This window comes from Euleptes europaea, chromosome 13 (genome assembly GCF_029931775.1).
Source record: "Euleptes europaea isolate rEulEur1 chromosome 13, rEulEur1.hap1, whole genome shotgun sequence".
NCBI lineage: Eukaryota > Metazoa > Chordata > Lepidosauria > Squamata > Sphaerodactylidae > Euleptes > Euleptes europaea.
Genome location: NC_079324.1, coordinates 59,077,242 through 59,203,680, shown reverse-complemented (window position 1 = coordinate 59,203,680; position 126,439 = coordinate 59,077,242). Strand labels below are relative to the sequence as shown.

The window sequence follows — 126,439 nt, the reverse complement described above, 5'->3', positions numbered from 1 at the left end:
TATGACTCAAAGGTGGTTTAAATTCCAAAAATAAAATACAGTAAAACTGCATTTGTCCCCTGACGGTTGCCAACCTCCAGGTACTAGCTGGAGATCTCTTGCTGTTGCAACTAATCTCCAGCCGGCAGAGATCAGTTCCCCTGGAGAAAAGGGCCGCCATGGCAGTTGGACTCTATGGCATTGAAGTCCCTCCCCTCCCCAAACCCCGCCCTCTTGAGGCTCTGCCCCCAAAACCTCCCACCGGTGGCGAAGAGGGACACGGCAACCCTAACACACACACCCAAACACCTGTAGCTTAAACCCCACTAAAAACTCTTGCAAATAAAGAGTTACAGGGCCTCCTAAAAACCTCTAAGCAGTGACCCCCCCATCTTCTCAGGGGGGCTGGTCCCATGAGAAATGGGCTCTAATAGATGCCAAGTGGATGACCTTAAGCAGGGGAACAACCAGAATGTGGCAACCCAAAGACCTTTGCTGGGAACGTGTGGGCCACACAGGGACGGACCATCCTTCCACATTTCAAATATAAAAGAGGGTGTGGAGAGAAACAGCTGGAAACACCGTGTGACATTTACCAACTGTATATAAAAATATGTAAATAATAGCACTCCAAAGAAAGGGCAATACTTAAGAATTAGTGAAGTTATCCAAAAAAAGGATATTGCAGAGCTTGAGAAGGTGCAGAAAAGAGCAACCAAAATGATCAGGGGGCTAGAGCAACGGCCCTATGAGGAGCGGTCAAAACGCTTGGGGTTGTTTAGCTTGGAAAGAAGGCGGTTAAGGGGAGACACGATAAGAGGTCTATAAAATGATGCCTGGTATGGAGAGAGCGGACAGGGGGAAGTTTGTCTCCCTCTCCCATAATACTATAGGCGGGATCATCTGCTGAAGATGGAGGGTGAGAGATTCAAAACAGATAAAAGGAAGTCTTTCTTCACATGACGCATCGTTACATTGTGGAACTCCCTGCACCAGGATGCGGTGATGGCTGCCAACTTGGAAGGCTTTAAAGAGGGGAGTGGACATGCTCATGGAGGAGAGGGCTATTCATGGCTACTAGTCAAAATCATGGCTATTCATGGCTACTAGTCATGATGCATCCCTATTCTCTCCAGGACCAGAGGAGCATGCCTGTTAACTAGATGCTGTGGAACACAGGCAGGACAATGCTGCTGCCGCCGTCTTGTTTGGGGGCTTCCTAGAGGCACCTGGTTGGCCATTGTGTGAACAGACTGCTGGACTTGATGGACCTCGGTCTGATCCAGAGTGGCCTTTCTTATGAAGTTATGAGATATAAGTGGGGCAATTTCCTCTCCCCCACTTCTAGAAGAGTTCCAAAGCTAAAAAAGTAATTAGGCCCCTGTTGCCAACCAGTGGCTGTTTCACCGTTACTGTAACCAAAGAAATGGCTCTCTGTTGGAATTTACAATAAACCGACCTCGCCTATCTATTAACGCCCCTCCAAGAAGCTCAGAGTGGCACATACGAATGCCAGGCTCCAGGTGGGGACCTGGAGGTCCCCCAGAATTACAGCACATCTCCAGACTACAGAGATCAGTTCCCCTGGAGAAAATGGATGTCTTGGAGGGTACACTCTCCTGGTATACCCCCCGAAGGACATTAAGATCATCTGATGAGAACGTGCTGGCGGTCCGCAGGGACTGTAAGACAGAGCTTTTCTACCAGGCCTACAATTGAGCGCAGTTGTGAATATCATCTATACTGACCTCCACACCCCTCAGTGGTAGAGCCTCTGCTTGGCATGCAGAAGGTCCCAGGTTCAATCCCCGGCATCTCCAGTTAAAGGGACCAGGCAGGTAGGGGATGTGAAAGACCTCTGCCTGAGACCCTGGAGAGCAGCTGCCGGTCTGAGCAGACAATACTGACTTTGATGAACCAAGGGTCTGATTCAGTATAAGGCGGCTTCACGTGTTCATGTGTGTTCCCCCTTTAGGTATCTGAAACAGTCTTATCGAGGGGCAGCCGCCTGTGCGGGCTCTCACAGAGGTGCAGGATTCTTCCGCCATCTATGATTAGTGTTTTAATGTTTGGTTTTAATGCTTGATTTTAATGGTAAGTTTTATTATTGTTTTATGGTTGAAGTTATAAAACGATGCTATCCGCCTTGAGCCGGCTTGCTGGGGAGGGCGGACCACAAATATGATCAACCAATAAATAAGACTCTATGGCGTTGCACCCCACTGAGGTCCCTGCCCTCCCAAGGCTCCATCCCCCAAATCTCCAGGAGTTTCCCAGCCTGGATTTGGACACCCTACCCCAGACCTCCCCGCCATTTCCCCTCCCTCCTCCCTAGCACCGAAATACATTTTGCCAGCTTAAAAAAAAAACAGAAGTTGTTATAGCGCTATAGAGTTAACACACTATAGTGATACAGCTACTATCTACTGGGAGGAGAGATTCTGCCCCTGTAAATCAGGGGACTTATAAATGACTGAGCATGCCCTCCTGAATTGTAATTTTTACACATAGTTTATTGAGCCCCTCTTATTGAGAATGGGACCTGACAGGGCAGGAGAAAAGATTGAGAGGCTCCTACAAGGGGATAATTCTTCAATCGCTTCACGGGTTGTGAAATTTTACACGGCAGCAATGAAAATTCATCGCCATAGAACAGTCTCTTAGCCCAATTGGCAGATGTATCTCAGCTGTTATTTCTCTTTTCAAGTGTTATAAGACTAGGACTGTAATTCTTTGTTTGTAAGAATATATTAGTCCGTGTTTCTTCGTTTATTTACGGCCCTTAGCCAGATAAAACATCCATCCATCTATCCATCTATCTATCTTAAAGCAAGCCAGCAAAAAGGCCACAGGTGATTGTGGGGAGGAAGAAGAATGGCGGGCATGATAGGGAGGGGAAACCAGAGAATCCCCCCCCCACGTGGACGCACCATCGTCACTGGATTTGCATCTCCAGCGACAGCACAAGTCCCAATTTTTGCAGCCCCTGCCCAAGAAGAAACCACAAGCTTCAGATGTGGAGCCGTTGCTTGCCATATTCAGAACGGGCAACCCAGGACTAAAGGAAAAAATGGCTTCAAGGAAAGTAAGCCGGGCTCAGGAAGTGCTAACTTGGGGCGTAGGTGAAATTGAGGCAAATTGACTAACTACGTTTAATTAGAGCAGCGGATTAGGATCATCATACCTTTAAATACAGTAATTTCCGAGGAACACCATGAGCTATTCCCATGTTGCCAATGCTAACTTATGCAACCATGCTATCCATACGCCTTTCAGTAACAACGCAACGTGTTTTCGTTTTGGTTCTTGTTACCCCACGGTCTCAGCCTTGGCCTGTCCTATGCCTGATAAATATAATCAAGCATGTTTTGTTTATGTCCTTCATTTTACTCTTCCTTTCATAGAATCATAGAGTTGGAAGGGACCACCAGGGTCATCTAGTCCAACCCCCTGCACAGTGCAGGAAATTCCCAACTACCTCCACCCACATCCCCAGTGACCCCTACTCCATGACCCCTTTCTCTCTAACCAGGACCCAAAGTGGCATACGTTGGTCTCCTCTCCTTGTACAAGGCTGAGAGTGTGGCTGGCCAACGGTCACTCAGTGAGCTCCCGTGGCAGAACCAGGATTCGAACGTGGGTCTCCCAGATCCTAATCTGACACACTAACCCCTACACCGCACTGGCTCTCCAAATACTTCTAGGGGAAAGGGTGGGAGTAGAATACATGGTGTAAACGACGAAGAGGTACAATATATAAAATAGGTGTGTCACACTAACAGGGACTTGGTAGAAATTAAATCAAAAGAGTTTCCGTCTAGACATTAGGAAGAATTTTCTAACCGTTAGAGGGGTTCCTCAGTGGAACCGGCTTCCTCGGGAGGTGGTAAGCTCTCCTTCCCTGGAGGTTTTTAAGCAGAGGCTAGATGGCTATCTGTCAGCAATGCTGATTCTATGACCTTAGGCAGATCATGAGAGGGAGAGCATCTTGGCCATCTTCTGGGCATGGAGTAGAGGTCACTGGGTGTGTGTGTTGGGGGGGGGGTAGGTAGTTGTGAATTTCCTACATTGTGCAAGGGGTTGGACTAGATGACCCTGGTGGCCCCTTCCAACACTATGATTCTATAGCCCAGACAGCTTATTCTTGAGCAGTTTAGAAGTAGCAAGGGACGGGATTATAACCTCCCAAGTGGGCATATACTCCAGTGTAATGAATTGGAAATATTTCTGTCCTATTTTGCAGTCACTGTATGCCCTCCCCAGAATCTTACAAAAAGAGAAAAACGTCAGATCCAAAGCAGCATCAAGAGGAAAGCAGGCACAGCCAAACGCCAAAGGTGTGGCACCACGTTGGAGATCCCTGGCTCTAGTTTCTATCAAGAAAAAAAGCTCGTCTTCACATCTTGTCTGCTTATGCCAGCATAAGCAAACAGGATCCTTGTGGTGCCTTAAAACACCACCACCTTTGCGTTCCTTTGCGCATTGGAGCTCCCATCATTCAGACAACTGATGGTGAAATCTACCTTGTCAGGAAAGCACAGAGACTTAATTTGTCTCTGACAACTGAAGTCACTTGTTCAAGAGACAAATTAAGTTCCTTGCCAAATACCATCAACAAATTATAGTATGCTATGGACCACTTTCAAAGTGCTTTACAACAGAGCCAGCGTGATGTAGTGGTTAAGAGTGGTGGTTTGGAGCGGTGGAATCAAACCCCTCCACATGAGCGGTGGAGGCTAATTTGGTGAACTGGATTTGTTTCCCCACTCCTACACACGAAGCCAGCTGGGTGACCTTGGGCAAGTTACAACTCTGTTAGAGCTCTCTCAGTCCCACCTACCTCACCGGGTGTCTGTTGTGGGGAGGGGGAAGGAAAGGTGATTGTAAGCCGGTTTGCGTCTCCCTGAAGTGGTAGAGAAAGTCAGCATATAAAAACCAACTCTTCTTCTTCTACAGGACCAGAGCTGTCCTTACGTGAGACCAGTATGATGCCCATACCACAGACAGGCAGGCAGAGACCTTGGCCTTGTTATCTCAGCTGTACATGAAAAGTTGGATCACAGATTTATGATTTAAATGTTCTTTTTTTCTTCTTTCAGGACTGGCTGGGATAAACAACAGCACACAAGAACTGCACATTGCTAGATAGATAATTTATTTAGGGCGCTTAGCCAGATAAAACAAGATAAAACAGAAAACATGGGCTAATAAATTCTTACAAAGAATTACAGTCCAAGTCTTATAACACTTAAAAAGAAAATTACAGCTGGGACACATCTGTCAATTGCGCTAAGAGGCTGTTCTATGGCATTGAATTTTCATTGCTGCCATACAAAATTTCGCAACCTGAAGAGTGATTGAAGGATTATCCCCTTGTAGGAGCATCTCAATCCTTTCTCCTGCCCTGTCAGGTCCCATTCTCGATAAGAGGGGCTCAATAAACCTCGAACGGGGTAATGTATAAAAATTGCAGTTCAGGAGGGCATGCTCAACAGTATCTAAGTCCCCTTATTTGCATCTTACTGCCCCCATAAACACCTATAGAGGAGTTAGGTAGGGTTGTCTTCTCACCCCCCCAGCTTTTTGCCTACTATATAAACAATCTAGTTAGTTCGTTGAAAGCACTGGATTTTCATCCTCCTAAACTGACGGACAGGCATATACATATACTGCTCTAGGCCGATGACGCGGTAATTCTTTCAAGAACCCCAGTTGGTCTAAGGAGAGCGCTTATGAGAGTGGCAACGTTTTGCGAGAAGGAACGCACATTGCTAGACTCCAACAGAAAAAATAATTCCAAAGAAGATATCGAAATGGTGCCTTAATTAGCCGGCAGACCGTTAATTCACTGGAAAAGACAATAATGCTAGGAAAAGGTGGAGGCAAAGGGAGAAGAGGTGATGAATTGATTCAGTGAAGGAAGCCACGGTCCTCAGTTTACAAGACCTGAGCAAGGCTATTAAAGATAAGACAGGATGTTTGGGAAGTTATTAATTCACAGGCTCACCATAAGTCAGACGGGACTTGATGGCACTTAACACATAAGAACATAAGAAAAGCCCTGCTGGATCAGACCAAGGCCCATCAAGTCCAGCAGTCTCCTCACACAGTGGCCAACCAAGTGCCTTGAGGAAGCTCCCAAGCAAGATGACCGCAGCAGCATTGTCCTGCCTGCACTCCATAGCACCTACCATAATAGGCATGCATCATGACTAGTATCCTTTCTTTGCAACATCTTTCTCCCATCTCGCCACCATTTTGTTGTTAATATACACACACTGGCCTCCCGCAACTTATACTTTGTGCATTTGATGCAGCACACCACCACTCACAGCAGCTGATGCTTGCTAGCCTATCAGGTGCCTCCAGGCTCCTGCTTTATTGGCTGCTACAGACAAATTCAGCTGCCCATCTGGACTTGAAGAAGAAGAGTTGGTTTTTATATACTGACTTTCTCTACCACTTAAGGAAGAATCAAACCAGCTTGCAATCACCTTCCCTTCCCCACAACAGACACCCTGTGCAGTAGGTGGGGCTGAGAGAGTGTGACTAGCCCAAGGTCACCCAGCTGGCTTCATGTGCAGGAGTGGGGAAACAAACTCAGTTCACCAGATTAGCCTCTGCCGCCCATGTGGAGGAGTAGGGAAACAAATCCAGTTCACCAGATTAGCCTCTGCCGCCCATGTGGAGGAGTGGGGAATCAAACCCGGTTCTCCAGATCAGAGTCCACTGCTCCAAACCACTGCTCTTAACCACTACACCACGCTGGCTCTCTCTAATGCTTGCAAAGCCTGTATTCAAATCTCCGCTCAGCTGTGGAGCTCACAAGAGGAGCTCAGGAGCAGGGGGGAAAGGGGGGAAAGAGGGGAAAGGAGGGAGAATAATTCAGTCCATCCTGAGCCCCTCCGAGGAAGGACTGAAACGTGACGGGCCCAGGGAGGCATCTATTTCATTTGACTGTTCCATTCCAGAGGCACTCGGACAAAGGCAGCAGTGTTAAGTGCTGTCAAGGTCGCAGCAGCGTTGTGGTGACCCCGTCGGGTTTTCAAGGCAAGAGCAAACAGACGTGGTTCCCTGTTGCTTGCCTTCGCATGCCCAATCTTGGACTTGTAGCCTCCCATCCAAATACTAACCCGGGCTGACCCTGTTTAGCTTCCCAGATCTGACGAGTTCAGGCGAGCCTGGGCCATCCAGGTCAGGGCAAACAAATGCATATTCTCCAAAGAGAAGGAATTTGACCTCGAGCAAACAAGCCACACATCTCTGAAAGTTTTCACCCACACTTAAAAAGGCTTTTTCTGCATCGCCATCTTCAAAAGGACAATGTTTCACAACAGAGGAGCCACATTATGCGCTTCAGTTCCAGCATCTGGATCCCAACCCAGCAGCCGCCAACCTCCCCATAATCTTCAAATTAAACCGTATCATAAGAACATAAGAAAGGCCACGCTGGATCAGACCGAGGTCCATCAAGTCCAGCAGCCTGTTCACACAGTGGCCAACCAGGTGCCTCTAGGAAGCCCACAAACAAGACGGCTGCAGCAGCATTATCCTGCCGGTGCTCCAAAGCACATAATGTAATAGGCATGCTCCCCTGCTCCTGGAGAGAATAGGTATGCATCATGACCAACATCCATTTCTACTAGTAGCCATGAATAGCCCTCTCCTCCATGAACATGTCCACTCCCTTCTTAAAGCCTTCCAAGTTGGCAGCCTTCACCACATCCTGGGGCAGGGAGTTCCACAATTTAATTGTGTGTTGTATGAATAAATACTTCCTTTCATCTGTTTTGAATCTCTCACGTTCCAGCTTCAACAGATGACGCTGCATTCTGGTATTATGAGAGAGGGAGAAAACTTCTCCCTGTCCACTCTCACCAAACTATGCATAATTTTATAGACCTCTTTCATGTCTCCCCTTAACCGCCTTCTTTCCAAGCTAAACAGCCCTAAGTGTTTTAACCGCTCCTCATAGGAGCGGGTCCATTTGAATTAAACACAGCTGAACAGGGTCCTGGCGTGCCTGGCTGGAGGTTTGCTCCCTCCACAGCTGGGCACTGCAGATGTTGACATACAGACGTGCTGGTCAAAGTATTTTAAAAATCGGGGCCACCATAGTGCCCCCAGGGAACGTTGTCCCTATGGTGAGAGCCAGTCAATCCAATCCAATCCAAGATCCAGTGTAGCCATTATTTCAGGGAGATCTGAGTTCAACTCCTGCCTCTGCCACAAAGCTCACCAAAGGACCTCGGTCAAGTCACTTTAGAGTATTAGGCATCTGACGAAATGAGCTCGGATTCTCAAAAATTTACACCCTGAAATTCATGTTCACCTTCAAGGAGCCAGTGGATTCGGATTTAGCAATACCAGTTTGTAACGTACCCTTTCTACCAGAGCAGCATACCTAACAAACTTTCCTGCAGCAGAGAGCTCTTAAAAAACAGGAAAAAAGAGCAGCAACCTTTCCGAAATTTCCATTTGCACATCCCAAAGGTTGAGGGTTTGTTTTTTGGTTTGCTTGTTTCGCGCATCCCAGTGGGTTGCCCAAATGGAAATTTTGGAAAGGCGGAGTCTTTTTTGGTTCTTGTGGGTTATCCGGGCTGGGTAACCGTGGCCTTGGTATTTTCTTTCCTGACGTTTCACCAGCAGCTGCGGCCGGCATCTCCAGAGGAGTAACCCTGAAGGACAGTGTCTCTCGGTGTCAAGTGTGTAGGAGTCTTTTTTGTTATTGCAACATTGCAAGGACAGGAAAGCGTGGCCGTTCTGGCGGCGCGGCAGCGGCCAGAGCAGGGAGGGCGTAAGAACGTCCGGACGGCCACGCCGGATCAGACCCAGGCCCATCAAGCCCAGCAGGCCATTCCCACCGCGGCCAACCAGGGGCCTCCAGAAAGCCCCCAAACAAGGCGGCGGCGGCGGCACCGTCCTGCCCGTGCTCCACAGCACCTAAGATAACAGGCATGAACATGTCCCCATCCCTCTGAAAGCCTTCCAAGCTGGCAGCCATCCCCATGTCCTGGGGCAGGGAGTTCCACAGTTTCCCTCCTTCCCCTGGGGGACTTGGGGAAAGCGTCCTTGCAGCGGTCCCTTCAAGAGCAGCCGGTGCTGAAAGCAACTAGGCGAGGCAGCGGTGCTCCGGGCCACGCAGCATCTGGATCTTCCCAGGCGCGCAGCCCGCGCCTCCCTCCGCGTCCCAAGGGCGCCAGGCAGACTCATGCCCGGGAGGCTTTGCCTTGGATTCGCCCCTCTGCAGAGGTGCATTTTCCCCATCCCCAAACCTCTGCACAGGGGGCTGATTTGGGGCCATTGACGCCCGGGAGGTTTTGCCACTCAACAGACGCACGTGTTCCCCATCCGCATCCTCCAAACTCAGCCATAAGCCCCCGTGCAGAGTTTCGAGAATCCGCATGAGAAAAAAAAGGTGCATCTGGAGAGCGGCAAGTCCAAGGGGTGGAGATGCAGTTTGCTTGGATGAACGATCAGAAGACGATTTTCTTTTTTTAAAGACGCTTTAGCTAGGCCATCGATGCCTCGGAGGTTTCGCCTCGGACTCGCCCGTCTCTCGACGCGCATTTTCCCTTGTGCAAATTCCCAAAAAACTCCAAAGTCAACCCCCATGCAGAGTTTCGAGAATGCGGGGGGGGGAAACGAGCACCTAGAGAGAGGGGGGGGGGCAAATCCGAAGCCAAACCTCCCGTGCGCGCATGGCACACTTCAGGAGGATCTGGCGTGGAGACGCAGCTGGCTCGGATTCCCGATCACGCCTCCTCTCCGAGGGTCTTTCCCAACGCCGCTTGAGCCAGGCCACTGGGGGCCGGGAGGCTGGACCTCGGCCTTGCCGCCCCCGAGATGCACGCTCCCCCCCGTCAAAAACCCCCTCCCCAAACTCAACAAGCAGCCCCGGTGCCAAGGCGCGAGGCGCCGGGCGCCGGAAAGGCAAAACCCGCCTTGCGCAACTGGCCCTCCTCCTCCTCCTCTTCCTCCTCCTCCTCCCCGCGGCCCTGTCCAGCGGCGCCGCCCACCTTGACCACCTGCTCCTCCACGATGGCGGGCAGGGCGAGCAGCAGCGCCAGCCCCAGGGCCAGCAGGGCCAAGCCCCCCAGCCCGCAGGCCGCCGCCGCCCGGCTCCGCGCGCCCGCCGTCATGGCCAGCCTCTCCGGACGCGCTGCAGCGCCCCGCCGGCCACCCCGGCCCTATATGCGGCCGCCCGCCGCCCCCTCGGACCGCCCCCTCGGAGGAGGGGAGGGGGGCGGCCGGGCCGGGCCGGGGGGAGGCGCTTGGAGGGGAGGGGCGCCCATGGCGACGCCGAGGCGCGGGCGGCGGAGGGCGAGGCGAAGGCGCTCCCGGGAGGCGCGGCGCTGCCCTTGCCACCTCCCGGCTGGGAAAGGCCTGGAGGTTGGGGGGGGGGGCTCCCATGCCCTCGAGTCCAGTGGCCAAAGACTCTATTCTCTCTTTTAAAAAAAAAAAATTTTGTTTTTTTTTTATATCACCATAATTTGCATCATTCAATAACATCGTTATATAATACATATATAATATATAATACATATATAATATATAATTTGCATCATTCAATAACATCGTTATATAATACATATATGATATCTAATACATCGTTATATAATACAAACGTTATTTTTCTTAACCAAATAACTATTTGTGTGTGTGTGTTGTGTGTGAAGTGCCGTCAAGTTGCTTCCGACTCATGGCGACCCTATGAATGAAAGTCCTCCAAAATGTCTTATCTCTGACAGCCTTGCTCAGATCTTGCAAACTGAAGGCTGTGGCTTCCTTTATTGAGTCAATCCAACTATTTAATGCTAGTATTTCATTGACTTCCCCTCCTCTGTCTGTTTGATAACTTAATTGTCCCCTTTGCATTTAAGTTCTAATTCATTATATATTTTTTCTTATATCAATCTAATTACCATTCTTTTAATCTTAATCAATATCCTTAATAATATTTCTACTGCTCTCGTTGGAATTAGATCAAAGTATAATTTTGTCTTCCTTCTTAGTCTTGATTCCAACACATTGCTTCATTTTGGATTGAAAAAAATGGGTTTCAACATTTCGAGAGACAGAATCACTTCTAAGTAGGGTTGCCAACTGTCTGGAGGAGAAAGATGCCCTGCACCTTTAACAGAGGCTTAATGGGATGTTAGAGAGCCAGCGCGGTGTAGTGGTTAAGAGCAGTGGTTTGGAGCGTTGGACTCTAATCTGGAGAACCAGGTTTGATTCCCCACTCCTCCTCCACATGAGCAGCGGAGGCTAATTTGGTGAACTGGATTTGTTTCCCCACTCCTCCAGATGAAGCCAGCTGGGTGACCTTGAGCTAGTCACAGCGCTTAGAGCCCTCAGCCCCACTTTCTTCACAAGGTGTCTGTTGTGGGGAGGGGAAGGGAAGGTGATTGTAAGCCGATTTGATTCTTCCTTAAGTGGTAAGAGAAAGTCAGTATAAAAAAAACCCTTCTTCCTCTTATTTACTTCCGCACCATAAAAAGCATCAGCTGCCTTTCCCCACAAATTAAGCTTCTGCTAAAGGGACATTTCTCCCCCTCCCAGCCTGTTGGTGACCTTATCCGCCACTGCAAAGGCCTGTCCCCTAAAAGCAAAGATTCTTAACAATAACTCTGTAAAAAGAACACGCTTGTGATGAACGCGGCTGGGGCCAAGGCTCACGGCTCCGAGTTTTATAGGTCCCAGACCATGATGGAAGTTAAGAACCACATGCTTGAATTGATTCCTGGAAACATTAGCCGCAAGTACATCTGATAAAGCACGGGCTGGGTTCTGTTCATTGCTCCCTGTTACAAAGGGGCAGGCAAACACTTTTGTGTTTGCTTTGGTCGAAGCTTCTGGGTTGCCTTTGGCTCCGCTCACACTGCCAAGACTAGTGTGATCAACAGTCTCTCTTATCACAACCCAGCAAACTTTGTTGCATGATAAAGCTAATTGGGTCACTTATACCTTAGAAGGCTGCTAAGAGTTTTCAGACTTATTCTGATAAGCTTTGTAAACATCTGTCCCAATAAACACTTATTAACCTAGGAGTTATTGCAACCTATTAAGGTAAAAAGGAAATATCTCAAGACTGCATCTTTGGTCTACGGATACCTTTGGCAGCTATAAAAAGCTCTGTGACCTGAAATATTGCATTGATACTGCTGGAAAGGCAGATCTTTGGGCTGTGTTTTCTGGGTTTCCCCCAAATTTTGTTGCTGAAAAACACAGTGCATTTCTTCAGTTGCTAAGGCCATTTCAGTTGCTAAGGCCATTGTACGTGTGAATAAGCCTCTATCAAATAGGCAAGCCAGCTGAACAGGATAATGCAAGGGGCACTTAGGTTGAAACAGGGCCAGAGAACACATTGAACCAGAGATAGCTAAATATCAAATTACAAGTGGGAACACCCAAGGACTTGTGGGAGGCATCTCATGTCCTCTTCCCCCACTATTTTCTCTTTCCCTTTCATTAAAGTCCCCCCCCCCGTAGCCTCCCCCCTTCTCCTGTTTCTTTATCCTCTTCTCAGCCAATATCCAACCTACATTTATCTACCCCTTTGTTTTAGGCTTCCCTCCCCAAGCATACTACCTTGGAAAACTATGGCGCAATTGTGTGGTGCTGGCCACACGGCCACACCCACTGGCATGCGTGGTGTAGTGGTTAAGAGCAGTGGTTTGGAGCGGCGGACTCTGATCTGGAGAACCGGGTTTGATTCTCCACTCCTCCACATGGGCAGCGGAGGCTAATCTGGGGAACTGGATGTTTTCCCCCACTCCTCCGCATGAAGCCAGCTGGGTGACCTTGGGCTAGTCATACTCTTTCAGCCCCACCTACCTCACAGGGTGTCTGTTGGGGGGGAGGGTGATTGTAAGTGGTTTGAGTCTCCCTTAAGTGGTATCAATCAATCATCATTCCTTTATTGGCATAAAAACACAATGGAATGGAAATATTCAAAGGTGCCCCTTATAGAGTAGTTAAAAGACAGTTACATCGAATAGCGCTGTTTGTTGATACTGCCATCTAATTAAATGATTGGTGGGCTTTTAAAACAAACTTGTGCCACCATCTCCAATATTTGGGGCGAATTGTTAAATAAATAAGAAACCTTAAGTGGTAGAGAAAGTCGAGATATAAAAGCAACTCTTTTTCTTCATGGTACGGAACCCTCAAGGCCTTGTGGGGTGGTACCCCCTTTCCCCCTGTATCCCCCTCCCCACACTATTTCCTCTTCCCCTCCTACTGTCAACCCCCATATCCTCCCCTCTTTCCCGACCTCATTCTCCCTTTCTCAGCCGTTCACCAACCTTCACTGTGATCTTCACATCGTGACTGAAGGTAAGGCCACGGCAGCCCTTTTCTGGCTGGCTTTGCGTCCTGCCGCAGCCATTTTGTGGCAGCGCCCACCATGCTGTGTCACAATTCCAAGGGTGCCCACAGGCTCAAAAAGGTTGGGGACCCCTGATCGAGGCACACTAAGGAAAATAAACAAAAAGACAGGCTCTAACCTAATATATGTTGCATAAGGAAGAAGAAGAGTTGGTTTTCATATGCTGACTTTCTGTACCACTTAAGGCAGAGTCCAACCAGCTTACAATCACCTTCCCTTCTTCTCCCAACAGACACCCTGAGGGGCAGGTGAGGCTGAGAGAGCTCTTAATAGAAGTGTGACTAGCCCAAGGTCACCCAGCTGGCCTTATGTGTGTGTAGGAGCAGGGAAACCAACCTGGTTCGCCAGAGCTACTCATGTGGAAGAGTGGGGAATCAAACCCGGTTCTCCAGATCCGAGTCCACTGCTCCAAAGTTGCTCTTAACCACTACACCACTCTGGCTGGTAGTTAGATTGCATGCACGTTTGAGAACTAATGTATATTTGCTAAGTTAAAGATTTACTTTTAAGATTTAACGATTAATAGCAGATAGTACAGAATGATTCATTTCCACTCCTTTCAGTAGTTGGCGAGGATCTTGCTACAGATATGGAGTTTTGATTGTGTATGAGGAGTATATGTTTTATGTTTGTATGCATGTGTTATAAAAATAAAAATTTAATTAAAAAAAGACAGGTTCTAACCAAAGTACTGGCAACCTACGGTATGTTGCATCTGATCTGGGTAGATGAAGGATGAGCACCTTGGTGCATCTCCTTCCTGTCATCCATGATCCATGGAATTCCCAACCAGTAGGAGCCAAGGAAGGAAGGAACTAGCAACCCCCCCCAAAAAAGGTCCCCTTTTCAGATCCTATTCCCATTTGTGCCCTGGGGTCTTCAAGCCAATCTGGTTGCTAAACCTCGGATCTTCAGCCCACCAAACCTGCACCCGCCAAACAAGGAGTGTTAACACACCAGAAGGCTGGCTTCTCTCTCCCAGCTGGAAAGGCTGGCCTGTTCCGGCAAAGAGCATCTTTCCCCCTTCATCCTAGCCATGAAGACGCCTGGCTCTTTTCCCACCAGTGTTACTCTCTTTTCCCATCAGTGTTCCCCACCCATCTCACTACAGAAGCATGAACAAACCTACCTCAGTTTGGATATAGTGGATTTTGATATAATCTAAATCGTCAAGTTGGAAAATGTTCTAATAAATTTTGCCAGAAAATCCACATCCCTGACTGTACAGTACACACACAGCCATCATCTTTGCAGGTAAATACAGGGGACAGCTGCACATACCTGCTTATTTCCTGGCTGAGCATCAAGGACTTGCCTGAAACTGCAGCATTTGGCTGTGATGCCAATGTGCGTGGGCAGGTTGCTGGTTATCCCAAGCTTGCTGGTGCAGAAACACCCTTGACTGCAACACCTTGGTTTGCCTGCAGCAAAGCCAGCCGACAAAACGCATGGAAGGGTTTACTGAACATTGGCACCGAGCTGTATTAGAACCAACATTCACACTATCAGTTCATAGCCAATTGCTAAATATTTTATTTAGCAGTGTTGTTTGGGAGGCGCTGTCACTCAGCGGCAGAACATTGGCTTTACGCGCCCACAGCCAGGTTCACTCCTCAGCATCTCCATTTACAACTTAGGTAACCAGGCAATGGGAAAGACCTCTCTGCTCATGAGAACACAGGCCCGCTGCCAGTCAGGGAACACAAGACTGACCTGGAGACAAAAAGCTTAATGCTGTATAAAGCAGCTTCATGTGGCCATCTATTTTCAGGCAGACAATGAGTTGGCAGCAACCTATACCACAGTGCCAGGGAATGATTAACCACTGGCTCCCTCCTGCTCAGTGCTGTAGTGCGTCATGTTTTAGCCTGCTTTTTTCTAAAGCAGAATAGTTCAGTAGCAGGACTCCCAGGATGCTTATAAAAAGTATGACCTCTACTGGTTGGGCAAGGGACCTGATACACAGAACTCACTTTGGAGAAGTGTTTTCCCAATACTGGTGCACCACCACCAATCCTTTCTGGTGTTCCACATAAGCCACTAAGAAAGTGGCTTTAACTTCACACATGGCAAAATGTTCCTTGACATTACTGAATCCCATGAAGCACTCATTGACCCTGAGGTTGAAGAGCCAAGTATGACCAAACACATTGGGCACACCTTGCAGAAGATTCACAATTCAGCTAACTCATTTCCACCCATTCCTTTACAAAACCACCTTGCCCTACAGTGATGCAGTCTGGTAAAACCCTTGCGCAACCTCCGCCACCCTCCTCCTTGGTGGGAACCCAGACTTCCAAGCGAGGCCAGCTAAATATTCCCCAGCTTTATATATAGAACTGGCTCTGCTCACTTTCCAGTTTTCTAGAAGCAGGCTACAGGCTGTTTTTTTTTTTTTTTTGCACAAGTGTTTTAACAAATATTTGACTACAAGTGTTAAGATGCAGCAGCTCTTTGGGAACTACAGACTTGGCCCTATTGCATATTTTTATCCTACCCTTCCCTCCATAACATTCTCATTGCCATTTTCTCCAGCCTCGTGTGTGTTTGGGTGCAAGACTAGCACAGTATGACTTCAATGAAATACATGGACATTGGAGCCAGGTCTTCCAGGCACTATCGACATTATGATTTATGGGATAATCTTGCTAGAAGGCCTGAACATAAAGTTCATGAAAACCACCATACATTTCAGCTTGGATAACTGAAACCAAAAAATCACTTCTATGGATGGTTAAGGAAGATGATTCCATTGATAGCTTTTGAGTCCAACTGATTTCTGCCTATACTAGACTCAGGATGCTGAGGACTACAGCAAGCACTTGGGTCAAATAAGCCCCAGAACACTGAATCTCAAGATTGATTTACTTTAGATTATTAGAAGAATGAGAAAACATTGCAGTATTGCTTAGAATTCCCATGTTTTGATGGGCTAAATGTCTTTAAAAACCACTTGGGTATTCAGGATATTCATCACAAGCCTCCTGCATGAGGCATAGTATTTTAGACACAGCTTGGCTTTACAGTAAGGCTAAATTGGCTAAGCAAGCAACTGGGTTTTTTGTTTTCTGAAGGTATAACTTCCTCAAGCCACATCAATTCACTCCCCCCCCCCACTTGCTATGTTTCCATTACTTTGGTTAAATTAGAAACTGGTGGCTGTGGTCTTCAACATATATTACTTTTATTAGACGCAACAATAATAGTATACCACAAAATTTTACCCAGCTAAGTTAAAAGAGACACATATTTGGGAACGCAACAGCTTTATTGAAACAAAGTGCAGTGATATTTCACTTGAGAGGATGGAAGCAAACAGCAACTTAATTAACCACCCCTGAGACGCAGGACAAGATGCAGGGTGGACTCCTTCTGGATGTTGTAGTCGGAGAGGGTGCGGCCATCTTCTAGCTGCTTGCCGGCAAAGATGAGCCTCTGCTGGTCAGGGGGGATGCCCTCTTTGTCTTGGATTTTGGCCTTCACATTCTCAATGGTGTCACTTGGCTCCACCTCCAGAGTAATGGTCTTGCCAGTCAGGGTCTTAACGAAGATTTGCATGCCTCCCCTCAGACGCAGCACAAGATGCAGGGTGGACTCCTTTTGGATGTTGTAGTCAGAGAGGGTGCGGCCATCTTCTAGCTGCTTGCCAGCGAAGATGAGCCTCTGCTGGTCAGGGGGGATGCCCTCTTTGTCCTGGATCTTGGCCTTCACATTCTCAATGGTGTCACTGGGCTCCACCTCCAGGGTTATGGTCTTGCCAGTCAGGGTCTTAACGAAGATTTGCATGCCTCCCCTGAGACGCAGCACAAGATGCAGGGTGGACTCCTTCTGGATGTTATAATCAGAGAGGGTGCGGCCATCTTCTAGCTGCTTGCCGGCAAAGATGAGCCTCTGCTGGTCAGGAGGAATGCCCTCTTTGTCCTGGATCTTGGCCTTCACGTTCTCAATGGTGTCACTGGGCTCCACCTCCAGGGTTATGGTCTTGCCAGTCAGGGTCTTAACAAAGATTTGCATGCCTCCCCTCAGGCGCAGCACAAGATGCAGGGTGGACTCCTTTTGGATGTTGTAGTCAGAGAGGGTGCGGCCATCTTCTAGCTGCTTGCCAGCGAAGATCAGCCTCTGCTGGTCAGGGGGGATGCCCTCTTTGTCCTGGATCTTGGCCTTCACGTTCTCAATGGTGTCACTGGGCTCCACCTCCAGGGTTATGGTCTTGCCAGTCAGGGTCTTAACGAAGATTTGCATGCCTCCCCTCAGGCGAAGCACAAGATGCAGGGTGGACTCTTTTTGGATGTTGTAGTCAGAGAGGGTGCGGCCATCTTCTAGCTGCTTGCCAGCGAAGATCAGCCTCTGCTGGTCAGGGGGGATGCCCTCTTTGTCCTGGATCTTGGCCTTCACATTCTCAATGGTGTCACTGGGCTCCACTTCCAGGGTTATGGTCTTGCCAGTCAGGGTCTTCACAAAAATCTGCATGCCTCCCCTGAGACGCAGGACAAGATGCAGGGTGGACTCCTTCTGGATATTGTAGTCGGAGAGGGTGCGGCCATCTTCTAGCTGCTTGCCGGCAAAGATGAGCCTCTGCTGGTCAGGGGGAATGCCCTCTTTGTCCTGGATCTTGGCCTTCACATTCTCAATGGTGTCACTGGGCTCCACCTCCAGGGTAATGGTCTTGCCAGTCAAGGTCTTCACAAAGATCTGCATCTTCTGTTTAAAAGGGGGAAAGGGGAGAGAGACACACAGGGAATTGCAGGTTAGACGACTCTGTTCCAAGGTCAGCCCGACCAGTTACAACAATCCAGAATTTGGCAAAAGCCTCATCGGGGCATACGGGCAGCGTTGCTTCCGCGCTCCCCTCCCCCCTCAAGCTCCTCCCCCTACGGGGAGTGAAGCGGCCGGAGCCGCGCATGCGCCCTCGCCTCTCACGAAGCCGAACGACGCCACAAAGGCCGAATGCGTCACAGCGCATGCGCACGGACAACCTCCCCGCCCCTCTGCCTGCCTCCGCCATTTTATCTCGCGGGGCGGAAACGACCGGCCGCCACTCCCGAAGAGGGAAGGAAGGCGGCTTCACCGAGCGACCCTACCTTCTCCCCTCACAATCTCCTTTTTCGCCTCGAGAAAACCCCGGCTTAGTTTTACTCGCTCGCCTCCCCCCGTTTCCCCTCACCCGTAAAACCGCCCGCTTTTCTCTCCGTCCGGGCCAACATTAGCTCTTTCCTCACCCCCGCCGCCCAACGTCTTTTAACACTCAATAACTGGCAAAACACGTCCCTTCAAAAAAAAAACACAACCAAATACGTTATAACCGCTACCGCACAAGCACTCACCGCACGGCCCGAGCTGATCCTAGCAGACAACAACGTACCACCGACAACAGACAGCCTGTTCTAACTGCGCCAACCGGACCGGCACTCTCTTATATAGTTCTCGCCGGCCGAGATCACTCCGCCAAGTCGGTTGCCCTAACGCTGAGAGAAACTATAGTCCTCCGCGCGCGCCCGTGCTTTACCAACCGTATGGTAAAGAGCAGAAAGCCACGCCCCTTTTTAAACTGAGGGGACGGCGGAAGGACAACGTTTCTCGGCTACGCTGTCAAAACAATTGACCGTTGAGAACGGGATGGGGGAAGGAGAGGCAGGCGACGAGCTCGCAGGAACACCTGGGCCGGATCCCCATTAATCTGGAACGGGTTCTGGAACTGCTGATAAAAATGGGAGTGTCTTGATTTCGGTTGCCAACTTCCAGGGAGGGACTGGAGCTCTCCCAGCATTACAGCTCATCTCCAGACTACAGAGACCAGTTAAGCACATAAGGAAAGCCTTTTTATATTTACAACGCTTATCCCTTTCCCTTTTTTTCCCCCTGTACCCCTTCAATTATATATATATAAAAAATAAAAATAATAATAAAAAAAGCACATAAGGAAAGCCCTGCTGGATCAGACCCAGGCCCATCAAGTCCAGCAGTCTGTTCACACAGCGGCCAACCAGGCGCCTCTGGGAGCTGGCAACCCTATCCAGATCTCTTGCAAAGGCACATTTTGCTGACAATGTACACAACCAAGGCAGGCTCTCACCAGGCATAGTTAAACGGTGGAACTCCCTGCCCCAGGATGTGGTGATGGCTGCCAGCTTGGAAGGCTTGGAGAGGGGAGTGGACATGTTCATGCAGGAGAGGGCTATCCATGGCTACTAGTCAAAACGAATACTAGTCATGATGCCTACCTATTCTCTCCAGGATCAGAGGAGCATGCCGAATATATTAGGTGCTGTGGAACACAGGCAGGATGGTGCTGCTGCCGTCGCCTTGCTTGTGGGCTTCCTAGAGGCACCTGGTTGGCCACTGTGTGAACAGACTGCTGGACTTGGTGGGCCTTGGTCTGATTCAGCAGGGCTTTTCTGATGTTCTTAATTGATACAATTGATACTATTAAACTCTGGAAATCCCTGCCCCAGGATGTGGGGAAGGCTTAAAGCTTGGAAGGCTTTAAGAGGGGACATGTTCATGGAGGAGGAGTGGGCTAACCATGGCTACTAGTCAAAATGAATACTAGTCATGATGCAGACCTATTCTCTCCAGGATCAGGGGAGCATGCCTATTATATTAGGTGCTGTGGAAGACAGGCAGGACAATGATGCTGCAGTCGTCGTGTTTGGGGGCTTCCTAGAAGCACCTGGTTGGCCACTGTGTGAACAGACTGCTGGACTTGGTGGGCCTCCGTCTGATCCAGCGTGGCCTTTCTTATCTTCTTATGACACAGGGACTGCCAACAGCAGAGCGACTTTCATTTCGGTACACAATCTCAACATGGGCAGGATCCTAGGTGGGTCAGGTCAGATGAAATGCACATCCAACCCCTCATGCAGGAAAACCCTCTCTGACCCTTCTCTGAGAAAGGGCTGCTCCATTCTGGGTGGATCCCCCGGTCCAGAAGAGTCTGGGCCACCATGCCTACGCAAGGCCCTTGGAAGGGATGAATTGCCAACTAGGGCGATGGAGGCAAGTCCGGGTGCCAACCTCCAGCTGGAGCCTGGAGATCTCCCAGAGATCAGTTCCCTTGGAGGAAATGGCTGCTTTGGAGGGTGGGCTCTCCGGAATGGCATCCCAGCAGAGGTCCCCTCCCTAAACCCTGCCCCCTCCCCAAATCTCCAGGCATTTCCCAACCTGAAGTTGGCAACCCTAGATTGGAAGGAGCTTCGATTCTCCAGGATTGGAGGGTTTGTGGAACAGAAAGAGGGGACAGAGCTGCACAATAATGCATGTCAACTCAACCTCCCAAAATCCTGGCCCCTACCAAAACCAGGTATTTACTGCAAAAGCACCATTATTAGCATTCGTTCCCCATTTGGCCACCGTCTCCCTGACTGCTGAGGGATTCCAGACTAGTTTTCTGCAGCTGGTTTTTTTTTTAAAATATTTTTATAAGTGTAAAACAGTTTTCTGCAGCTGCTAACAAGTCGCGCATACATAGGGAAGTGAAACCGCATCGTCTGCGCAAAAGCAAAATGGCAAACGAAACGTTTCCGGAAGAGCAAGGACTTGAAAACTTCCTTTGACGTTTGCAAGTTGCTCCCCCGGGTGGGAGCAACACCTAAGCTTTTCTGTAGCAGACAAAAAAAAAAATGAACATGCACGAGCATTTCTGGGAAACCGAAACCAATAAAATAAAGCCGTTAAAAGAAAAGTGGAGATGCCGGGGATTGAACCCGGGGCCTCATACATGCAAAGCATGCGCTCTACCACTGAGCTACATCCCCCTGTTGAAAAAGTGATTTTTTTGCACGCTTCTATACAAAGGCAATTATACTCCATCGGCGTTGCACTGACTGAAAGCAAAGGCGACCTATGGGGATCAGAAAGGAAGAGATAATAGATATGCATTCAGGGAGACAATAGATATGCATTCAGAATACTAAGCAGTCGAACTTGTGTTTTCAGCCTCCTGCGATTTAGGCCATTTATGCATGGGTTTTTTTTCGCCCTGGATTTGCCACTCTTTAGATCACTGGTTCCCAACCGGGGGTCTGTGGACCCCCAGGGGTCCACGAGAACTAAATTAAGGTCTGCGAAACAAAGTTATAAACCCATAATAAATTAATATTTTCAATTAAAAGTTCTCTATTATAAAATATATATATATATATTCAAATATTATTCTAAGTTTAGTGTTTAACTGACAGTTATGATTAAAGTTTATTTTCAAATTCCCGGAATTTTAATTTTGAACCTTGGGGTCCCTGCACCGAACAAAAAAGTCCTAGTGGTCCCTGGTCAAAAAAAGGTTGGGAACCACTGGTCTAGAGAGTGGAAAATGCAAGGCAAACCCCCCCCCCCCCAAAGCAAGCGAAATACAAAGGGCACAAAGTTGTGCAAAAGGAGCAAGCGCTGGAAAAAGTACGGGGACGCTTCCTCATGGTTTGCAGTTAGCAACGAGTGCAGGGAAAGGTGGAATAGTCCACCCAACACGGTGAAGGAATGCACAGGTAGAGAAACAGGCCTGTCGCTGTATCATAGCAGGAGTGGATTCATAAAATTGAATTCTCCCCGTGGGGGAATCGAACCCCGGTCTCCCGCGTGACAGGCGGGGATACTTACCACTATACTAACGAGGAAGAAGTGGAGAAAATGTGCTGGAAATACGTCACTTGAGACTATGATAGGATCCAGCCCGCCTGTATATACAAGCATATATATGCAAATATATATACATATATATTTGCTTTCAAATTGTATCGGCACAGAATCGTAGAACCTATGTGCAATCAGAGCATCAAGAGCTGTAGTTTCCCAATGGAGGGAAATGAGAAGTGTCGAGGAGAGGGGGGGTGGTATCTGGCCATTCTGCGGATTGCTTTCCTTTGCATTATAGGCTGTAACCTCCTTGGGAGCCCAATACCTGGGTGTGTTTGGTCTTTGCCACCGTCCTTCAGGCTGCTAGGAATACAGGCGTGATTATTCCTTTTTATTCCTCTTATTTTTCTTGACTTTGTTTGTCGCCCGCCTTTCTCACTGGAGAACCCCAGGCGGATCCCTCAGTGTAAAACTATGCATCCGGATAGCATGGGACAACCAGGAAGCCATGCGACAAGGAGTAGGATAACAAAAGCAGAAAGAAAGAAAGAAAGAAAGAAAGAAAGAAAGAAAGAAAGAAAGAAAGAAAGAAAGAAAGAAAGAAAGAAAGAAAGAAAGAAAGAAAGAAATGAAAGGGGGAGCTGTTTGCATTGCAGGGACAGGCCAAGAGGAGCAAATCGGTTGTTCCTGGTCGTTTGCAAGGGTTGCAACGAATTGCATGTCTCATTACCAGTGTTGATTTCTCAAGGCCTACTACCCCACAGCCCTCAATTTGCAAGACTTGAGCAAGGCTGTCAAAGAGAGGACATTTTGGAGGACATTGATTCATAGGGTCGCCATGAGTCGGAAGCGACTTGACGGCGCTTAACACAGGCACGCACCGCCCCTCTGCATATCACACCTAATCCAGCCACGCCTGCTAATGTCATTGACTTGCTTTTGACCTTTACATTGCCATTGTGCGTCTAATTCACTTGTCTCTACTTAGGGATAGATGGACAGATCCCATTCTAGCTGTATCTGAAGAAGCGAGCTGTGGCTCACGAGGGCTCGCACCCTGCCAGAAATGTTGTTAAGGTGCTACTGGGCTCCTGCTCTTTTCTACAACGTGTTGTATGTGTGCGTAATGAGGGCTAGGGTTTTCTACAAGCTAGTGCTCACCCGGCTATGCGGGAGCATGCATAAAAAGAAATAAAGTATACTTTTGAGCAAAGGAATTCCACCATTTGTGTCAGGAAAAGCATCTGCCGAAACCCGGGATCGAACCAGGGACCTTTAGATCTTCAGTCTAACGCTCTCCCAACTGAGCTATTTCGGCGACCGGTGATTTTTTCGTGTTCGACTAGCTGTACTTATCGACTAGATACTTTCCCCCTCCCCAATAAATCAACCAATTTGTTTCTTGCAACCCTAGTTTTAAAGTCCTGGCGCCGGATTACAAGCAATAAACGCGCTGTGACGATGCACCGAGCCTGTCCCTTCGTCGTGGCGGCCTTGGGGCAACTTGGCAAGCGGAGCAGAGCTCCTTCTGGCAGCAAGAGCAATGCTAACCAGCAGCGATGGAAAGAGTGCCTCAGAGCATATGCAGAGTTGCTGATGGGGGCAGACTTGGGCCTTGGGAAAGCTGCTGGGGCCGGGGCCGGGGGCGGGAAGCACAGGGGGAATTGACTGTCTGCCCACCCTGCAGCCTGTCGACTCGGAAGCAAGCCTGCGCTGGCGCCTCTGGCACTCTGCGTGTGCTCAGAGGCACTCCTGCCTAGCTCGCGTTGCTTGTTTCTGCCCCAAAGAGCATCCAGTTCTGAGGGGCACGGGGAGGGGTCGTACACGCGTCTCCCTTTCTATTCTCACAACATCTATGCCAGTAAAGGTTTGAATGAATGAATGAATGAATGAGTATTCTCACAACAACCGTGTGAGGCAGGCTAGGCTGGGGGTGGGAGTGACTGGCCAAAACCCATGCCACGAGCTTGCTCTGCAGCAGGAAAAGAGACTATAGTCCCTAGGGAGGTTGACCCCAGGGTTTTGGGTGCAAATTCAGCTTGTCAGTGGAAGCCCCTCCTGTGGGTTACCTCCCTCCCCCCCTTCTTGATTTTTTTTAAATGTTGCAATTCACTCATTGCTTTTGATGTGGGAAAACCCCCACAAAGACAAATGGTGAGAATTCACGGGAGCAGAATCACCTACATACGAGGCAGAGGAAATGCACTGCAAAGCTTTACCTGGCAAGAGAACCAAAAAAGGACGTTGCAGCCTCCCCGTCGGGGAATCGAACCCCGGTCTCCCGCGTGACAGGCGGGGATACTTACCACTATACTAACGAGGACGGGCTTGGACGCGTCCTCGAAATCACATCTGATAAAGTAAGCACACGTTTGGCGCTCTGCGATTGTTTTGTAAGAATGCAACATTTGCAAGAATGGAATAAGCTAATTAGATCTAAGCAGCAAAAGTTCACAACTGCAAATTGACGCGATTTTTTTTTTAAATTGGGTAAGGGAGGGGGAAAACAGTGCACAGTTTGTAGGGAAACAACATATGGGATTTGAAAGGGGGGGTGCTTTGGAGGAGAACGACTGGGGCAAAGAGTCCTTTGTCCCAAAAGCCAGGAAAAAGCGGCATATGCGAGAGGGGGCTAAGAAGACAGCAAGTGTGAACAGCCCCTGGGGCTCTGCAAAGATTATATGTAATTAGTACCAGATCACAATGTATGGGACCCTATTAGAAAGAGCTGTTCCTCACTTTACAGAAGGCAGCTCATATCGCAGGAGGGGATGTATTTGCCTGGTGGGTTGTTTTTCCCCTGTCCAGTTCTTCAACAACAGTGAACAACTGTTTTTCATTTGGGGTGGAAAAAAAGAGACAAAAAAAATAAAGGGCATGGCAGCAGATCTTTAAGTCGTTTTGGAGATTTTTTCAAATGTAAAGGGGATGTAGCTCAGTGGTAGAGCGCATGCTTTGCATGTATGAGGCCCCGGGTTCAATCCCCGGCATCTCCACTTTTTCCCCCCCTCCCTGAACAACAATTTAGCATTTTAAAAAGTTGAAATCCAGGCAGGACTTTCTGCAACGTGCCAGACGTGTAGGTGTTTCAGCCACCGCGACACCATCTCAGTGCTGCAGAACAGAACCTGAGCAGCAATTTACAGGCCTACTTCAGACTACTGAATTATTATTCTTTGAAACTTTGCAGACACACTGGTGTATCTGTTTTCCAAACCAGCTTTAAAGCTTCAGAGGAAAATGCTTTTCCTCCAAATGCAACATCCTAAACAGCCCATACTTTCTCAAGTACAAAACTGTGCCTGTTGACCTCTTGCGAACTTGATGCGCAGGTAGATGTGCGCTCTCTTGTCTTACGGAAACAGGCAGAGCATGCTACCTGCAATTATTTGCCACGCCTGGAAGATCCAACTTGTGCAAGCAAAATAATATTCCAATCCTGAACAGAAGAAAAGAGTAGGAGTCCGGTAGCACCTTAAAGACTGACAAAATTTCTGGCAGGGGATGAACTTTCGCGAGTCACCGCTCACTTCTTCAGATTCGCAAAAGCTCATCCCCTGCCAGAAATTTTGTCAGTCTTTAAGGTGCTACTGGACTCCTACTCTTTTCTACTGCTAGGGACAGACTAACATGACTACCCATCGTAATCCTAAACAGAGTTACACCATTCTAAGCCTCCCCTCCATGGGATTTGGAAGGTTGCAACTGTGTTTATGATGGCTTTGCAAAACACTTACTTCATGCTCAGATTGAAACTTACTCCTGAGCCCCTGAAATAATTATGTACCAATGCCCTGACCCAGATGGCCCAGGCTAGCCCAATCTTGTCGGATCTTGGAAGCAAAGCAGGGTTGGCCCTGGTTACGACTTGGATGGGAGATAACCAAGGAATACCAGAGTTGCTATGCAGTGCCAGGCAATGGTGAACCACCTTTGAACATCTCCGGCCTTGAAAACCCCACTGGGTTGCCACAAATCGGCTGTTGTCATAGTCTCTGACATGTTACAGCACATAAATTTGTTGTACATGTGCAGAATTGTTCATTATAACATTATAAAACTAACATTACGTATACAGACAGTTATATAACTGAAGGTTTAGTTATTTTCAAACTAAAGGAAGAACAAAAGCCTCTGGCTTCATTTAGCTGGTTTCTAAAATACTCCTGCCATCTGTCAAGAGGACTTTTTCTTTACACTTTTAAGGTCTTTCAGTGTGGAACTTTCTACCCCTTTCAAGGCCTTACAGTAGAGGGATTTTACCCTTTTCAAGGATGCCCTTCAAGATAATCTCTTAGGTGGAGACCACCACTTTAATAGCGGTCTTCATATCTTATCAGTTATAGATTTTCTCCCCCCACAAGGCTATAAGGGATGTTCTTCTCTCACAAGGCTATAGGGGATATTTTCACCCTACAAGGTTAGAAGACATGATTTTTACACTCCAAACTACAAGGCTAGCCAAGGCTAACTTATGCAATGTAAGCATATAATTGTGTTTTATGATTTAAATGTGTTAACATTATACTATTGATTTACAAATGAATGTATTAAATGCATCTTGTGCTAGTAAGGAAAATGGTGTTAAATTTGAGTAATATAGAGTTATTACAAAGCTCAAAAATGATAGTTTATAGTTAAGTAAAATGACAAAGAGCATATGGATGTCCATATATGGTCATATAACTAGAGCAACTTCGCACACTAAGTGATGCAATTTAGAATATGCCTGCTACAGGGTTATAGCACCCTTCTAGATAATAAATGTGCAGTTCTTTTCTACCTCCTTTTCAAGGAGTTTGAAACAGTAAGACACAGTAATACGCACAGATTTTCAGAGCTCAGTCAGAGTCTCTCAGAAGATACTGGTATGTATGGTTTTGACTTATTATTCTAGATATTGTGAATTAGATACTTTAAGCTGAATCAGATTTATTTGACTATTATATTTTAAAGTTGGATTTTAAAGCTGAATAGTATGTAATACTTGCTTGCTTTGATTGCATACATTGTAACTGAATACATTGTCACTGCATACATTGTAACAGAGTGATAAGACTTTGTAATTTGCATTTACACATTTTTACTAGAAGTATATCAATAAAAAGACTTGCTTTTCATAAAGTAGGTAAAGTCGTTGAGTCCTGTTTTGGTGGCTGGCTGAATAAGATAACATCACTTCTTAGGAAGTGGTCCTTTCTAAGAGCCCAGTCACTTCAACAGCATGACCCGCTTCACTGTGACTTGACAGCCCTTTACATTCACGTACACTGGCTGCGGCCTAAAAGCATGGAGTACATTGCTGAAGCCCTCTGCTGCAAAACTGCAGGAAAGCTGCCTGCATTCATTGGTATGAGGAGCCCTTTTGCTGCTGAGAAATGCATAAAGACCCACCCATTAGCATCTTCAGACCCTGGATTTTGGACACTAATAAGGACTGTCCTATGGGGCACAATCAACTAACATGCAAGAGCATAGGAGTTAATTTCATTGGAAGCCACCCAAGTGGATTCTACATCTGTTTCAGGGTGTAGCCAAATTCTGCATCTGTTTCAGGGTGCAGTAGAGGAGCTTGATTCGAGCCAATAGCACCCTTAGAGACCAGCAAGTATCCTGGTCGAGTCAAAGCTCCCTTCGTTAGATATGCCCGTATTAGCCCAAACCAATTCTCCACCTGATTGCAAAATCAATACCACAAAATAGCACTGATTCAACATGAACCTTTCATGTGTTCCAGAGCTCATCATCTGGGGAAGGTTGATATTTTGTAATACTCTGATTGTTTTGGGAATTTTCCCATGGACCAACATGGCTTCTCAACAATCCCTCTCCAACGTAACATTTCCCACATGTTTTGCATGTGTGAAGCAGACCTAAGCGGTTATTTTCCCTGTGTGTATCACACCCCTATATTTCGGTTTCCAAAAAGCATGCACAACTTTCCGGGTTTCAGGCCGTTTTGCAAACTTGTGTAACGAAAACGGGAACGCACAAAGGCGAGTAGGAAAAGAAAAAGACACTTTTATTTCATAAAATTGCAGTGTTATAATACGAAACAAGACGAAGAACAAGTTAGACACAGTGAATTCACATGGTAAAAGTAGCCATTAAAGCTCTTATCAAAAGGATGTGGCACCATATTTTCCAATCACCATGAAGTTGGGTCCCACAAAAGACAACATCAGCTTGGAAAAACACCCTTTTCTATAAAGGATATTTCATTTGCTTGAAGCAGCCCACCCAGTTAACACTGGGCTCTGCCAACCCCTCTCCAGCCCGGAGGCCATCTGGTAGGAAAGAGGCTACACTATCGGCTCTGGTGTGCGGGGCCTTCATTCCAACAGCCCCGAAGCAGCGTACGACAGCCCTTTAGGGAAGGAAGTGCACGAAGAAGGCCTCATATCACTTCATAAGTGTCTTCAAAAGATTTAGGTTTCTCGTTCATAATCACATCTCTGAGAAATGCATTCTTTGTAATGTTTGTTTCCCTCAGTACAGGCCCGAATTGCAAAAATATATATATTTAAATATATCCATGTCTAAAGGAAACACACAAATACACACACACTCCAGGAAATACAAAACATGGCAGAGATTGAACAAACAAAAAATAAACGCAACAGGCTTCCAAGCTGGGGGAAAGAACATGTTTGTTTGTTATCGTAAGTTACGAGGATCCCACATCCTTCTGTTTCTTGACATGGGTATTCAAGGCATCCCCTGACCTCAACGGAGGTCATGATGAACTCAAGGATTTTCCATCCTTCTTGCACACCAAGAAACTAATACAGCCTAAAAGCTTTTTCTTTTCAAAGGGAGAAACAACAAGAACAGCTGGAAATGATCCAGCAAGCAGCCATCAGAATGCCAGGGATGATCTTCTATAGAAATCAAGTTTTGAAGTAGAATGTCTTTATTTCAGTGTTCAACTTGGAATTGAGGCTTGAAGATGGCCCTGAAATTGCTCATTTGGACTAGGATGTATCATGTTGTGGACCGATCCATCTCATTAAAGCTTTTCCCAGAAAAGTTAGCTGCTCTCTCGTTCTGTCGGATGCCACGAAACCAGGGCCAAGACGCCTGGCTCAGACCCCTCATTTTTTCCAAACTAGCTAAGCACTAAAGCACCCCTGCACATGACAGATAAGTTCACCATGCCCTGGTGACGTTGCGCATGTTTTTAAACAAGTGTGGATTAGACCTCCAACAAATGCCCATAACGATATCCTCATTCGTACTGGGGAGGAAGAGCATCTTTGCGCATGTTCTTTTGCGACCGTGGACCTGCTCCTTCTAGAAAAATGCATTGCCAGGAACCCATGGAAGCGCATGAAGACGGCCCGCACCTCTGCGAACAAGCCGGTCTCTTCCTTGCAAATACGGACATCTCTTTTCCAGTTGGATCCTTGCAGCCCAGTTATTTCTAAGGAGTACTTTGTCAAAGGAGACAGTGGAGGACAATTCATGGGGTTACAGGTGGCCAGATTTTAGATACGTTATCATGCGCCGCTTCTGGGATCCACTGGCAATATTCCATCAACAGATCTGAAACAGAACAATAATTTGTGAGCGAGGGTCCTTAACGGAAAGCAGTTTTTATGAAAGGCTAGACAACAGGATCGGATGAAACTATCAAAAGTGTTTCAAAGTCACTCTGTGATCATGATGGCGGACAGAGCAGGTTACAGTCTAACCTTACATCAAGGGATTCACAGCTGACGGGACACAGACAACAGAAACAGGGTGCCCTTTCCACAGGTGAGGCGGGAAAAGCCGGTTTGTAAACTATTTCATCATTCCTTTAAAAATGTTCATCTAGCTGGAATGCCAGGACTCTCAAACTGTTAGGGTTCCATGACAATTACGTCAATTCAACTCTAAACATGGCAAGGCTCCCGTGAGCCCCATGAACCACCTGTAAAAAGCTCCCGCTGAAACTCTGCATGAGTCACTGCTCTGGCAAGCAACTGCTTCCAAATAGCTTCTTCTAGGATGAGTAATTCCACTGCAACTCTCTGCTTTGGGTGTGATCGGATCACCCGACCAATGCAAAGGCGCAGCACAATCACCCGCCTTTCGAGGAGGTTGCCCGTTGAGCCTCTGTATGAAAGACTAGTCAGGATCCACCTACTTCAGATCACACCACAGGGCCATCTCCATACGTGTGTGTGTGTGGGGAGGTCTGTTCAGACCGTTTCACTATTCTTTTTTTTATCAGTGGGTTGTTAGAATGTGATCTACTCCTCATCTACAACCCCTCCAGGAAGGTAATCTTGTGCTTGTCTGTCTTCCAGACAGACAGAAGACCGCTGCAACTTCGCCGGCATGCCCAAGTTCCAAGATGTGTGACTGTCTCCTTCTCAACCATTCGTCACTCAAGTCTCAGCAACCCTAGCATGTGTAATTACACCGATGCTGAGGTCTTCGCAAAGGCTGGGATACGTCATTGTTTTAAAGACGGGAACCCTCCAGGCATCGCTGCTGGGCAGTCAGATGGCTGAAAGAAGGCAGCTGTATTTCCCTGAGCGATGTTCAACTCGGTTCAAAAGCAGAAACACCACAAAATCCATGAGAATGGCGAGCACGTTATCAATGCTTACATTTTGGGTTCCTGTTCCAGGCCGCAAGTAACGCATCCCGGTTATCAGCATTTTCGGACACCAGAGCTTTCAGGAGGGATTCCGTCCTCGGTTGGAGTCTGCAAGGGATTCCGAATAGATAAGCATTATCATGGCGAGCACAGGAAATCAAACAGACGCTCCAAGCTTTGCAGGAAAACGAGCAACCCCCCCTCCCCAACGCACACATAATTGTCAACAACTCACTTGGACCACGTTTTCAGCATTGTGACAGGATTAGACAGCAGGCAGCGGGCAAAGGAACCCAGCTTTTTAAAGACCTAGAAGGAGACACATACATGTGTTTTTAAAAGAAGTAATATACAGGGAATGGCTTTAGAAATGGTTACGAGGCAGAACTTAGCAGGGAGGGGACTGTCTGCCTCGCCAACCTTCCTCCCACACCCTGGGGGCACAGAGAGGCAAGGTGGCGGCGACTAGAGACACGGCTTTTTCAGGGGTGGCACAGTGCTGCTGTAATGCCCTCCTCTCCTGAGGTTTCCTCGACATTCACCTTACTGTCCTTCAGGTGCCCGGACAAAGCTTTAGCCACGCTTTTAAAGTGAGGATTTTTTTTAAAAAATCTTTTTTTAGCTGTTTTATTGTCTGCTTCTAGCCAGAGGGCTGTGCTGCAGATATTCTTAAGGCTGCTCGATGTTTTGTGCTGTTTTCATGCCCTGGTTTATTGTTACTATTGACAATTTATGTTGTTTTGTTGGTCTTCCCCCCCTCCCTTGCAAGCCGCCCTAAGCAGGTCTCTGGGGAGGATTGCAAATCCCCTGAACAGACCAAATAAACAGGTGGAGAAATGCGCACGCACCTTCCCTTCCAGTAAGAACTTGGCAAAGTATTTGTAGCGATCGATGCCTTCAGGGTAATCCACCTCCACGGCTGGCAGCTGCCATCCTATTCGATCTGCAGAGAGAAGGTGGGGTGTCGTGTGTTTGTGTTAGAGAATCTCCTGCTAGCTGGCCAGGCATTCAGCCCTCAAAACCCTCTGGATTCCATCTCCTCCAAAGAGTGAGGGACCATCAAGTGGGGCACCAGCCTGTCCTACTTGAGAGCTTCAAGCACCTTCTACAGATGGAAGCATGAAAACCACAGCTCAAAATGTTCATCCGGGAGCCACAATAGAAGAAGAAGAGTTGGTTTTTATATGCTGACTTTCTTTACCACATAAGGGAGACTCAAACGGGCTTACAATCCCCTTCCCCTCCCCACATCAGACACCCTGTGAGGTAGGTGGGGCTGAGAGATCTGTGACTAGCCCAAGGTCACCCAACTGGCTTCATGTGTTGGAGTGGGGAATCAAACCCGGTTCTCCAGATCTGAGTACACTCCAAACCACCGCTCTTAACCACACCATGCATTTGCAGCACAGATGGTTAGTGATGCTCAGGGATACCCAACATGGTGCCTATGGGCGCCAGGGCACCCAGCAACACCTTTTCTGGTGCCCACCAAGTGTTTCTAGAAAGTGGGCGTGACAACATGGGGCTTTCTCCCAGCAGAGCTTCTGATTGGCTGTGTAGATTTTTCTTTTTTTTAAATTATAATTTTTATTTCATTTTAAACTTCACTTGACGTACACAATAAGACAAAACATACACCCTAACACATATCCTAACAACATAACACAAGGCACAACGTAACAAATGTGCCTTACTTTCTCCAAAATTGACCAACTGTTCAGACAATTTTTATTGCTTCCTTCCTTTCAATCTTATAGCATTATCAATATTATTTCTTATACCCCATTATGCAAGTGTTTAAGACTAACCACTAAGTTTGTATTAAAATCTACCCTGAGTAGCGGAAAAACAAATCTTCTTACTATGCCCTACTTAGCTTTCTTAAAACATCTATAATAAGCTGTTGGAGCTATCAATATTGCTTCTCCACGGTATTACACCCGTATTTTATCCTCTAGTACTTATTGTTTAATACGGCTGTGTAGATTTTTCAAAGTATTGCTTTGGCAGCAGCTGCCATCCCAGCACAAGGATCTTCACTGTCTGCCTGAAGGTCAGCCACGGCAGCCATTTTGTGGCTGGCTCCGCCTCCTGCAGCAGCCATTTTGCGCCTCTCCCCACCATGCTGTGTCATAATTCCAAACGTGCCCATGGGCTGGAAAAGGGTGGGAACACCCCCGATGTAGCTTTTATACCATGGAGCTTTTTCTGCAGTATTCTGGAACAATCAATGGGAATACATTTGCTCCCCCCACCCCAAGAAAGAAGCACGACGTCACGAAACTCACAGAAGACGCTGGGCCTGTGGCATTTGACGCTGCCCGTTTTAGGACAGTAAGAGGGGGGAGGGTTTTCTAGCGGCTTTTCGAAGTGGCAGTACGGAGGCAAGAGGAGGGGAATCCATTCCGGCTCGACTGCTGAAACACCTGCAGAACAGAAACAAGGGGCGAAAGACGAGGGGTTAAAAAAAAAACGGGAGCTTTTCGTCAGCCTGGCCTTTCCAAGCTCAGAAATCGGCACGTTTTGTGCCACAAAACATTGCAAAAGTAGGGTCATTTGCCCTTGATGAAGACCCTCCCCCAATCTATTCCCTGCTATATGGCTTTTTAATTCATGTTTGAGAAATAACATCCAACATAATATCAATTATTTCCAACCTCTTTACCCTCCAAGTGAATCTTTGCCACATCGACTTCGCTGAAGTACCCCTATACGTTGTAAAGGATTCTGGATGTATTCTGAGATGCCTGAGTGGAGGGAGAGACTTGGGCCATGCTTGCTCGGGGAAGGGCCGTGGCTCAGTGGTGGAGCATCTGTTTGGCATGCAGAAGGTCCCAGGTTTAATCCCCGGCATCTCCAGTTAGAGGGACTAGTCAAGTAGGTGGTGTGAAAGACCTCTGCCCGAGACACTGGAGAGCCGCTGCCAGTCTGAGTAGACGATACTGACTTTAATGGACCGATGGCCAGATTCAGTATGAGGCAGCTTCATGTGGTCCACATTAACCAAGGACCTCCTAACAACTGCCCGACTGCAACTACACATTCCAGAGAACGATAGGCTACAGTGTGCCTCTTGATTTTCTTATCCTGGAAAGGATGCTTGTTCAGTGCCGAACCCCCAATGAACTTCTGGAGAACCCAAGTGTCCTTTTCTCTCGTGTTACAGATCACAGGCTGAGAGAGCCTACCATACACACTGAACGGAAGAACACCAACATTATTGCAACCTGCCGTACCAGACTCTATCAGCTCTCGCTAAAACTTGAGAAAGGCCCCCCTCCCCGAAAGGAGCAGCCGGTTACCTTTCATGTACATTTTTGTGGTTTCAACAATTTCCTGATACACCACGAACTCAGGCAGCTGTTTGAAGAGGATGGAGTTTGGGTGGATGAAGACCGGATCGTCCAGAAGGGGAGTCTACGGAAAGCAACAGAGGTGAAAAGACTGAGGCGGGTAAGACGACAAGGCAGAACACCACTAACCCTCACCTGTGTTCAGTTTTTAAATGTTTTAGCCCAGGCTGTGTTTGTGTGACCCACAGCTTCCTCTCTTCCACATTTCTGTGCTAACACATCCGAATTTGGAAAGAAGTCATGAAATGTAAAATGGATGGCCCAGTCCAAGATCCCCCAAGTTTGCAGCTCTTTATCGCCCATGTGCACATGGGTTCTCTGCTCAGAGAAGAGCAGAAACCTCTCAAATAGCAATACCAGGACATTCCAGCTGCTAGTGTGCCATAACATTAATGCAAACAAGACTCTTGTCAGCCTCCAGCCCCACCCAGAGGAGGCTTCTGTTGCATCTCTGCATGATTTACAGCTCTAGCAATCCATCTCTTCCAGGATGACTAAGGGGGTTACCGCACTTTGTATTCCCAGCGATGTATTAAGAGTTTGAAAACGTTATAAAAAACATCGCTTTAAAAGGGTTTTTGGATGCCACGGCTTATAAATGGTTGGAAGACATCTTCACAGCTAAAGGGGCCAAACAAAGTGAGAACAGTATTTTTTATAATGTTTTCAAACTCTTAATACATCGGTGGGAATACATAGAAAGTGCGAGCAGTGGTTTTTATAATGTTTTCAAACTCTTAATACATCGCTGGGAATACAAGTGCGGTAACCCCTTAACTCTCCTGCATCGGGGGAAACTGGATCATTTGATGCAGATGTGCAAACAAAGAAACATTGGGGGTTACCGCACATGTATTCCCAGCGATGTATTAAGAGTTTGAAAACGTTATGAAAAATACTGTTCTCACTTTGTTTGGCCCCTTTGGCTGTGAAGACGTCTTCCAACCATTTATAAGCTGTGGTATCCAAAACCCTTTTAAAGGGATGTTTTTTACAACATTTTCAAACTCTTAATATATCACTGGGAATACAAAGTGCGGTAACCCCCAATATCTGGCTTTAGAGGTCTCATAATCTATGTTGTCTCTCTGTACGAGTTGCTGCTCTGGATCCACCTCCTTCGAACCAAGAAACATACCCAGATCGGCAACTCATACAGAAATGCAGTTCTTCTGTGGGCTGTTTTTTCTGAACTCTTTCATATTTTCAAAGAAAGCCTTTTGGTAGTTCAGCTGTCTTAAACTCAGATAATGCTGCCATAGCACGAGGCTGCAGATTATTAAAAGGAAAGAGGCAAGGGACTAACTGAACTTATGGGACGCCACCACGTTCTACCTTATAACCATTTTTCCACTTCTCATCGAGGAGCTCCTCCGCTTGGATCCTTCGGGCGACGTGGTCTCCAAGACCGGCCAGGACTATCTGCCGCAAGTAGGTCACCTGGGTTTCTGTCGGGGGCTTCATTTTAGGGTCAACAAAGAGGCCGGCATCGGAGCAGACGGCATTCACTTGAAGCACAAGAAAAGAGCACACAAAAAAACACCAGGGAGAGTCTTAGACGGATGGTGGAAGGCGGAACAGATTAAGAAGATCCAGGCGATTGCTATAAAATATCAGCCTCACTACAATCTAGAGAAACAAAAACATCCCAAATGTTCCTCAAGCAAAAGGCATCCCAAGACATCCCAAAAGTTCCTCAAGCAAAAGGCAGGGCCTGCCTTTCTAAAGGCCGCTTTTGTACGGACTAGGCAAACACGGTTATTACAGTAATCAGGCGCTTGACCCGATTCTCAGAATCCCTTTCTTCTCTCTCGCTCTTTCTCTAGCCAACATACATTCTAACTTTTCTTCCCTTTGGTAGGTGGCAGAATGTAACACTTAGGATTCCTGTTCACAAAAATGGGGCTTTTAACATAGATGATGGGCAGTTAATGAAGAGAAGATAATTTGTTAATTTGTGGAACTCCTTGCCCCAGGATGTGGTGATGGCTGCCAACTTGGAAGGCTTTAAGAGGGGAGTGAACATGTTCATGGAGGAGAGGGGTATTCACGGCTACTAGTTAAAATGGCTACTAGTCATGATGCATACCTATTCTCTCCAGGACCAGAGGAGCATGCCTATTATATTAGGTGCTGAGGAACACGGGCAGGATGGTGCTGCTGCAGTCGTCTTGTTTGTGGACTTCCTAGAGGCACCTGGTTGGCCACTGTGTGAACAGACTGCTGGACTTGATGGACCTTGGTCTGATCCAGCATGGCCTTTGTTATGTTCTAAGACTGTTTTGAGGGGCTGTGGCTCAGCGGTAGAGCATCTTCTTGGCATGCAGAAGGTCCCAGGTTCAATCCCTGGCATCTCCAGATAAAGGGACTAGGCAAATAGGTGATGTGAAAGACCTCTCCCCGAGACCCTGGGGAGCTGCTGTCAGTCTGAGTAGACAATACTGACTTTGATGGACTAAAGGTCTGATTCAGTATAAGACAGCTTCATGTGTACCCATGCTGATTATACTGTACATATGAAGCTGCTTATACTGAACCAGACCCTTCTCAGTCCACAAAGGTATGTATTGTCTACTCAAGACTGGCAGTGGCTCTTCAGGTAGAGGTCTTTTACATCACCTGTCATCTGACCTGGGGACTGAACATCTTCTGCATGCCAAGGAGATGTTCTACCACCGAGCTACCACCCCTCCCCAAAGTATACTGCCAAGGCCGAGAATGGTTCCACGGGGGCTTTACCTGCCGTTGTCAGCTGCCCCCGCAAGCGCCTGATTTCCACCATGGCTTTGTAGCGCAGGCCGTTCGCATCGCAGAAGACGGGCGTGCATCCAGCGTACTCACAGGCACCCACGGCTCCTGCCACAGAAGGTCACAACATCAGAGGCCAGGAACGCAACAAAGAAAAGGCAAATCCCAGCAAAGGCGCTACGACGCAGACAAACAACGAGAGCAGAAAGGAGTCCTCATTAGGGAGAAGGTCATTTCTGCACCGGACACTTTTGGCCGAAAAGTGTGTTGATTTCATCTCACAAAGAACCTTTGCAGCTCACAAAACAATATACTGATAGTTACTGTCACCACTCAAGGAATAGGATTTTTTTTAATTAGAGGAGGAGGAGAAGACGATCTGGTTTTTATACGCAGATTTTCTCCACCACTTAAGTATCAAACCGGCTTACAATCGCCTTCCCTTCCCCTCCCCACAACAGACACCCTGTGAGGTAGGTGGGGCTGAGAGTTTGACTAGCCCAAGGTCACCCAGCTGGCTTCATGTGGAGGAGTGGAGAGGGGCTTTCATTTCAACAGCATACCTAGCATTACCATGAGGTCTCCCAGTTTTTGAGAGGGTCCCTGTCCGGCCCAGATCCGCTGCATCTGTACCACCCGTGCCTTTTTCCCCTTGAGCTTCTCTTGCTCTGCTTCACTCATGGCAGGCCTGTAGCAAAGATCACACAAGAGACAGAATCATTTGGGATCTGCAGCTCAGCTACTTTTGCCCGCTCAGGTGGCCACAAACTGCTCTGATAAGCTCACAATCTCAGCTCCAACACAATCCCCCCATTTTAGTTTCCCCCCTACAGACCTGAAGCATTGCTTCCAAACATACCCATTACTAGAAAGCATTAAAAATGCAACAAAATGAAACCACAAACACTTCCCTGCCTGTTCGCCTGCAGCGTATCACTGCTCACCATAGGCGATCAGGCCAGCGGCCATGTCTAAGCTGGGATTTTATGGGCCCCCCGCACCGAGTGCTTTTGGGTGAAAGCTCACCTGTCAAACTCTTCAAAAATTTCACGGACTGTTAAGGCAGACACTAAGGAGATGATGTAAGGCAGGCAATTGTGCTGTTTGCTCAGGGCGAGCATCTTGGCGTAGCGGGGAGCCACGGGAAACGACGCCATCGTGGCCCCCAGGGGGCTGATGGGACAGCTCAGCTTCGCTTCCCGGAGTTTCTTCAGCCTAGAAGAAGAAGAAGATTTCCTGGACATGCCTACGCCATTAGAGCTGCAACTTTAAGCTAGTTCACTCCAACAGAGCCATCCATCAAAAGTATCAGCTGATTACTCAGTGGTGGTAGGTGATTAATTATTCCAGGGGTCCCCAACCTCTTTGAGCCTGGAGGCTGGGTTAGAGGTGAGTTTCTGTGCAGGACCTGCATTTGGTCTCAGTATGTCTTGCCAGAGTGGCGTAGTGGTTAAGAGCAGTGGTTTGGAGCGGTGGACTCTAATCTGGAGTTTGATTCCCCACTTCTCCACATGAGCGGTGGACCCTAATCTGGTGAATGAGGTTGGTTTCCCCACTCTTACACATGAAGCCAGCTGGGTGACCTTGGGCTAGTCACAGCTCCCTTAGAGCTCTCTCTCAGCCCCACCTACCACACAGGATGACTGTTGCGGGAAGAGGAAGGGAAGGTGATTGTAAGTCAGTTTGATTCTTCCTTGAGTGGTACAGAAAGTCGGCATATAAAAACCAACTCTTCTTCTTCAGTTACAGCCTCCCCCCCCACCCACACACACACCTTGTTTCTGCTGGCATACCAACGCAGATTTTTATGGACCTGGGTCAAAGAGACTTGCCTATCCCTGAAACAGGAGACGCATCCACTGCTGTGGAAATATCAAGAACCATGTGTGAACATATACCTTCCAGATTTGGGGGGTTCCTGTAAAGCCCCCAGAGCGATGAGCAACTCCTCAGCAGCTACAAGCGCATCCGTTGGCGGGGGTGTCGGGAAAGGGAAGTTGACCACCTACAAACGCAAGGGGACCGCCACTGTTAACGGGGTTGGGGGGACACGTAACTTCCAAAACAACAGAATGAGGAGCGTTCCAGTTCAGCTCCAGGCATGCAATAGTGAGCAACCCATACTTAAGCGAACCCCAGTGCCGAGACCACAACGAAAAATCCTCCAGTTGGAAGATGCCCTTCATTAGCAACTTTTACACATAGAACTCAGCGACCATTCAGGAGGGCAGTTGGTCTGCAGTAGAAGTACAAGATTCGAGTGTAGTAGCATCTTAAAGACCAACAAGATTTCTGGGGTATGAGCTTTTGAGAGTCAAAGCAGACGAAGGGAGCTTTAAATCTCAAAAGCTCGTACCCTGGAAATCTTGTTAGTCTTTAAGGTGCCACTGGACACGAATCTTGCTCTTCGGCCATTCAGAGTGGCTTTCCTGCAGCAGAAAAAAATTGCCGGGCCGTGTTAGGGATTGGATAAGTCTGTACAGACTTATACAAGGTTGAGCTACTATCCCTCTTCTCAGGGAACCCCGGGAACTGTAGTTCTGGGGAAAGTGGTAGAGGTCTCAACAGAGAACATTCAGCACTTTACTAAGCACAATTTTTAGGCATTTTTGCAGGAAGCCACAACAGCAAGAGCGGCATGAAGCAGAGACAAACATTTTCTGGGTAGGCAGAGTTGGCAGTGGCTACTGGCTAGGAGCAGATCTCACCCTCTCTGAATTGTGGATTCCTTAGTGAACGAGCTGGAAATACAACGTACCGCTGCTATTCTCTTTCTTACATAAACAACACATCCCAACAAATGACAGCCAGGAAGTGTAGTGGTTACAGGGCTAAGACTTGGAAGATCCTGTGTCAAATCTCCACTCGGCCATGAAGCTCACTTAGATGGCCAGTGACCACCTCTCCAGGAGAAAATGAAGGAGCGGAGAATCACATATGTAGAACAAGACTTTAGGTGTTCACCAATGCATGCATTGGCCTTTGAAGCGTCTGTTCTTTTTTGCCGTGATGAGCCAGAACAAAATCAGCCACAGAAGAGCCCAAGCGAAGAAGCTGGGAGGGAGATCTGCCTTGCGCTTGGGAGATCCGTGGCATCTCAACTGGCTGGGGAAGGCAGCTCCCCAAAGCAAGAAAGACGGACCACAAGAATGCCTCAGTCCCCACCTTTTCAATGTTCAGTGCTTTCATCTGCAGAATTAAATCTTCGACGGGTCGCCTGGTAATTTCCGGAGGGGTGAACTTCTCAAAGTCACTGAAGACGGCCGAAGAGTAGAGCCTACCACAAAGGGGGGGGGGGGGAGAAGCAGCTGCCGATAACGTTCCAGTGGAAAGGGGGGAATCGATAGCTCTTCTCAGCTGGAGTCTGACAGACCCCTGCCCTTTAGATAGCACAGCACAGACATCTTCGGCCTTTCTCCAGTCTGAGCATGGCACCACCCCCACCATGGGTTCCTCATGGAATCAGAGTTGGAAGGTACCACCAGGGGTCATCTAGTCCAACCCCCTGCACAATGCAGGAAATTCTGAACTACCCCCCCCACACCCCCAGTGACTCATACTTCACGCCCAGACCAGAGCAGCAATGTCACATAACTGGTCGCACACACACCCATTATTAGGGTTGCCAGGTCCCTCTTTGCCACTGGCGGGAGATTTTTGGGGCGGAGCCTGAGGAGGGCAGGGTTTGGGGAGGGGCTTCAATGCCATAGAGTCCAATGGCCAAAGAAGCCGTTATCTTCAGGTGAACCGATCTCTATCGGCTGGAGCTTTCCCCAGAATTATTTTACTCCAGAGTATCCACCCACAAAACAGCGGCTCACCTGTAACAGTGGCCTGGTTCCGTGCGGCCGGCTCGGCCGGCCCGCTGGTTGGCGGAAGCCTGAGACGTCCAGGTGACTTTGAAAGACGAAACCCCGGTTATTTTGTCATAGAAACGTTTCTTGACCTTGCCGCAGTCCACCACGTACTTGACGCCGGGGATGGTCAGAGACGTTTCAGCGACATTGGTGGCTGCAACGCACAACCGTGTCCCAGGAGGAGGGGGTCTGAAAACCTGGGAGAAAACACGGAGGGTTAGAGTCAGCAAAAAACGGCCATGGAGAATACAGCTGAAGCACCCATCCGGCACCTGTCCCACAGTCATATTTCACTGCAGTGACACATTTTCTACTGATATTGAAAGGAGAAAAAGGAGGTTTTTACCTTCGCTTGTTTTTCTGGTGCCAACAAGGAGTAGAGTGGAAGAACGTACAGCGGAAGGGAAGAGTCTGGTTTCTCATCTGTGTCCACATTAAACAAAGACACACACAATTGTAAATTCAAGCAGTCTTCTGATCGATTGACCGTTTATTTGTCCTTCCCATCAGAATACAAGAGAAATTCCTGCCCCAAAGAGCTTGCAAATCGAAGTTCAACAATGGGGAGAAAACAGAAGGAGGGGAAGGAGCCAAATAATAAGGGAAGCACATTTACGGAGCAATATTAACAACAGTAAAACATAAGCAACAGTGATCTTCAGGGAAGAGGTTCGGGACTTGGGGAGGGTCTGTGACTCAGCAGTAGAGCATCTGCTCAGTATGCAGAAGGTGCCAGGTTCAATCCCCGGCATCTCCAGTTAAAAAGGACCAGGCAGTAGGTGATGCGAAAGACCTTTGCCTGAGACCCTGGAGAGCCGCTGTCAGTCTGAGTAGATAGTTACTAGCCTTGATGGACCAAGGGTCTCACTCAGCATAAAACAGCTTCATGTAAGGTAGGGGCTGTGGCTCAATGGTAGATGCAGAATGACCTGCTAATTGTCACAGTACAGGCAATGCAGTAATTCCCAGCACGGGTCCTATGGACACCACAGCATCTGTTGATGTATTTCCCAGTGCCCCCTTATACTTCTTCCCAAAGCAAAGAGCCAACCCTGGCTTTGTTCCACTTCACTAGAACAGGAACTGTTTTAGAGGACCCTTGGAAGCATCAGCTTTGGGTCTGCAGAGAGGACCTGTTCAGAAACATCTACCTCCATTGTAGGAAGGAGCATGGCTTGTAACTTCCCAACATTTTGTGGACTCCTCCAATGTTTTGTGTCTGAACTGAGAGCCCCCATGGTGGCTATTTTGCTGTGGCACTCACTACCTGTTCTCAAAATGTCAAAAGTGGCCACAGGTTCAATAAAGTTGGAGCATCGCTAGCTTCGAGTGTCCAAACAGGGCTGAGAAGCCCCAGGTTCAAATCTACAGTCAGCCATGAAGTTCATTGTGAACATCAAATGGAAAAGAAGAGAACAATGTATCAAGCTCTTTACGGAAAAGGTAAGAAAAATATATAAAGTTTGGTCTCAGCCATTGAGTATCTTATATTTCCAAGAGGCAACAAACCACCTTCCAAGCCATCGTCTCCCAAGTCAAGGTCAAGATCTGAGCCCATGACGTCAGCATCTTCATCCTCCTCAGCTCCAGCATCTCTGTCCTCATCTCCTTCATCAACTGGCATAACAGAGTAGTTATCCATATCAATTTTAGGTAGTGTCTAGAAAAAGCAGAGGGGAAATGAAGGCTGCAGAGGGTCTGGGTAAAATTTAAGTTCCAGAGGAAGATTAGCCCATCACCAACACAACAATCTTTTCTAGAACACGTCTGAAAACGGTCATACTCCTGGTCGCCTATGGAGAGCAAAGAGCCATCTCCAGGCGACCAGACACTGAAGCTTCGCTCCAATTAGTCCTTTTCTTCTTTTAGAAAAGGATCATGCATGGCAGACTTAGGATAGAATTTGTGATATTAAAAGGCCATCTGGGGCTGTTTAATAAAAGGGAAATGGCACAGACTACCTAGAGCTTAACAAGGCAATTGCTTGTGAAACTTAACACATTAAAAGTAGCAGAAACGAAAAAAGTTGTTGAAAAGAAGGTCACATTCTTTGCGTTTTCACTATGTGCATGGCAAATGGTTTCTAAGGTAGTTCTTTAAGCAGGGAGGCTCATTTGCACGTGGAACAACACCCGCCTTCCACTGGAAATTTCGGCTGTTGTACGTACCACTTTTTTGCTGCGTTTGGCTTTCTTAAATTTTCTGGTTTCTTCAACTGAGTCCTCCTTGTCTTCACCACCTGAAAAGAAGCACCTTGCTTAGCATGGTGGATACACCCTTGGCAAACAAAAAACGCATGGCGGATTCTGCCAAAGATACAGGACTCTGCTGCAGCCAAAGCTTTGTGCCAAGATGTTCAAGGACATGAAGAACTTTGAACCGAGAGCAACGGCTGGGCGCGGCACATTTGGGGCCCGCCACAAGATGCCGGGGGCGCAACCTGGACTATCCAGATCTGTGCTCAGCTGAAGCGAGCTCCCCAAAGCCTGAAACTAGGACGTTATCATATTGTCAACCAGCTAGCACCCCACTAATTTCCCCTGACCTGGAAAGGTTATAAACCCTTCTGGGTTAAGTTTGGGCAATTGAGGCTGCTATAGCTGGTTTTTGCTCATGTGACGGCAAGCCATTGGGGCAAAACTACTTGACAGGGAAGAGCAGTGACTAGAAGATGGAAACATTTGTCCCCCTCCCCCCCCAAAAAAGAACTGAACCAAGCTCCCTGTAAAGATGTGGGGGCTTCTTCTTTCTAGGAAGATTTACAAAACTGCATTTAGTGCACCCAGCGCTTTACAACTTCTACCATGCCTGTCTTTCACACAAAAGTTCCGATCTCGCTTTCAAGAACACGAGGGTGAGGGTTTTTTGTTTACCTTGGGCCACATTTTTGCGGAAAGGAAAAGTCTTCCTCAGCCTCCTACAGAGAGAATGCACTTCGGCCTGGCCAGTGAGGAACACCAAGATGCCTCCTGCAAGAAGAGAAAGAGCCTTCGATCGCAGCACACACAGCCAGTGCAAAGAAGCGCTGCCGGAAGCACCAGCATTATTTCTCAAAAAAATAAATTGTAGGCACAGTTCCCCTTGAGCAAAAACTCATTTCTCACCACTCTGGTCCTATGTGAATTCTCACCTAGGACATCCTACCCTCAAGGAAGGGGCTGTGGCTCAGTGGCAGAGCATCTGCATGGCATGCAGAAGGCCCCAGGTTCAATCCCCCACGTCACCAGCTTAAACAACAGATGATGGGAAAGAACTCTAGGACCCTGGAGGTTTTTAAGCAGAGGCTAGATGGCCATCTGTCAGCAATGCTGACTCTATGACCTTAGGCAGATGATGAGAGGGAGGGCATCTTGGCCATCATCTGGGTGTGGAGTACGGGTCACTGGGTGTGTGTGTGTGTGGGGGGGAGGTAGTTGTGAATTTCCTGCATTGTGCAGGGGGTTGGACTAGATGACCCTGGTGGTCCCTTCCAACTCTGGTTCTATGGCCCTGGATAGCCACTGCGAGTCTGAGTAGACAATACCGACTGCGATGGATTAATGTTCTGATTCAGTATAAGACAGCTTCATGCATGTAGCAAGTAAGTCAGCTATGACTTGACTGCACTTTACCACTCACAATCCTCGTTTCATTCCCTTCTTTCGAGGGAGCCATAATGATTAGTGCAAACTGGAATCAAGATGGCTGTATTGCCAACCTCCCCCCACTCCAGATACCATTCTCTTTGCATTCCAGATAATGCTTTGCAGAAAAGCATTCCAATGGACAGACTCAGCCAGCATCCCAGTCCATCCTTTGCCCTTGCAGGCAGCATCCAAAGGGCACCGAGCCAGTTGCAAAGTGCAGCCCATAACCCTACCACCCAATGGCTATTGCTCACATGAAGCTGCCTTATACCGAATCGGACCCTTGGTCCATCAAAGTCAGGATTGTCTACTCAGACCAGCAGCGGCTCTCCAGGGTCTCAGGCAGGGGTCGCTCACATCACCTGCTGCATTTAGATGCAAAGCTCAGCCACAGTTAAGTCAAAACATGCGTGAACTTGGCTCAGTTCTGTCACTTCTCTCAGGCACAACACAGCAAAGGAATCCCAGTTAGATAATCCCTCTGGCTACAAGCAACATATGAATGCAGGCATGCAGGGGAGCCAGAGTTGTTTCTCTCCTGCCACCCCTGATTTAGCTCCTAAGAATTGACACAATACTGGAATGGACAGATTTCTAAATAGTCCCCACTTCCTACAAGTCCTAACTCAGATTGTTCCCTCAGCTTATAGTATAAGAAGAAAAGTTGGGTTTTATATGCCGACTTTCTCTACCACTTAAGGAAGAATCAAACCGGCTTACAATTGCCTTCTCCCCGTCCACAACAGACACCCTGTGAGGTAGGTGGGGCTGAGAGAGTGTGACTAGCCCACGGTCACCCAGCTGGCTTCACGTGCAGGAGAGGGGAGCCCAACCCAGTTCACCAGATTAGCCTCCGCTGCTCATGTGGAGGAGTGGGGAATCAAATCCGGTTCTGCAGATCAGACTCCACCGCTCCAAACCACCGCTCTTAACCACTACACCATGCTGGCTCCCAGATAATCCAGTTGGTCCCTTTTGGCATAATTCTGCTATTATACATCACAGATCACATACTACTGAATAAGAACAAACTCTTGTACGAGCATCCTGGGCTGCAGTTTGCAAAGGTAAATACATTAACTTTTATTACGGGACGGGCCACCGTGTGACCAGCTGACCTGGAGGTAACATTCGGTGAATTTTGCAGACCTTCCGGAAACATTCCCCAGCGTAGTCGTCCAGCGGGGTTCTCTTGTTAAAGTGAACCGCCACGGGAAACTGCCGTGCGTCCACCTACAGGGAAGAGACCAGTTTCAGAGTGTGTCCGTGTTGGTCCGCAGTAGAAGAGCTAGAGTCGAGTCCAGCGGCACCGTAGAGACCAACAGGATTTTTGGGGTGTGAGCTTTCAGGAGTCCAAGCGCCTCTCATTAGATATGCCCCTGTCCTAGCCCAAATGTGGACTCTCCATCTCGGATTGCAAAATCTTTGCAACTGCCTCTGAACATTACAAGTACACCCTTTGTCAGATACCAGGGGAAAATACCAGTGGCTGAGATGGAGAGATTTGCCCAAGGCCTCCCACAAGGTCCAAATGGGCATACTGTTATTATTATTTTATTACTATTAATTCAATTTCTAACTCACCCTTTCCCAACACAGTCAGGCTTGGGGCGGCTAATAGTCATAACAATCATATAATTCAGTGTGATGTAGTGGTTAGGAGTGCTGGATTCTGATCTGGAGAACCGGGTTTGAATCAAACCGTCTTTCAATCACCTTCCCTTCCCCTCCCCACAACAGACACCCTGTGAGGTAGGTGGGCCTGAGAGCGCTCCAAGAGAGCTGTGGCTAGCCCAAGGACACCCAGCTGGCTTCATGTGTAGGAATGAGGAAACAAACCTGGTTCACCAGATTAGTGTCTGCTGCACATGTGGAGGAGTGGGGAATCAAACCTGGTTCTCCAGATCAGAGTCCACCGCTCCAAACCACCACTCTTAACCACTACACCACGCTGGTAGAATGCCTACACGGGCTGAAGCCAGCACTTATTTCAGAAGTGAGCTAAAGTTGATTAGAGTCTTCATCTCACACAACCTACAAGGAGTTCAGGAAGTCGTGCCTGGGGATCCCCTTTATTTTACCCTCACGTAAACCCTATGAGGTAGGTCAGGCTGAGCACATGCGACTGGGCCCAAGGCCAACCAGCGAGTTTTGTGGTAGAGGATGTAACTGAACCTGGGGCTCAACACCCGGCCTGCTGCACCACCTGGGTCCTTAACGTTACCTGTATAACAGGAGGAGGCGCAGGGAACAGCTTCGTGTTGCTGGTGAAGTCTTCCACGCGCAGGGTGGCGGACATGACGATCAGCTTCAGCGGATGCCCCTTCTGTAAAGGCACAAGTGTGAGCTCTTCTTACAGGAGAGGGGAACCGCCGAAAGGCTCTGGCTAGATCATACCAAGGGTCCGGCACCCTGCCCCCCACATGGCCAACCAGTCGAATGGCCTGCAACCAGGGCACAGTAGCAGCAGCCTTCCTCTGCTGTCTTCCTCTTAACAATTGCTAATCAGAGGTAGACTGCACCTGAATAGGGATATTCCATTCTGCCTGGCAGTGGCCAGCCTCAGGGTGCTGTCTTAACAGCTCCTGTATTACTTCAGAAGCACAACTATCTTGCTATAAGAGATTGGGGGGGGGGGAGGAGAGCGTACACAAACAGAATTGTCATGTTTGAAGTGGTTTGGACCCAGCAGTGTTTTCTGCTGAAAGGCGGCAATTTCTGTTAGGCAGGATTTTTTTTTTTTGCCTTTCCCATCACAATGCAGTAAAAAACTTTCCCCAAAAAGCTGCTCTGGGGGCGGGACAGGGAACACGAAGGAAAAACAAGAGTCAGGGTGCCATGACAGAGAAGGCTCCAACTTTGTAGCCACCCACTTATTCTTTCCCCCTTTCACATGGTGTTTGGTGCCCACCATAGGGGGTCTGTGATTCCTTCCACCCTAGAAAGCAGAAGAATATTTTCCATCTCCTCACATGATGTCTTCCTTTGCAGAAAAATAATTTGCATAAACACTGAAATGAGAGGTAAGGCAGGCCTTGCTGTGCGACCCTCAGGAGCGCACAATGCCGCTTCTGTATGTTCACACCAGTGCAAGGTAGTCTGCCACTGAACACGGAGGTTCCACACTGCCTATAAGGTCCCGGGCAAAAGGCACTTGTCCAACCTGCGAGCAAACTTTTTCGATTCTCCTTACTTTGGTCCGAAGGGGCACGATGCGAGACAAGAGACCAATCAGGATATCCGTGTACACGCTTCTTTCGTGAGCTTCATCAAGAATTACGACTCGGTACTTGGACAGCAAGAAATCCTGAGGAGAAGGAAAGGCGGAAATGAGAAATTCCACTCCCACCTCTCAAAGCTGGACCAGGTCCATTGACCAATCCAACCTTCAGGGGTGAAAATTAGTATCTGGACTACCACAAAAAGCCTGAGCGTGCTTCATTTCAGTTGCTCCCTGAGTAGGAACAGCAGAGGAGAGGACTCGCAAGAATGGTTTTAAATTGCGGGTGGAAAGGTACCATCTGGATATTAGGAAAAAATCTTTTACAGAAAGAGTTGTTCGACTGTGGAACCAGCTGCCTAGGGAGGTGGCGAGCTCCCCCTCACTGGCAGTCTTCAAGCAGAGGCTGGACAAGCACTTGTCAGGGATGCTCTAGGCCAGGGGTGTTGAACTCATTTGTTACAAGGGCCGGACAGGACATGTCACTTGGTTGGGCAGGGCTATGCCTCGCCAGCCCAGATCGGGACGGGGGCAGGGGGTTGCTGCCTTGGCTGGCTTGCAGGCCGGATAGGGCTCTCAAGGGGCCAGATCCGGCCCCCGGGGTGTATGTTTGACACCCATGCTCTAGGCTGCATTAAGCAGGGGGTTGGACTAGATGGCCTGTATGGCCATGGCGCCTACAGACACCTTTCCTAGCACCTGCTATATGGTTTTAGAAAGGGGGCGAGGCCAAATGAGGCTTCTGCGCAGCCTTGGAGATTTGATTGGCTGTACAATGTTGCTTTGGCAACAGCTGCCACAATGGCACAGGGATCTTTACTGTGTGATTGAAGGTAAGCCTGTAGCAGCCATTTTGCGGCTGCTCCATTTCCTGCGGCAGCCATTTTTGTGACGGTGCCTATCACATGGTGTCAGAATTGCAAATGGGCTTGTACGATCAAAAAGGCTGGGAACCCCTAAGCTAAGCAATAAAGAAAGGTGAGCTTTGCAAGAGGTAAATTGCTTCCTAAGTTTTCAGTATGCCCTTCTGCAGTGGACCTAGCCATTGGTAATCCAGCCGACCCGTCTGCATCACTTCATCCTGAATTCTGTTTGAGTCACACTACAGTGTGACAGAATGTGGATTCCCCCCCCCCAAGATAATTTCAGTCTTGATGGGAAAACCCTTACCTTCTGGATTTCTTTTAACAGCACCCCATCCGTCATGAACTTGATTCTGGTGTCGGCAGTCACGTTCCCTTCGTAACGGATTTGGTATGAAACCACCCTGGGCATGGGAGATCAAGGAAATTCAGCACCATTCTGGTAGCAAACCAAACACCACCCTGGGCCCAAAGACATTCCTTGGAAGTGTTTCAGGCTGTGTTGCCAATGTGGGACAGAAAAATTATTTCAAATTTGACACTAAGGCCACATTTGTTTTTTTTAAAGGGGCTTTGAAGGACCCCCACACACATACACACACAACCACTCCCCCAAGCCTCCAAGCCCAAGACAGATGTGATATCCATGCAGAGCCTCCACATGAGCACACATGAAGCTGCCTTCTACTGAATCAGACCCTTGGCCCATCAAAGTCAGGATTGTCTACTCGGATCGGCAGTGGCTCTCCAGGGTCTCAGGCAGAGGTCTTTCACATCACATACTTGCCTAGTCCCTTTAACTGGAGAGGCCGGGGATTGAACCTGGGATCTTCTGCATGACAAGCAGATGCTCTACCACTGAGCCACGGCCCCTCTGCAAGGCTCTCGAGGGTCTCAGGCTGAGGTCTTTCACATCACCTACTTGCCTGGTCTCTTTAACTGGAGATGCCGGGGATTGAACCTGGGACCTTCTGCATGCCAAGCAGATGCTTTACCACTGAGCCACGGCCCCTCCCGGTTTGATATAGTGGTAGAGAAAGTTGGCATATAAAAACCAACTCTTCTTCTGTTGCTAGGTCCCTCCCTCTCTGCAATAAGAAAAGCAAGCTTGCGGGGTGTTTTACCGATGCGACAAATTCATCTCCTTCGCGACACGCTGGGACATGGACACAGCCGCGACACGCCGAGGTTCTGTGATGCCAATTATGCCGCTGGAGCTGTAAGCAAAATTAAGAAAAGTTTGAAGTTGTGAAAGGTGGAAAAAAGAGAGAGAGAGGGTATCCGTAATGTAATATACTTCCCTCTGGTTTTGCAGGGAAGAGATCAGAATTCATGTGGCTTTAGGGAGCAGAAGGCCATTGCATTACTAGAAACCCAGCCCTGAAGAACCGTCTGGCTAGTCCAAACCAAGATGTGAAATTCAGGTCCATCATTACTGCCACCCCACCATTATTATTTATGGTTGGCAGGTAAACATGCTGCCATGACAGTAAAAGGTGTGTGCAAAGTGCCGTCAAATCGCAGCCGACTTACGGCAACCCTGCAGGGTTTTTAAGACAACAGACGTTCAACACAACCAAACATTCCACGCCATCACACCCAACGCAGCCAATCGGCATCCGAGGAGTCACTTATGACAAGCCCAAAAACAGTCCAGGTTTGAAATTACTGCTTTTGGGGAGGAAATGCTCTAGAAGCTAAGACTGGAATGAAGGAAGCGTCACTGGAATGAAGGAAGCTGCTGCTGTAGGAAACAAAACGGGGTGAGCAGCGATATTGTATTTCCGAAGTGTGTGTGTGTGTGTTGGGGAGGAACGACAAACCTATAATGCATACCTGGCATATCCTGCTTCATAAAGAAATTGGGGTACTTGAGTCGTTTTGCCGCTGCCGGTTTCTCCGCATATGATGACCATGGGATTCTCGTTAACGGCTTCCATGATGACTTGCTCTTCGGCAAGAATTGGAAGCTTCAGCCTGGCTTCCTTTTGGAACAAAGAAACACTTTCCGGTCACGTTTTACAGAAAGCCAGAGAAGAAGAAGAATTACTGGGCTGTTGTGAAGGCCGAGGGAAGAGAACCATGTAACATGGCCTTGAGCTTTTTCAGAGAAAAGGCAGGACAAGAATGTTATCATTAAACTGGGAGCGAGGGAATATGCCATTCCGAGCTTCTCAGAGGAAGAATATTTAATATTTTTAAAATATTAAAAAGTCAACATGGGTTGGATTCTACAGGCATGTCACAATACCAGTGGTCCCTTCCCCAGCACAGAGGACTGACCGCGAACATCGTTAAAGGAATAACGATTTAACCCATTATAGCCACAACCGCCCCTAGGTGCTTTATCTGTTAAAATCCCTCCTGCTCAGCTTTTCCATCGCAAAAGACCACCCCAATGCTATATTTAAAAACTATACCAGATCATTAGAACAGCCATATCTAACTCTCCAGCCACTCACACATGCTCAAAAAGACAGCAAAATTCAGCAGCGATTGGGCACGACACCCCAACTAGCTAGCAACAGAATCCCCCCCCCCAAAAAAAACACCAGGGACACAATAGCACAGGTTGGCAACACTGCAAGGTACATCAAATCCCATTGCAACAGCTCAAGTGGGGCATAGCGGCACTGGGAAGAGAAGGGGGAAAGGGGGATTCCAATGAGAAAGCAGCAGGTATCCCCCTACCCCACTTCAAATGGAACCCTTCCCTTACCCCCCAAAATCCCTAAGCAGAAAACAACCATTTCAGTGGGGTGCAGAAAAGTATTTTAAAGTATGCTGCTAAAGTGTCAAAATGTTTCACTAGCAGCCGCGCTGGGTAGAGTTACCAGATAAAAACAGCACCTTTGTCTTTTGTCAAGGATTAGGAATAGAAGAAGAGTTGGTTTTTATATGACGACTTTCTCTACCACTTAAGGAAGAATCAAACCGGCTTACAACCACCTTCCCTTCCCCTCCCCACAACAGATACCCTTTGAGGTAGGTGGGGCTGAGAGAGTGACTAGCCCAAGGTCACCCAGCTGGCTTTGTGTGTAGGAGTGGGGAAACAAACCCAGTTCACCAGATTAGTCTCCGCCGCCTATGTGGAGGAGTGGGGAATCAAACCTGGTTCTCCAGATCAGCGTCCACCGCTCCAAACCACCGCTCTTAACCACTACACCACGCAGGCTCTTGCGTTCCAAACTGACCTGAATCTCGGGAGATCTATCCACAGGAATGAAAACCGCAGGCTCTGAAGAGGGCTTGGAAGCCGGGCCACATTGCTTGGGCATGCTGGGCGAATCCGTGATGGCATATGTCGGCTCCTGGAGCTGCACCGGAGCAACATCTGGGATCACCGGGGTGGTTTTTTCCATCTGGTCTTCCGGCTCTCTTTCCTGCTCACTTGAACTTTCCTCCTCCTCCTCAGACTCGACATCTGGTTCAAGCCTGCTTCTTTTCCTGTTAGTACCACCGACGCTCCTAATCTTTTCTGGACCGGAGGCGCCTGCTTCTTGGATTGTCCTGAAAGAGCAAGGATACGTTTACATACGAGGCAACCTTGTGAAATGCACTCAAGATTCTCACCGAATCAGACAGCCTCAACACACCTCCAGGTTTTGCAGTATGCTTGTGACTGAAAATTTTTGTGGGGAAGTAGGCAAGACTGTCCAGTGCCATGACCCCGTTTGGGGCATCAATCATGGTACCGGTTTCAAAGCAAGTTGTGTAGAGATGAATACGGGGCCTGGTTTTTATGATGCAACAAAAAGGCACTCTGCGCACACTCACAGACCCTCTCAGTATTTCACTGCTCTTACTCCCTATGATGAGCCCCATGGCACAGAGTGGGAAGCTGCAGTGCTGCAGTACAAGCTCTGCTCACGACCTGAGTTAGATCCCAACAGAAGTCGGTTTCAAGTAGTCAGCTCAAGGTTGACTCAGCCTTCCATCCTTCCGAGGTCGGTCAAATGAGTACCCAGCTTGCTGGGGGTAAAGAGAAGCTGACTAGGGAAGGCACTGGCAAACCACCCCGTAAACAAAGTCTGCCTAGTAAACATCAGGATGTGATGCCACCCCATGGGTCAGGAATGCCCTGGTGCTTGCACAGGGGACCTTTACGTTTTTACTCCATACCTGAACCTGAGAAAAGCACTGAGAGTCCACGTAATTGTCTCTGGGATCCTTCAGCTCAGTTCAGCCACCACACAAAACCAGAGTTTAATTAAACTAATTACCGGGATCTGTTCTTTACCTTCACCGATCATTCCAGATCAGTGTTGAAGGTAAATTGGTGGAGCACAAAAAGGCAGTGAAGGGAAGGGAAGACAGTGGCTATAACGCAGCCATGACCAAACACAGGTGAGCATCATGCGCCATATCTCACCTCTTCTGCTGGAACATGCGCTTCCCCATTCCCAGCTTCGATGTGGTGTACAATAGCTTCATTTCAGATTCAGGAGCTTGGACTTCACTCAGCTTTCTCAGTAACTCGGCTCGCTAAGATTAAAACACACAGACAAGAATGGTGGGACCAGTGATACTCTAGTGAGGGCTTCTTAAACATTTTCACTTGCGACCCCTTTTCACCCAAGAAATTTTTACACGACCCTGGGTATATAGGTATATAAACCAGGTATACAAATCAAACATTTACTAATAATAAATCATAAAGAAATTTACTGTTACCAAATTTTTCACGACACCCACATTCAGTAACGTGACCCACAGTTAAAGAAGCTTTGCTCTAGCATTCTGCCGGCCCCAGAGAACAAGCACTGCCTTCAAGATGATCAGCTCCCTCCACACAGTGAGTACTTTGCGAAGGCGGCTCTCAAGGCTGGGAGCAATGAGTGCCCAATGGAGGAACGAAACTCTGCTTCCTAAAAATCTTGGCTCTTGTTAAAAACAAAAAAGCAAGTTCCTAGACCTCATGATCACAACAGTTAAAATGTTGGAGGCAACACCGACTGAAGAGACAAAGGTGGATGAATGGAAGTTTCTAGCAGATGGGCTTGCCCTATTTCTAGAAATGTAAAATTTCAAAGCCAAGGGGGGACAGGGACTTTTTCCACGTGTTTTTTTTTTTGGGGGGGGGGGGAATCATGAATAGCATTCACCCTTCATCGATCATTGCTTCACCCTGCTGGATGCCCATGTCGCATACATGCACTGAAAAAGGCCCAGGTATGATTGGAAGACACACGATACAGATAGTACCCTAGCTGATGTTAAGGTGATCTTGGCAGGGGCTGAATGTGCTATTATCTCAACTAATAATTTTCTGTTTAAAACATTTATACAATGCTTCTACAGAGAGGTGCACAAGGCAGGTAACACAAACACACAATTAAAAATCCAAATTACCATAACAGCTCAATTAAAACTAACCTCCTACCAGTAAATAAATTATCCTGAATAGCGACTCAGCAGCTTAAAATAACAGAAGAGCAGGTGAATTAAACAGGTGGGATAAAAGGCCATAAGATCAGAGAGAAATGTTAAAACAGCCAGCGAGAAAGCAAAACAAAACTTCAGTTAAAAGCTTGGGCAAACAGAAATGGCTTAGCTTTGTGCTTAAATGGCAGCTAGGTAGGCACCAGGTGAGCCTTGAGGGAAGATCATTTTCAAGAGAGGGTGCCCGCACCAAAAAAGCCCTGCCTGTAGTCAACACCTTATTTTACTGGGGGAGAAAGCCAAGAGCAAGGTCAGAGATGATCTTACACGGCAAGCTGGATCATAAAGGAGGAGGCAGGAATCTGCCCCAAGCGTTTCACGTTATTTCCTGCACAGAGGTGCTTTCTGCATAGGAAGGACGTTTCTCGCACCAAGCGATTCTGAGCTATTCACACGTAAGTAGAGTTTGGTCTTGTTTGCTTAGATGAAAACCACACAATCCTCCTCCATGGTTTCTAAACGCACACATACCTTTTCCTTCTTTTCCTTCTGCTCCAAAACTTTCTGCAGCAGCTTCTTCCTCTTCTTACTCAGGGGCGTCTTTTCCGGGTGCTTCTCAGGTGCTCTTTTCGGCCCTTTGGTTTTCCGCGACGGAAGGACCAGGGCGTTGCTTCCATCCACCCCTTTCAAGGTGGCTTCATCTGGACACGGGAGAGACTCGGTTAGGTCACTGAACAGACTCGTTCGCAGGGCTCAGCAGGACGCTGCCAGCGATTCCTCGCTCTGACCGGCCAGGCTGAATTCGGGGTGCACTGAGCCAAATGCAGCCCATCAACAATATACGGAGGTCCAGCAGAGCCTCAATACACCTCCAGGTTTTGCAATATGCTTGTGACTTTAAAATATGGGGGGAAGCAGGCACATGAACACACACGAAGCTGCCTTCTACTGAATCAGACCCTTGGCCCATCAAAGTCAGGATTGTCTACTCAGATTGGCAGTGGCTCTCCAGGGTCTCAGGCAGGTCTTTCACATCACCTATTTGCCTAGTCCCTTTAACTGGAGATGCTGGGGATTGAACCTGGGGCCTTCTGCATGCCAAGCAGATGCTCTACAAACTGAGCCACAGCACCTCCCACAGCAAGACTGTCCCATGCCATGATCCCGTTTGGGGCATCATTCATGGTGCCAGTTTCAAAGCAAGTTGCGTGGAGATGAGTACAGGGGCTGGTTTTTATGTCACAATGAAAAGGCACTCTGCACATGCTCACAGACCCTCACAATATTTCACTGGTCTTACTCCCTGGCACAAATTAAGCCCTATACTTGCACCTGAACAAAGCACTGTGAGTCCACACAACCGTCCCTGGGATCCTTCAGCTCTATTCAGCCACCACATAAAACCATGGTTTAATTAAACTAATTGTGGTTGCTGCAACCATCTAATTAATCTAACTAAGGTTGCCACTACACTATCTGCTTCACTACACTAGCAACGCAAGCCTTACACTAGTCCTGCAAGGTAGACCAGTGCTATCATCCCCATATTGCAGAAGGTGAACTGAGTTTGAGGGAGGATGTCATGGTCTAGGGCCACCAAGCAAGATCGTGTCAGACAGAAGATTTGAACCAGGGACAACCCAGCTCACTCTGCTGGCTACTGCATGACATCAGTTCCCAAATGAATGGATCGGCAAGATCAGAGCATGTAAGCGGGTGGGGGGGACATATAATTTTAACTTATCACTTCTGCATCACACCCTCTAAGAAGCATAGAACAATATGCACAGGGCATACCTTATATCATCCCTACAACAACCCTGTGAGGTAGGTTAACTTGAGAGAAACAGTGGATCCGTCCTCAAGCCACCCAGCTTGGCTTCAAGGCTGAGCAGGGATTCAAACCCAGATCAAGATTCCATGTATGGCATTCTATGTGATACATTTTCAAACAGACGCTCACAAGCCAAGCAGCTGATGCCTTCCTCTGATAACTGCCCCCAGCATCTGGTATCTCAAAACCTCCACATGTCAATGGGGTGGCACAACCCTCTCATTACTACCCCCCAAACTCCAGGGCACCCAATGAAAGCAAAAGGACCTCACAGCCCCAAGGTCAAGGGATGCCCATTCAACCATTTTGAAACAGGGCTGCCTGCCATCTTTTGAACCAACATCAGTCTGACCTGTACCAATTGATCTTGAGTCATACCTGTGCTAGGGTAAACCCCACCTGTCGATTTCTGCACATCACTCTTTGGTTATGGGGGAGAGGGGCGGGGAAAGGAGCAGAGCAGATCAGTCAGGATTTGGATGCCCCTTTACTAACTGGCAGCCTTCTTTGTTTTAAGCGTCAGGGGAGTCAAACGGGGGGAGGTCTGGATCTAGCAACTGCTGCTCGCTGCAGAAGCTGGACAGAACCTCCATGGTAAGAGGCAGTGTATCGCCAAATACCAAGTGTAAGGTTACGGTGTAGGGTTTCTGCCTTCTTGCTTTGCTGGAAAACTGCAATAAAAAATAAGACAACTCAGGCTGAGAGAAATAACAAGCTAAATTCTAATTTGTTAATCACAGCAACTGAACCTATACAATGACTTATAGAAACTACCCATATGCATAGTTACTATATTTTTGTCACATGTGATTTTGATAATTACATGTATGTAAATTATATTGATGGAATGTGAATGAATATAAGTCATTGCATAGGTTCAGTTGCTGTGGTTAACAAATTAGAATTTAGCTTCTTATTTATATCAGCCTGAGTTGCCTTATTTTTGATTGTACTATACATTGGGCAACTAGAACGTAGTTCTATGAACTTAGGCAGTTGATGAGAGGGAGGGCATCTTGCCCATCTTCTGGGCATGGAGCTGGGGGGGTCACTGGGGGTGTGGGGCAGGGAGGTAGTTGTGAATATCCTGCATTGTGCAGAGGGTTGGACTAGATGACCCTGGTGGTCCCTTCCAACTCTAGGATTCTAGAGTTCCACTCCTGTTTTTCGAGCTGGTGGAAAACTGGCCCAGACCTTAAGCCTACTGCCGCAGGGCTCCTTCCCCGCTAACGTTTGCACGCGCATGGGAACGCATCTCATGAAGTTTAATTGCGTGCAAAGGGGGAAAAACCTCCCACGAAACTATATAAATATTGTCGAAGGCTTTCACGGTCAGAGTTCATTGGTTCTTGTAGGTTATCCGGGCTGTGTAATACCAAGAAAATACTGATGTGGTAAACAAGGGTTCGTGGGGGAGAGAGAGACCTGAGATCGTTATTTCAAGAAAACAGTTTATTTGCAGCTGCTGACTCAGAGGCCCTAATGGGCAGAAATCTCTGAGCCCCGATTGTACTGAGGGAGAGATATTTATCCAAATTCAAGATATGACAACCCATCAACATTCAGGGTAGGCTGATAGCACTACAGACATAGAGGCGGCGCAGTACAGTTCAGTTCTATCCAGTTTCTCCTATCATTGGTTCTTGTAGGTTATCCGGGCTGTGTAACCGTGGTCTTGGAATTTTCTTTCCTGACGTTTTCGCCAGCAACTGTGGCAGGCATCTTCAGAGGAGTAACACTGAAGGTTTGATTCCCCACTCCTCTACATGAGGAGTGGAGGCTAATCGGGAGAGCCAGATTTGTTTCCCCACTCCTCCACACGAAGCCAGCTGGGTGACCTTGGGCTAGTCACATTCTCTCAGTCCCACCAACCTCGCGGGGTGTCTGTTGTGGGGAAGGGAAGGTGATTGTAAGCCATTGGTTCTTGTAGGTTATCCGGGCTGTGTAACCATGGTCTTGGTATTTTCTTTCCTGACGTTTCGCCAGCAGCTGTGGCAGGCATCTTCAGACACTGTCCTTCAGTGTTCCTCCTCTGAAGATGCCGGCCACAGCTGCTGGCGAAACGTCAGGAAAGAAAATACCAAGACCACGGTCACACAGCCCGGATAACCCACAAGAACCAATGAACTCTGACCGTGAAAGCCTTCGACAATATCGCCTATCATTGTTTATAGTTCACTCTGACTCTCCATGACTCTTAACCCACTTCCTTAGCACACAGACATACAGAGATATTCTGCCCAGCAACAAGCTATTCCCTGGCTGCCCTAATACATTTTACAGAAAGGAAAAGAGATTATTACAAATTGCTAAATCAGTGGATCTTCCATAGTCAGGGGAAATCTACCTGCTGTCACACTCTCCATGACTCTTAACCCACATACAGAGATATTCTGCCCAGCAACAAGCTATTCCCTGGCTGCCCAAATACATTTCAATACATTTTACAGAAAGGAAAAGGGATTATTACCAATTGCTAAATCAGTGGATCTTCCATAATCAGGGGAAGTCTACCTTGCTGTCTCAATACCAAGACCACGGTTACACAGCCCGGATGACCTACAAGAACCACGTAACTATATCTCTTAAATAATTAAAAAGGGGGTGGCCTAATCTAGCAGCCCGCCCGAACAAAAATGCTAAACAGGACCCAAGCTTACCCCCCAGTTCCAGCTGCACGGCCTCCTGGACCGGGACATCCCGCTGCCCGGGTTCGCCCGGCAAACGCGCCTTCCAGTTGTGCCTCTTGCGAGCTTTACCCATCGGGGCCAAACGGAACGCGGCGGCCCACGTGGAGCCCCCAGGAGCAGGACCGCGCTTCCGCTTCCGCCTTCCTGCCAGCAGCGGGGAGGCCACGTGTCTGAAGACGCCCACGCGGCGGGAGGGGTCGGATGGAGGAAGGCAAGGAAAGTTTGCAAAGGATGCGAAAGCGCGAAGCATGCAAACGGGATTCTCTTGGCAACCGTGCAGGTTTCTCCCGTTCATTGCCTTATTGGGAATGCATGCCATTTACTGGCTCAGTTGAGAACTTATTTGACATTCTCAAAAAAAGAATACACACCGAGAAGACTCCACTACTTTCTTGCATAGAGACTGCTGCATCATACTTGTTTTGTGCATATTGTATATAGCAGTTCATGTATTGTATTGTTGATTCCGTGGACTGCCCAAACAACAAATCAGTGGGTTATAGATCAAATCAAGCCTGAACTGATCCTAGAATCTAAAATGACTAAACTGAGGCTGTCGTATTTTGGTCACGTCATGAGATGAAAAGACAATCATGCTAGGAAAAGTGGAAGGCAGCAGGAAAAGAGGAAGACCCAACAAGAGATGGATTGACTCAATAAAGGAAGCCACAGCCTTCAATTTGCAAGACCTGAACAAGGCTGTCAATCCATCTCTTGTTGGGTCTTCCTCTTTTCTTGCTGCCCTCAACATTCCCTAGCATGATTGTCTTTTCCAGTGACTCTCGTCTTTTCATGTGACCAAAGTACAACAGCCTGTTTAGTCATTTTAGCTTTTAGGGTCAGTTCAGGCTTGATTTGATCTAGAACCCACTGATTTGTATTTTTGGCAGTCCAGGATATCCATAACACTCCTCCAACACATTTCAAAGTAATCTACTTTCTTCCTATCAGCTTTCTTCATTGTCCAGCTTTCACACCCATACATAGTAATAGGGAATACTATGGCATGAATTAACTTGATCTTGGTTGACTCTGCTTCGCTTCCAGGATCTGACGGAATCAGGCTAGCCTGGGTAAAGCGGATCAAGGCATTTTGCAGAACGCCCTCTCCTCCTTTGTGGTTAAGAATATATACTTCTGCTACCTGCATCTGAGACTTCATGCATCTGTAAAGTTTACAGATTTTAATGAATTGTTTTGAGTTATTGTTAATTGTCTTGGAAACCATTAGTCTGAGAGGCAGGATATAATCCTTTCTTCCAAAAGAGTTTCATGTGCAGAGAGAGGGCTGGTTTCAGTGTTAAGCCAGGGGAACTTTAAGTGTGCACTACCATGTGAGCAGCACATTACAGAGGCAGACGGATCAGTTATGGTGGGCCAGACTCAAACTTCCTCTTGGGAACCCTTTCCACCATTAATGGTCTTGTCCAATAAGGAAACACAGATGAACTGAGGAGGACCAGAATCCTCCTGAATATAAAGTGAAAGAGCCAATGGATTAAAGAAGAGCTGGTTTGTATACCTCGATTTTCTTTACCTTCAAGGGTTCTCAAACTGGCTTACCATCACCTTACCTTCCTCTCCCCATAACAGACACCCTATGAGGTAGGTGGGGCTGAGAGAGCTCTAAGAGAACTGTAACTAGCCCAAGATCACTCAGCAGACTTCATATGGAAGAGTGGGGAAACAAACACGGTTCATCAGATTAGAGTCTGCTGCTCATGTGGAGAAGTGGGGAATCATACCCAGTCCACCCACTGCTTTTAACCACTACACCATGCTGGTACAAGACAACCACATAATTACAAGGTTACAGTAAAACATTTAAGCTTTAATTGTCATAACATCATAATTCAGATGTGAAATTGGCCTACAAATATTCCACTATATAGAAGTACATTGATCTGGCGGCCAGATAATAAATAAAGACATGAATAGCAGAAGTAAACAAAAAAGAGATTTGAGATCTTCATGGCTACAATTACACCAGTAGAATTTGTTTAAGGTTCACAGGTTAAAACGATACATACACCATTTTCTTCTGAGCATATCATAATTTTAACAGAAATACACAATTTTGGTATACAGACTTGTAAAAAACTACCTAATACTTGAGATCAGATGTCCAAGACATTATACAAAGTCACTATATTCAGTGCAGATAGACAGTGTTACGATCAATATGTTTTTTTCTGCTTGACAACAGAAAAGACTGGTTTCTAATTGGCATCGTAGCTTAGTGGAATTATTTAAAAAAAAGATTAAAGTCACATGCGGAATACAGTAAAACTTCATGTTCTCCAAAACGAAAGGGGGGAAAAGACCAATGGTCAAGATCAATCATTAGCTGCCGAATACATAGGATCAGAATGGCTCCCAAGTCACAAGAAAGCTAAATTTACTTAATCAAAAAAAGCTACAGCAGGAATGGAGGAACCTTCCATATTAACTATACGAAGAAGCTTTTAGAAAAGCAGACTACGCCCGGAGGACAATTGCGGTGTCAGCTACACCGGGTTTGGTACACTGTGCTTGAATATCCAATGTTTTTTTCAAAAAAGAAGCATTATATTCAGAAAACGGCAACTCTCACCAGACAAGGCTGATGGCGTTCTCGCTATTTGTAATGATGGACCACGAGACGGTGAGCAGCCATCAGATCTTAGCTTAAAAAAGTGATAAACAGATTTCCGATTAAGCTGCTGCCTTAGCAACTACCGCAAACCACTGGAAATATCAAACAGCAGGTTCTCTCATGGAGCAGTGTTAGATGGCTTAGAAACTCAAGTCAGCTCATTTATGAAATCACAAAGAAAGAATGGTAGTACATGAGAATTCCTTCCTCACTGGTGTGAAGAGTTGTGCGTGTGCTCACACAATCCAGAACAGGCGTAATGTTCCTGAATTCCTGACTATAGTTAAAAGGGAGTGTGTTTTGTTTGCTTGCATGCATTCCACTCTGAAGAACCAATCTCCTGCTTCCTTTTATGGTTTGCTTTAAATCATTATGATTACACTACAACTAACCAGGGTTAATGCTAACCACAGTTATAAGGACAGCCTTGGTTAGTGTAAACCATGGTTGGCACCAATGCACACATACTGCACCAGGGGTAAACTAAACACTGACAGGAGGAAACGTGCTAGCTGCACCCTCCTTATCTGCTGACTCTGGCTGGGAAATGAAGAGCGTCGTGCATACACTGTCCCGATACAAATAACACACGCGTTGCCACACTGAACTTTCTGACTTTGCTTCTGGTTCCTTCCTCAAGGCGAATGCAGAAAGACACCTTGCAAATAAGATTGTGCAGTGAGATCGGGAGTTGCAAACTCTTCCTTGGTCAGGGACGAACTGCAGCGACCCTAGCCAAGTAATTTTTATTTTGCCTTCCAAGGCGTGATAAAATAGGGTGAAAATGTCCTCTCCTCTGAAGCGCCTCCAGACATTCAAATAAAAGCAGCTGCACGAAGCGGAGAGGCACGGATTGCTGCCGAAGTTATGAAGACCACAACAGAGGAGTCAAACCAATGGCCAGTTATAACTTTTGGGGGGGGGGGAGGCGCAGAGAGAAAGAGATACATATTGCGCTTCAGCAATTTTAATACATCACATTTACTTTCAAAAACATCATGGCTGCTCTCTGCAATAATGGCCACAGCAATTTTTTTTCAAGTACGTTGGACAATTGTTTGTGCTCCTGTCTAATTTTAAACAGTCCATACAGATATGGGGTTGGGGAAGGGGGGAAATACCAAGGATGCATCTAATTAGCCAATTTTGCACATGCTGTCAAGTTTAGTGCATGCACAAACTATTTACAGTTTCCTTCACCATCACTACTACCTTATATAGTGAAATGCTTTGTGTATAAAAATATATATACTTTCTTCTCACATTGCTCCCGTGGCAAGAAGGGTAGATCCGACGATGCTTCTCAGTCTAAAGGAAATCCAATGCCTCACCTATTCTTTTCCCCAACAACAGAGATTCCACCTGGAATATCTGATTTGGGGGGGGGAGAAGAGAGAAGGTACACTCGTAAGCCAAGTTTTGCCAAATGCTGAAACAAGTAAGATACCTACTGTTTCCTTTAAATATATTTTGAAATGCCAGTAGTGTCAAACAAGCAATTTAAAAAACAACAACCCTCCTTTCTATTAAGCGTCAATATGGAAATCTGGTTTCATCCAGAAGCAGCAAGGCAGCTGACGAAATCCTGCCCATGAGGAAGATTGGGCCTGGCAGACAGAATTAGGTCAAGTGTTGAGTCCACCGTACTTTCCTCTGTTTTCTCCAAGAGAGCACATGCTTTTTAATGTCATGATTTTAAGAAATATATATTTAAAAGGGGGAGGGTAAGAAGAGTAATTGGATCAGTAGCCATAGAGAGCCGATCCCCCCCCCCGGCTGAGAACTTTACCCCGCCGCTATTTCAAGGGCACCTTTTGTAGTGCCAATTCTGTATGATCCTGGCAACCATTGTCTCGTAAAGGCTGAAAGGCTTCTCACTCCCCCCCTCCAAAGATTCTTCTGTCTTGAGGCGTGCCAACAAAATGCACCGTTTAGTCCTTGAATGAACGAAATTGCAAAGGCAAACACATTATACTTATGTGACCAGTTGCCAAAATAATACAGCTGCTTCCATGATCTCGGATACTCTGAACACTGATCAGCAACAAGTTTTACTGGTGGGTCTCTCTTGGGGGGGGGTGCTAATGCTGATAACCAGTCAAGCCCCCCCCCCCCGCCCAACTCCCGAAGTAGACTGCTAGCAAAGGCCTGGTACAACTGCTGTTCCCTCCACGTCCCTTCCCTGGCCTCTGGCTGGCAAAATGGAGGGCCGGATGGTGTCCCTTGGGGAGCAGTCTGGGCCCGGCTGGCTCCTCTTTTTCAGCTTGGCAGGTTGAACGTGATGGGCCTCTCTTTGGAGAGGACACAGACCTTAAAGCAAGAAAGCACCACATCTTCCTAAATGTAAGATATATTATTATTGTTTTTACTTATTGCCCCTTATTGGTCCTGAGAAAGATTTCAGCAGCAACCACTTTGCGAGTTATTTTATCTGCTGCTTAAAAAAACCCAAAAAATACTGAGCCGCCCATGGGTCCTGAGGTTTATCTTCTTTTGCGTTTTCTAAAGATAATGCATAATTGATCTTTAAAATGATTTCTGCTTGGAGAATGACTTTATTGCCAAGGCCAGCCGTACGCTACCCATCTTTCAAGACTGTACCACTAATAACGTTCTCAGCCATTTTCATTTAATCAGGCTAAAGGGTGGTATTTGTTTTTGGGGTGTTTTTTTTGGGTGGTGGTGGTGATGAAATAGGCCCTTGTGCGTGTCCAGAGCAATCTCCACATCAGAAGTGGAGAAAACTCTGCAATTGAACTGTACTCAGTCAAGGCTCGTCTCCACTAAGTTAAGGGTTGTTTTTTTTTGGGGTGGGGGGGAGGTTAGAGAAGACACAAGAAATTCAAGTTCTTTTTGGCATTAAAGGTTTTAGTGTCCAGAGGGTGGGCCCCCTTTGACATTAAAAGCCACGGTGATTTCCCCCGCCCCCTAATCTGACCAGAAGAAACATCTTCCTCTGTAATTGTATGAAAAGGCAACTTTGAGGCAACGGGGTAAGTCTCCAGTGAAAGAAAAAATGGTCACAATTTCCTGACAGCAAATGGAAAGAAAACAAAACGAAACACACAATGAAAAGCTGAGCACTCCCTCCCCTCCCCAAAACAACATTTCCTAGCAGAAGCTTTTGGTACACTTCCTTTAAGCTTTCCTCCTCCTTTTAAAACATCACACCTGCACAAAGCTCGGCTGTATTTCTAGTCATTTTAAACAGACTACTCAATGTGCCTTTGTATAAAAAACATTTTTACAAAAGATGTCTTAAATGCTCGGAGAAAAGTAAGCGGATAAAATTCTACTCGTGGAGGAAAAAATCTCTGAATATACAGCTAAAGACTCTTACAAGTATAATTTTTTTTGTTTTTCTTCCAGTGTATAAACTACTCTTAACACCTAATACCTTAAATGTTTGCACATGGTTTACTCTGCTGTCAGCTTGCTGCTTTGTTAACGCTTTTGCAAACGAGAGACAGTGCTTAGCAACTTCCTAAAGAGCTGGTGTGAAAATGAGCTGGACCTGGCGTTTTCACTGGTCACCGCCTCTGTCCATGTTCTCAATCACCCTCGAAAGACGGATGTTCAGGAGCCTGATCTGACTGTCCAGGTGGTCGATCTTCTCCTCCAGGGTGCTGTGACCGCTCCGCCTCCAGTAGAAGCCCACCGGCCCAGTCATGAAGTAGACCGCCACCACGAAGCACAGGGGGAGGACCGCGTACTCCGGCTCGCCTTCGTACTTCTGGAGGATGTACACACAGGAGAGGGCGAAGAGGGCGACCCTCACAAGCCAGAAGAATCGGCCACACAGCACATGCAGCAGGTAGAAGAAGAACCCGAGGAAGAGAGAAAGGAACCAGTAGGCCAGCAAGATGGCACCGACCAGCAGGAGGGCGCGTGTGGGGTTGTTGGTGACGGCTCCGGGGCTGAAGTAATGGGTCAAGTTGGAGGCTGAAAAATCGACAGAGAAATAAATGCTGAATCAGATACGGTCGACACCCAGAACTTTAAGACCGGTAATATTCAAAACAAAATAAACATGGGATTTACGTGCAACGAGATGCAAAAGATGTCCACAGTGTGTAATGTAGCTAAGAACATAAGAGTCCTGCTGGATCAGACCAGTGTAGGGTTGCCAACTCTGGGTTGGGAAATTCCTGGAGATTTTTGGGGTGGAGCATGGGGAGGGTGGGGCTAGCGGAGGGGCTTTGGAGGGGTATAATGCCTCACCTGGTATCTGTTGTGGGGAGAGGAAGGGAAGGAGATTGTAAAGTTTTCATTCTCCTTATAATTTTATTTTATCCTTTTTTAAAAAAATTATTTTATCCTTATAAATGTAAAGGTTTTATTCTCCTTACAATAGGTAGAGAAACATCGGAATATAAAAGCCAACTCTTCTTTTTAAAGGACACGGTAAATATTCATAAGAACATAAGAAAGACCCTGCTGGATCAGACTAAGGCCCATCAAGTCCAGCAGTCTGTTCACACAGTGGCCATCCAGGTGCCTCTAGGAAGCCCACAAACAAGACGGCTGCAGCAACATTAACATGCCTGGTCCAAAGCACCTCATATATTCGGCATGCTCCTCTGATCCTGGAGATAATAGGTATGCATCCTGACTAGTATCCAAATTCCACACTATCTGAGCTGTTTAAAAATAACCCCCCTCCCGTTGGGCCCAGTTTCTAAATGGCCATCGGCTCCATTCCTCACACCTACCATCAATCCCAAGAACGTCCAGCAGGTCTGTCCATATTCTCCAGAATGTATCTACTAGAACATCCACACCGTAGACAAATCGCTCAGTCAGTCTGGAGAAGAACTGCAAAAGCAAAGCCACAGAGTTGAACAGTTTTATTCTCGGGGTGATCTCTGAAGAACTTTTTGCACCAGGTCTTATATACTGTTCTTGCTAAACCTCGAATCAGAAGAGCAGAAGCCCACAGTGCTGACAGATCTCCATGGCCTCTCAGTCGACTCTTCTTCAAATGACCAGCTTCAGTGGGCGGTGGGGGGGGGGGAGGAAGGACTTCAGGCTGCCAGCCAGTGTTGTGCAATGATTAGGACGTCTGCCAAGGGCATTGGCGACGGGGGTGTAAAGCCCCACTCAGCCGTACAGCTCACTAAGGAGCCAGAGATTCAGTCTCAGCCTAACCAGGCCTCCAGGGTTGTTGTGGCGGCAACATGAAGGAAGGGAGAACCGCACAAACCCTGAGCTCATAAGCAAAATGTGTGTGTGTAAAGTCAAGCCGCAGCCGACTTACGGCAACCCAGTAGGGTATTCAAGGCAAGAGACTAACAGAGGTGGTTTGCCAGTGCCTGCCTCTGCGTAGCGACCCTGGACTTCCTGGGTGGTCTCACATCCAAGTACTAGCCAGGGCTGACCCTGCTTAGCTTCTGAGATCTGACGAGATCAGGCTAGCCTGGGCCCTTACGCAAAACAGAAAGAACAAAACCTGGGATTGGAGCTCCTCACTGAACTGATCAGTAGCAGGAAAACCTTAAATGTAAGACAGTTTGCCAGATGCTATTGGTCCTCCTCTACAATGCACAGCAACTCAGGAGGATTCGATGCATTCTTTGCCCCTGGTCATTCATGCGAGTTCATGTAACTCAATTATATCAGGTTTCCTGTTTTGAAATGCATGTCTTTCCTCATCTAGGAAATACAGTAATAACCTCCTATGCAGCTGGTTTTGCTACCACCCTGTTTGCCCTGAGCGTTATTTTTAAATAAACTGAGGGTGGGGTCTTGGCCAGCTTCTCCACAGCATTGATCACTCCAGCCAGAAGTAAATACAGCCAGGCCAGAAAGTGACATGGTGTTGCTAGGAGTGGAACGCACACCTCCCAACTATGTTGGAGATCTCCCAAAGGCCTGCACAGCTGGGAACAGAGCTCAAGAGGAGATGAAGGACTGATGGAGAAGGCCGCTATAGTCCTCCTCCTCCTCAGAGGTCTCACATGAACCTTGTACTGAAAGACCCTTGGTGTATCTAGGGCCTTTTATGCATGGCTGTTTCCTTTGAGGTCACCCCTCCGATGACTTCGGGTCTTTGTGTTGCTTATGCATGCCGTTCCCGACCGTCAGAGGTCGCCTTGCTCTCCCCCTGCGTTTCCCTGTGTTTTCAAATTTGAGATAAAACAGATTACTGAGAACTCGGGCAAAACGCAGGGAAACATGGGGGAGAGCGAGGTGACCTCTGACGGTCAGGAACGGCAGGCATAATCAACACAAAGACCAGAAGTTGTCAGAGGGGTGACCACCAAGGAAACAGCCATGCATAAAAGGCCCTAGGTACACCAAGGGTCTTTCAAGGGCATGCATAATCAAAACAAAGACCCAAAGTCGTGGGAGGGGTGACGGCCAGGGAAACAGCCATGCATAAAAGGCCTAGGTCAGTATTGTCTATTCAGAATGGCATTGGGTCTCCAGAGTCTCAGGCTGAGGTCTTTTATATAACCTAGTCTGCAGATGATACGAGAGTGAGATATTTCCCTGTGCTGCTAATTGCTCTGTTAAGGAAGCTGTAGTCAGAAATCTCTGGAAAACCTAGAACTGTGCCTAATTTAACTTGGCTTATTTATTTCTCTATGGGAAAAGGGCTGTGGCTCAGTGGTACAGCATCTGCTTGGCATGCAGAAGGTCCCATGTTCGATCCCCGGTATCTCCAGTTAAAGGGACTAGGCAAGTAGGTGATGTGAAAGACCTCTGCCTGAGACCCTGGAGAGCCGCTGCCGGTCGGAGTAGACAATACTGACTCTGATGAACCAAGGGTCTGATTCAGTATAAGGCAGCTTCATGTGTTCCTGAGTCTCTCTCCCCCCTCACAATCACTCTGATGAGGTCTCAGTTTGAGCTGCTTCTTTCTGCAGTTGGTTCCCATGATCTACACTTTGAAAAGATGCCCAGAGAACTGCTTGTGATGAAGAGGAAAGAGAGGGCACATTTCCCTTCTCTCCAAAGACGAAAATAATAAGTGCGCTCTCCCCCCTCACCATTAACGATAAGCATTCTTTAATTCAAATGTATCGTTTATCAGCTCGTTGGCACCAATTTGTCAAACGGTCCACCCCCTCCCACTTCCTTTTCCTACAGTGTAGCTTTATTTTTGGAAATATGACCTTTCAGCAGAACTTTCAGGGGACAAGAGAAGGAGTGAGAAGGTTGCAGTATCTCTAGAAAGAATGCCAGTGCCAGGCTTTGCAGTCAAATAATACTTTCCGGAGTACATGGAAAAGCATCGATTTAAGTACTTCATTGGCAGGATGCAATAAACAAGTTCTGCCAAAGGATGCTTCGTGCCAAAGGATAGACAGAAAAGTTATCTGTCAAAGGTACAGCTGCCACCTGGGTTGAGGTAAGGTCACCGTTTGGGATTTATTCTTCCTATACCTCAGGGGTGGGGAAATCAGGCCCCGGGGCCATTTAAGGCCCGAAATCATTTGGTCTGGCCCTTCGTGGGTCCAGGCAGATCTCCAGCTCAGAAGGATCTAAGACTGGTGATCCGCCCCCTCCGGAAGAGTCATTAGCTATGGAGCTGCTAGGACCGCCTAAGAAACTGTGTAACCCTTTCCCACCCGGGCCATGGCGAAACATATTCCCTCTGTACTACAAGAGGGTGTGGGCAGAAGTGGTGACAATGGAGGGGTTAAAGGGAGCAGGGCCAGAATGGGCGGGGGGGGGGAGTTCTTAGCCAGTGTGTCCTCATTTCACCCCTGCAGGCGGAGGTAGCAGGAGCCGGCTGTAGAATCTGGCCCCGACCATGCGGAGCAGGAGCAACTCCGGCATGCGGCTGGACGGCTACACCCGGCTGGTGCAACAGACCATCCTGTGCCACCAGGTGGGCGAGTGCACCACCGGTTGGAGGCCTGCCTGCTTGCCCGTGTGTGTCATCTGGGGCAGCTGCCTGCTTGGGGCTTGGTCGGCTAATTTCTAAGTTGATAATTTTGTATGGCCCGCGAATGATGTTATAAATATCCAAATGGACCTTGGCGGGAAAAAGGTTCCCCACCCCTGCTATACCTCTTCAGGGCAATGGCAAACCATCTCTGCTTCTTTTGCCTTGAAAGCCCTGTGCTGGGGTTGCATAAGGTGCCTGCAGCTTGGTAGCACTACACACACACACCCCCCCTCAGAGCCCACAAACTCTGCAAACCTTCCCCAGGGTCAGTATGCTAGGCCAGGTCGTCTCAGGTTACTGCCGGCTACTGGTCTTGAAAGCAGGCTGTTATCTCAGGAATGCAGGAATCCGGGGGAGTCCCGCCAGGAGCTGGAAACCAAAATAAAGTCGGCGTGCAGAGGCGAAGTCAAAAGTCCGGTCCAAGGGTCAGAAGTCCGTTTATCAAAGTCTAGGAGCGTCAGCAACAAAAGTCAGAGATCCTTTTGCAACAATTGCTTTCGCAACGTCTGTCTGTTCCAAGCTTGGGTTTAAGCTGTTTCTCTTTGCCTTAGTCTCATCCTCAGACAACTCACAGTCTTGGAGCCATCTCCTTAGCGCCTGTAGACGCGCACTTCTCTTTTTACTTTGCAACTCCATTCTCCCCTTTTGCCTGTGCTGTTGAGTGGCTTCAGGTGAGCTGGGTGGGTCCTGCTTCCGTGGAGTTACAGCTGCATCTGGTTGTGTCGAAGGAGGTGATTCTGCGTTCACTTCCAATTCCTCAGCAGGGCTGGTGTTTACTCCTACCTGTTGGCCTTCACCCTGCCCTGCATTCTCAGCTGCCTGAGGTGCAATGCCCATTATTTCTCCCTGCTCAGGCTCTTCCTCTGATGATGCTTCGCCTGTTGAAGTCTGGGCCATGACAGTCAGCTATCTCCAAAGCCCACCTTTGCTTCTAACTACAAAAATCCTCTCAACCTCACAGGTTCAATGTTCAGTGCCTCCACCTAGACACGCTACCTCCCAACAAGTGATACAAACCGCCTTTCAGACCTTCTGAGAACATCCTTCTTCCTCTTTCTTCCTTAAGGCATGTAGCAATGCCTCCCAAACACAGAGATTCCCTATATGAGTGGAGGGTAGTTCAGCTAGGGCAAAAACGCATGGGAGAATTTGCCTTGGATTTGCTGCTCTCTAGATGCACATTTCCCCCATCCAAATTCAATACAAAAGATTGCAACACAAAAGATGCATGGATGCAAGTGCGGAGAAACTAGTACTGGAAATGAGAAAGGAACCCCGAGTCTCTATTAAGTCCCGGAGAACCTTTTTGGAATTGCAATGCAAAAGATGTGCGCATGCAAGGATGCATGGGAAAAACTAGCATTGGCAATGAGACAGGAACCCCAAGTCTCTATTAAGTCCCGGAGAACCTTTTTGGGATTGCAATACAAAAGATGCATGGATGAAGGTGCAGAGAAACTAGTACTGGTAATGAGAAAGGAACCCCAAGTCTCTATTAAGTCCCGGAGAACCTTTTTGGGATTGCAATACAAAAGATGCATGGATACAGGTGCGGAGAAACTAGTACTGGCAACGAGAAAGGAACCCCGAGTCTCTATTAAGTCCCGGAGAACCTTTTTTGGGATTGCAATGCAAAAGATGCATGTAAGCAGGTGCGGAGACACTAGTACTGGCAATGAGAAAGGAACCCCAAGTCTCTATTAAGTCCTGGAGAACCTTTTTGGGATTGCAATGCAAAAGATGTGAGCTTACACGGATGCACGGGAAAAACTAGCATTGGCAATGAGACAGGAACCCCAAGTCTCTATTAAGTCCCGGAGAACCTTTTCGGGATTGCAATACAAAAGATGCATGGATGCAGGTGTGGAGAAACTAGTACTGGCAATGAGAAAGGAATCCCGAGTCTCTATTAAGTCCCGGAGAACCTTTTTGGGATTGCAATACAAAAGATGCATTGATACAGGTGCGGAGACACTAGTACTGGCAACGAGAAAGGAACCCCGAATCTCTATTAAGTCCCGGGGAACCTTTTTGGGCTTGCAATGCAAAAGATGCGAGCGCGCACGGATGCACGGGCGAGCGCCCAAGGGCAAGCCCGTCCTCGCCCCGCGGCCTCCCCGCGCCCCTCTCCCGCCAGGCTTCCTCCTCCTCCTCCTCCTCCTCCTCCTGGGCCGCGCGGGCCTCACCTTCTGCAGGGCGCGCACGTTCTCCTCGCCGAAGAGGCCGCTGACGCCCAGGTAGACGCCGTTGGCCGCCCGCCGCAGGCTGTTCTGCTTGTCGGCGCCGCCGCGGCCCCGCGCCGAGCGCGCCCCGGGGCCGGCCAGCAGGAGCAGGCCCAGCAGCAGGAGGCCGAGGGGCGGCAGGCCCCGCCGAGTAGGCCGCCGCAGCAGCAGCAGCCCGTCCCGCGCGCCCGCCATGGCTCGCCGGCGCCGTTGCTAGGGGCAACCGGGCGGCGGCTTCCGCCTCCTCCGGGCGCTCCTCGTAGCGGCCTCCGCCCTAGAGCGGCCTCCTTCCCTCCGCCCTAGAGCGGCCCCGCGGCCGCGCCTTCCCCGGGGAGACAGCGCCCCCTCATGGCCGCCCGGCCTCTCGCCGCCTTCCCCGAGCGCCGCCGGAAGGGCCCCGCCTCCCCTCGCCTCCGCGCCAAGGTCAGAGGGCTCCACGTGTATGCTCGGTCGTGTGCACGCCGTTACGGCGGACCAATGAGTGTGTCCTTTTGATATGCCTGTGTCATTGTATCAATTCCCAATGACAACAACACAGTAGGAGGTTGAGAGTTCAAAGCGGCTTGCTTATTAGGCCCAATGTACACACACCGGGTGAAAATTGCCCAAATGCGCAGGACAACATCAAAGGAGTGCAAGCACGGATGTAATCTTTGGTAATGGGAGGTACCAAAGACGAAATGCATGGGGTCAATACATAGAACCAATAATAGATAATTAAGGATTTGAATACCCTATTAGAGATTCGGAGGCGTTACATAGAAATGGTGATCTCATTCTCACTAATGAGCAGTGAAGACCCTCATGGTCAGGCGCTTCTCTATTTGATCCTAAATTACTGCAGTTCTTCTTATCTTGGTCCCTGGCAGCTGCCAAGGCTAACGAAGAGGGTTCCCAGCTGGTTCTTATCTCTGGAAAACCAGCTTATGCAAGCATACTACGGCCACCTATGAATTCTTTAATTAGCTTCTAACTAAGGAGCAACAGTGGGCCTCTTATACTTGAGGCCTGTAACATATGCAAGTGCTTGGTGCAACTATACAAGCCACCTCTCATATGCTGAGTGTGGCATGTTCATGAGTGCAGATATACTTTATTGAGTACAAAGAATATATTTCAAATCAAAGAATACATTTCCAATACATTTTCCATAGCATAGAATGATTTCAGGCATTACACTTTCCTTGCCTTTATTCCATTCTTTAAGCTTAGGGTTGCCAGCTCCAGGTTGGGGATTGCCTGGAGATTTGGGGGGTGGAGCCTGAGGAGGGCGGGGTTTGGGGAGGGGAGGGACTTCCATGCCATAGAGTCCAATGGCCAAAGCGGCCATTTTCTCCAGGGGAACTGATCTCTATCGGCTGGAGATCGGCTGTAATAGCGGGAGATCTCCAGCCACCACCTGGAGGTTGGCAACCCTATTTATGCTTGTGGACCAACTGGTCATAAGCAAAACAATTTAATACATTCCATAATACGTAAATAACCATACATGCAAAAATATAATATCTAAATCGGAATGCGTGTGTAGTGCGCACTTTATGCCATTTATGCATGGGAGGTTTGGGCCATTTATGTAGGTGATGTGAAAGACCTCTGCCTGAGGCCCTGGAGAGCCGCTGCCGGTCTGAGTAGACAATACTGATTTTGATGGACCAAGGGTCAGATTCAGTAGAAGGCGGCTTCATGTGTGTACATGCATGGGAGGTTTTTTGGCCATTTATGCACTGGAGGTTTTGTCTTGGATTTGCCGCTCTCCAGATGTGCATTTCCCCCATCCGAATTCTCAAAACTCGACAATAAGCCCCCCATGCAGAGTTTTGAGAATTCAGATGGGGGAATGCACATCTGGAGAGTGGCAAATCCAAGGCTATAGCCATTTATGCATGGGGGGTTTTCCCTTGGACTTGCCGCTCTCTAGATGCACATTTTCCCTCATCCGAATTATCAAAACTCTGCATGGGGGCTTATTGTCGAGTTTTGAGAAATTGGGATGGGAAAAATGTGCATCTAGAGAGCGGCAAATCCAAGGCAAAACCTCTCGTGCATAAATGGCTATAGCCTTGGATTTGCCATGTCTCTCCTCGCCTCAGCGTCAAGGTGAGGTATCTTCATGTGTATGCTCAGTCGTGTACACGCTGTTACAGCGGACAAATGCGTGTGTAGCGCACACTTAGGCCATTTATTATGCATGGGAAGTTTTTTGGTCATTTATGTGTGGGAGGTTTTGCCTCGCATTTGCCGCTCTCTAGATGCACATTTCACCCCATCCGAATTCTCAGAACTCTACATGGGGGCTTATTGTCAAGTTCTGAGAAATTGGGATGGGAAAAGTGTGCATCTAGAGAGTGGCAAATCCAAGGCAAAACCTCTTGTGCATAAATAGCCTTGGATTTGCCGCTCTCTAGATGCACATTTTCCCCCATCCAAATTCTCAAAACTCTGCATGGGGTGGGGTGGGGTGGGGGCTTATTGTTGAGTTTTGAGAATTTGGATGAAATGTGCACCTAGATAGTGACAAACCCAAGGCAAAACCTCCCATGCATAAATGGCCTTAGGATCCCTTCTTACACGCTACGCAGCGAATGTAGGTGCATTCACACGACCGCACACTGAAGCGGCCTTATGCTGAATCAGACCCTTGGTCCATCCAGGCTGGTATTGCCTACTCAGGCTGGCAGCGGCTCTCCAAGGTCTCAGGCAGGCATTCCCCCATGTTCACACACGTTACAGAGAAGTTATATTAATGTATTTAAAGATCCAGACCCAGCCTTCTTCCCTGATGGTGACCTGAATTATTTACTTATTTATTCATGTTATTTATAGCCCAACTTTATTATTATTTATAGCCCGGCCAATGTAGGTACATTCACATGAACACACACTGGAGCGCCTTATGCTGGATCAGACCCTTGGTCCATCCAGGCCAGTATTGTCTACTCAGGCTGGCAGCGGCTCTCCAGGGTCTCAAGCAGCCATGAAGTTCATTTGACAATTATGGAACAGCCTCCTCAGGGGGGTGCACCTGGCCCCTCCCTTTCGATCTCTACGAGGCTATTGAAGATGTTTGTGTATATTGAACACGTTTGATTAAGTTACTAGCAGTCCTAAATTGCGATTTTAAATTTTGGATTTTATGTATTTTGTCTGAACATAAGAAAATAATGAAAGGCCATGCTGGATCAGACCAAGGTCCATCAAGTCCAGCAGTCTGTTCACACAGGGGCCAACCAGGGGCTTCCAGGAAGCCCACAAGCAAGACAACGGCAGTAGCAGCATTATCCTGCCTGTGCTCCAAAGCACCTAATATAATTGGCATGCTCCTCTGATCCTGGAGAGAATAGGTATGCATCTTGACTAGTATCCATTTGGACTAGTAGCCGTAGACAGCCCTCTCCTCCATGGCCATGTCCACTTCCCTCTTAAAGCCTTCCAAGTTGGCAGCCATCACCACATCCTGGGGCAGGGAGTTCCACAATTTAACTATGCTGTCATGTGAAGAAAGACTTCCTTTTATCAGTTTTGAATCTCTCACCCTCCAGCTTCAGCACATGACCCCGGGTTCTAGTATTATGAGAGAGGGAGAAAAGCTTCTCCCAGTCCACTCTCTCCATACCATGCATAATTTTATAGACCTCTATCATGTCTACCCTTGACCGTCTTCTTTCCAAACTAAACAGCCCTAAGAATTTTAACTGCTCCTCATAGGGCAGTTTGGATTGTAAGCCCACCATGAGCTTAGTGAGGAAGAAGGGCAGCTAATAAATGTTTTACATAGGAATTGCTCCTAATAGTAGCTTCTAGCAGCTCTTTGTTAAATCTTGTGGGAGACACCACAGGTCCTTTCCTTATTTGCTCTGCACAACCGGGGTGGTGGTGGTGGTGGTGGTGATTCCATTCTTGTTTTAAAATAAAATGGCTCCGGAAGCCAGATTTGATGGCTTTCTTTCCTTCTTCTGTTGGCCTGTTTTGAAACAGGCCCTTCTAGGTCCAGAGGAAAATCTAGCCACGCTTCCTGATGCTGTATTTAGCTTCATTTTGCAACCAGCTGCAGCTCCTGGTGTGTGGCTGCCCCACTGATCCCATGCGTGACTGTCTCGAAACCCAAGCCCCACTGATGTCGGCCGTGTTTGCAACGGGAGGCCGATTGCACGCGGACACCTCGTCTTACATCAGGCTGCGCTGGCGTGAAAACAAATAAATGCTCGCCTCCACATGAGCAGGGAGCCGCCGCCTCCGATTGGTCGCACCCCTCTGCAGCACAGCAGCTGATTGGCCTTCCCTGGGCGAGCTCCTGGAACGTCTGGGGCAATTGGCCAGGCCTGATGTCGCCTCGTTAGATGTTGCACGCTGCAGGCGCTGGGCTGATGTGGGACCAGTGGCGCCACAGCCAATCGCTGCTCCACCTAGCCATGGTGTGCTAGCACCAGGGATTCATCCGCCCTTTCCCTAGAATAAGGGAGCTTTTTGTTTGGGCTCTTCCAGAGCAGGCAGCGATTCCAGAAACGTTGACACCCCGATCCATCATTCGAAGGAAATCAAACTCTTACAGTGTATTCCAAAGGAGAGTTACTCCAGTCTAAGCTCATTCATTTCAATGGGTTTAGACTGGAGTAACTCTCCTTAGGGAATGCACTGTTATTTTAGTCGTCCGCTCACCTGCGCCACAGACGACGTTGCGAGAAACAGCCACATTTCCAAAGTTTTTAAAAAGCTACACAATCAGGACCCCAAATGACATCACAGAATATTTAACAAATTTCAGATTATGCTCTTTGGCACTTTCTCTGTTGGCTTGGGTGCGTGTGTGAAAAACGTTCTGCTATAGTGGAAAGGAACTCTGTACATGTTTGGAATTGCTAAGGTGGCAGAATTTACAGTGCAATCTTAAGGAGAGTTACTCCCGTCTAAGCCCATTCATTTCAATGGGTTTAGACCGGAGTAACTGTGCATAGGATGGCACTGTAAATCAGAGGTGTATGTGAGTCTGGGAACTGAACCTACATTGATACCTGGAGTACAGGTTGCTCTTGAAATGAAGAGTACAATCCCCATCACTTTCACTGGGACTTAAATCAGTGGTTTGCTCCTTAAGACCTACAGCCTATAGACAGTCATTTATTTAAAATACTCACCTCTCCGCAACTATGCTGTCAAGACAGCTTCCAAATAATTTGAAAAACAGGATCATAATTAGAGTCAAAAGTGGGCAGCACTAAACAGTAAAATATCTAGCAGTGATCAAAACCATCCATAAATAACAGCCAACAGCATAACAGCAGCGTAGTTGTTAGAGCGTTAGCCTAGAACACATGAAGCTGCCTTATCCTGAGACCCTGAGTCCATCAAAGTCAGTATTGCCTACTCAGACCGGCTAAGGCTCTCCAGGGTCTCAGGCAGAAGTCTTTCACATCACCTACTTGCCTGATCCCTTTAAATGGAGATGGGGGGGGGGGCGCTGTGATGCAAAGGGGTGTATGACCCCCCCCCCCGCCATTTTCCTATCTTCAAAGGACACCCCCTACCCACCCCTCTGCTGTTTGACCTGGTGTAGGAAACATAATGCTTATGTATTTAGTTCTTAAAATATTTATGCCTCACCTTTCTTGGGGAGGGGCTGTGGCTCAGTAGGGTTTCAGTGTATGGTTAACCATTTTATTTTAGAATTGTAAGCTGCTTTGAGACACAAAGAACATATGAAGCTGCCTTATAGTGAGTCAGACCCTTGGTCCATTGAAGTCAGTATTGTCTGCTCAGACTGGCAGCAGCGGCTCTTCAGGGTCTCAGGTGGAGGTCTTTCCCATCACCTACTTGCCTAGTCCCTTTAACTGGAGATGCCGGGGATTGAACCTGGGACCTTCTGCATTCCAAGCAGATGCTCTACCACTCCACCACAGCCCCTCTAAAATCTTGGGAACTTTAGATGGGGGGAAGGGAGTAAGAGACCAGGGGAACTCCCCTGAGCAATCTTATTTCTTTTGGGGAGGGGCTGTGGCTCAGTGGTAGAGCCTCTGCTTGGTCATGCAGAAGGCCCCAGGTTCGATCCCCGGCATCTCCAGTTAAAGGGACTAGGCCAGTAGGTGATGTGAAAAACCCCTGCCTGAGACCCTGGAGATCCTCTGCCGGTCTGAGTGGACAATACTGACTTTGATGGACCAAGGGTCTGATTCAGTATAATTCACAGTGGGTAGCCATGTTAGTCTGTCTGCAGTAGTAGAAAAGGGCAGGTTCAATCCCCGGCATCTCCAGTTAAAGGGACTGGGCCAGTAGGTGATGTGAAAAGACCTCAGCCTGAGACCCTGGAGATCCTCTGCCAGTCTGAGTAGACAATACTGACTTTGATGGACCAAGGGTCTGATTCAGTACAATTCACAGTGGGTAGCCGTGCTAGTCTGTCTGCAGTAGTAGAAAAGGGCAAGAGTCCAGTAGCACCTTAAAGACTAACAAAAATATTTTCCGGTAGGGTATGAGCTTTTGTGAGCCACAGGCCACTGTTGCTCTACATCGAGGCGGCAGTAGAGTAACAGTTGAATAACAATTCACAGTGGGTAGCCGTGTTAGTCTGTTTGCAGTAGTCAAAAAGGGCAAGAGTCCAGTAGCACCTTAAAGACTAACAAAAACATTTTCTGGTAGGGTATGAGCTTTCGTGAGCCACAGCTCACTTCTTCAGATACAGCTAGAATGTAGCTGTATCTTCTAGCTGTATCTGAAGAAGTGAGCTGTGGCTCACGAAAGCTCATACCCTACCAGAAAATATTTTTGTTAATCTTTAAGGTGCTACTGGACTCTTGCCCTTTTTGACTACAGTTGAATAACAGTTTCACCCAGTTCTTGTTATGGTTTACTGTAACCCTCCTCGATGTTTGCCCCAATTCCTTAGCGCACAGACAGACACACGCAGAGATATCCTGCCCCGCAACAAGCTATTCCCTTGCTGTCCTAACACATTTACAGAAAGGAAAAGGGATTATTACCAATTGCTAAATCAGTGGATCTTCCCTAGTCAGGGGAAGTCTACCTTCCTGCCTCACCCCTTCCTACTGACCCAGTATAAAAGACAGCTCCGTGTGTTCTCCTAACTACAATTCCCAGAATCCTTTGGGCGGGCGCTCAGTGGACAGCGCGGATACGCCCAGAGAATGAATGAATGAATGAATGAATGAATAAATAAGAGAATGAATGAGTTCCCCTACGCCAGTTCAGGCGCGGTAAAAACCTGCCCCGTGAGCTTCCCTTGCTACTCAACCGAATAAACCGGGGGGGGGGCCGAATAAACCGGGGGGGGCGAAAATAAAAACTATCTTTCCCCCCCCCGCCCCCTTACGCCCACCCTTATTTCCATCCAGCAGGGCGAGACCCGGCGCACTCTTTGGCGGTCGCGGAGGGCTACCGCGAGAGCCGGAGGGGCGGCGGTGAAGCGTCCCACAAAAGCGGCTCCCGGGAGGCGGAGCCCCGCAGTCGCGCCTGGGCCGTGGGAGCTGCCGGTTGTGCCGCGCGCTCCGCCCTCGCCATGTCCCGGGAGCCGGAGATCATGGAGGCGCAGGTGATGTGGGAGCCCGACTCCAAGCGCAACACCCACATGGACCAGTTCCGCGCCGCGGTGGCCGCCGCTTACGGCGTCCCCCTGGGTGAGTCTGAGGTGGGGGAGAGGTGGGGAAATAGAGATGCTCCGGGAGGAAGGGATCTCCTGGGGGGTGGGTGGAAGGGGGTCAGCCTTTATCTGCAGCCTGGCAGATAAAGGCGTGCTTTTGCATGCACCGGTGCATTTTTGCATGAGGATCTGGCTCGCTGCGTGCCAGGCTGGGAGGATGCAGCGTTACCTGGTTGGGGGGGGGGGGGAAGGTGCAATGCTCGCATCCAAGGAGGGTGGGGTGATGGTGGTGGTGGGAAAACCTCGTTCAGGCCCCTCGCCTTAAGGCGTGGCCGCTCAAAATAATAATGAGGTGGAGGGGCGAGTCAATGTGGTGGCAGAGTCGAGCCTCTCTGTTCAGAGGCAGTGTACCTGCTAGGGTCCAGGCCGCGGGGGTGGGGAATCTCGGTCATGTCCCTTGCCTTAAGGCATGGCCGCTAAAAATAATAATGAGGTGGAGGGGCGAGTCAGTGTGGTGGCAGAGTCGAGCCTCTCCGTTCAGAGGCAGTGTACCTGCTAGGGTCCAGGCCGCGGGGGTGGGGAAATCTCTTCCAGGTTCCTCGGCTTAAGGCTAAAAGCAATAGTGAGGTAGGGTGGTGAGTCAATGTGGTGGCAAAGTTGAGCCTCTCTGTTCAGAGGCAGTGTACCAGCTAGGGTCCAGGCTGTGGGGGTGGGGAATCTCGGTCATGTCCCTCGCCTTAAGGCATGGCCGCTAAAAATAATAATGAGATGGAGGGGCGAGTCATTGTGGTGGGCAAGTCAAGCCTCTCTGTTCAGAGGCAGTGTACCAGCTAGAGTCCAGGCCTTGGGGTGGGGTGGAAATCTCGTTCAGGTTTCTCGGCTTAAGGCATGGCCACTAAAAATAATGAGATTGGGGGGGGGAGTCAATGGGGTAGGTAAGTCAAGCCTCTCTGTTCAGAGGCAGTATACCAGCTAGGGTCCAGACCATGGCGGTGGGGGGAAAATCTCATTCAGGTCGCTCGCCTTAAGGTGTGGCCACTAAAAATAATGAGTTGGGAGGGCAAGTCAATGGGGTAGGTAAGTCAAGCCTCTCTGTTCAGAGGCAGTGTACCTGCTAGGGCAGTATACCTGCTAGGCCTTGGAGGTGGGGGAAAATCTTGTTCATGTCCCTTGCCTTAAGGCGTGGCCGCTAAAAATAATGAGGAGGTAGAGGGGTGAGTCAATGTGGTAAGTAAGTCAAGCCTCTCTGTTCAGAGGCAGTGTGCCTGCTAAGGTCCAGGCCTTGTGGGTGGGGGGGGGGAAGTCTCCTTCAGGTTCTTTGGCTTAAGGCTAAAAATAATAATGAGGTGGACGGGCAAGTCAATGTGGTAGCTAAGTCAAGCCTCTCTGTTCAGAGGCAGTGTACCTGCTAGGGTCCAGGCCACGGGAGAAGGCTGTTGGTTTCTTCTCTCCTTCTAGTGAGCATTTTGCTGTCCACTGCTGGATGCTAGACTTCGTTCTTGTCCGTCTTATCCAGTGGGGCTCTTCTTGCATTCTTGCTGTTAATTTTATAGCTTCCTCTGTTCCTCCTTTAATGGCGATGCTTTATTTTTGCCACTTGTCTCTCCTGTTAAACCCGACCACGTGTAGAGCATATGCTAATAAAGGTGTTGAATAGATTATTTCTGTGCATGTACAGTGTGTCTCTTTCCCTCAGCTCGATACTATGCCCCATATGTTTGAAAAGAGGAACAGAGCTTCTTTCCTGTGCAGATGGGAGAGCCCTGAAGCTTAAAGCATACTAATGTTCAGATTTATGTGCACTATTTGTGTTCACGTCATTACTGGGTGTGGTACTGAAAAGACGGGAATTCAGTGTCTAAGAAGGTATTACTATACAACACAGCAAGCGTCAGATGCTCAGAGGGTTTTGTTTGTGTTTCGCCTCTGCAATCCTTCCAAGTACCCTGTAAGGTAGGCCTGTCTTGCATTGCTGATATTGTCGCTGAGTGCGGGATTGTGTGGCCTGGGTGAAGCCCCCCTGGTGACTTCGTGGTTGAGATGTCCCTGGCTCAGTTTCTTAAATAGTATTTATTCTGTGCTAGCTCTCCAGAGGAGTGCAGCAGGAATGTTTCTCAGATTGCAAATATCAGTAAAGTGGGGGATAGATTTAGTGAGGGATGGGAGGCGTCACGTTGAGAGAGACTCGGCAGCTTTTGGAGAAGATGTGGCGTTGCACAAGCATCTGGAGTGTGATGCAGAGAAAGGGAGGTGGTGTGTGAAATAGACTGAGCGCAGACGATAGTGCGGAACGAGAGGACGCACGGGGCGAGAGAATCCAGTGTCAAAGATCGTTCTGCCGGAAGTACTCCCTAAATGAAAGGATGGCGGCGTACGAGCTCCCCGTAGCTCAAAAGGAGTACCCGCAGAGCTGGGAAAAGCACAGAAGAGGACAACCAAGACAGTTAAAGGGTTGGTGCACTATTCTTAATCTGGGGCTCTTCAGTTTACAGAAAAGTCTTAAGGGGAGGGAACAAATGATGAAGGTTTGTAAAATCACTCATGGGGTGGAGAAAGTAGGGGAGGGGCCGTGACTGAGTGGTAGAGCATCTGCTTGGCATGCAGAAGGTCCCTGGTTCAGTCCCTGGCATCTCCATCTAAAGGGACTTGGCAAGTAGGTGATGTGAAAGACCCCTACCTGAGACCCTGGAGAGCTGCTGCCGGTCTGAGTAGACCAGTGGTTCCCAACCTTTTTTTGACCAGGGACCACTAGGACTTTTTTGTTCGGTGCAGGGACCCCAAGGTTCAAGATAAAAATTCAGAGAATTTGAAAATAAACTTTAATCATAACTGTTAGTTAAACATTAAACTTAGAATAATATTTGAATATATTTTTATAATAGAGAACTTTTAATTGAAAATATTAATTTATTAAGGGTTTATAACTTTGTTTCGCGGACCTTAATTTAGTTCTCGCGGACCCCTGGGGGTCCATGGACACCTGGTTGGGAACCAGTGGAGTAGACCATACTGACTTGGATGGACCAAGGGTCTGGTTCAGTATAAGTCAGCTTCATGTGTTCTTCCTCTCCCATAATTATTGGCAGTTCTCAAGCCCTTTCCCCTATGCCCAAGGCAGTGGTGTCTGCCTTTATTTGTCACGTGTATGGCTCTCCAGCCCTGTGAGGTAGGCCAAGCACACAGCGTGACTGGCCCCAGGCTGGGAGAAGAATCAAAGGCGATGTATAATAACAGCTGGCTCCATAATGGGTCCCATGTGCTTCTTCTGGTCCAGGTGCTGGGGGAATGGAGCAGGCGGGTTGCTTGCCTGACCATCAGAGCTTGGAGTGGCCGTTGCTGGCCAGGAGGACAGAATAAGCTTTATAACACATGAGAACATAAGAAAGGCCCTGCTGGATCAGACCAAGGTCCATCAAGTCCAGCAGTCTGTTCACACAGTGGCCAACCAGGTGCCCCCAGGAAGCTCACAAACAAGACGGCTGCAGCAGCATTATCCTGCCTGTGTTAAGAACATAAGAAAAGCCTTGCTGGATCAGACCAAGGTCCATCATGTCCAGCAGTCTGTTCACACAGTGGCCAACCAGGGGCCTCTAGGAAGCCCAAAAACAAGATGATTGCAGCAGCATTTATCCTGCCTGTGTTCCACAGCACCCAATATAATAGGCGTGCTCCTCTGATCCTGTACAGAATAGTTATGCATCATGAGTAGCATTCATTTTTACTAGTAGCCATGGATAGCCCTCTCCTCCATGAACATGTCCACTCCCCTCTTAAAGCCTTCTAAGTTGGCAGCCATCACCACATCCTGGGGCAGGGAGAGTGGGGATTTGAATCTGGCTCTCCCGGGTTCTAGTCCCTAACCCTTATACTACACTGCTGTTGGCTCCTCGCGTGGCCTTTGGGTAGGACAGGGCTTCAGAGCCAGAGTAATGTAGTGGTTAAGAGCGGTGGACTCTAATCTGGTGCACTGGGTTTGTTTCCCCACTCCATATGAAGCCTGCTGGGCGACCTTGGGCTAGTTACAGTTCTCTCTGAACCCTCTCGGTCCCACCTACCTCAAAAGGTAAAAACCAACTCTTCTTCTTGAAGCTAGAGTCATCCTAATGTGCATGGGACGTGGGCAAGGTTTCCTCTTTGTAGCTGCGCAAAAGCTTTTAAAGCAGCTGTTGTTTGGCACATGGCATGGCCATACGTGTAGCTGTTGGTCATGATGATTTCGAACTATGTCTGTCCTTCAGGGAGACGTTCCCCCTCCATTTCACTGAGGAAATTAGGCCGTCGTGTTTGCTGTTGGTAATTTAGCGGCTTCCATGTCCCTGGCACCTTCAGGACAGGCACCATAATGGGTCCCACGTGCTTCTTCCGGTCCATCAGAGCCCGAGATTGATGGAGTTTGTCTCTGCTGGGGTTACAGAGCTAGGAGGGCTTTACCTGACCATCAACGCTTAGAGTGGCCATTTCTAGCCAGGAGGACATTTGCTTCTGCTTGTCTTCTGGAGGGTTCCTTAATAGGGGAGGCAGGTGCAAATGGCTAATCTCAACAAACAAATTTGAGAAGTAATGACCTAAAAGGACAAATAGGAACAGGTGGCTTTTTTGACGGATGCAAACTGTTCGTAGGCTTGCCTCATAAGGAGCTTGACTGAACACGGTAACCAGTCGGTAAGGTCAGCGCAGCAGTTTGATCTGTCAAAGGACTATCTTGTGTATCCCTTTCAGTAGGCATCCAGCTAATTTTCCTGAATTTGTTCACCGGTGGTACCTCGATTTCTTTAATCACAACCCTCTCGCTGTTTCCAGTAGTGAACTTTAAGGGCAAAGTGCCTTTCCAGCAAAATGGGGGTCACCCCTAGACCAGGTTGGGCGTTGGGCATACCTGAGCAGGAAAAGGAGAGAACCCCTTTCCAGGACCTGGTATTAACCCATGATTGAAGCTGCCTTACATTGAATCAGACCCTTGGCCCTTCGAAGTACTGTCTCCTCAGACTGGCACTGGCTCTCCAGGGTCTCAGGTGCAGGTCTTTCCCATCCCCCTACTATCGGATGCTTTTAAATGGAGTCACTGGGGATTGAACCTGGGACCTTCTGCATGCCGAGCGGATGCTTTACCCCTGAGCCACGACCCCTCCCCAAAACTGGACTGAGCGTACTCCAGGAGGCACGGCCTGCTGAGGGCAGTTGACAGGGAGCTCATGGGTGTAGTTGAGGGCTGCTGAGACTAGCCCAAGGTCACCCAGGGAGCACTGCCCATGGGCGTTGCAGGTTGATAGGAAAAGGCCCAACGAATCCTTAGCCCACTGGCATCTTGTGCATGGTGTTCCTAGTGGCTGACCTTAATATGGATGTGTGCTTAACTTGCAGCCAACTACAATGAACTGTACCAGTGGTCAGTGGAACACTACCCAGATTTCTGGGCTGAATTCGGGAAGTTCAGTGGTCTTACCTTCTCCCGCCTGTATACTGAGGTAAGCGGTCGCCAACCTAACCCGTCAGCTTTGTGTCGAAGTCTCCTGGGGGAAGTGCCATGTTTGTTTTGTAAAATGAGCGTGCCCTGTAACCTCCCGCCTGGGAGTTGGAGAAGTGCGGACCTGCTTTCTGCGAACCTGGTGATGCTTCACACATGTGGACTCATCGCTGGTTACTTCGTGACTTTTGGCTAAATGTGTGGAGCGCATTTTCCACATGTTAAATAACCCTTTGAAGTTCGGGTCACTAAGTGATGAACCTGTGAGCCGTAAGAGTTCTCACAACTGGTAGATGTGTATTTTCGTAGTTTGAGTTTAGTGGGTGGGATTTTTTTAAATGGTCTTCCAGTTCTGACATGGATGGGGTTAGAGCAGTGGTCGGCAAACTCATTAGTCAACAGAGCCAATTATCAACAGTACAACGATTGAGATTTCTTTTGAGAGCCAAAATGCCTTTTAACAACCATTCATGCACGGGAGGTTTTGCCTTGGATTTGCCGCTCTCTAGATGCACATTTTCCCCATCTGCCTTCTCAAAACTCTGCAGGGGGGCTTATTGTTGAGTTTTGAGAATCTGGATGGGGAAAATGTGCATCTGAGTGTCAAATCCAAGGCAAAACCTCCCATTCATAAATGGCCAATAACCCCCCATGCAGAGTTTTGAGAATCTGGATGGGGAAAATGTGCATCTGAGTGTCAAATCCAAGGCAAAACCTCCCATTCATAAATGGCCAATAACCCCCCATGCAGAGTTTTGATAATCTGGATGGGGAAAATGTGCATCTGAGTGGCAAATCCAAGGCGAAACCTCCCATTCATAAATGGCCAATAACCCCCCCATGCAGAGTTTTGATAATCTGGATGGGGAAAATGTGCATCTGAGTGGCAAATCCAAGGCGAAACCTCCCATTCATAAATGGCCAATAACCCCCCCCATGCAGAGTTTTGAGAGTACAAATCCCAAAAAGAGAGTACAAATGAATCAAACATGGCTTCGGGCCCCGGCGTCGTCCTCCTCTCTGCCGCCGCCTGGGCTCCTTCCTTCCTTCCCTCCCCGGCCGGCGTGCCGTCCGCCCATCCTCAGCGCCTCAGCCTCCTCCGCCAGCCAAAACCAGCGTGAAAAATCCCGCCAGTAGTTGAATTGTGGCGCTTTGGATCTGTGGAAGAGCTCAGCAGTGCAACAAACGCTCTGCGTGTGCCAGGATCAGACTCCTTCTGAAAGGGTTGCCGTTGGCAGCTCTCAGACCGGCCTAAGGCTTGAAATGTAAAATTTCTGGTATATTTGAATCAGTGGGAAAAAAATCTGGTTGCCCCAGATGCTGGGGCTAGGGTTGCCAGCCTCCAGATGGTTGTTGTAGTTACAAAACAGTGCAGGCTCAGTAATATCAAGTTGTATATTCAAATTAATGCAAAAAAGTGCAACAAGAAGACATTACAAGTGAAACAAAAATCTATACAACAATTGTTCACAGATGGTGGCTGGGGATCTCCTGCTATTACAGCTGATCTCCAGGTGACAGAGATCAGTACACCTAGAGAAAATGGAATGTGGACTATGGCGTTCTACCCCATTGAAGTCCCTGCCCTCCCCAAACCCTGCCTTCCTCAGACACCATCCCTAAAATCTCCAGGTATTTCCCAACCTGGAGCTGGCAACCCTAAGACTCCCCATCCCCAAACTCCCCCCTCCCCCCAAACCTCCAGGAATTTCCCAACCTGGAGCTGGCCACCTTCCCAGCTTGACCATAGTTAGGGTTGCCAACCTCTAGATACTTGCAGTATTCCACTTTCCTAAAGCTCCAACGTGGAGTTGTGGTTAGAGCGTCAGACTTGGATGTGGGAGACACAGGTTCAAATCCTCACTCTACCATGTTAGATCACTGGGTGATTTTGGGCCTCTTGCGTGCTCTCAGCCAAACTACCTTGCAGAGTGGTGGTTCTGAGGATAAAACGGATCAGCAGAGAAGGATGTTTTAAGCCACTTTGAGCCCAGTCAGGAGGAAGTGGGGCGTGGAGCAGCGAAATCCATCACCTCTGTGGCGGTTCCAACAGGTGGTCGACTCTTCGAAAGGCATTGCGGATGTTCCCGAGTGGTTTAAAGACAGCCGGCTCAACTATGCTGAAAACCTCCTCAAACACAAGGAGAACGATAAAATTGCCCTGTACGCTGCACGTGAGTAGCCCTGGCGGATCTTCGTTTATTTGGTTTCCGCCCTGCCTTAGAATGCCTGAGTCAGACAGCAAACATAAAATCCTGCGCAGGACAAATAAAATAGATTCCGTAAAACCTTAACTAACGGCAGGAAGAATACTAGCTCATATTAACATTTAATTAAAACGTTAACGGTAACGCAAGCACAACAGTAAAAGACAGCTATTCTTTTATAAGTTGAAATAATAATAATAATAATAAAGTTGTAGCTCTGGTTGAAACATGATGCTCTTTCGCCTTTTCGTTTGCAGCGTTTAATCATAATAGTCCTAAGCAGCGACCAGCAGACTGGAGCATAAAAGCAAAGCAGTTAACTTGAAGATCTTTTTATTTCAATCATTGTAATCTGGTTTGGAACAATGGTGAAGATTGTTCCAGGCAAGCTTCTTGCATCTCCAGGCTCCCCCCCCCCCAATCTCCAGGTATTTCCCAATCCAGAGTTGGCAGCCCTATTCATAGGTGAGCTAGTGGTCCTTCAGGTATGCATCCTATTGAGCAGGCACACATGTCCAATTTGGCTTCTGGAGGGCTTCTCCTAGGAACTTGCATTTGCTGGGCTCCCATCCCTTCCGTTTTTTAAAAAACTCTCCTTACTTGGGCTACAAGTAAGAGCAGGAGCCATTCTTCGTCTGCTCTCCGCTTCCTTACTGTCAAAGTTTCCCTGCTGCCTTCGGGCTTCATTTTATCTTGCGAGGTTCAGATTGTCATCGTTTTCCCCGAACCAGTTTGGGTGTCTTCCCACCAGCCCTTTGCCAAACCTGCTGTTCTGGCCTCAGGATTCGCTTTGGCCTCACGGAGGCGTCTCTGGCGTCACCCGCCCACCCGAAGAACTCCGGGTTCTGCCCTATCCTTTTCCTGTCGCCTCAGTGCGATAACAGATGTTCTGACAAGCCTGACTTCTTATTATAAGTGTTTAAATAAACCCGCAGAAGTCCCCTGCCTGCTTGTGTGTGTCTGTATCAGCCTTCTTAGTGTCTTGTAAGGCCGAAGAACCAGTTTTCAAAAGTTTCTGTGCCAGGTTGCACAGAGGCAATTCCAGTGGTTTCAAAGGATAATCCCCACCTCCTTAGAAGTTAAATGGATCAGGTGGCCTTTCTAGGACCTCCCGACTCTGTGTTTAATGCTGTAGAGCAGGGGTGACGGAGCTGTGCTTGATGGAGGCTGTAGAGCAGTTCCAAAAAGTGAATAGGAGTGAGATTCAAAGAAGCTTTTTTTTGGGGGGGGGAATCCTCATCACAGCAGGGCTTCAGCCCTCCCACCAAGTCCTGCATTTCCCCCAAAGCCAGTTCCCACTTTTGGGGGAGGCTCTGGGCAGAGAATGCCCGGTGCCTTTCGTCTCCTCTGCCCACCACCAGCCCTCCCACTCATGTCTCCCTTCCCGCCTAGTGACCCACGTGCTTGTACATCCTTCCCCAACCCCCGTGGCGATCTTTTCTCTCCTCCTGTGCTCAGAGATGCCAGGGCCATGTGTGCGGCATTTTCCTGATGATACTGGGTAGTGAAAGTGGCTGTGAGCTTGGGAGACAGAGGGGGGAAAGGGCAGGTGTGCGGGCAGCGAGGGAGGCACATGGGCAGGCAGGGTAGCAGCGGTGCCCCCAGCAGTGCCCGCCCCTGAGTATGTTGATGCTGCCCCTGAGTTTCCCTCTCCTCTCCCCCTACTGCCAAAGGGAGGGAAGTGGGGAAAACAGCGATCATAGAGATAAGAAGAGTTGTTTTTTATGTGGCGACTTTCTCTCCCACTTAAGGAAGAATCTACCCGGCTTACAATCGCCTTCCCTTCCCCTCCCCACAACAGACACCCTATGAGGTAGGTGGGGGCTGAGAGAGCTCTGAGAGCTGCAACTAGCCCAAGGTGGCTTCATGTGGAGGAGTGGGGGAAACCAACCCGGTTCACCAGATTGTGTTTAGGAGTGGGGGAAACAAATCGAGTTCACCAGATTAGCCTCCGCCGCTCATGTGGCTAAAGTAACACAGCCTGAGTTTCTAATACGGACGCAGCAATCATATTCTCTGCAGATGAATTGAGGGGTGTCTCTCTGCCCCCGCATCTCCGTGGTGGAAATTCCACATTCCTTGTGTGGGCCATTAGGGGCAGCCAGGAGAGTTCACTCCCGGAAGCGCTAGTCGGGAGCACACTGGGATTTGTACCCCCCGGGTGTTAACCTAGGCACACAGCCCTGTTAGGGGTTTGATACAGAAACTCCAGGAGAAGGGATGGAGTTGACGTGGGCTGGAGAAGGGTGGCAGAAGGCTAGGGGAGCCGGAGATGGTCAGATTGCATCACCGCAGGCGACAGAGTTTGGGGTTTCCCAGCTTTGGAGCCTGTTGCCAAGTTGTCCCTTCTTCTGTAAGAGCTAAAGAGGCCAGGGGAGGGCAAGGGCAGGAACGCATCAGTGTCTCGGGTCATTGCCTTCCACACCCCCAATCTCCGTTCTTTATAGAACTTAAGGAGATTAAGGACTGAGTCAGCGCAGGGCTTTGTAAGCTCCTGGTTCAGTGCTGGAGCAAAGCTTAAAGACCCGAATGCGAAGCGTCACCTATGAGAGGTGTTGCCAAGCATCAGAGAGCCCGTTGGAGGCTTAGAGGCAATCTCCACCTTTTCTCAGCCAAGACCCAGCACACTTTTATCCCGCCTTTTCTCCAGGGAGCTCAGGGCAGCAGATGTGAGGATGAACTGGAGGAAGGGAGAAGCACAACAACCCTGTGAGGTAGGCTAGGCTCAGAGGGAGCGGCTGTTCCAAAGTCACCTGGGCGCATCCACGGATTATTGGCTATTAAGCCACCATTGGGAAATAGCAGTAATTGAGAACTGGATTTTCTGGTTCGGACAAGACTGTCCAGGAGAGGAATGACTGCTAGAGCATGAATGATGATGAAGAAAGAGAGGGGCTGTGGCTCAGTGGTAGAGCATCTGCTTGGCATGCAGAAGGTCCCAGGTTCAATCCCCGGCATGAAAAGGGCCCAGATCAATCCCCGGCATCTCCAGTTAAAGGGACTAGGCAACTAGGTGATGTGAAAGACCTCAGCCTGAGACCCTGGAGAGCCGCTGCCGGTCTGAGTAGACAATACTGACTTTGATGGACCAAGGGTCTGATTCAGTAGAAGGCAGCTTCATGTTTTCATGTTTTTCAAGAGAGTTGGTTTTTATATGCCGACTTGCTCTCCCACTTAAGGAAGACTGGCTTACAATCACCTTCCCTTCCCCTCCCCACAGCAGACACCCTGTGAGGTGGGTGGGGCTGAGAGAGCTTTAAGAGAGCTGTGACTAGCCCAAGGTCATCCAGATGGCTTCACGTGTAGTAGCGGGGAAACCAGCTTGGTTCATCAGATTAGCTTCTGCCACTCATGCGGAGGAGTGGGGAACACATGAAGCTGCCTTATCCAGAATCAGACCCTTGGTCCATCAAAGTCAGTATTGTCTACTCAGACCGGCAGCGGCTCTCCAGGGTCTCAGGCAGAGGTCTTTCACATCACCTGCTTGCCTGGTTCCTTTAAGTGGAGATGCCGGGGATTGAACCTGGGCCCTTTTCATGCCAAGTAGATGCTCTACCACTGAGCCACAGCCCTTCCCCAAACCTGAATCTCCAGATCAGAGGGTGGTATTTATTTCTAATTCGCCTTTCTCGCTAAGACTCAAGGTGGATTCCAGCATATCGCAATAGGAACACTAAGATGTTAAAAAAAAGCATACAACCCATGAAATGCAAAAACTGGATTACAGAAAATTGCAAACAATGCAGTAAATATAAGAACTGCCATACAACAAACAGTGCCTTAAGCTACAGCCCTTGTCCCTTTGTAAATGTGTATTCCAGTTCGGAGCAGCGTGGTGTAGTGGTTAAGGTGTTGGACTAGGATCTGGGAAACCCAGGTTTGAATCCCCACTTCGCTGTGGAAACTTGCTGGATGACCTTGGGCCCGTCACACACTCTCATCCTCAACCCTGGCAAGTATTTGGATGGGAGACCTCCAAGGGATATCAGGGGCGTGATGTGGAGGCAGGCAGTGGCAAACCACACTCAACTTCTCTTGCCTTGAAAACCCTATGGAATAGCCATAAGGCAGCTGTGGCTTGATGGCAACCCCCCACCCTCCCAACACTATTCCCTTTATAAAAAAATCTTCCCGGACAACACTGTTTTACCTGGCTTGAGGAATGGGAGTTGTGAGGGAGCCCTCCTGACCTCAGGCAGGGTCATTCCACAAGGTGGGAGCCACCTACCTCACAAGGTGCCTGTTGTGGGGGAGAGGAAGGGAAGGAGATTGTAAGCTGCTTTGAGACACCTTAAGGTAGAGAAAAGCGGGATATAAAAACCAACTCTTCTTTTTCTAGGTGGCAGGGCAGGAATCCCCCCCCCCCTTATGTAATGATACACGCAGACATAAATTTCCAGAAAACGCTAGCAGTTCCTTGCCACACCTGGAGCAAGTAAAAGCTTTCACCCTAAATAGCCTCCTTGCGTCCTTCCCTGCCTCTGCCCCCATTAACAAGGCCTGTCTCCATCTACTTTTTTCCACAGAGGAAGGCAAAGAAGAGATCCTGAAAGTGACTTTCGAAGAGCTCCGGCAACATGTCGCTCTCTACGCCGCTGCCATGAGGAAGATGGGAGTGCAGACGGGAGACAGGGTTGTCGGTGAGCCAGCTCTCCTTCTCCAGCTCCAGGCAAAGGGGGAGCCACAACTAGGGAGTGGACGGGTAAACCTTGGGCCCGAGGGACACATCTGGGCCTGTGACCACTTCAGAGTGTTCTGATTTAGGTTCTAGTTCTTCCAGGCTTCATTTCATTTACAGGCCCTGGAAACGGGAAGAGCCAACTACAGCACGGGTCCCTCCAGTCCTAGGGGAGACCCTTAGGGAGCCCCCTTTTCAGCTCTGCCCTCAAGCAGCTTATGGGCCCGGTGGAAATCCAGGCCGTAGTCTGCCTGCCACTATGAGGAGCAGTTAAAACGCTTTGGGGCTGTTTAGCTTGGAAAGAAGGCGGTTAAGGGGACACATGGTAGAGGTCTATAAAATTATGTATGCTCTTGACAGAGTGGACAGGGAGAAGCTTTTCTCCCTCTCTCATAATACTAGAATGTGGGGTCATCTGCTGAAGCTGGAGGATGAGAGATTCAAAACAGATAAAAGGAAGTGTTTCTTCACACAACGCATAATGAAACTGTGGAACTCCCTGCCCCAGGATGTAGTGATAGCTGCCAACTTGGAAGGCTTTCAGAGGGGAGTGGACGTATTCATGGAGGAGAGGGCTATCCATGGCTACTAGTAAAAAGGGATACTAGTCATGATGTGTCCCTATTCTCTCCAGGATCAGAGGGCATGCCTATTATATTAGGTGCTATGGTACACAGGCAGGATGGTGCTGCTGCAGTTGTCTTGTTGGTGGGCTTCCTAGAGGCCCCTGGTTGGCCCATGTGTGAACGGACTTGATGGGCCTTGGTCTGATCCAGCAGGGCTTTTCTTATGTTCTTATCCAAGGAGCTTGCCTATTATATTAGGTGCTGTGAAACACAGGCAGGATAATGCTGCTGCAGTTGTCTTGTTTGGGGGCTTCCTAGAGGCACCTGGTTGGCCACTGTGTGAACAAACTGCTGGACTTGATGGGCCCTGGTCTGATCCAGCGCGGCTTTTCTTATGTTTTTATGTTGATTTCACGGGATGATCCACACAAGTTGCCCAGTTTCGCCACCACCTTTTTGATTAAGTAGTCCCTACAGTTTATCTTGGCGTGAAGTGGACTTCTGGCACTGGTAGTCTTGAGAGCAGACCCAGATTTCCATCTTTAGAGAAAAAGAGGAACCCTCACAGTTGCAGTTTTCGCCGTAGCTGTGTTCCTCGTGTCCTGGTGTTGCCGCCTAGTTGTGCAAACTAGTTTCTGCTTCTCCGGGCTGCCAATCTAGTCCTTACAAAAAAAAAAAAAAGAGTTGATTTTCAGCTGGTGCATGGCATGTTAGCGCAGGAGTGGGTAGTTTTAGTTTCAGTTTATTTATTTACTGTCATTTGACCAGCAGATAAACATCGTTAAAATGGATCAATACAGAGCCAGAGTTACAATTTTGATACGCTAACCAGAGCTCTCCGCCCTCTAGTGGCGAGGTATCAAAACTTTGCCACTCCATAGGAAACGTTGGCCTCTTTATCCTCGAGTAAATATTTAATAATAAAATCATCCAAATATCTAAAAACTCTGGTCAACAAGGGCAAAATCAGCCTATTTCTGATATCCTGATAAAATTCACAATACAATAAAATATGGGTAATTGTCTCAACGTCAGAGTTATAGGGGGCGCAACCTGGTATAATGTTAAATGCTGGAATCTCCCACCAAGCAAGGCCGGCAGAATTTGCATTTCATATTCAGAAGCTACCCTTCCTTTACTAAGAAGCTACCCTTCCTTTACTAAGAAGAGGAAGAGGCCATTCTCTTTCTCAACAGCACAAATACTCCAGAACCGAATTGGTCCAACAATCCAGCATGCCTGAAATTGATTTGTATCAAATAAAAATTGACCTGCCTGTTGCCAAAACCTTCAGAGATTAAATGTAATTGGCCGTGTTGCATAATTAGGCTTAGACTAATTTTCATGCCACGGTCAATGCCTATATTAATAATAATAATGTTGTGTGTCGCTTCCGACTCATGGCGACCCTATGAATCAATGTCCTCCAAAACGTCCTCTCCTTAATAGCCTTGCTCAGGTCTTGCAAACTGAGGGCCGTGGCTTCCTTTATTGAGTCAGCCCATCTCTTGTTGGGTCTTCCTCTTTTCCTGCTGCCTTCCACTTTTCCTAGCATGATTGTCTCTTCCAGTGACTCTTGCCTTCTCATCACGGGACCAAAATACGATAGCCTCAGTTTAGCTTCCAGGGAGAATTCAGACTTGATTCGATCTAGACACCCCCCCCCCCCACTATTGTCTTTTTGGTGGTCCATGGTGTCTGTAAAACTCCCTTCCAACACCACAGTTCAAATGAAGATGCGGAGACCTCTTCCCTTGTTCATCGCTGATCCTATTTCCAATTGTTCCAGGTTATTTGCCCAACGGGATCCACGCAGTGGAAGCCATGCTGGCGGCGGCGAGCATCGGCGCCATTTGGAGCGCAACGTCTCCCGACTTCGGTGTCAACGTAAGTAGCAGTTGCGGCGGACCGTCCAGGGAGGAAGGTGAGGGGGACTGTCCTAGTGCGCACGTACCTTGATACCTCGCAGCAAATTACCCTATATACATTCTAGCTTTCCTATTCCTCGTTTCCATTGTTCTGTAGTTTTTCCATATGGACAGCAGAGGGCAGCGAAGCTCTGCTTTAATCAGTTTAAGATGTAATTTTTCAAGCAGCCGTAACCAGCTAGTTAAAGTGATTCTTCCCCTCTTTCTGGCACTCCTTCTGCCATGTGAATTTATTCTCTCTCCCCGCTGCCTCAGCAAGAGAACTGTATTATTTGTTCAGCACACTTATTTTTTAGCTCACACCCACTCTTTGAAGAAGAGGAGTTGGTTTTTATACCCTGCTTTCCTCTACCTTTAAGTAGTCTCAGAGCAGCTTACAATCTCCTTCCCTTCCTCTCCCCACAGCAGGCACCCTGTGAGGTAGGAGGGACTGAGAGAGCTGTGACTAGCTTAAGGTCACCCAGCTGGCTTCGTGCGGAGGAGTGGGGAAACGAATCCAGTTCACCAGATTGGCCTCCGCTGCTCATGTGGAGGAGTGGGGATTCAAACCCGGTTCTCCTGATTAGAGAGTCCACCAACCCAAACCACCACTCTTAACCACTACACCACGCTAGCCATCACAAACATATGCAAAGTTAGGCAGAGGGGCAATAATATTAAAGACAACCAGTACGGCATGGCGGTTAGTGTCAGACTACGACTGGGGAAAGACCCGAGTTCAAATCCCCTCTGAGTGAAACTTACTGGGGGACCTTGGGCTGGTCACTCCCTCTCCCAGACTAACCTACCTCATGTGGTGGTTGTGAGGATAAAAAGGGACGAGGGGTGCTGTGAGGTTCAGGTGCGCCCAAGCCACTGGTTCTGGTGAGGCTCAAAGGAGCACATGAAAACTGAACTCATTGGGTTAGTCACAGTTCTCTTAGAGCTCTCCGCCCCACCTACCTCACAAGGTGTCTGTTGTGGGGAGGGGAAAGAAAGGAGATTGTGAGCCGGTTTGATTCTTCCTTAAGTGGTAGATTCTTCCTTAAAGTCAGCATATAAAAACCAACTCTTCTTCTTCATCTTGATCTCAATGGACCAAGGGTCTGATTCAGTATAGGGCAGCTTCACAAGTCGGACAAATGACTTATGCGCAGCTTGCTACCAAAGTCCCAGAGTCCAATTAATCATTGCTTCCACCACCACCCCTGCCCCCCTCATTCCTCACCAGTTAATGGTCACGATTTCAGCGTTGGTCTCTTTCTTTCAGGGTGTGTTGGACAGGTTTTCTCAAATTCAGCCCAAGCTGATCTTTTCCGTCGAAGCTGTCATTTACAACGGGAAGAAGCACAATCACCTGGAGAAGCTTCAGAGCGTCGTCAAGGGTATCGGCTGCCTTGTTTGCCCTCCCCCCCTCACAAGAAAGCAATGACTCAACGCTTCCTTTAATCCCTGGCAATGCCAGTGTGGTGTTGTGGTTAGGAGCGGTGGTTTGGAGCAGTGGACTCTAATCTGGAGAAACCGGGTTTGATTCCCCACTCCCTCACATGAATGGTGGACACTAATCTGGTGAACCGGGTTGGTTTCCCCACTCCTCCACATGAAGCCAGCTTTGTGACCTTGGGCCAGTCACAGTTCTATTAAGAGCCCCACCTACCTCACAGGGTGTCTGTTGTAGGGAGGGGAAGATGATTGTAAGCCGGTTTGATTCTTCCTTAAGTGGTAGAGAAAGTCGGCATATAAAAACCAACTCTCCTCCTCCCGGTTCTCCAGATCAGAGTCCTACTCCAAACCACCACTCTTAACCACTGCACCATGCTTGGCTTGGAGAAGATGCATGAACCATCATTTGCTGGTTTGGAGGTGGTGCCAGATCAGGAATTCCTAACCGGCTTGTTCTGTGCACAGAAGGGAAAGGGGAAAGAGCGTCCGAATCAGGCCTTGTTCCTGAGGTTCTGGAACGTAGTGTGATCTTGTATCTAAATGCAGAGGCGTTGTTGAATGACTTGTCCCCACAACAACTGTGTGTGTTTCTCTTCTTTTTCATGCTGGGGTTTTGTATCTCCCCCCGCCTTTTCAGGTCTACCTGATCTAAAGAAAGTTGTGGTGATTCCATACGTGTCCTCCAAAGAATCCATAGACATTTCCAAAATTTCAAACAGGTGAGAGTGGCCAGCCCAAACTCTCATTTCTTACCTTTTTGTCTAGAGCTGTTGTTGGCACTTGAATTTTTGGCTTTTTAATGTCCTTTGAGTAGTGATGGTCTGCATAGACTTTGTGCTTGAGTAAAAAAAAAAAAGTTGGGTGTAGTGGTTAAGAGTGGTGGTTTGGAGCGGTGGACTCTTACCTGGAAAACCGGGTTTGATTCCCCGCCTCCTCCACATGAGCGGCGGAGGCTAATCTGGTGAACTGGATTTGTTTCCCCACTCCTACACGTGAAGCCAGGTGGATGACCTCAGGCTAGTCACTCTCTCTCAGCCCCACCCACCTCATAGGGTGTCTGTTGTGGGGGGAGGGGAAGGGAAGATGATTGTAAGCTGGTTTGAGTCTTCCTTAACTGGCAGAGAAAGTTGGCAAATAAAAACCAACTCCTTCTTGTATTCTGGTGGTCTGTATTCTGCCCCCTGGGAAATAAAATTCTGCCAACTGAATAAATTAATAACCAACAAACAAAACCCTATGCTGAAAACAACTATGTTGTGCAAATGAAAGGATCAGCACGCAGGCTCACGAACACTATTCCGCCAGTCAAAAATAATTCAAACACGCAGCAGAACTAGTACAATAAGCTCTATGTTCCACTATACAACATATAAGGCACTGTACAGATCACTGTACTCCAGCTCAGTAAAGCCCAAATATTTGTGTCCCAGTCATCTTACATCCAAATTCTTCTGCCCTACCCTGATTGCAATCTGGGGGATTTCCTCGATCTTAAAAATGGGCCACACATGAAGCCTCCATATAACAAATTAGGTCATTGGCCCATCAAGATCAGTATTATCTAGCTTACTTGTCTCATGCATAAATCCAGCTCTGCAGAGAGCGCCGGTTACGAGAAGGGGGCCAGGTTGTTTTCTCTGTTTGTTTCTTCGGAATTTGTGCAGTGAATAACTAGCAGCAGCTTTCCAAGGTCTCAGGCTAGAGGTCTTTCACATCCACCTACTGCCTGGTCCTCTTAGCTGGAAGTGCCAGGGATTGAACCCCGGACCTTCCGTATGCCAAGCAGATACTCTGCCAAGGAGCCACATACCTGCCTTGTCTTGTGCAAAATGAGATACTGGAGAACTGGGGAGGGGCCGTGGCTCAGTGGTAGAGCATCTGCTTGGCATGCAGAAGGGCCCAGGTTCAGTCCCTGGCATTTCCTGTTAAAGGGATTGGGCAAGTAGGTGATGTGAAAGACCCCTGCCTGAGACCCTGGAGAGCCGCTGCCAGTCTGAGTAGACAATACTGACTTTGGTGGACCAAGATTCTGATTCAGTAGAAGGCAGCTTCATGTGTTCATGCATGTTGAGGCCGTAAGCTATGTCAAGTTTAAGAGGTCCTCCCAGAACAAGACCCCCGCAATAGTAATTTACTTTTGCTCACATTTGTTGTACTCACAACCGGAGGCCCTAAACTGCAGCTTGTCTCGCGCATAAATCCAGCTCTGCAGAGAGCGCCGGTGACAAGAAGGGGGGCCAGTTTGTTTTCTCCGTTTGTTTCTTCGGAATTTGCGCGATGAATAATTTAGAAGCGCTATTTTGAGCGGCCCGGCCTTGTTTGGGCTTATTTACTCCTCGGGGCTGCAGTGCTTAATGGGGTTCCGTCGCCAGCGAGCGACGCGTTTTAATGGGTCAAGTGCCTGGCTGTGCCTCCAACGGCTCCCTCGAGCTCGGGAGCGAGGCCGTAGTTTGCGAATCCGCGCTGCGTTCATGACTCGGTCGCAGTGCCGCTTTATTTATTTTAGTTATACCCCACCCTTTGCCAACCAGGTCAGGCTCAGGGTGGCTTCCAGCAAGAGTACAGTGTGGTGTAGTGGTTAAGAATGGTGGACTCTAATCTTACTGTCAGGATTTTTAAAAGCAGTAGTAGCTATAACCCTATAGCAAAATTAGGCTGTAGTGATAAAACTACCACCATTTTTTTAAAAGGCAGAAAGGCCATTGGCCAGGGGAGGTGGGGGGTAAAATAACAGGCACAATAGGAAACTATCCTTACTCCTCAGTGTTCTCTTCAGCGTGGTGTAGCGGTTAAGAGCAGTGGTTTGGAGCGGTGGACTCTGGAGAACCGGGTTTGTTCCCCCAGTCCTCCACATGGGCAGCAGACTCTAATCTGGTGAACCGGGTTGGTTTCCCCACTCCTCCACTTGAAGCCAGCTGGGTGACCTTGGGCTAGTCACAGCTCTCTTAGAGCTTTGTCAGCCCGCCTACCTCACAGGGTGTCTGTTGTGGGGAGGGGAAGAGACGGTGATTGTAAACTGGTTTGAATCTTCTTTAGAAGGTAGAGAAAGTTTGCATCTAAAAACCAACTCTTCTTCTAAATACAAGCTTGGTAACGGGTTCCATGATACAACCTTGATGGCCAGGTGGGTTTTCGGGGATTCTCCGCACTGAACATTGGCCTGTAAGGCCCCTTTTCCACTCCACGATTCTATGAACACCAGTTTGGGAATAACCAGCCGACCGTGCATTTAGTGAGCTTTTGCAAAACTCGATGAGCAGTGAAGAATTGCCCTGACCGTGTCTTGTCTGTCGTTGTCCAGCATCTTCCTCGAAGACTTCCTCGGCGCAGGGAAAGGGGACCAACCCCCGCAGCTGGAGTTTGAGCAGCTTCCCTTCAGCCACCCCCTTTTCATCATGTACTCCTCTGGCACGACCGGCGCTCCCAAATGCATGGTCCACTCCGCAGGGGTAGGTCTTTCCCACTGGGGTTCCCGGTGTTTTTTGATGACAGTCTGTGAGTTGGCAATCACAGAGGGGCGGGAGGCACCTTTTTCACCTTGCAAGAGAGACCGAATTGGCTCCGCGGAACTTGGTTAAGTTGTTTCGGCCGGTCTGCCACGTCTAGAGGAAGCGAGAGATAGAGTGGACCATACCACTGCAGGTGGAGAATTTTCCCAGGCTCCAAAGGGTAGCCCCTCTGCACGTAGAAAGCTTGGACAGCAAGGAAGAGCGCTGGGCTATAATCTTTGTTGCCTTGCTGGGCTGGGTTTCTGCCTTCAGGGAAGGTCCCCCCCTTTTAATTAACATGGAGGAATATTCAAAATGTCATCCTCCATTTGTCAGTTTGTCAGATTATGTATCATTTTGGACAAATAAGATTCATGTGAAGTTGTGATGAAGATTTTTACGAAACGGGATCAGGAGCCTGCAACCCGTCTAGTACTGAAGAGATTATTTATAGCCATTTTTCTACCGATACTGAAGAGAGGATTTATAACTGTGGAAGCTCCCTGAATGACCTTTGGCTCAAGCAGACACGCTCCGTATAGCCTACCTCCCAGGGTTGTTGTGAGGATAAATTGGAGGAGAGGAGAATGATGTATGCTGCTTTGGGTTCCCGCTGGGGAGGAAGATGGGTCTAAATGAACAAAATTACATCACGTTTCCTGTTGGCAAAATGGGATGTGGGGAAGGCTGAAGACCTCTCTCCCAGCATGTCTTGCTGGCCCGGGAACTGGTAGGCCCATCTGATCAGAAGTCCTCATTGCCAAGCTGGGTATGTGTGTGTGTGTGAGGATAACGTGCCATGTAGTGAGGGCCTCTGAATACCAGTTGCTGCAGGAGGGGCCACTGCAAGGGAGGCCTGTCGGCCGGGGGTCCGGCTTGAGCATTTTTCTGAAGCATGTGGCTGTCCACTGTTGGAAACAGGATACTGGGCGGGCCCTTGGCATGATCGAGGGGAGGCTCACATTCCAAACAAGCTGTTGCTGATGAATTCGTTCCCGAGTGTCTCCTCTCTTAGACAGACAGCGTTTGGGGTCTGTCCTCCCGAGTTAAAGTCTGAATTGTTTCGTGAGCTCTCTCGAGCCGCAGGGGAGGATGCAACGTTTATGATCCAAATGAAATAAGCACAGGAAAAATACCGCTTTTGCATGGGAACGAGTTCGGTGATAAGAGGAAAATTCCTGCTGCTTCAATACCTTGATTTAAAAACGACAGCGGCGCATGAGACGAAATGGGGTGAATAGCATGAAATTACTGTTGATTGCAGTGGGAGGTTTGATGTCGCTTGATTATTCTATTGATGTTTGCCGACGCCGTACCTGGATGTGCGTTCCCCCACTTTTAAAACGCTGGCTTTCTAACGTAATTCGAGCCTTCTCCGGGAGACGGCGTCGCGCACCTGGATGCGTGCTGAGCTACCCTTCCCGACGTCCCCGTTTGGTATGTTAAAGCCCTCCCTTGGAAAGCTTTACAGGAGGGGAATTCCCCCCCCCCCCACGTAAGACTTCGTCGCAGGGTTTCTGCACCACGAGCTGAGCTAAAAGCAAAGCGTGTAGCCTGCTCTTTTCAAAGTCAGCATTTGGGGACAGCAATTTGCACAGCACATTATTTGTTTGTTTATTTTATTTTCTTGGATTTCTATCCTGCCCTTGGCTGGGTCCGGTAGAGCTGTACTGGCCGGGCAGGCTGGCGGGGCTGCTATTGCAGCACGGTGCAGAGGGAGCTGAAAGCGGGCGTGGCAGGGAGCGGTGGAGGGCACAGAAGCCGAGGCTTCTGCAGCCTGGAGGCTGCACCGAAACAGTGGGGCCAGCAGGGGTAAGGCAAAGTCCTAAGAAGCATTCCAGAAATCAGGCCGGGGTCTCTTGCGTCTCACAGCAAGGGTCATCGTTAATCAGTCCAAGGTCTGGGTCACAGGCAAGGCGGTAGGTGTCGTCTTTAAACAGTCCAAGGCCGTTCTCAGGCAAGACAGCAAACGGTACGTTTCTTCCACGCCGAGGCCGATCTTCGCTGCTCCTTAAATCTGGCCAGCTATCGGAGTGAGGTCGGTCCTGTCATTGCTCACTGTCATTCTCTACAGCTGGAATGCATCTCCGGCCCTGCAGCCGTGCCGAACATCGTCTTTCACTCAGCAGAGCGCGGAGTTTCTGCCTTCGGTGAACCATGGGGGAGGATTCTTCTTCTGAGCCTCTGGCTGGCTCTGGCAATCTGACCCCCGAGGGGGGCTGGAATTCCTCAGCCTGGCTAGACGTGGAAGCCTCTGACGTCTGACCTTTAATCCAGCATCTGGTTCAGAAGGCTCGTCAGTTGCATTCCCAGGAGGGATGGCCAACTGCTCCCGGCTCTGCATCTGAGGCCTCAGACTCAGCCATGGGGAGGGGGGGGCATGACAAGAGCAGAAACCCCCCCCCCCATAATTTAACAGATGGATAGGGTGGGGGAAGGAAGGTTGGGGGGCCAGCGTAGATGATAACCTCAGCCGCCCGACTTACAGGCCTCGTGTGCAACTCACACACCTGATGGCGGCCATTCTTACAACAGCCCTGTAAGGGAGACTAGTGTGAGCTATATTGCAGGTGAGATGCTACCAGAGGAGGGCTCATCTCAGGCTCGCCAGAAGACATTTGAACTGGAGTCCGCCCGTTCTGTGTCTCTCACACCTGACGTTACACTGTCTTGTATTCTCTGCTTTGGGTAATAGTGCAAATGCGGCCGTGCTAGTCTTTTTATGGATGCTAAGCAAGTCTGAGTTGCCCCCTTACACCGAATAATTTGACAGCCCAGAACTACCTTTATGAGACTCCAGTGGGGCTTGGGAATTGGTTGGTGGAAAGCTGATGCAAGAACAACGGCAAGTTACAAATAAGGGTTGGAAGGGGGGGACCTGCAAAGACTCTTGGGGTGGAGAAATGGCATCCCTTCCTCCGGCCCCTGCATAGTTAAATTGTGGAACTCCCTGCCCCAGGATGTGGTGGTGGCTTCCAATTTGGAAGGCTTTAAGAGTAGTGTTGACATGTTCATGGAGAAGAGGGCTATCCATGGCTACTAGTCAAAATTAATAGTCATGGTGCATACCTATTCTCTACAGTATCTGATGAGCATGCCGAATATATTGGGTTCGTTGGAACGCAGGCAGGATGGTGCTGCTGCATTCGTCTTGTTTGTGGGCTTCGTAGAGGTACCTGGTTGGCCCCTGTGTGAACAGACTGCTGGACTTGATGGGCCTTGGTCTGATCCAGCAGCAGGGCCATCTTAACGCATGGGCACGCTGGGCAGTTGCCCGGGGGCCCCACGAGCATAGGGGCCCCATGCTAATCTATGTATGTTGGGACTTGCTGTCAATGAATAAATGAATACTATACTAAACTATAAATACTGGTTATTGGAAAATGCATATTTAGCAAGTGTTTTACTAAAGATAATGAACAATGTTAATGTTAATTTGGGTTTGGATTAAGAATAAATACTGAAGCATAATGTAAGAAAGGACTTGTTCATTAGGGAAGCACCAATAAATATAGCTTTAATTTTATCGACCATTTTTATTCCTATGTGTGGTTGTTGGTAGCGGCCCCAGTGCACTGCTGTACCCGGGGGCCTATAATGCTGTTAAGACGGCCCTGTCCAGCAGGGCTTCTCTTGTTCCCTCTCCCCAGTTCAGCCTTCACTTCAGGTTCCAGCTCTGTATCATTCCTATCGCTTATTTCTCCTCCTCCTCCTACTTGTTCCACCTGCCGACACAATGCGAGGTGCCATATCGGGTTGCTATGGGAACATGGTGCGCTGCCTGAACTTGGGTTTGTTTTTTTAACGCAATGTCTGTGCATGTGCTAACCCCACTGGAAACGTTATTTGGGTTTTTGCCACCAACACCCAGTGTTGTTTTTTTTTAAAGTCATTTTGGGGGGGGTGTTTGTGTGCAAGCCAAGGGTTTCCCGGGTGTTTTGCAGATGTATAAATTGTTGCGGTGCTGAAACTGTTGCATGGATTAAAATTTTTTTGTGTGTGTGGGCCAGTCTCTGGCACTAGAGAGTAGGATGCAGGAAGGTGGAGAAATGTATGTTACGCTCAGATTGTATAGGGTGCAAAGAAAGGAGCCCCCCTGTTTCAGGCCTTGATTGACACATGCCAGTCTCTGAACAATTTCCTGTTCCACCCTTTGCATTCTGCTCACCTGCCCAAATATGGAGGTGTTTGAAGACGTCTCTTCAAAGTCTACGGGAGGGGTGTTGTTCAGTGGTAGAGCATCTGCTTGGCATGCAGAAGGTTCCAGGTTCAATCTCCAGTTCAAGGGACTAGGCAAGTAGGTGATGTGCCTGAGACCCTGGAGAGCAGATGCTGGTTTGAGCAGACAATACTGACTTTGATGGACCGAGGGTCTGATTCAGTATAAGGCAGCATCATGTGTTCATGTGTTAACCTTCCTTGTTCCCAAGCAGTGACCAGTACCCTCCCCAGTTGCTCTTAAATATAATTAAAGACATCAGGATCTCTGAGCAACAGACTCCCCTCAGTGGTAGAGCATCTTGGCATGCAGAAGGTCCCAGGTTCAATTCCTGGCATCTCCAGTTAAAGGGACTAGGCAAGTAGGTGATGTGAAAGACCTCTCTACCTGGAGAGCCGCTGCCGGTCTGAGTAGACAATACTGACTTTGATGGACCAAGGGTCTGTTTCAATATAAGGCAGCTTTATGTGCTCATGTGTGGTGTGGTGGTTAAGAACGGTGGAGTCTGATCTGGAGAACCAGGTTTGATTCCCCACTCCTCCACATGAGCAGCGGAGGCTAATCTGGTGAACTGGATTTGTTTCCCCACTCCTACACACGAAGCCAGCTGGGTGACCTTGGGCTAGTCACAGCTCTCTTGGAGCGCTCTCAGCCCCACCTACCTCACAGGGTGTCTGTTGAGGGGAAGGGAAGGTGATTGTAAGTCGGGTTGAGTCTCCCTTAAGTGGTAGAGAAAGTCGGCATATAAAAACCAACTCTTCTCTTATGGGATGACCACGGAATTAGGATGCCAGCTTGGTTAAGAGCAGTGGTTTGGAGTGCTGGAGATTCCCCACTCCTCATGAGCGGCAGAGGCTAATCTGGTGAACTGGATTTGCTTTCCCACTCCTACACATGAAGCCAGCTGGGTGACCTTGAGCAAGTCACAGCTCTCTCAGCCCCACCTACCTCACAGTGTGTCTGTTGTGGGGAAGGGAAGGTGATTGTAAGCTGGTTTGATTCTCCCTTAGGTGGTAGAGAAAGTCTGTATATAAAAACGAACTCTTCTTCTTCTGCCCAGGATTTTTGCTAGCTAGGTTTTTTGTTTCTGAGGTCGTATTTATGTCCATTTAATCTTCTTCTCGAGCCCCGTCTCTTCAACCTGGACTACTGAAATGTTTGGGCAGTGAAAAAATAAGTGTCTAAATGATGCAAGTAGTTTTTTTAGGGGGGGGTCATATCCTGTTCCTCCCTTGAATCTTTGTTTTATTTCATTTGGGGGTCTTTTTTGTCCTTCACAGTGCTTGATGCCCCCTTCCAGATGCCCCCTTCCAGATCCTTGCACAGAGGTCAGGTGTAAGTAAAGTAGGGCAAGTTGTACCAAGATCAACATCTTGGACTAAAAACACACTTAAGCTGAGTTAGCACCGCCGGACTCCATGGCCGATGCTCTGGAGTAAATGTGCTTGGTTAGGATTGTGGCCAAAGTTAGGGGGAAAAGATCGTCCACTAGATGGCAGCACCGGGACACTAAAGAGCCCCAGATAGCAGAGTCACTTTGCAGTGTGGCTAAAAACAGGAGCACAGTATATTAAAAAAAAATTCTCCCCAGTGTGCAAAATTAGCATTTAAAAAAAAAAAAGCCAACCCTCTTATCTGTATAGGTTTTTCTTCCTGCATTTATTTGGATTTGCAACAAATCCCTCAGTACTTCCATCAGAGGCGATACATATTAGGAAAAACAAATGCAGAGCTCGGATACAATCCGCCGCCGCCGTCTCCGGAGTGAAGTCTTTTGAATTGCGCTTGGAGCGGTGTGGGCCCCCCCCCCAACTGAATTTTGGGGGCTGCATCCGCGCCGCCGTCTTAAACTGTCTTTTAACGGTCATTCTCTCTCCTGGGAGAACCTGGGGAATGATTCTGCAGGAGTCCTAGGCATCTTAAAACAGAGAAGTTTCCAAATTCTTCCCCCATAATTCCATGGGGGAAAGCCATGACAGTTAACGCTGGTATAAAGCTGATAATGGGTTGGAAAGCATGGGGTATTTCTTTAGTATTGGGGCTCCGGCTGTCGCTTCTCCTGGTATGCCCCCCAGAGAGCTTTCTGATCTGCAAACCGTAATCCCTGGCCCGAAAAATGTGTGGCTGTCCTCAACAAGGGCCAGGGCTTTTTTGGCCCCAGCCTGGTGGAATAGTCTTTCTGGTAACATCAGGGACCTTAAGGAGTTCCGCAGGGCCTGTAAAATGGAGCTATTCCGCCAGGCCTATAACCGAGGACAGCTGCAAGAAGATCCATCTTTACTGGCCTCCCCATCCCGTTCCCATCTTGAAATCTGGGGGGCTGAGATGCTATTTGTTGCTGTGGCACCTAGGTTTAGTTACGGCCATCTGAGTGGGGTTTTAATGATTATGGTTTCAAGGATGCATGGGATTTATATACTGGATGCATTTATGTTTTAATTATTGTTATCCGCCCTGAGCCTGGCTTGCTAGGGATGAGGGCGGGTTATAAATTTGAAAATTAAAAAAATATGAATAAAAGAATATCAGAAAGGCCCTGCTGGATCAGACCCAGGCCCACCAAGTCCAGCAGTCTGTTCACACAGTGGCCAACCAGGGGCTTGGCAGCGTGCCTGTCTAGTGGACTTGTACCCCTCATGGCCGATCTTATCTCTTCGGGCACTTCTGAAAACAAAGGGTCATTCTAAACATGATAAGGGTTCCATGGTCAGACATCACCATGTATTTTTGGGGGGCTCTGTAAAATTGAAGCCAGAAATACCTTGGCAACAAATGTGTATACCTTCCTCACCCTCTTCCATATTAGTTTTTGTTGTGTTTTTCCCTCCTAGGGTACCTTAATCCAGCACCTGAAGGAGCACCTTCTTCACGGCAACATGACGAGCAGTGACATCATCATGTACTACACAACGGCAAGTGTGGTTTCGGTTGGAAAAATCCATTGGTGTTGCTTAAACAAATCAGGGTGCTGATCCAGTACCGCCCTTAGTTTCTGTGACTTTGCAGCTGGTTTTATTTATTGGTGGGATGGATGGAAATCTGTCTCGATTATCCCCATGGGGAAGGGCCGTAGCTTAGTGGTGGAGCCTCTGTTTGGCATGCAGACGGTCCCAGGTTCAATCCCCGGCCTCTCCAGTTAAAGGGATCAGGCAAGTAGGTGATGTGAAAGACCTCTGCCTGAGACCCTGGAGAGCCATGGGGAGGGGCCGTAGCTCAGTGGTAGAGCATCCACTTGGCATGCAGAAGGTCCCAGGTTCAGTTTCAGTCCCCGGCATCTCCAGTTAACGGGAGTAGGCAAGTAGGTGATGTGAAAGACTCCTGCCTGAGATCCTGGAGAGCCTTGGAGAGGGGCTCAGTGGTAGAGCCTCTGCTTGGCATGTAGAAGGTCCCAGGTTCAATCCCCGGCATCTCCAGTTCAAGGGACTAGGCAAGTAGGTAATGTTTAAGACCTCTTCCTGAGACCCTGGAGAGCCGCTGCCGGTCTGAGTAGACAATACTGACTTGGATGGACCCAAGGGTCTGATTCAGTATAAGGCAGCTTCATATGTTCATGTGTGTTCATCTTTGAAATAAAACCCCCTATTGTATGATTCAGCAGTCTGAATAGCCCAGGCTAGATCTCATCAGATCTCGGAAGCTAAGCAGGGGTTGGCATAGGTTAGTTCTTGGATGGGAGACCACCAAGGAAGTCCAGGGGTTGCTACACAGAGGCAGGCAATGTCAAACCACCTTGGCTTGTCTCTTGCCTTGAAAACCCCATGAAGTGCTGCCGTGAGCGGACTATGACTAGATAGTATCAAATTATTATTAATTATTGAATGATTCAGTTGCCCCTCCCTGCTAGAAAAGATACATTCCATTTTTCAACTACGAGTTGGTCCTGAACCATCTTTCTGCACTTTGAAAGCTATTTGGGGCTTGCCCGTGCCCAGGGTAAAAAAACCCAACCCTACCGGTTGTGGTCATGTGACAGCACTTGATAAATCTTTGTGCTGTCCTTAAGAGGAAGTGGGGAAATTGCTTCGCAGGTCTGTTGTTAGGTGAGGCTGGAGTTGGCCTGTTAGCAGAAGGAAAACAAGCTAATACCTTGTGCTATCTTTTTCTTCCCATCTAGACCGGTTGGATGATGTGGAATTGGCTGGTGTCTGCTCTGGCTGTTGGCGCTTCCGTGGTTCTGTATGACGGGTCGCCACTTGTGCCGTCCCCCAACGTCCTCTGGGATCTGGTGGACCGGCTAGGGTAGGTAAATGTGCCTTGCGGAAGCCAGGGCGACGATAGGTTGTCCTGACGCAGCCCCCTGTTAATGTTCTCTGGTGTCCTAACGCTTTACGAGCTCAAGGGGCTGATCGAGATGCTACGGAAGCGTGAGCCCCGGAATCGTCCTCGCCTGAATTTACACTTTGGGTAACTGGTTTTGAGTAGCAGGGGTAGATGGAATTGAGGTACTGCAGTTACAAAACACTGCTAGAAGAACGTTGGGCTGGAATCCTCAGTGCCCTGGGGATGATTTTGAAGGCACCTGCAGCCTCCACATGCAATTTGGGCAAAGACTCTATGGTAGAAGCTGTTCTCACTGTAGCGTGTTGCCCACATGATATCACTTGGGAAGTGTACTTGGGAGGGACACATGAAGCTGCCTTATACTGAATCAGACTGTTAGTCCATCAGTCAGTATCATCTACTCAGACTGGCAGCGGCTCTCCAGGGTCTTGACTGTAAAGGCCTATGCGCAGTAAACTGACTGACTGAGGAGGGATTTGAACCCACACCTCCCCAGCCCAGCAGTCTATGAAACTGGCCCCAAGAGGGATGCTCTTAAAGTACTCACACACGTAAGCCATGCGCGTTTTAATACTTGCCACGTGCTCAGAGACAACGGCTGCATCTGCTACCCTCAGCAAACAAAGCCGCTTTTCCCCATTGTGCCGGGAACACATCCTAATCACTTAACTGCTGTTTACACAGAGCACACTCCAGCGGAGGAAGGGTTAGCCTTGAATTCAGATGAATGGTTTCCAGCGAGAGAAAGGAAGGGGAATTTGGCTGTCCCCTAAATGGCTGCGTGGGAACATCCGCCTGTCCCGTTTTCCCTTCACCCCACTCCAAAAGAACCAGATACTGCAAGTGATTTCAAAAAAACCCGTTGCCCCTTCCACCCTGCTTAAGCAAACAGTCGGCAGGGTGTTAGGTGGGAGAAGCATTCCTGCCACCCGTGTGAGGTTTTAGCAACGCCTGAGGATGTGGGTGGTTTACTGCAGAGCTGGCATAACTGGAGACACAACCCTGGGGTCAAATCTCACCTTGCCTTGAGCCCGCGCCATCTGGGGTGCCAAAATCGGGTTGCCTTCCCTCACAGATTTGTCATGAGAATGGCTCAGCTACTCTTTGCCCTGCGCCCTCTATTTCGAAATACATTCTGAATGTCACAGCATCCTTCCTTCTGGAGGTAAAAGACCATTCTTGGTTGTAGGCGTGGGGGAGAGGACAGGGAAGGGTTTGTATTGAAATGGCACCAGCGTAGTGTAGTGGTTAAGAGCGGCAGACTCTTAATCTGGAGAACCGTGTTTAATTCCCCGCTCCTACCAGCGTGGTGTAGTGGTTAAGAGTGGTGGTTTGGAGTGGTGGACTCTAAATCTGGAGAACCAGTTTGATTCCCCACTCCACCTGAGCGGCGGAGGCTTATCTGGTGAACTGGATTTGTTTCCCCGCTCCCACACCTGAAGCCAGCTGGGTGACCTTGGGCTAGTCACAGCTCTTTTAGAGCTCTCTCAGCTCCACCTGCCTCACAGGGTGTCTGTTGAGGGGAGGGGAAGGTGGTTGTAAGCTGGTTTGAGCCTTCCTTAAGTGGCAGCGAAAGTCGGCATATAAAAGCCATCTCTTCTTCTACATATGTAGTCAGCTGGGAGACCTTGGGCCAGTCACAGTTCTCTCTGAACTCTCTCAGCCCCATCTACCTCACAAGGTGTCTGTTGCGGGGAGAGGAAGGGAAGGCGCTTGTAAGCCAGTTTGAGGCTCCTTAAAGGTAGAGAAAATAGAAGTATTAAAAACCAACTCTTCTTCTTTCTCTCCTTTGTTCCATTTGGTTGCAGAATCACCATCCTTGGCACAGGGGCCAAATGGCTGGCTGTTCTAGAAGAGAAGAACCTGAAGCCCTGTAAGTGTTGAGCGTCCCTGGACTCCCTCTGGTTCTGGGATCCACGGTCTATCTCACCGTCTCTCCTCTGTTCATTTTAGTTTGTGCAGGAGAGCTGGGTCCAATGAATATATTCCATGGATGGAGGTGCTTCCCCTGGTTCTTATGAGGGCAGGGTTTGGAGAGGGGAGGGACTTCAATGCCGTAGAGACCAATTGCCAAAGTGACCATTTTCTCCAGTGGAACTGATCTCTTATCACTTGGAGATCAGTTGTAATAGTGGGAGATCTCCAGCTAGTACCTGAAGGTTGGCAACCCTATCCATTACGTAGATGTGGTATAAAGGTAGTCCCCTGTGCAAGCACCGGGTCACTCTTGACCCATGGGGTGACGTCACATCCCGACGTTTACTAGGCAGACTTCGTTTACAGGGTGGTTTGCCAGTGCCTTCCCCAGTCATCTTTCCTTTACCCCCAGCAAGCTGGGTACTCATTTTACCAACCTCGGAAGGACGGAAGGCTGAGTCAACCTCGAGCCGGCTACCTGAAACCGACTTCTGTCAGGATCGAACTCAGGTCGTGAGCAGAACTTTTGACTGCAGTACTGCAGCTTACCCCTCTGAGCCACAGGGCTCCTCAGAACAGCTTAGAGGTGGCTTTTTCCAGAGAGACAGAAGCAGGGGAGGGGAAAGGGTTACAGTTTCCCCTTTCCTCTGCCATTCTCCCTGTCGATAAAGCAATCCTGGCAGCTAAATTTGCAAAAGGGGGGAGAAAGTTCCTTTTCATAGAGGAAATGTCTGCCTCCTCAGATTTAATGGGAAGTGAAAAGAGTGCTTGAAGCCTCTAGATTAAGTGCCGAATGGAAAGTAAAAATATAGTAGCGTTATAATACCGGTTCATGCCTTTGTGTTCCCCCTTTTCCCTGCAAGGTGAAACTCATAACCTCCAGACGCTCCACACCATCCTGTCGACCGGCTCGCCTCTCAAGCCGCAGAGTTACGAGTACGTCTACGAGTGCATTAAAAGCAGCGTCCTGCTGGGATCCATTTCGGGTAGGTGATTGCACAGTCCGAGCCTTGGCTCAGGCAGTCTGGGGGGGGGGTACCAGCGGAGGGATGAGGATGCTGCGGTTGCCAAGCCACAACCTAGTTGCGCCTCTTTGACCCCCCCGCTGTCTTGTATTGAGCTGGGATCACCGGTCCCCTCAACCCCCCCCGCTGTCTTGTATTGAGCTGGGATCACCGGTCCCCTCGTACCCATCTTTCTCAGCCCTGCTGTCTGAAATGCTCTGTCTCTTTGAAAATTGGAAGTGCCAAGGACTGTACTTAAGAGCATAAGAATGTGCTGGATCAGACCAAGGCCCATCAAGTCCAGCAGTCTGTTCACACAGTGGCCAACCAGGTGCCTCTAGGAAGCCACAAACAAGACGACTGCAGCAGCACCATCCTGCCTGCGTTCCAACGAACCCAATATATTCGGCATGCTCCTCTGATCCTGGAGAAAATAGGTATGCATCATGACTAGTATCCATTTTGGCTAGTAGCCATGGATAGCTGTCTCCTCCATGAACATGTCCGCTCCCCTCTTCAAGCCTTCCAAGTTGTTCATGGAGGATAGGGCTATCCATGGTTTATAGTCAAAATGGATGCTAGTCATGATGCATACCTATTCTCTCCAGGATCAGAGGAGCATGCCTATTATAGTAGGTGTTTTGGAACACAGGCAGGATAAATGCTGCTGCCGTTGTCTCGTTTGTGGGCTTCCTAGAGGCACCTGGTTGGCCACTGTGTGAACAGTCAATACTGACTTTGATGGACCAAGGGTCTGATTCAGTGTAAGGCAGCTTCATGTGTTCATGTGTTCACCATGGTGACTGTGGGTACCATGAACACTGAATTAGAACAGACTGCTGGACTTGATGAGCCTTGGTTTGATCCAGCAGGGCTTTTTATGTTCTTAATCTAGTCCCAGGTGGAACAAAGAAACTCTTTGTGGACACCAGAGCAGCATCTCAGTCCTTCAGACCTTCTCTTTCCCTCAGATCAAATTTTGGAGCAGGAAATGGGAGTCTGTGATTATTCGTGTTTCATTCTAGACTATTGGATGTCTCTCAGAAGGATCCTAAGCAATGCTGAATTACTGGCAAGCCATTTTTGGAATTTGAAATGGCACTAAACGGGGTTTCTCTCTTGTTGCAGGGGGTACCGATATAGTTTCATGCTTCATGGGCCAGAACGTGACCATTCCAGTTTACAAAGGGGAAATCCAGGCACGGAATCTTGCAATGGCTGTAGAAGCGTGGGATGACGAAGGTAACCATTCCTGTATACAATCTTGGCCCTGACCTGGACAGTTTAGGCTAGCCAGATCTTGGCAGCTAAGTGGGGTCGGTCCTGGCTAGTATTTGGATGGGAGACCTCCAGGGTCGTGACGCAGAGGCAGGCAATGGCAAACTGCCTCTGTTCGTCTCTTGCCTTGCAAACCCTACAGTGTTGCCATGAGTCAGCTGCGACCTGGCAACAAAACGGAACAAAAACCCCACCAGCTTGGCCGGAATTCTCGTCTGACGTGAGACCATGATGAGAAAAGACAGAGAACCTCATGGCTTCAGGATGAACTGGGGACCCTCTCTTTTTTTCCAAGTCGAGCCTCTCCCTTTTGCAATTCCCACGTAAACTTTTGGCATTTCCCCGGTTCTGATTAAAAGAAAGTTTGTAATTTGCCTTCCCTGCTTCCTTCCATATTTATCTACCCCCACCCTATTGCAACAAATTAACCCATGCCTAACCTAGTCTCTGGCCATGTCAGCTAGGGGTGGTCATCTGCTGAAATGTCTGGGAGGAGGTGAAAAGGAATCATAAAGTTGGAAGGGATCACCAGGGTCATCTAGTCCAACCCCCTGCACAATGCAGGAAAGTCACAACTACCTCCCCCCACACCCCCTGTGATCCCTACTCCATGCCTAGAAGATGGCCAATATGCCCTCTCTCTCATGAACTGCCTAAGGTTATAGAATCAGCATTGCTGACAGATGGCCATCTAGCCTCTGCTTACAAACCTCCAGGGAAGGAGAGCTCACCACCTCCTGAAGAAGCCTGTTCCACTGAGGAACCGCTCTAACTGTTAGAAAATTCTTCCTAATGTCTAGACGGAAACTCTTTTGATTTAATTTCAACCTGTTGGTTCCGGTCCGACCTTCTGGGGCAACAGAAAACAACTCGGCACCCTCCTCTATATGACAGCCCTTCAAGTACTTGAAGATGGTGATCATATCCCCTCTCAGCCTTCTCCTCTTCAGGCTAAACATAGCCAGCTCCTTCAACCTTTCCTCATAGGACTTGGTCTCCAGACCCCTCACCATCTTTGTTGCCCTCCTCTGGACACGTTCCAGAAGACTGCCATGTTCCCCTCTTCCAAACACTTCACTCTGGGGTGAGGGGTCCAGCACCCTCCAAAAGCAGCTTCATCACTGCCCAGCTTCAGGGAGCAAACCTTGTTGGTCTTAAAAGGTACAGCTGGACCCGAATCTTGACCTTCTGGTGCAGACCAGCATGGCTGCCCATCGGAAACTGTATCATGACTACTATGCTGTGCTTATTCAGATTTCCGTAATCCTAGTTCAAGTTCACGGGTTATTGGATGTCTCAAAGTGCTGTATTAACTCGCAGTGCGTAAATCGACTTCGATCATCAGCAAGGGGGAGGGGCCGTGGCTCAGTGGCAGAGCATCTGCTTGGCATGCAGAAGGTCCCAGGTTCAGTCCCCAGCATCTCCTGTTAAAGGGACTAGGCAAGGAGGTGATGAGAAGGACCTCTGCCTGAGAGCCTGGAGAACCACTGCCGGTCAGAGTAGACAATGCTGACTTTGATGGACATAAGAACATAAGAAAGGCCCTGCTGGATCAGATCCAGGCCCATCAGGTCCAGCAGTCTGTTCACACAGTGGCCAACCAGGTGCCTCTAGGAAGCCACAAATAAGACGACTGCAGTAGCACCATCCTGCCTGTGTTCCACATCACCTAATATGATAGGCATGCTCCTCTGATACTAGAGAGAATAGGTATGCAGCATGACTAGGTCTGATTCAGTATAAGGCAGCTTCATGTGTTCATAAAAGGCAGATTTATAAGTTATAGCAATAAATTATTCTATCTTCAACCAGGGAAACCAGTTTGGGGGGAAAGCGGTGAGCTGGTGTGCACCAAGCCCATTCCCTGCCAGCCAACGCATTTCTGGAATGACGAGAACGGTACCAAATACAGGAAGGCGTATTTTTCAAAATTCCCAGGTACGTGGGTGGCCGGGGTGTGTGTTCCTTTGGTTTGGAGGGTTTTTTGTTGAGGGGGGCATTTGCTCATCGTGCACTGAGAGCCTACCAGACTGATTTGAACATGCCTTGCTCTGAGCTAATCTTGGCTTGTGAAACTACAAGCTGGACAACATTAGCTGTCTGGCAATTCCTGCTTGCCTGAAGGGAGGTCGACAGCCATCTCCCGCCCTTCCCGTCAGGAGTGAAGCTGTCAGAGGCTGTGGGGTCCCCCCCCCTCCCGTTTTTGGTGTTCCTTCTCAGCTGAAGCACTGCCTAATGTCGGGAGCTAACTTGAAGAAGAAGAAGAGGAGTTGGTTTTTAAATGCCAACTTTCTCTGCCACTTAAGGGAGAATCCAACCGGCTTACAATCACCTTCCCTTCCCCTCCCCACAACAGACACCCTGTGAGGTAGGTGGGGCTGAGAGAGCTCTGTCGGAGCTGTGACTAGCCCACAGTCACCCAGTTGGCTTCATGTGTAGGAGTGGGGAAACTAATCCAGTCGACCAGATTAGCCTCCGCCAGTGTGGTGTAGTGGTTAAGAGTGGTGGTTTGGAGCGGTGGACTCTAATCTGGAGTACCGGGTTCGATTCCCTGCTCCGCCCCATGAAGCCAGCTGGGTGACATCGCTTAGAGCTCTCTCAGCCCCACCTGCCTCACAAGGTGTCGGTTGTGAGGAGGGGAAGGGAAGGTGATTGTAAGCCAGTTTGATTCTTCCTTAAATGGTAGAGGAAGTTGGCATATAAAACCAACTCTTCTTTCATTGACAAGTCTGCAGATCAGGAGCAGAGACATCCATTGCCTTTAAACTTGGTTTGTTTCTGGGGTATTGCTGCCAGGGGAACGAAGGCAAAGATACCCAAGGCAGCCTTTCTTTGCAAAAATGAAATGCGGCTCGTATAATCTGTAGGCTTTTCTTGCGTTTTTTAACTTGACGTGTCGGACAAGCACCTGCTTCTAGGTTTGGATGGGTTCAAACGCAGACGATTAAAAGAGACTCTTTGCTCACTTGACAGCCATAATCAAAAGGAGACTCCTAGTACAGTAAAGACTAGCAGGTTTATTGTAGCATAAAGTTTCCATGGGCTAGTACACTTCAGTCTGTGAAAGCTTATGGCATCGTAAGAATGTCAGTCTTTAAGGCGCCAGGCATCTGGGTTTTTTTTGTATACACATGGCTGTAACACGGCTGCCCCTATGGAGTTTGACTGCACTGCTAATTCCTGCATCGTCTTAAACTGCAACCTGCCGTGTTTCATGTGCTTTGTAAAATTGCTTCAGGTGCTTTCAGTAGAGGGAGAATTCGTAACTGTCCAAGAGTACATGCGTGAGCCAGGCTTGGATCACTGGTAAATGAACTGGCTGACCTCTTGCGTCTCTTCTCTTTTGGGGTGGGGGGACACAGGCATTTGGTCCCACGGCGACTATTGCAAAATCAACCCCAAGACGGGAGGCATCGTCATGCTTGGGCGCAGGTAAGCCGTCACTTTGGCGCGACCCTTATGCGAGGTACTCTCTCTGGAAGGCAGGAGACCGTTTTGCTCCAAGCACGTGGCAAGTATTAAAACGCGCATGGCCTATGTGTGCGAGTACTTTAAGAGCATCCCTCTTGGGGCCAGTTTCATTGACTTCTGGGCTGGGGAGGTGCGGGTTCAAATCCCTCCTCAGTCAGTCAGTTTATTGCGCATGGCCATAGGCCTTTACAGTCATGAAGTTTGCTGGCTGACCTTGGGACACTCCTGTTCTGGGCCTAGCCTACCTCGCTAGGTTGTTGGGAAAATGAAAATAGGACAATTATCCTGGGGCGGGGGTCTTCTTCAGGGAAGGGGTTGTGGCTCAGTTGGCAGAGCCTCTGCTTGGCATGAAGAAGGTCCCAGGTTCAATCCCCGGCATCTCCACTTAAAGGGACTAGACAAGTAGAAGATGTGAAAGACCCCTGCCTGAGAGCCTTGGAGAGGGGCCGTGGCTCAGTGGTAAAGCATCTGCTTGGCATGCAGAAGGTCCCAGATTCAATCCCCGGAATCTCCAGTTAAAGGGACTAAGCAAGTAAGTGATGCAAAAGATCTCAGCCTGAGGCCCTGGAGAGCCGCTGCTGGTCTGAGTAGACAGTATTGGCTTTGATGGACCAAGGGTCTGATTCAGTAGAAGGCAGCTTCATGTGTTCACATTTGATTGGAATGGGTACTCCAAAACCAGTGCGAGAAACCCTGGAAATGTCGTTCTGGGATTGGGCATGAGCATATGCTGCTTGGGTCTCCAAGGATGCTGAACAATCCCAAAATTATATTCCATGGTTTCTTGTGCTGGTACTGGGCTTGAACACATAAAGCTGCCTTATACCGAATCAGACTGCTGGTCTGTCAAGTCTTTGAAAGCTTCCTTGCATGAGTGGAAAGCTCCTTGGGCCAGAGGAAAGCATAGCATTAGAGGAACCAGGACCCAACCCTTAGTCTTTCCACTGAATTGCTGTTCCTGTGATCTGGTTTGCAAACCATACCCAAATCAACCCATTTATGCCTGCAGCAATGCTATGATCCCCCCCCCTTTTGTTTAAATATGTATAATACTTTCTAACAGAATGGAATCTTGAAGGAGTACAAAAAAATCCATTGTAACTTGGGCCCCATCTGAGGGATTGCTTTTCTTTCTTGCATATTTAACCAAGGTGGCTTATTGAGAACCAAGATAAATTACATCTGTTTGCTGCTTTTCATCAAACCTTGATTATATTTTAATGATTTTTTTCTCCCTCTCTGCTCTTCGGGTTGTTTTCAGCGACGGCACGTTGAATCCGAGCGGGGTGAGGTTTGGGAGTTCTGAGATCTACAACATAGGTATGAAAGCTTTATGCTCTGTCCTGAGCACGTACTCTCGTTTCTGTCTGGCTTTTATGTGTCAGGTTGGTGTCTTGAAGGAGTTGAGGGCTTGAGAATACAAGGTTCTCCCTTTTTTTTTTTGTCTGCACAACAACCCTGTGAGGTAGATGAGACAGAAAGGGGGGCTGGGGGCTTACGAAGGGCTGCACCGAACTTAATTCTAGCAAAGTTGAGGTTGCCTGGCAACCAGTGGGAGGGCTGTAGGCGGGGATGTGGGGGGGCTGGAACGCTGGCTGCGGCATTACGTCACTTTAGTAAAAAACCAGAAATGGCATAAGGTAGCTTTAGGAATTGCTGGAAGCCCTATGGTTTCTACCATAGAGTTTCCAGCAATTCCTAGAGCTCTACCCTATATCACATCTGATTTTATTTCTTTTTACCAGAAGGGACTTGATGCTGCAGGCACCGGCATGGAGAGAGTTACTTATTTTTCTCCTGCCGCTGCTCAGAGTAGTGTTGGTCAATGGAGGGGGGGGGTTGGGCAGGGCCCCCCCCTAAGCAAGGTTGTTTGCAAAATTCCATCAGACAACGCTTGCCTTTGGCCGGGAAAGAAGCCCAAGTCTCCAAATGGCAGAGATGGGAGAAGATGCAGCCTTGAGTTTGAAGGACTCGCCTCATATCTGGCCTTTTGGTCCATGGTTTCCAAAAGGGTCTCCGTACAGCCGGAAGACGTATTTATGAACCCTCATTCAAAAAGGGAGGAGTGGCAATTTTTTTCAAAAAAAGAAAAGGGCTCGCCTTCTGCAAGCGTGGCATTTGTGTAATGAGGCCTATGGCACAAGGATTGTGTTGAGCCACCTGGCGTGAACAATCCCCTGGCTTTGGTGAGAGAGACACGCACAAGGGCCTGGTTGTCTTGAGAGGAGCATTGTTCATAGATTCCCTTGACTGTTCATAGATTCTCTTGACTGCTCTCTGTTCATAGATTCTCTTGACTGCTCTCTGCTGCCATAACTCTTGTGTGCACACAAAGACGTTGCCAGCAAAGCAGTGGAGAATCTGCAGCAAGAAAGGGAGGGCTGAGTGACAGTGGCGTAAAATCGGGGGCCCAGTAAGCCGGATTAGCATGGAGTAGTGGTTTGGAGTGGTGGACTCTGATCTGGAGAACTGGGTTTGATTCCCCAGTCCTCCACGTGAAGCCAGCTGGGTGACCTTGGGCTAGTCACACTTTCTCAGTCCCACCTACTTCACAATGTGTCTGTTGTGGGGAGGGGACGGCATATAAAAGTTGGCATATAAAAACCAACTCTTCTCCTTCTCCTCCTCGAAACAATTTTATGTTTCTTACAAGTGAAATTCTGATCTGACAAGCTGGTTAAAAATCATGAGGGCCCTCCAGGGAGGCTGAATGGTCATTTCTAAGTAGAGTTGCCAACTCCTGGTTGGGAAATACTTGGAGGTTTTGGGGGTCGAGCCTGGGGAGGGGACCTCAGCAGGGTATAGTGCCGTAGAACCCACCCTCCAAAGCAGCTGCTTTCTCTCTGTAGTCTGGAGATCAGTTGTAATCCCAGGAGAATTCCAGGCTCCCCCGGAGGTTGGCAACCCTATTCCCAAGGTTGGGTTTGGCCCAGAAACACGGTCACCCCTTCTTTGCACTGGAAGGGCATCGTCCTGTCCCTGTCGATGCATACTTAGTAGGACCGGGAAACCTAAGCCAATGTTTTGTTTCCTCAGTGGAAGCTTTTGAAGAGGTCTCAGACAGCCTGTGCATCCCTCAGTACAGCAAGGACGGGGAAGAGAGAGTCATCCTGTTCCTGAAAATGGCCTCCAACCAGGTGTTCAGCCTGGATCTTGTGCAACGGATAAAGGAAGCCATTCGCCTGGCGCTCTCTGCCAGGCACGTCCCTAGTCTTATTCTGGAAACTGAAGGCATTCCGGTATGTCAAGGCGCCAATTTCTTATTTCTTTCTCCTTTCTCTCTCTTTCTCTCCCCCCCACCCTTGTCACCTTGGAATAGTAATTAGGGAGCAAGTTGTCATCTCTCTTCAAAGCCCACACACGCCTGGAAATTTTAGCCTCGCCGTTTTGAAAAAGTGGATTGGAGTTTTATAAATAGTTTGGCTGGGTTGCTTAGCAACTTGTGTGTGTGTTTCTGCCTTTCTTCTGGAAGAAGTCTTTTTCTTTTTAAACCCCTTCCCCATTTCCTAACAAAACATTTCTCTCTGGTTTATAAATATACGTGTTTTCTGTTGATGTATCAAGTATTCTTGGGAGTTTTCAATTAAATATAAATGGGATGATTAATTTTGGCTTTTTTGGTGTTCAAAAAAAAGCTGTCTTCATCCGAGGGCTCTGTTCTTGAAAACCAGGGGGGAGAAATTCTTTCAGAAGGGAGTTGCCTCCTTTAAACGTTCTCAGCACATTTGGGGAAGGATCTTGAAGAAATTCTGGCCGGTTTGTGTGTGTGTGTGTGTGTGTGTGTGTGTTGTGCCATCAAGTCTCTTCCGACTCATGGCGACGCTGTGAGTGAAAGTCCTCCAAAATGTCTTATCTTTGACAGCCTTGCTCAGATCTTGCAAATTGAAGGCTGTGGCTTCCTTCATTGAGTCAATCCATCTCTTGTTGGGTCTTCCTCTTTTCCTGCTGCCCTCAACTTTTCCTAGCATGACTGTCTTTTCCAGTGACTCTTGTCGTCTCATGGCGTGACCAAAATACGATAGCCTCAGTTTAGTCATTTTAGCTTCTAGGGTCAGTTCAGGCTTGATTTGATCTAGAACCCACTGATTTGTTTTTTGGCAGTCCACGGAATCCGTAACACTCTCCTTCAACACCACATTTCAAAGGAATCTATCTTCTTCCTATCAGCTTTCTTCAATGGCCAACTTTCACACCCATACATAGTAGTAGGGAATACGATGGCATGAATTAAACTGGCCAGTTTACAGTCCTGGTAAATTTTAACTGGGATGAAAGGAATTGCTTGTGCTTTCTACCCATGAAGAGAAAAATCCCGGTTTGAAAAATTCTGTATAAGAGACTTTCACTACTTCATGTTGTATCTTGAGGGCATGTCTATACCATGACTTGAGCCGTCTTGCCCCAGAGAATCTTGGGAACTGTAGTTCTGTGAGGTATATTAGGTATATTGTCGAAGGCTTTCACGGTCAGAGTTCATTGGTTCTTGTAGGTTATCCGGGCTGTGTAACCGTGGTCTTGGTATTTTCTTTCCTGACGTTTTGCCAGCAGCTGTGGCAGGCATCTTCAGAGGAGTAACACTGAAGGACAGTGTCTCGTGAAGGACAGTGTCTCACAGTGTCTGTGAGACACTGTCCTTCAGTGTGACTCCTCTGAAGATGCCTGCCACAGCTGCTGGCGAAACGTCAGGAAAGAAAATACCAAGACCACGGTCACACAGTCCTGATAACCTACAAGAACCTATGTTAGGTATATCTACCAGAACTCTTAGCACTGTTGCTAAACAGCAGTTCCCTAGGGTCATTATTTTTTTGTTGGGGAAATTGAGTGGAGATACAGAGTGGTGTACTGGTTAAGAATGGCAAACTCTAATCTGGAGAGCCGGGGTTGATTCCCTGCTCCTTCACATGAAGCCTGCTGGGCTACCCTGAGCCAGTCACGGTTTTTCTCCGAACTCTCTCAGCCCCACCTACCTCCCAAGGTGTCTGTTGTGGGGAGAAGAAGGGAAGGCAATTGTAAGCCACTTTGAGATGCCTTAAAGAGCCAGCATGGTGTAGTGGTTAAGAGCGGTCGCTTGGAGCAGTGGACTCTGATCTGGAGTACTGGGTTTGATTCCCAGCTCCTCCACATGAGTGGTGGAGGCTAATCTGGTGAACTGGATTTGTTTCCTCACTCCTCCACATGAAGCTAGTTGGGTGACCTTGGGCTAGTCACAGCTCTCTTAGAGCTCTCTCAGCCCCACCCTACCTCAGAGGGTGTCTGTTGTAGGGAAGGGAAGGTGATTGTAAGCCAGTTTGATTCTGCCTTAAGTGGTAGAGGAAGTCGGCACATAAAAACCAGCTCTTTTTCTTCTTCTAAGGTAGAGAAAAGTGGGGTATAAAAACCAGCTCTTCGCCTTATTCTTAATATTGCTTGGATCCAGGGAAGGTTTCGGAAGGAGAGCGCTCATGACCGTTTCGTTCAAGGCAGTTTTAAGACTTCCCTTAACAGAAGCGTGAACCGACTTCTGATTCCAGCCGGTTGCTCCCTTCCCTCCCTTGGGTTGATGGGCCTGGAGAAGGCCCGGGAGGTGGTTGGACTGTCAGCTGCTTGATGCTGCAGGAGATATTTTTTCCTCCGGGCATCTCCGTGAGGAGAACACACCGAAGAATGGTTTTGAGCTTGTACACGACAGCTGGTAGCTTCAGGAACCCTCATTTGGATCATTAATTAGTTCACACACTCAGACGGTAGAGCTGAATTTTAATTAAGCTGGAGGCATAGGTGCGCCGACCAAAGTGATCTACGCTGTGTGCTTGCCTTTGTGAGAGCCAGCAGGGGGTCGTGCTTAAGAGCAGCGGACTCTAAGCTGCTGAACCGGGTTGGTTTCCCCATTCCCGTGGCTCAATGGTAGAGCCTCTGCTTGGCATGCAGAAGGTCCCAGGTTCAATCCCCGGCATCTCCAGTTAAAGGGACTAGGCAAGTAGGTGATGTGAAAGACCTCTGCCTGAGACACCGGATAGCTGCTGCCGGTCTGAGTAGATGATACTGACTTTGATGGACCAAGGGTCTGATTCAGTAGAAGGCAGCTTCATGTGTGTTCATGTGAAGCCAGCTGGGTGACCTTGGGCTAGTCGCAGTTCTCTTAGAGCTCTCTCACACGCACCTACCTCTCGGGGTGTCTGTTGTGGGGAGGGGAAGGGAAGGTGATTGTAAGCCGGTTTGATTCTCCCTTAAGTGGTAGAGGAAGTCAGCATATAAAAAGCAACACTTCTTCTCCTTCTCCTCCTCTTTGCCCCCTTAAACTAAACCTTTACCTGGAATAGAAGAAAAAATGACGATGTTTCGCTTCTGCTAAAAAGGCAGTTTCAGGTGGGTAGCCGTGTTGGTTTGCAGTAGAACCAGCGAGATTCGAGGCCAAAAGGGTTTCCCGGGTGCTCATATGAGTGAACACCGGCATTTCCTACGCACCTGGACCAGGGAAGGGGTTTAAGGCTAGAGAAATGTTGTTTCTGAAGGGCCTACAGGCTCCTGCCACAGTAACGTGCGCTTAGTGCAAGAATTTGGGGCTCACCCAGCAAAACCTGCCTGGAAGGTAGATTGTTTCTCTTGCGGGGGGAGGGGGTTTGCAGCTTCAAGCCCTGGATGCGTAATATGTGGGGCTCGTTGTTGCCAGAGGTGGCAACAGACACAAGTCTCTGTCAGGAGGGTCGGTCTGTCCACTGTCAGCTGTAGAGACTCAGTGGAACCTCCAGCGACAGGAGCAGTGTACCCCCAAACAACAGCTACCATAAATCATACAGTTAAAGTGGCACTTTAGTCTGTTACGAATGTGAAGGTAGAATGCAGCAAATGCAAGCTTTTTTCCTCCCCTGGGTTAATGGATTTTGAGTGGAAGCGGCTGATCGGGTGTTGGCAGGGTTGCCAGGTCCCTCTTTGCTACCGGCGGGAGGTTTTTGTGGTCAAAGTCTGAGGGAGGGAGGGGTTTGGGGAGGGACTTAAATGCCATAGAGTCCAATGGCCAACAGCCATTTTCTCCAGGTGAACTGATCGCTATCGGCTGGAGATCAGTTGTAATAGTGGGAGATCCTCCAACTAGGACCTGGAGGTTGGCAACCCCTAGGTGTCGGCCTGCAGGTTACCGCGGCTTTGTTCTTGTATTCACAGTATACAATAAACGGGAAGAAAGTCGAAGTGGCCGTCAAGCAGATCATCGCCGGCAAAGAAGTCGAGCAGCGGGGCATCTTCTCCAATCCGGAGACGCTGGGCCTCTACCGAGATATCCCCGAGCTACGTGGCTACTGAAGCAGTCGGCCTTCCCATCTCCGTGTGTTTGTGTGCGTGAGCGTGCGTGGGGTTTTGTACTTATGTGTATATATGTACATGAATTCTGTATCTAAAGGAGAGCCTCTTATTTAAGCGGCGGCGTTTCCTTTTTGCAAGAGGAAGTGCCGTTCCTTGGCCAAGTGTTACATGTCAAGGCTTTTGGGCTGGAAGTTGCAAACCTCCCATTGTTTTCGGTGCTCTTCCGCCCGCCGGGAAGTGTTTACTTGCCTCGACTCACTTACCGGGCACCGGGGCCTTTTATAATACTCTTAAACTCCTCTCCCTCCCTCTGCCACATTCTTTTCTGGTTTTTTTTTTAAATGAAACCGAGCGGGTTAAACTCACAGGATGGCCGTATCCCGTTTGGAGTAAAGCGGTTTTGAAGGCGCGTTCTGGCAAACTGCCAAGTTTCTGGGGGAAGTCCCTCCCTCCTTGGTCGGATGATGGTGCGCCCTTCCCCCCTGAGCTTGCGCTGCAGCGCATAGCCATGTGGTACTTTGCGCGTGTGAGAAAGCGTTCTTGGTTCCTGTAGAGCTGGCCGGGACCCCAAGAGACCCGGCTGGTATCCCATGCGAATTGAAAGCACGTTGCGGACTGTGTCCCAGAATGCTTTTCTTTTCTTTTTCTTTTAATTTTTTTTTTAAAAAAGTTTTATTTCTACTTGAGAATGCTTTTCAGCACGCAAGCCTGCTGTTAAGTAGGCAGCTTGTAGAAATTGCGTCCCGAGTAAACAAAATTAAGTGGATTAATGGGTCTCCTCTTTCTCTGCAGCGTTTACTTGGCTTTTCTTTTTAACAGACACTTTCGGTTAGTTCTAACCTTTCTTAAGTAAAGTTTTTTTATTTAAATAAAAATATTATTAAAAAAAACCTTTCAGATCTGAGCGCAAGTGTTCTTGCCGATATTCCAAAGAACGCTTTCTGCTACAGCGTGAAGATTTTTGCCCTTGCCTAGAGACGGGTCATGTGCTAAGCCCCGGCGCACTCACTGAGACAGGTTATAGAGAGCAGTGACTTTTGAAGTCCTACCAGTGTTGACAGGACTTCAGTGCAGCCAAGTTTCCTTGAAGTGGCTTTGATCTCTCTCCCCCTCTCACCCCTAATTCCAAATGACCCCTTGCAAAAAGAGGGAGATGGTGGCATTGAAGCACACACAGTATTCAGCCAGCTTAAAATCTGGCGAGAATGTCAGCACTTAAGAAAGGTAAGAGATGCCGGATTCCTTCACGTGTACACAAAGGCAGTGCGGGAACACCAAAAGTCAGCCGCTGAGGCTCTCTGCTCGAACATCTGCTTGAACACCCATGACTTGGTTGTTTTTTTTTAAATAGTGGGATCTTTCCAGCGGCTCACAGCAGGCAAAGGCCTCACTAACCCCTTCTTTTCCAGAGCGAACAGTGGAGGCTTTGGCCTCGGCTACCTAAAACAATTTGTTTGTGGCTTGGCTTCCACACATGGGAATTGGCAGCTGAGGTGTATCAGCAGAAAATTCCGACTTCTCTTCCTGCTGCCGCTACGTGTGTGTTTTTGGAAACCTGCCCAAGAGCCCTTTGCCTAGGATCTTGGCCGGTGTGGGGAGAAATCAGGTGGGAATAATGGAGGAGGGCAGACTTCATAGGATTAAGGGCTAGGCTGGAGCCAATAGGGAAGCCCTCTTTGGGGCGGAATTGACTCTGCAGGCTGCCGATCGCTTACCCCCCACACCAGAACCCCACGGAGCTCGAAGTTTGTGACCGATGTATGTAACTTTTTTTAAAAAAACAACAATGACAACTGTGCAATCTTGGAAAAAGGACCTAAAATGATTTTCTTGGTGCTTTGATCTTTCTTGCGTTGCAAAGGGATCTGTTTGTAAAAAATAAAATGCGCTCTTACAACGGTGAAAACCAGTCGATGGCAGCAACTACAATCTGTGTTTTTATAAAGAGTTGTAGCTACCGTACGGGGAAAAACGCCTGGCGCTCGCCAGTTCCTTCACCACTTTGAATATGTTGTGGGTAAATTCTGTATTTTGGGACTTTTCCAAACAAATCATGCTGTCGAGGGAGCCCCAACACTGTTATAAGACATTTAAACAATAAAATAGCAGAAGAAGTGGACATTTTTTAATAGACTGAATGCCTTGCACCGAGCATGGATTTGCAAAGGGCCTGGCAGTTGCCAGATGTCACAGTTTGGGGCAGTTGGTGACCCACCAGAGGAGCAAGGCTTGAAAAAATGAAGCTGCTAGTTGGATTTATCACTCCTCTGTGTCCCCTAGCAGGGGAGGGGCTTCATTGGTTGCTTTCCCTCTACCAGTATTTGGGTGTCGGGTTGCACTGGGATTCCTGCCCTCTTTGGAAGGGCGGGGGGGAAGCATTGTTATAGCCCGGAAAGCAGCAGACAGACCTGGAGAATACTATAAGCCAGGCTGATACTGCAAAGAACCTGATGGAGAGAATGCAAATGCATCTGAGCGAGGAGACCTCTGCTTGTAATCCGGAAATAAGCTGCTCCTTAAAATCAAAGACTGCCCTGAGAGATCTGCTGGGAAACAGAAGCTGTTTCATTGAGGGTTTGCGGCAGGATTGGGAAATGCCTGGAGATTTGGGGGGGGGGGCGCCTGAAGAGGGCAGGGTTTGGAGAGGGGAGGGACTTCAGTGGCGTAGAGTCCAATTGCCAAAACAGCCATTTTCTCCAGGGCAACTGATGTCTATCAGCTGGAGATCAGCTGTAATGGTAGGAGACCTCCAGCCACCACCTGGAGGATTGCAGCCTATGTGGAGGGCATTTTCCATGCCATAACCTGTTGACCCATTTGTAGCATATCGAGCCTTTCTCTTAACCCTCCCCCACGTTCATTGATCAATGTGTGCATTTGCCCTGGGATGGAACCCAGATCCTCCTTGTCCCTTGAAGGTGTGTGTGGGTGCTATAGTGGAAGGGGTGGGAGGCCTGTGGTGGTCTCCAGCAGGTGGGATAGATCAACCAGAGGAAAGCTGGAAGCAACCGTATTGGATCTGACTGGTTTAGGACAGTGCTTTCCAACCTTTTGGGTATGGTAACCCACAAGCCCAAAGTTTCTTGGAATGGTTGGTGACCCTCTTCAGAAAACAGCATGCACAAATCACAAACCCGGGACCTGTTTTTTCAGGCTTTGTGGGGGAGCACAGGATGGGAAACGCTTGTTTAAGATTTCAGGTCTCTGGGTTAGGACTATCAGTGAACTCGATTCTGCACATTATAGAATCAGAGTTGGAAGGGACCACCGGGGTCATCTAGTCCGACCCCCTGCACAATGTAGGAAATTCCAAATGATCTCCCCCCACACACCCCCAGTGACCCCTACCCATTCCCAGAAGATGGCCAAGGTGCCCTCCCTCTCATGATCTGCTTAAGGTCATAGAATGACTGACAGATGGCCATCTAGCCTCATAGAATCATAAGAGTTGGAAGGAACCACCAGGGTCATCTAGTCCAACCCCCTGCACAATACAGGAAACTCACAACTACCTCCCACACACACACCCAGTGCCCAGAAGAAGGTGGTCTTAAAAACCTCCAGGGAAGGAGAGCACCAGCCTGTTCCACCGAGGAACCGCTGTGTTAGAAAATTCTTCCTAATGTCTAGACGGAAACTCTTGATTTTAACCTGTTGGTTCTGGTCTGAACCTAATCATCATCGAAACCTATTTTGATAACAAAATCAGCTCCAGAAGATTAACACGTGGTTAAAATCAAAGTAAACGTGTAATATGGCAAGTATGAGACCGTAAACATATGTTGAGAGGGAAACGGAGAATAAAGCCCCCCCCCTCCATCAACCAGGCAGAGCTGCTAAGACTTTGTCAACGGCTTCCGTATCCTTCATGCCCGCAGGCAAAATTTCGCAGCGCCAATATCATAGCTAATGAGATTCTGCACTTTTAAAACCTCTTCAGCGTATGGGTTGGTAAATAAGCTGTTTACAGCGAGGACACAAACCTGTGAAGTGCTTCCTCCTTCAAATTGACAGGGTCAGATACCCACGGCACCTCCGCATTTTGGGGTTCTGCCTAGCAGCATGCTTTTCAACTTTACGCAGTGAAGGATCTCTCTCCGGGTCTGCTTTCCAGGGATACAACTGGGAGATACCAGAGATTGATGTATGTATTTATTTAATTTCTATCCTGCCTTTTCCCGATGAGGGTCAAGCTAACAACCATGCATTTATCCCATCAAATACATCTAATCCTAAAACCTGTGTACGACAATAATAACGTTAAACCTAAATTAACCAGAATTATCTAAAAGCTTATTAAAAGATGGCATCCTAATAGGGATGAAGAGTTGGTTTTTATATGCCGACTTGCTCCGCCACTTAAGGAAGAATCAAACCAGCTTGCAATCACCTTCCCTTTCCCTCAACAGACGCCCGGTGAGGTAGGCGGGGCTTAGAGAGCTCTAAGAGAGCTGTGACTAGCCCCAGGTCACCCAGCTGGCTTCATGTGGAGGAGTGGGGAAACCAACCCGGTTCACCAGATCAGAGTCCGCCGCTCAGCTCACGTGGAGGAGAGGGGAATCAAATTCCCTTTGTATTATTATCACCCTGCTAGGTGGGGGAAACCTCATGCGGATGAGCAAAAAACAACAGAGGGACACAGACTGAATCGGGGAACTTCATGTAAACGGATCTGTCCATGGCTAGAAGAGAAAGGGTGCAGAAGAGAACATAGTGCAGGGGTCCCCGGTGTGGTGCCTGTGGGCGCTATGGTGCCTAACAACATTTTTCCTGGTGCCTACCAAGTGTTTTTT

The 126,439-nt window shown here is 48.5% G+C and overlaps 4 protein-coding genes and 5 non-coding genes across 9 annotated transcripts; 2 read left to right on the top strand and 7 right to left on the bottom strand.

The window, feature by feature from the left end:
- Positions 1-16,618: 16,618 nt before the first annotated feature.
- Positions 16,619-18,067, bottom strand: UBC (ubiquitin C). Its single transcript, XM_056859249.1, has one exon. The coding sequence runs from the start codon at positions 18,065-18,067 to the stop codon at positions 16,697-16,699; it is 1,371 nt and encodes a 456-aa protein (XP_056715227.1). The 3' UTR covers positions 16,619-16,696.
- A 2,984-nt stretch (positions 18,068-21,051) lies between these two features.
- On the bottom strand, positions 21,052-21,123 carry TRNAA-UGC (transfer RNA alanine (anticodon UGC)). The gene has a single exon. It is a non-coding gene; the product is annotated as a tRNA-Ala (tRNA).
- Positions 21,124-21,906: 783 nt separating this feature from the next.
- TRNAD-GUC (transfer RNA aspartic acid (anticodon GUC)) lies at positions 21,907-21,978 on the bottom strand. Its single transcript has one exon. It is a non-coding gene; the product is annotated as a tRNA-Asp (tRNA).
- Positions 21,979-23,182: 1,204 nt separating this feature from the next.
- TRNAF-GAA (transfer RNA phenylalanine (anticodon GAA)) lies at positions 23,183-23,255 on the bottom strand. The gene has a single exon. It is a non-coding gene; the product is annotated as a tRNA-Phe (tRNA).
- Positions 23,256-24,188: 933 nt separating this feature from the next.
- Positions 24,189-24,260, bottom strand: TRNAD-GUC (transfer RNA aspartic acid (anticodon GUC)). The gene has a single exon. It is a non-coding gene; the product is annotated as a tRNA-Asp (tRNA).
- Positions 24,261-24,861: 601 nt separating this feature from the next.
- TRNAA-UGC (transfer RNA alanine (anticodon UGC)) lies at positions 24,862-24,933 on the top strand. The gene has a single exon. It is a non-coding gene; the product is annotated as a tRNA-Ala (tRNA).
- A 4,466-nt stretch (positions 24,934-29,399) lies between these two features.
- Positions 29,400-58,173, bottom strand: DHX37 (DEAH-box helicase 37). Its single transcript, XM_056859473.1, has 27 exons — positions 58,071-58,173; positions 54,108-54,277; positions 52,567-52,679; positions 51,389-51,704; positions 50,031-50,179; positions 49,319-49,411; positions 48,502-48,598; positions 47,305-47,418; positions 46,336-46,437; positions 45,230-45,344; positions 43,359-43,454; positions 42,654-42,724; positions 41,998-42,145; positions 40,832-40,908; positions 40,450-40,682; positions 39,794-39,905; positions 38,527-38,633; positions 37,655-37,843; positions 37,192-37,316; positions 36,620-36,736; positions 35,216-35,388; positions 33,830-33,944; positions 32,816-32,953; positions 31,376-31,470; positions 30,763-30,836; positions 30,538-30,635; positions 29,400-29,482 (listed from the first exon to the last, which is right to left on the bottom strand). Exons 1-27 carry the CDS (start codon positions 58,171-58,173, stop codon positions 29,400-29,402), a joined length of 3,423 nt encoding a protein of 1,140 aa, XP_056715451.1.
- A 6,024-nt stretch (positions 58,174-64,197) lies between these two features.
- On the bottom strand, positions 64,198-71,049 carry BRI3BP (BRI3 binding protein). Its single transcript, XM_056859085.1, has 3 exons — positions 70,819-71,049; positions 65,448-65,550; positions 64,198-64,677 (listed from the first exon to the last, which is right to left on the bottom strand). The coding sequence occupies exons 1-3, from the start codon at positions 71,047-71,049 to the stop codon at positions 64,259-64,261; spliced, it is 753 nt and encodes a 250-aa protein (XP_056715063.1). The 3' UTR covers positions 64,198-64,258.
- A 7,311-nt stretch (positions 71,050-78,360) lies between these two features.
- On the top strand, positions 78,361-121,662 carry AACS (acetoacetyl-CoA synthetase). Its single transcript, XM_056859399.1, has 18 exons — positions 78,361-78,479; positions 83,804-83,907; positions 85,960-86,080; positions 90,640-90,753; positions 93,147-93,244; positions 94,535-94,649; positions 95,345-95,426; positions 98,009-98,156; positions 105,246-105,326; positions 106,529-106,653; positions 108,504-108,568; positions 109,476-109,598; positions 110,745-110,858; positions 112,707-112,832; positions 114,257-114,326; positions 115,627-115,685; positions 117,402-117,604; positions 121,509-121,662. The coding sequence occupies exons 1-18, from the start codon at positions 78,362-78,364 to the stop codon at positions 121,644-121,646; spliced, it is 2,004 nt and encodes a 667-aa protein (XP_056715377.1). The 5' UTR covers position 78,361; the 3' UTR covers positions 121,647-121,662.
- The last annotated feature ends 4,777 nt before the right edge of the window (positions 121,663-126,439 follow it).

Bases quoted from the DNA above. Each gene is read 5' to 3' on its own strand.
- UBC (XM_056859249.1), bottom strand. From the start codon at position 18,067: ATGCAGATCTTTGTGAAGACCTTGACTGGCAAGACCATTACCCTGGAG.
- DHX37 (XM_056859473.1), bottom strand. From the start codon at position 58,173: ATGGGTAAAGCTCGCAAGAGGCACAACTGGAAGGCGCGTTTGCCGGGC. The intron at 52,680-54,107 runs GTATGTGTGCGT...TTTTAATCTTAG, and splicing joins AGAAGGAAAAGAAGGAAAAG to CGAGCCGAGTTACTGAGAAA. The intron at 42,725-43,358 runs GTAAACAAAAAA...GCTTCTTTTCAG, and splicing joins CCGCAAAAATGTGGCCCAAG to GTGGTGAAGACAAGGAGGAC.
- BRI3BP (XM_056859085.1), bottom strand. From the start codon at position 71,049: ATGGCGGGCGCGCGGGACGGGCTGCTGCTGCTGCGGCGGCCTACTCGG. The intron at 65,551-70,818 runs GTGAGGCCCGCG...TTGCTTTTGCAG, and splicing joins ACGTGCGCGCCCTGCAGAAG to TTCTTCTCCAGACTGACTGA. The intron at 64,678-65,447 runs GTAGGTGTGAGG...TCGATTTTTCAG, and splicing joins GGACGTTCTTGGGATTGATG to CCTCCAACTTGACCCATTAC.
- AACS (XM_056859399.1), top strand. From the start codon at position 78,362: ATGTCCCGGGAGCCGGAGATCATGGAGGCGCAGGTGATGTGGGAGCCC. The intron at 83,908-85,959 runs GTAAGCGGTCGC...CGGTTCCAACAG, and splicing joins TCTCCCGCCTGTATACTGAG to GTGGTCGACTCTTCGAAAGG. The intron at 106,654-108,503 runs GTAGGTAAATGT...ATTTGGTTGCAG, and splicing joins GATCTGGTGGACCGGCTAGG to AATCACCATCCTTGGCACAG.